General features: G+C 45.7%; 2 protein-coding genes and 2 long non-coding RNA genes across 7 annotated transcripts; 2 read left to right on the top strand and 2 right to left on the bottom strand.

Annotated features, from left to right (window-relative positions):
* The first annotated feature begins 9,643 nt into the window (after nt 1–9,643).
* Nucleotides 9,644–12,689, top strand: LOC134475639 (uncharacterized). The gene is made up of 3 exons (XR_010046814.1): nt 9,644–9,848; nt 11,418–11,661; nt 12,022–12,689. It is a non-coding gene; the product is annotated as an uncharacterized LOC134475639 (long non-coding RNA).
* Nucleotides 12,690–16,085: 3,396 nt separating this feature from the next.
* Sdr42e1 (short chain dehydrogenase/reductase family 42E, member 1) lies at nt 16,086–26,697 on the bottom strand. The gene is made up of 3 exons (XM_003461135.5): nt 26,585–26,697; nt 19,299–19,392; nt 16,086–18,789 (listed from the first exon to the last, which is right to left on the bottom strand). The coding sequence occupies exons 2-3, from the start codon at nt 19,364–19,366 to the stop codon at nt 17,676–17,678; spliced, it is 1,182 nt and encodes a 393-aa protein (XP_003461183.1). The 5' UTR covers nt 19,367–19,392; nt 26,585–26,697; the 3' UTR covers nt 16,086–17,675.
* A 32,744-nt stretch (nt 26,698–59,441) lies between these two features.
* Nucleotides 59,442–65,227, bottom strand: LOC134475816 (uncharacterized). Its single transcript, XR_010047083.1, has 2 exons — nt 65,082–65,227; nt 59,442–60,453 (listed from the first exon to the last, which is right to left on the bottom strand). It is a non-coding gene; the product is annotated as an uncharacterized LOC134475816 (long non-coding RNA).
* Nucleotides 64,707–130,319, top strand: Hsd17b2 (hydroxysteroid 17-beta dehydrogenase 2). 4 transcript variants are annotated; one of them, XM_063247744.1, is made up of 5 exons: nt 64,707–64,743; nt 104,517–104,729; nt 112,143–112,328; nt 123,173–123,310; nt 128,643–130,319. In XM_063247744.1, the coding sequence occupies exons 1-5, from the start codon at nt 64,722–64,724 to the stop codon at nt 128,984–128,986; spliced, it is 903 nt and encodes a 300-aa protein (XP_063103814.1). In that variant the 5' UTR covers nt 64,707–64,721; the 3' UTR covers nt 128,987–130,319. The 4 variants fall into 4 exon arrangements, with proteins under 4 accessions (XP_063103814.1, XP_013004179.2, XP_063103815.1 ...); XM_013148725.2 differs by lacking the exon at nt 64,707–64,743 and adding an exon at nt 64,761–65,202; XM_063247745.1 differs by lacking the exon at nt 64,707–64,743 and adding an exon at nt 66,233–66,266.
* Nucleotides 130,320–143,687: the final 13,368 nt, after the last annotated feature.

The following is a 143,687-nucleotide window of genomic DNA, read 5'->3' as shown; positions in this document are numbered from 1 at the left end:
AGGTCAGTTTGTGCTACAAAATGATTTCAAGGCCAACGTGAACTTCATAGTGAAATCCTGTCTCAAAAAGAAAAAAGATGAATCATCCTAGACAAATCGGGACAGATGGTTACCATGTTAATATCCTCGCAGTATTAATATCCTTTGTCAGTAAATAGGGGATATATTCTTGTATTAGCAGATCATCACCCTGTATAATTAAGAAACCCAAGTGGCGGGAGGAAACATGGAACCGTGGTTAGAACAGGACCGCGTGGACAAACACAAGGACCACAGCCCTACCCCCATACAATGACCACAGTCCTATCCTCCGTACAAAGATATCAGAATTTGGGGGATGCTGATACAGGGGTCTTTAGACTGATCCACAGCATTCTAAACAAGAAATACTGACACATACAGTGTTTAGTTACTTTTAGATTTGTGTTAAAAAATTACAAAGTTTTCTCCAGGTGCCTGTGGACGAATGAATGGGGAGTGTTGATGGCGATGTCTATGCAGGAAGAAACACTCACCCAGCATAAGAAGGTGAGATCCTGCCTTCTGCAGCGATGGGGCTGGCTGCATAGGCACTTATATTTCATGGAGTAAATTCAACACGAAAAGACAAACCCCGTGTGTTCTCACTCACCGATGGGAGCTGAGGCTGTTACCTCGGGGAAGGAGAGTGTGGACTGGTAGTTTCTCAGGGCTTGGAAGGCCCGGGGAGGAGACGGAGAGAGGACAGGGGTGCCACTGAGTAGGAGAAATGACTCTAATACTCTCAGGACAGCAGGGCATCTATGGTGGCAACATTTTAAGACTGTTCTTCAAAATGGCTTGTAGAGAAGAGAAAGTTCCCGACCCAAAGAAGTGGCTTGTGGTGACGGACACGGCGCTTACCCTGATCCAATCGCCACACAATACACACATGGACTGGAATATGTGTCCCATTCATGTGTGCAACAGCTTAGCCAGTGTGTCATTTCAGCTGGACTTTTCAGCCCTTCTCATCATGGGGGACAGACTGCTGTTTTACTCTAGCATGGCCTCTGTAACTGAAAAAAGCCTTATTTTCTGTTCGGAGCTCAAAAATATCATGGAGCCTGCCCGCCGCCTCTCCCGCCTGGGGACCACACTACCACTGCTGCCAGCTGGAAGGAGAGGGCCCAGCCCAGCGGAGGGGACTCAGGTCTGCCTGCTGCCTCATCTGGCCAAGGAGCACACCACAGCTGCTGGCCGGAAGGACAGAGCTGGGCCGAGCTGCTGAAACCTGCTCTGACCTCGCCTGCGACCTTCTTATGACCTGGAGAGCACCAGCACTACTGCCACTGCCTGGAGGAAGGAGCAGTCCTGCTGAGGAGGTTTGAGGCCTACTTAGGCCATAAGGGAACCTTCTATAAGCCTGGGGAGTTCTGCCATCCAGGGAGCTGGATTGTTACACAACATCCAATCCCTGGGAGAGTATGAGATCCTTGCTCTAGGGGTTGGGCACCCACTGGGCTTGCAGCCACACTATACTGGGCTTAACAGGATTTAGGATTGCCTGGACCACACCAGGTGGCCTTCTATCCCTCAGGGGAGCTTTGCTACCAGAAGGGGAAACTGTGCAAATTGAGGAGGCTTTAGGTCTACCTGAGAGGAGCCTGGCAAGCTCCTTTTAATCCAGGGGCTCCGCTGTCCAAGGAGGGAGCTACTACCAGAGGAGCCCCAAGAGCCCAGGACATAAGAATCAATTTACAACACGATCAGGGGAAACTCTGGAACAACACTTGAAACACAGTAATATAGGAAAATGACAAAACGAAAGACCAAAATGAAATCTCAAGCATCCAACCCATCCCAAGAAAGCCTAGGAGCCATGTACATAGAAGAAAACACATGCCATATACCTGAAATACCTGAAACAATAGTAACAGAAATAAAGAAGCAGCTCCGGGAAGCTTTGAAGGAATTCAAACTAGAAATAATATATCAGGTAAAAGAAGAAATAATAAAAGAAATGAAGGAGATGCTGAACATATCTAAAGAAGACACAGCTAAAAAATTGGAGGAACTAAACAAAAGGATAGAATCTCTGGATGAACAATATAAGAAACAAACAGAATACATAAAACAGATGCAAAGAGATATACAGGAAATCAAAAACTCCACTGAAAGTTGTAAAAACCGCCTGAATGAACGCGAAGATAGAATTTTGGACCTTGAAGACAAGATTGCAGCCAGTGAACAGGAAAGGAAAGATCTTTTAAAAATAACAAGAAATCAGGAAATAACAATTCAACACCTGCAAGATGACGCAAAGAAAAACAACATAAGGTTGATAGGGATAAATGAAAAAGAAGGGGACAACATAAAGGATGTCAAGAGGATATTTAGAGAAGTAATTGTTGAAAACTTCCCAAACTTGAAATTGGAAACTGATATCAGGATCAATGAGGCATATAGAACTCCAAATAGCCATAACCAAAATAAAACTACACCCAGACATGTAATAATCACCATTTCAGATATCAAAAAAAGAATAGAATAGTAAAAGCTGTCAGAGAGAAAAGACAGATCACCTATAAAGGAAAACCTATCAGAATCACAGCAGACTTCTCAACACAAAAAATAAAGGCAAGAAAAGCATGGAGTGAAGTATTTCAGACCTTAAAGGAAAATGATTTACAACCTAGACTGATGTACCCTGCAAAACTGTCCTTCAAAATCGATGGAGAAATAAGATACTTCCACGACAAAGAACAGCTGAAGAAATTCATGATCACCAAGCCAATCCTGCAAAGAATACTGAAAGACAGTCTAGATACACTTAAGAAAAAACCACTTAACAAAGCAGACAATTAAATAGAACAGAAAGATAAAGATGCAACAGCAGAAAGATAAAATGTCACCAATAAACCAATATATAACAGTTATAACCATTAACGTAAATGGTCTCAATGCACTAATTAAAAGAAATAGACTGGCAGAATGGAGCAAGAAACAAAATCCAACTATATGCTGTCTACAAGAAACCCATCTAACCCAAAAGGATACTCACAGACTGAAAGTCAAAGGGTGGAAAACAATACTTCATGCAACAGGACCCCCCCCCCCAAAAAAAAAGCAGGGGTAGCTATTCTGTTTGCAGACAATGTGAACTTCAAACCAATAAGGATCAGAAGAGATAAAGCAGGTCACTACATACTGGTTACGGGAAAACTTCAAGAGGAAGAGATAACTATCTTAAATATATATGCACCAAATTCCAAAACACCCAGTTACATAAAACAAGTAATATCAAAAATGAAAAACCAAATTAGCAGTAATACAATTATAACAGGAGATTTTAGCACACCATTGACACCAATGGACAGATCAACAAGACAGAAAATCAGCAAAGAGATAAAAGAACTGAATTACACCTGTGAACAAATGGACTTAATAGACATATACAGAGTATTCCACCCAACAACAACAGAATACACATTCTTCTCAGCAGTACATGGGTCATTTTCTAAAATAGACCATATACTAACTCACAGAACATATTTAAAGAAATGCAAAAGAGTTAAAATCATCCCCTGCATGTTATCAGATCATAACACTATGAAATTAGTAATTAATGATAAAAGACACTGCAAAAATCCCACAAACACATGGAAACTGAATAACACACTCTTGAGTAATCAGTGGATCACAGAGGAAATTAAAGAAGAAATTAAACAATATCTACAAACAAATGAAAACACAAATACAACTTACCGGAATCTGTGGGATGCAATGAAAGCTGTCCCCAGAGGGAAATTTATTGCAATAAGTTCACACATCAGGAAAACAGAACAAATAATAAATAACTTGATGCTACACCTCAAACATCTAGAAAAAGAAAAGTCAAGCCCAAAGCCAAAAGAAGAGAGGAAATAATAAAAATCAGAGCAGAAATCAATGCAATACAGACTAAGAAAACAATACAAAGAATCAATGAATCAAAGAGTTGGCTCTTTGAAAGAATAAATAAAATTGATAAGCCCCTAGCCAACCTTATTAAAAAAAGGGAAGAAAAAGCTCAAATTCATGCAATAAGGAATGAAAAAGGTGAAATCACTACAGGCCCAATAGAAATATAGAAGATCATCAACACCAATATCAAAAACCTCTACTCTGAAAGGTTTGATAACACAGAAGAAATAGATTTCTAGAAGCATATGAAGTACCAAAGCTAGATCATGAAGATGTAAAACTGCTGAATAACCCAGTTTCTATTAATGAAATCGAAAATATAATTAAATCTTTACCTACAAAGGAGAGCCCAGGCCCAGATGGATTCACTGCAGAATTCTACAAGAAATACAAAGAGGACCTAACGCCGACACTCCTCAAACTCTTCAATGAAACTGAAAGGGAAGCAATCCTTCCCAAGTCATTCCTGGAAGCAAATATTACTCTAGTATCAAAACCTGAGAAGGACCCAACTGAAAAAGAGAACTACAGACCAATCTCCCTAATGAACACAGATGCAAAGATCCTCAATAAAATATTGGCAAATAGGATGCAGCAAGTCATCAAGAAGATCATACACCATGACCAAGTGGGATTCATCCCAGGTATGCAGGGATGGTTCAACATACATAAATCAATAAATGTAATACACCATATCAATACAGCCAAAAGTGAGAATCACATGATCATTTCTATAGATGCAGAAAAAACTTTTGATAAGGTACAACATTCATTTATGATAAGAACCTTACAGAAAATTGGAATAGATGGTCTTTACCTCAACATAATAAAGGCCATCTATGACAAACCAACAGCCAGTATCATACTAAATGGCCAAAAATTGAAGGAGTTTACTTTAAAATCAGGCACAAGACAAGGATGTCCCCTGTCACCGCTCCTATTTAATACAGGACTGGAAATACTAGCCAGAGCAATTAGACATGAAAGAGAAATAAAAGGCATAAAGATAGGAAAGGAAAAGTTAAATTATCACTATTTGCAGATGACATGATACTCTACATAGAAGACCCCCAAAACTCCATTGAAAGACTCCTAGATATAATAAATAAATTCAGCAATGTGGCTGGATACAAAATCAATATTCAAAAATCAATAGCATTCTTATACACTAGCAACAAAATCACAGAGAGAGAAATAAGAGAAGCCACACCCTTCACACTAGCAACCAAGAAAATGAAATATTTAGGAATTACTCTCACAAAAGAAGTGAAAGACCTATACAGGGAAAATTATAATACATTGAAAAATGAAATTGAAGATGATCTGAGAAAATGGAAAGACATCCCTTGCTCATGGATAGGAAGAATAAACATTGTAAAAATGGCCATTCTCCCAAAACTTTTATACAGATTCAATGCAATCCCGATAAAAATACCATCAACATACCTCATAGATCTCGAGAAATCAATCCTAAAATTCATCTGGAGTGAGAAGAGACCTAGAATAGCAAGGACAGTTCTAAGCAGCAAAGGTAAGGCAGGAGGTATCACAATCCCAGACTTGAAGTTATACTACAAAGCAATTGTACTAAAATCAACATGGTACTGGAATCAAAACAGAGCCGAAGACTAATGGAATAGATCAGAAGATACAATCACAAGTACAAGCACACTCAACCACCTCATCTTTGATACAGGGGCCAAACACGTTCACTGGAAGAATGACAGTCTCTTTAATAAATGGTGTTGGAAAAACTGGCTCTCCATATGCTGAAAACTAAAACTAGACCCATGCCTGTCATCATATACTAAAATAAAATCTAAATGGATCAAAGATCTAAATATTAAAACAGAAACACTAAATCTATTGGAAGACAAATTGGGTAAAAACCTTGAAGACATAGGGGTAGGTAGAGAATTCATGAACAAGACTCAAACCGCACGGGAAATACTTCCCAGAGTCAATAACTGGGACCACCTCTTATTAAAAAGTTTCTGCACATTGAAAGAAATCTCTAACATAGTGAAAAGAAAACCCACGAACTGGGAAATAATCCTAGTGAACTGCCCCTCAGACAAAGGACTTCTGTCTAAAACATATAAAGAATTAAAAAAAACAGACCCCCAAAATTCAAAGACCCCATCCAAAAAATGGGCATCTGAGATGAATAAACAATTTTCAGATGAAGAAATACAAACGGAAAATAAATATATGAAAAAATGTTCATCATCATTAGTCATTAGAGAAATTCAAATTAAAACCACACTGAGATTTCATCTCACTCCTGAAAGAATGGCGAAAGTCAAGAAAACCACCAACAACAAATGCTGGAGAGGCTGTGGGGAAAAAGGAACTCTCCTGCACTGTTGGTGGGAGTGTAGACTGGTGCAACCATTGTGGAGGTCAGTCTGGAGATTTCTCAGAAAGCTGGGACTGGAAGCCCCATTTGATCCAGCTATTCCACTTCTAGGCATATTCCCAGAAGAACTGAAAGCATCATACCACAGTGATATATGTGCACCCATGTTTATAGCAGCACAATTTGTAATCACCAGATCTTGGAAACAACCTAAGTGTCCATCAACTGAGGAATGGATAAAAAAGATGTGGTATTTTTATACAATGGAGTACTACTCAGCTATAAAGAATCATCAGACTGAGACATTTATAAATAAATGGATGCAGCTTGAGACCATACTCATAAGTGAAATAAATCAAACTCACCTATATAAATACCGAATAGTTTCCCTAGTGTAAGACACGATAAGAATACATGAAAGTACGTGGTAATCATGATTCCCAGTCACACTGGTTTGAAGCCATATAATGTTTTCACTTATTAATTGCAATGGTTTCAATCTGGGTTGTTTTATTTTATTGTCTGTGATACTACAAATAACTATTTTGAAGAAAATAAGAGCGTAATAGCTAACACTGATTTAATATCATCCTGTTTTGAAGCCCCATCAAGTTGTTGTTCATTTGTTTCCATTGGTTCTAACATGCTGTATCTTATTATATCTTAATGTATGCAATAGTATAAGCAAATTTTTTATAGACAAAGAGATAATATAGAAATTGATGTTCGGTTTCTGCTAGCTGGTTCTAAATACCCTGCAATAATTTCATTCTCTTGAACGGTTTCACGCTGTCTTGATAAGTTTGATGCTATAGTATACGAAGTTAGACTAAATATTTCAAGGAAAGAATCACTATGGTAACTACTATTAATGTCAGGTTATGTGGGGGTGAAACACGATGCTTAAATTTTTCGGTTCTGAATGGTGTTGTTCTATTGATATGTTCTTTTTTATCTCAATCTCCCCCCTTTTCTTTCCTTTTTTTAAAAATTAATTTATTTCTTAGTATATTATTTATTCCCTTAGTATATTTTTAACTAAGGGAAAACTTAATTAAAAAGTGTGATAGATTATAATAACTTTTTTTGTTTCCCTATTAACTTGATTTCAACCCCTGTATTGTTTTCCACATCTTGTTCTGACTGATTTTATTATATTCTGTTTTGCTTAATAGTATCAAGTTTGAGGGTATAGGCAACCGTTTGGAAGGCAACCAGATATTCTATGATGCCCATTATTGTTTGACTATTATCTTCTTTGGAAGTCGTGTAAGGTTTCCAACGTGGGTTTTATTGGTCTTCTGTACAATTTTGTTCAACTCTTTTATACCAGCTGATATAGGCCACTCTTTTTAGCATAACAAGAGGCATAATGGTAACCATTGTTGATCACCTAGTAATCCTTTTTTTTTTTCCATTATATACTATGTCCATCCTCCTGATCTAACTGACTCTGTTTTGCTTTGTCACATTGGGTTTTTCTTTGGTCCGTCTTGTTTTGTTTTGTTGTTTTTTGGCTTTTTAAAAAATCTTTTTTCTTTTCCTCTTCAAAGGAAAAGTTATAAAAACTGTGAGAGTAATGGAAACCAAAATGTGTGATTGTTAGCGTAAAAAAGAGAGGAAGGAAAGTGATCTAAAGGATATAACTGCAAGTATATTTAAATGTTTAGGATAGAGAACCATATTGCTGAGTTTTTCTTGGATCATTGAACAGAACTGACTGCAATCTCACTGTATTAATGTCCACTTTGTATCCTTTAATTTTGTAATCTGGACAACTGTTTCTAAGATGACAATATGTGATCTATTAACTGGTGAATTCTTACTGTATATTTTTTCTCTTGAAATTCTGTATTACTTCTAGCCTTTTACTGTTTTGCTTCATTTAGTTTTGTTTTTCTCTTTAAATAAAAACAAACAAAAAACATCATTTTAAGACCACAATAAACAAAGCAGCACCTGTTGCCTAGCATCAAATCAGTAAGACACCAATGGTTACTATCTGTACACTAAGCTCTGTTCCAGTGCTGTGAGGCTGACACTTCTGACCCCTCCTCCTGGCTGTCTGAAGCTCAGCTAGCATCTCTTGCATTCCTCCCTACCCCACCAGCTGCCCCTGCAAACGGACTCTTCAGGTCTCCGGGAGCAGCCATTCTTAATGAAGGGTTCCTGTGAATAGTGCCTTGCTTGGTTACAAAAGGCCCCTGGTGCCATTTATGGATATCACCTCTCCCCCAATGACAATGGACTGTATCATCTCCTCTTTATGGATAAGGGGCATCATTATTTGCTAAAGTCACAGTGCCAATAAGAAATGGATCTTAGACCTCAGGACATTCAAGCAAGTGCATGATCACCCCTCCCAAAGAATTCTTTTCCACTCGGAACAAAAGCTTAAGGTACTCCAGTGCTTAGCAATAACTCACACTCACCAAGTATTCTGAAAAAGTTCACTTTTCTGTGGGAGATTTTAAACACCGAGGGGCAGTTCTACAAGCTGGACTTTGTATCTCCAGTACTGTATTTGAGCAGATTTTAATCAGGTCTGTGCGCCACACATCCAGAATGGTGTAAGACAAGGGGGAGGTAGTGTCAGTCAGCAGGGATCACTTCCTGCGCTCCCCTGGCAAGATACTGATTTAGAGAGGAGATTAGGATTCATGCAGTGTGATCCATGTTAATACAGGACAAGGTTGGCTGCAAAACCAAGTCATATATTTTTGGAGGACGCCCCCTGGGTGATTACCCAGGTGTCTAACACACCAGACTCCTGGCAGTATAAATGGGATTTAAGCAGATTAACGCCATCCCCTGCAGCAAGCAGTGCTTACTAGGGAAGCAGATTTAAAGCAAGATACACAAATATGTAAGAGCTTACAAGGCTGACTCACAATGGCCGCCTGCAGAGCCAGGCAGGGAGGAGAGTGGAGGGGCTGTCTGCACACTGGGGATGGGAGGGATCCAGTCAGAGGCCTGCAGCTCTGTGCAGCGTCCTGCATGCGTCTGCATCAGAGGTCTACAGCTGTACAGCCTGCAGTGCAGGGCTGAAGCCAAGAGACAACGTCCAGGGCGTCCGGGGCGAGGGCCAGGACTGAAGAAAGGGAAGCAGCCTTCCTTCTCCCCTCCCTCTGCGTCCATTCAGGCAGCAAGCCTATTGGTGGATGCCACTCATGCCCAGGTGGGTCTCTGCTTTCAGGCAATCCCTCCAGCCACACCCTGAATTACGCTAATTCAATTTAGCTGGGTATTTTTTATTCAAATCAACAGTTAACTATCACCCTCCCCCTCATCAGCCCTACCCCATACATCATCAAATAAGGCTTTGATTGTTGATGCAACTTACGAGTTTGTGTACCAAAGGTTACTGCTGAGGGACTCATTTTTTTTGCAAGAGATAGTTTAATTGCCAGTGTAGTCGGTGAGATGTTTGATGCTGAAAACTGCCATGTTAAAATGAGAAACCATCTTCACCGTGACGGCTAAATTTGGTTTCTGGATTCAAGTGGACCTGGCTCACATCTAAGCTTTGGCCCTTTCCTAGCTGGATGACTCTGGGCAGCGTTGGGTAAGATACTGCAGGCCCTTCTCCTCCCACTAAACTGTGGATAGTAACATGCCTACCGCTTAACATACGGAAAAAGTGAACTGAATCTAAGAAATACAGAAGATCACCCTGACTAAGCTCTCAACAGACAGCAATTAACAGTTAGGGATGCTCAGCAGAGCGGTTAGCTAACTGAGGATGGGTTAATGCACCCCATTGTCTTCCTGCTGAGTCTGCTGAGCAAAATCCTCAGGGCCTGTAACTCAGTGGGAGGAGTTGGGCTTCCTCTAGCAACATGACAAATAGTTCTTCTGGAAAGCAGGACAGTATCTCAAATAACCCATGTTAGCTGTTCAAGACACTAACCCGTAGTGGCCCTGAGGCGCACAAGAAAAGCCATTTCCACAACAATGTTAAAATGAATCCATTGGTAAGAAAGTACTTTACTTTTAGATCTAGGCTAAAATAGGCTCCACTGGAAAACTGGAGAAAAAGATGCCTAGCGTATTTGCTAGCGTTAAAGTCCTTACTAGTGATGAAGAATATTTAAATTTTTTGCATGCTTCAACCAGCTCCGTTAAAAATAAAAATAAACGTTGTCACTTACTGCAGATAAATCCTTTATTGGCTGAAAGACTTCCCCAGATCACTCCTGTAATTTCTTTGTGGTGAGCCAGCTCGGGGCTCCGTGGTAACTATTAAAATTACACGACAGATGCATTTTTCCAGGAGTATAGCGGTTCCGTAACAGGTACCTCGAGGCTGGGCCTGCAGATGCCCAATGGGTGACTTATCTGGTTAGATTTACCTTAGCAAATAAATGGCTGCAAATAAATGCGGGGGCAAAAAAAAAAAAAAAAAAAAAAGCCCTCTAGCTCAAAGACAGGGCCCCTCTGAGATCTGGAGAAATCAGGCTGGGCTTCAGAAAGGCAGTAATGGGAGGGCCTTGAGTTTGAGTCCTTTTGCAAATCTCTTCTCTCCCTTGGACACTCAGTAAAAGGGTTAGCACCTGCTGTAGCAACGCACACTTGGGGAGGAGCCATGCAGAATTCAGAGGTCACTTCCTGAGCAGCGCAGGAGGTGTGTGTTTGGTATCCACAGAATCAGCCACTCCTGGGGCCAACACAGACCTGTGAAGCAGATTGGCTGGCCGTGGGAAGCACGCATAGGTCCTCCATTCCTTTGTAGCAGTACGTGACAAACAATTCTGACATTGTGCGTTTTGATGACCCCTAGTCCCCCAGTTTTCTCACAGTGACAGCAAAAGGACCAATTCTAAAGATTCCTGCTTTTCCATCTGCAGGAGTCACTGCTTTGGCATCCCTATTTTTAACTTGAGCCTCTAATATTTTCTTGGGTAGAGCTGAGAGCCACAGGCTAAGAGGAAGGATAATTAAAAGTCAGCTGTCATCTCTGATAAGCATCTACCTGGTGAATAAATGTATCTAACCAGTCAATAAGCCGTTTACTGAGCGGCCAAGGACTTGTTCTGGGCTCTCTGGATAGAACATTAGACAACTCAAAGGTGCCTCCTGTCCTGCCGGGTTGTCTATTTCCTGGGGAATAAGTCACTTTTTAATTTTATTATAGAATGAGTGAATCTGAACGAGGCTGCTGTGGTGAACTGAAAACTGATGGTCAACTTAAAGTCCAGCTGAACTGAATCAGCCCGGTCCTGGGTGCGGAGGGCCCCCCCCCCAGGACACTTCATAGAAATGACACCTGGAGAGAAAGAGTTGTTGTTTGGTGCTGTTGGTTCTCTGCCATGGTTCTGGAGGAGCTCGCTGAGCTTCTTCCCTGATATGATCTTTGTGGTGGTCCCCCGCTTCCTAAGGTATGAAGGAGCCAGAGAAAATAATTTGGAAAGGAAAAAATTATTTATTAAAGTGCAGGCTTGACGATGCAAGCCTCCAATAGCCAATATGGAAGACTGCGCGCCTAACAGCTAAAGGGCAGGTTTTTATCCTGTAAAACCGCAAACAGCTGCTGGTCTCACCATGCAGCGGGGTGGAGTTTGCGGCACACTACAGAACAGGAACACTGCGGTTACATTTCTTGGGAAGAACAAGGTTCAGGTGGGCTAACAAGCAAGTTTAGATTAGGCAAAAAAATCCTGTTCTGCTCTTAGAGTTACCTTTGATCTTTCTCTTGTCTCTGGGGAGACTTATGAGGTTTTTTTTTTTTTTTAATATAGGTTACAACAATCTTGGCTGTTCTCATCGTCAGAGGAGCTCGGGACCTTGTTGGTGGAGAGTGGCTGCGGCTCACTTTGGGGCAGCTCTGGTCCTTACACTGAGCATCGCTTCCTGGCTCTGGAGGGGAAGATGTGTGCTGTTTAACATCCAGAGGAGGCTGTCATTCTGGCTTCCTGATGTGTACTCAGCTGTTCTCATGATCAGAGGAGCTCAGGGCTTCATTGTCGCTGAGGATGGCTGTGGTACTTTTTGGGGAAGCTTTGGTCCTTATTTTAAGCACCGTTTCTTGGCTCCAGTGTAGAACTTTCAGCCTAGTGGCACAGATCCTTCATCCACCTGGCACAGACTTTCTGGCTTTCACCATTGACCTTGGGGCTTTCCCAGTGCAGATCTGTGAAACAGACTTTTGTAAGTCCTTGTCATGGGCTCTAGACTCATTGGACTCACGGGAGGCATTGTCATGGGCTCTAGGTCTTCAGCTGGACCCATGCAGGATATTACCATGGGATTCAGCTGAACTCTTCGGGGGCCTTAGTGTGAATGGATTTCCTGTATTTGACTTCTGAGTATTATAAATACTACTGTAAATTATGTGTCCCGTGTTCTTGTTATCCTTGCAAACCCTGACTACAACTGCTTAAAGCACACAGATCCCAAATACACATGATTTGAATAAACACAATTTAAGTAAACATGATTTTAAGGCAATTCATTTGATTCAGGGAGAAAAATGCCAGCAAATGTCACCCAAAGGCCGACAGGGGCCCCTCTGTAAGAGGGCACAGATTTGAACAGGGGGTGACTCTTTGCAAAGCACAGGTGTGCTCACCTGCATACAGATGCTTATGGATGGTAGAGCCCGTGTTTCCAACTGCTGGAGAAAAACCCAACTCAAAGCACCTCAAGCAACAAGGAAAACATGCTGAGCCTCCCTGGGTCTGGTGATGGTGGACAGGGCAGCACAGGCAACTAGGTCACGGAGCCATGGTGGTACCAGCTAGGACCATCTCTGTTTCACTTTCTTGGCTATGATTTAACACAGAGATTCCAGGAACTCAAGAACCAACAGTCCCCACCTTCAGGACAGGAAGACCATGGCAATAGTATGTGTCTGTCCCCACATACACTTTTGTCCTGGAGAGCATCTTTAGAGGGCTCTGGGAGAAAGGTTTCAATAGAGGATGCTGAATGGTCCCTCAAGGCCCAAGGCATGCAGCCAGGATGGACTCCTACTGCTTGGCCAGGCCTGTGGGTAGGATTCCTTTCCTGGGAGGGCTGGGAACTACCAGAGCAGGATCATTTTTGAAGCAAGAGATGTCGGCTGATAGTGAGGGGTTTAATAAGACATAAACTGCTGGCCAGTCAGTGGGGACACTGTTACCCCTGGGGCCCAGAGATGTGCACTGGGGCTGTGGCTGGGGAACAATGTGCAGCCTTCTTCTCTAAGGCCAGGTGCCCTGGGGCTTGGAAAGGACAGTAAGGCAGGAGAGGCCCCAACAGGTGTCAGTGATCCAATTACATCTCTGACAAAGCAGTGCTGGCTGCCTGGTAACACCTTTAGATGACCTAGACAATAACACTGCTGATCACAGTCCCAGCCCAGGTTTGTGCAAGAGCATCAGTTGTGTAATTTGGTGCCAGAACCAGCCGTTTGGCTTCCCAGTGACAGGTACTGTTCGTAATGTGGTGCTGTGTGCCTCTGTGACCAGAAGCAGCACTGAGAATCCCACCAGGGTCTCCGTGTGCCGCGGGTCTCTTTCGTGCAGAGGGCAGCTAGGACACGGCCTTTGGCTTCCAGGAGAAGGCTCTTGTGCTCACGTGGCTCATGCTCCTTCCTTCTGGGTCCTGCTCCTCCAGTGGGCCTTGGCTCCCTCCCGGGTGCTGCTCCTTGGAGGCAGTCGAGCCGGCCAGGGTGGCTGGTGTCCAGGGTTCAGGGACTGCCTCCATGTGCGAAAGTGTGAGCGTTGCACGCTGTGTGCACCTGTGGGCGATTCAGACTGAGGCTGAGGAAGGCAAGGAGGGGCCGGCAGGAAACCCTGGAACTGATGGAATGCCTCAACTGCAGCAGCATCTGACCTCGCAAAGTGTGCCGGTTACTCGTGGTGTCAACTAGAACAAGGGACACCTAGTGGAAGAGCCCATCACTGCTTTGGGTGTGTCTGGGCGCTCAACTCACTGCAGAAGGAAGACTCACCTCGGATGTGCAGTGCTGGGTGAACAGTGGTGATCTCATACAAGAACACAGCCGCCTGGACTGGGGGGTTTCAGGAGGGACCTCCTGGAGTACCTCCCAGAGTCCAAGTCCCGTTTTGTGAGCTGGGTCTTTATGGATAGGGCAGGGGAGTTGCTGGGATGGGTTTAGGTGAGGTGGGATAAGGGGGTGTGAGAATGGCTGAGTGCATGGCTGTACCAACCGGCCCTGTGACCTGGCGGGTGTCATGTCCCAACAGAGGCTGGGACACCTTCTAGCTCGCCAGCACTGATGACCCTTTTGCTTTCTCCACCCTGACTCTGCGGGTGGCTGCTGTCACCCTACACTGTAGGTCCTTTATAACGTGCACTTTAGATTAAACCTGCCACTGCAGTGAGCCCCACTGACACAGCAGGGAGTTCCCCCTCAGGTGACGTCCTTTCAAGCCATCAGGGTCAGCAGAGGCACAGGGGGAACACAGATGACCTGGATCACCTGCTGGGGAAACCAGGGGTTCATGCTGTCCTGTAGAGAGCCCGGGTGGTAGGGACAGAGCACTCCCGGATGAACCATCCTGGAAGTGGATCCTGTACCTTCAGCAGAGACTCTAGCTGACTGCAGCAGCACTGATGGACCCCATGGGATGAGCACCACGGGCGACCAAGGAAAGCTGCACCCACATTCTGGTCCACAGAAACCCGGGATGCTGCTTGTTGCTTAGGGCATTGGTTTTGGGATGATTTGTTAGGTAACAACACTCAGCTGATGATAGAAAGATTAGAGGCGTGAATTCGTGGGAAGAGAAAAAACCGTGTTTCAAGGTTGGGGAGTGGGTGAGTGTGTCACACACAGGCTGATAATAAAGCTCGTACTATGATCACAAATTTCATTTAGATAATTACTGAGGCAAAAAAAAAAGTCCCAAAGCCAACAATGAACACCTTGCCACATGCAGTCCTTTTTGGTCTAAAAAAGTACAAAGTACCCGAGAGTCAGGATGCCACTGAAGACGTTTCCCAGTGGATCTCACTGACGCTCCCATCTGGATTGAGGACCTCACGGGGACATGCAGTTTCACTCGGAACCTGAAGCTGCAGGGGCAGCTCCGAGAGCGCTCCATGTGCTGAGATGTGCTGGGGCTGCTCACAGAAGTCACCCCAAACTACAGCAAAAGCTTCTCTTAAAAAATTAAATTAAATTTTAAAGAGGATAAAATCAAGGAAAATAAAACCAATAAAAAAAAAACCAGTATAAGTGATACAGGACTTCAAAACTTTACGAAACCAACAATAGTTACCATAATGCCTTTTATTGTCTTCAAAATAGCTGCAGATCGTTCAGCATAGTAAAAACTGAACAAAACAGGACAGAATAGAAACAATGAAGCCCAAACAGTGAATGCAATAAAAGACTTCAAAATAAGCCACTGGTAAGTCCAAAATGGCCACCATATGTCTTATCTTTCAAAGAGCTGCTCATACCATCAGATTTAACATAATCAAACAAAACCAAAGAGAATAAAACCCAGCTCAACAAAACAATAACGATTTGCTCTCCTGGCTGGGGTTGCTTCCTGGGGAAGCCTAGCTCTCTCCCCTATGCAGTCTGGGAATGGCGCTGACTCTCCCAGGGGGCTGGGTGTGGCCGTCCCCACTCCGGGAGCAGCTGGTGCACGGTGCTCCTCTCCAGATGGGACACCTCCTGGTGAGGTCCCAGGTCCTCTGCCCCCACAGCCCGTGACTGGCAAAGACTCAGCAAAAGCTTTTTTATGATCAAAAAGACTGCAAAACATTTTTCTTGAAAACAATGACCACTGTTGCCTTGTATTTATCAATGTTGCAGTTCACATATTAAGAGCACTTTCACCACACCTTGGGTTTTTAAAATTTATTTTAAAGAGAATAAAACAAAACAATAAAACGACACAGAACAAGACAATGAGAATGATCTTGGATTTCAAAAAAAGACAGTCGGAAATCAACAATAGCTGCTATATTGTACTTTGTTATCCCCTAAAGAGTTGCACAGACAACCAGGTACAGGTGTGCAAAGTAACGCAAGCCCTGAGTTGTTTCTGTAGCCAGCTGCTGTCACCTTAGTCACTGCATCTTGTTTTAAGCTCAGGAGAAACAGTTTGAGGCTGGTGAGTTCACGGGAAGGGGAAATCCAGCCAGCCCCATCTGCCAGAGGAGGAAAACAAACCTCAAAGAGCCCCCAGGTACTTGGTTAACGTCGCACAAAATCATCACAGTGCAGGTCTGCCTGGGAAAGCTGGGGCCTTCCCAGGACCTCTGGGCGGTGGTCAGCAGGGACTGCCCGCCTGTGTTTTCAGGGGCTCCCAGGTGACCTCTAGCAGTCGCCCACAGCAACCATCCCAGCGAGTTCCAATCCTGCCCTTCCTGGCCACTATGACTCCCGTTCACTATGACTGTCCTTCTTGTCCACTATGATTCCTGGGAAACCACATAACCTGAAAATCCCCCGTGTCAGTCCTCAGGGTGACTGGATGTGCTGCTCCTGGAGGCTGCCTTCTCTGCTATCAGAGTCAAATTCTCCCCTGTCAGAAAACCGCTGTATTAGTTACTGTGCCTTTTAACTAAAAGGCATCATTTGTTGGATCACCTTCGAGTTTTCAGATGTTTCTTAAAACTTCAGTCTATCTTCAGAGGCCGGAATGTGGATACGTCTTATGGCAGATCCTTGGGGCACAGCCAGACATTCCAGCAAGTCCAGAGGCAACAGCCCCTCTAAGGAGAATACTTGAGGTAGCAACCCTCGTACAGAATGTAAACAATATTCCTAACTATAATGACCTGTGTGCGCCTAGGAAGCAGGAGAGAGGTCCAGCTATTTAGATTTCAGTTTCCAATGTGGTCATGCAGGTTTCTTTATCACGACGAGCAAGTCCATCCTGGACACTGCACTGGGCACGACCCTGTTCCCCCGCAATGGCCACCGTCCTGGGGCTCGGCCTGTCAGGAGTCCGGCGGGCGTTAGTCTCTCACGGTTCCCATTATCAGTCTCAGTTTGTCTGTTTATGTTCATGGAGTGTGTACGAAACAGCAATAAGCCTGTTTTTGGATTCTGAGGTAGTCAAGCAGTTTCCTATTAAACTGAGCCTCTCTCTGGAGCCTCCAGATGGTTTCAGTGGCATTTACTTAAGACACGACATGAGAAGGCAACTTTCTAACGTATCTGTGTCTCTCCTTTTCCAGATCAGCTGGAAAAACAAGAGAAGAAAAATTTTGGCTGGCAAGCATGAGCTCGTGAGTTTGATCCCCAGCACCAAACAAACAACAAAAGAAAGAAAAAAAGAAAGAAGAATAAACTTCAATCAAACTTTAATCAAGTAGTCATTTGGAAAGCCAAAGTGTGGTACCAGATCACATGGTGTATATTTTGAAACCTGAGTTCTTGGAAATCATTCTAGCAAGTGTGATCAGAAACTTATTCCAGCTTTCTTCACACCGACAGAAGCGCGGTAGGTGGCAGCCAGGTGAAAATGGACAGAACCAAGAGTAGGACCAACAGCCAGGTCCAAAGAGGAAAGTCGGAGCCTCCGTTTCCCGGACTCCGGCCGTGACCGTGGGCTTTAAACCAGTCCACCACTTCCTGCAGGTCGAAGGGCTGAGCCTCATAGCCCAGCTCCTTCTTGGCTTTCTCCAGGCTGAAGTAATGTGTGACTCCCGTCTTGTAAACCTCGGTGCGGGTGAGGAAGGGCTGGAAGTTGTAGAGCCGGCCCAGGACGAAGTGGGACAGCTCGGTCAGGAAAGCGAAGCAGTAGACCAGGGTGAGGGGCAGGCGGGTGGACGGGAACGTGTAGCCCAGGCCCTCCACCAGGGGCCGGAAGAACTCGAAGTTGTTCACTGGCTTGCCGTCTGAGATGAAGTAGGGCTTTCCGGAGGCAATGTGGCCCTTGGCAGCCTTCAGGGCCTCGGAGGCCAGAATGTGTGCCTGCACCAAGTTATCCACGTGGACAAACTCGACCAGGCTGCTGGGGTCGCCGTACACAAACTTGAACAGGCCCCTCTCGATGTAGCTCACTATCCTGGGAAGGTGCCTTTGCTCTCCGGGGCCGTAGATGCCGGCTGGCCTCAGGGCGCAGGTTCTCAAGACGTCCCCTCCCGTCCCCAGGGGAGACCCGTTTGCCTCCAGCACCTTCTTCTCTGCAATAGACTTGGTCCGGGAGTAGTGATCAGGGTGCAGGTGGAGCGGCAGGTAAGGCAGGGACTCATCTCCATTTCTGATGACTTGGCCTCCGAAGATGACGTTGAAGGTGCTTGTGTACACCAGCCTGGGGACCCCCCACCTCCAGCAGGCCTGCAGGATGTTGTCGGTGCCTCCCACGTTGACTTCCTCAATCAGGTTCTGGTTCAGCTGCTCCCGCCCCGACATGCCGTAAGAGGCGATGTGGAACACGCAAGCAATGTCCCCGTCCTGGAAGGCCCTCTCCAGGTCAGAAAGGCGGCGGATGTCCCCGCGCACAAACCGGATTCCCTGGGGGATGTTCTGAGCGGGGCTGCTGATGTCAAACAGAATCACCCGGACTCCTTTCTGGCTCAGAGCACAGCCAAGGCTGAAATGAGACCACCAGAAGTTAGAGCAGGCAACCCTTACGGGGTGCCCAGGACAGGGAACAAAGAATTCACCAACGCGTGGCCGAGCCAAGCCTCTGCCTCCCGCTAAGTCTCTAACTCTATGAGTTCACAGACCTTATGAATTTGTAAAACTGAGAATCCTCTTGTCTCCTGAAATGACAGTGACTTTCACTGGGAAAGAAGAGTTCCTTTTTTTTTTTTTTTTTTGGTGGTACCAGGGATTGAACTCACGACCTCACACTTTGCTAGGAAGGCACTTGTGTCACTGAGCTAAACCCCTGGCCCCAGAGTTCCTATTTTAAATCCAGTGATGTGTCTGTCACTCCTTAATTGGTTGGATCTAAAGAATTTTTCTTGATATGGAAAATATTAATTTCAGCATTTGGTCAGTTGTTCATTTCTGCTTTAACACTACCAGAAAATGTTTTCCAACCACTACAGGCACCAGTAAGATAACTCTACGGGTGTAGCCTATGGACGCACTGACCGGAAGCCGAAGTAGCCACCTCCTCCTGTAATGAGGACCGTTTCCTTCGGAGACCTCTGCGCGTCCATAGGTGGTGATCACAAGGTAACCAAACCTGGGAGACAGAAGCACACGGCGTTACACGCTCCACCTGCGATGAGCTCATGGGGCCACAAAGGGGCTGGGGATGCAGCTCAGACACAGCGCTGGCCTGGCACAGCAAGGCCTTGGGCTTCATGCTAGGACAACGATGAAAACAAAAAGGGCACAAGGCCTCAGAGCTGGGCTCTGGTCACAGCTGTGTGACACCAGCCACTGCTCTTCGCATTTCTCCTTATGCAGGACGGGGAAGGGAGGATCTGTCCCATCTGACGAGGTTGATTCAAAGGTAAGATACGGTGATACACTCCAAACCACAGAGCACTTTTCAGATGTAAGGCAGTGCTGTCAATTCATGGAAGAGTGGACAGGTTTGCAAAGAATTCATTCAAATTTGGCAGAGAGAAGCCTTTCCCCCCATGCTCCAGAAAATCAAAGGAAGAACCTGAAAGAAAGCTCCCCACATCTTTTGTTTAAGGTGGCTCACTACCTTACGACTTGGTACGGCTTACTAACCCCATACTTATTTTAGAAAGAGAGGGGGAAACTCCTTCAGGTAGCAGCCCGCGGCCTTCATCCCTGAAGCCTTGCCAGTACTCAAGTGCCAGTGCTCGGTGGTTCTGGCACCCTCTGCTCTCCCCTTCTTCACTAACCCCGGACCTCTCAGGACTCCAGCATCTCTGAAAAGCAAAGCGAGCACCAGCCTGCTGCCCACCTCCTTCCAGGTAAGGGGAGAGCTGGACCTGGAGGCATGCAAGTCCTCAAAGTCACTGGGGATGCACACACACACACACACACACACACACACACACACACGCAGGGAGACTGCCCACAGCCCTGAAACAGTGTGGAGCCAGGTGCTTGGGGGAGCAGTGTGGGCTGGGGCTACGCAGGAGGACTTGAGCATTCACCAAGGGGGTGAATGTGAAGCCAGGTGCAGGACAGGAAAAAGCACAACAAACAGGCAGGAACTGTGCGATGTCTTGCTTTGCCCCAGAGGGTGATGCAAAACATTTAGCTCTTTTTTGGGTTTTTAAAAAATCCATTTTATTCAAACAGAAAGAAATAGACAGAAATAAAGAAAAAGAAAGAAAGAAGAAAACCTACAATAAAAGTTTAAAGTATGTCAATCAGGGGGTAACAATGGTACATACATTGCACACTGTAATCCCCAAATCATTCACCCAGAGCACAAGACATCTGCTCTGAATTTCCGAACAATACCAAGACTAACCTTTCTTTTCAGCGAATTCAGAGAAACCAGCAGTGTAACTATCTTAACCATTCACTTATGTACACATACATACACATATACATAGGATTTTTCTTTCATTTTTTCACATTAATAAAATAATACTGTTTACACATGCATGCATTTTACTAATGAGTATGTTCTCAAGGTACATCCATTTACCTATGAAAGTGTCCAGTTTATCATTCTTTACGGATGAGTAGTACTCTATTGTATAAAATACCACATCTTCTTTATCCATTCCTCAGTCGATGGGCATTTAGGTTGTTTCCAGGATCTGGTTATTACAAACTGTGCTGATATGAACAAGGGTGCACATATATCGCTGTGATATGATGTTTTTAATTCTTTTGGGAAGATACCCAGAAGGGGAATAGCTGGGTCAAATGGGACCTCCAATCCTAGTTTATGGAGGAATCTCGACACTGATTTTCATAGTAGTTGCATGAGTCTACATTCCCACCAACAGTGGAGGACCGTTTCTTTTTCCCCACAGCCCCTCCAGTATTTGTTACTGGTTGATTTCTTGATAGTAGCCATTCCTTCTGGAGTAAGGTGGAATCTCAGTGTTGTTTTAATTTGCATGTCTCAAATGACCAGTGATGTTGAACATTTTTTCACATACTTATTTGCTGTTTGTATTTCTTCATCTGAGTAGTGTGTGTTCATCTCAGATGCCCATTTTTGGATTGGGTCTTTAAACTGGGGAGGACTGATTTTTTTTTGAGTTCTTTACATGTTCTCGGTAGTAATCCTTTGTCTGCGGAACAGCTGGCCAACATTTTATCCCACCTCGTGGGTTGTCTCTTCACTCTTGGTGGTTTCTCTTGCTGTGCAAAAGCTTTTCAGTAGGCTGAGGTCCTACTGGGGATTCTTCGTGATAAATCCTGTTCAATCTGGGTTTTACTCATAAAGTCTTTGCCTACACCAATGTCTTCAAGAGTTTTACCTATTCTATCTTCCAGAAGATTTAGTGTTTCTGTTTTAATGTTAAGATCTTTGATCCATTCTGATTTTCGATTAGTACCTGGTGAAAGGGATGAGTCCAGTTTCAATCTTTGGCATGTGTACAGCCAGTTTTCCCAGAACTATTTATTAAAGAGGCTATCCTTCTTCCAGTGGATGTATCTGGCACTTTTGTCAAAGATAAGGTGACTTAGTGTGTCTGCAGTTGTTTCTGCATCTTCTAATCTGTTCCACTGATCTTCGGGTCTGTTTTTTTTTTTTTTTTTTTTTTTTTTTGCAGTACACTGTTTTTATCACAGTAGCTTGATAGTAACTTCAAGCCCCTACCAACCTAACACTCCCTCAGACCCTGTCTCCTGTAGGTTCCTCGACTTCCCAGCAGCACCATGGGCTGGCGGCCAAGCCTTTAGCTTAAGATCCTCTGGGGAGGGGGGAACATTTAAAACCCAAACCATTCACACAAGCCAGAAAGTAACAACCTGGTTACTGTTCCAAGCTGGTGCAAACGGGTGCTGTGCGAACACTGGGAATGAGGACAGGGACGCTGATTCTGACAGGCAGATGAAGAGACGGAAGAGTGAGCTCAGAGCTGAGCCTGAGTCACAGGAAGATTCAGGAAGGGTGAGAGGCAGTGGGAAGTTACTACCGGCTTGAAGGTACACCCCACTAAATGGAAGAACCCCAGGGAAGGCGTGTCGGGCAAGTGAAACGGGGCGTGCACTATGGCTGGGACTCACTGAAGCCACGGCGTCCAGCTGGGCTTTGGGACACAGGGAGGGACAGCCTGGGTCAGCTTGGAGGCAGCCTTGCCTGCACTGGAAGGGGGGTGAACTTCATTTAGTGGGCGATAGGAGGCTTTGGAGGTTTATGCCAGGGCACTGGCAAGAACCGTTGGTCCATGCTGAAGAAAAAGTTTCGCTGTGGGAGAGGAAGGCTGGAGGCAGGACAGAGTCTGGGTGAAGGGTGGTTAGGATCTGTGTCAGAAGGCCACTGGTGGGGACTGAACACCAGCATCCTCAGCTGGCACCAGGGTGAACGAGGCTGCAGGGGGCAGCGTCCAGGGGAAGCTCAAGGAAGTCAGAGGTGTCACTTGAAAAACAGGTTCTGGAGACGTTTCATCCAGTTAAGAGATTTGTAACTCACACAATGCTGAGTAACAGGGTCTAGGATATGAACGCACTACAAGAATTCCACCAGAGCGGAGCTAGGAAACGGATGAGTTCTCCCTGAACGCAGTTTTTAGAAATTCCAACAGAAATAATTATTCTTTTTTTTTAAACAAATCACACATTTCAGTGCAGTCACAGGACTGCAGCTCACTCCCACTCATGTGAGCATTGATCGTGTTAGGAATGTGCAAATGCAGATTACCAGCGCCCCAGAACACCTGCCAGGCTATGGATGTTACCCCTCATTAGCTGCCAACGAGTTCCTGGATAGTCCAACTGACCTGATCAAGAGGTCAGAATGAGAAAATGAAAATCCAGCAGATTCTAGCAGTGTCCTGGCTTAAATTTAAAATGTCTCCCCGAAACCTCACATGTTCGAGGTGGGGCTTCAGAAGGTGACCAAATGGTGAGGACTCCAACTTCATCAGTCGATCAGTCCATTGATGGCATTATTGGGAGGTGACGGGAAGAGGAGGGGGCCCGGCCAGAGGAAGGAGCTCAGCAGAAGCCTGGTTCTGAAGAGCACACCCTGCCCCACCCCCTTCTTCTGGCTTTTCCCCTCCAGTTCTGCGTCCTGGTGGCCGTGAGGTCACCCCCTTGATGTGTCTGCTTTGCCACGGTGCCAGCTGGCCACGGACAGAAACCTCTGACATGAGGACCCAAAGTGACTCCTTCCTCCTTCAAGTTATCTGGGTCAGTATTCTGTCTCCGTGACAGAGAGCGAGGAACACAGCGTAACAGCGTCCAGGTTAACGACGCTTCCTCAGGGCACAGCCATTCACAGCCCCACAGACGGCCATGGTTTCCTTCCGTGTCTCCTGTATCAACCTCAGCAAACCAGAAATGCCTCGATTTTCAGCAGCTGGGAAGCTGAAGCAGTAGGATCTTGAGTTTGAGTCCAGCCTGGGCCACACAGTTCAACCCAGGCCTGAACAACAGCCAATCAAACAAACAATGTTAGCAAACACCAGGCAAGTCTCACAATATGCAAGAAGAAAGAAAAACGGTATCATTTTTTTCAACCGGTTCCCCCATATCCATCCAGGTCATGGTTTCTATTTTACTAATTATTCCCTCTGGATTCCTTCCTTGGCCTTGCACTCAGACCCGCCTTTATAATGCAAAGTCTGAAGTCTCTTCTAACATGTGGCTTTGTTCAGTAACTGCTTTCCTGGCGGGGCAGTGAGGGTTGTGTTTGACCTGAGCGGTCACTTCAGCGAGAAGAGGTTAAAGTTAAGCACACCATCAAGAAAACGAATCTTAATTACAAACAGGGAAAAAATGAAATTTCAAATTCGCCTGACCTCTGGAGAATGCTCAGGTAAAGGGAGGATAATAGAACTGACATCCGGAGGGAAGTCAGGGGCAGAAATTAATAAAAGATGACTAGGCGTACTTTCAATTTACAAAGACTTAAATGCTAGGGATGAGGAATAAGAAGCTTGGATTATGCACACAGTTCCTCCATCGCTGGGAGGCAAAGCCTCGGTGCTACCAACCCTCTGGCATTATAGGAATGCAAAACAGAGGTGCCATGAGCATCTACCAACTTTTAACACGCTTTCAGGAAAACACAGCAAGGCTCTCTGCACTATGAGGAAGAGAAACGCACCTCGGGGTGGCAGGACCCTGTGACTGGGTGCTTTAGCTTTCTGCAGAAGTACTGGCCAGAGGTAAGAGGTGACTGCGTTCTTAGTGTGTGGAGCCCCAGAAAACATGTGGGAGCTCAGGACTTACATGAGCTGACGCTGACGGGATTACACTCATGGTGTGAGAAGTTACTCATTTGGGCACTCGGAGTATTAAAGATGCAGGAGACAGAGATGGCGAAATGGAGAGGAACCTCAAAGGCTGAACTCGGGAAGTTAGCTCCAAGCACAGTGCTGGGTGAAAGGTTGGGGTGCAAAGCAGAAGCTGGCATGTGTTCATGGTTTCCATAACTGTGGGTGGCGGTTTTTGTAACTGTGGGTGGTGGGGCAGCTGTGTAAATCAAGGCCACCACCAGGCTGCAGCACATCGTGTCCAGTTACCCACACATTTATTGCACAAAAGGTCCTTGCAACTCTTCACAATGACAATGACAAAAGGAGCTAAATAGTTTTACAACTGATACTTCGCACCTGTTTCCAGACTGCCATGTGAGCAGAGAGAGACTATTTCTCTAGGAATATCCGTCGGCACAAGGAACATCAGGCAGTAATCAAAACGGGATGGACCCCGAGCAAGCTTTTCAAGGGTCCCTTTCTACCACAGCTGCAAGGAGCCCAGCACTTGGGCTTCCTCCCTTCTGAAGGTCAGTGTGCCCGCCACTTCCACACATGTGAGTAGCATCAGCTGCCTTTTACTGAGCATATACTCTATGCCAGGCATTGTGCTTGGCTTTCTCCACAAATTATCCCCCAGCAGCCCTTGCGATGAACCTAAATTGCTGATTCTGTTTTACAGAGAACACTGAGGCTCAGAGATACAAACTGACTACCTCCAAGTCCCGTGCATAGTAAGTGGGAGAAGAGATCCACACACCCACTGGAGTTCAGGTGCCTGTGCCTCCACTGCTTGCGCTCCCCTAGGCCCTGTATGTGCTTTGGCTAACACTTACTGCGACCCCACAGAGGTCCTCCCCCTTCCCAGCGGGCGAGGAGCTGCTCATATCCTTCCAGGCGGCAGAGGGATGTGGAACGCCGCACTGACTGCTAAGATGGAAGTCAGAGAATCTGGGTCCTGAACTTGCCCCTTCCACCAGCTCCTTGTGTGACCCCGGCTACTCATTACAACCTCTCTGGTCCGCCTCTTCCTCCCTAAAATGCGGATAGCAGTAGCCCTGGACACCCTGGCTAAGGCATTTCAGAAACTCACCATTTATGCTTCAGGCAAATCTCAAGGTTGCTATTCTATCATTAGCATTCTGCAGATGAAGAAAACAGTGCAGACCCCAAAAGCCTTGTTCACAAATGTGTACCAGACAGATAACCACACTCGACAGTCTGTGCTGTCATTGTCTGGTCGTTTTTAATGCCCAGATCTTATAAACTGAACTACTCCTAAGATAACAGTATGCAATATATTAACTAGTGTTAATTTCCTTTTTTTTTTTTTTTTTGGAAATTCTGTAGCATTTTTATGTTTTTCTGTTTTGCCTTTAAAAAAAAAAAAAAAAAGTGGCTGAACTGGAATCCCGCCCTCCCTTTTAACCTGGCATTTTTAATTTATTTTATTTTTTTGTTTCCTAGTTCTTGGGATTGAACCCAAGGAGTCCGCACTGAGCTACAACCCAGGCTTTTATTTTTCGAGACATGATCACTCTAAGTTGTTAAACTGCCCAAGCTGGGCTCGAACAGGGGATCCTCCTATTGCAAAATACAAAGCCTCACAGCAGGGTTGTGACAAGACGGTCACCTCGCCGCTTCCTGGATCACTGTTAGGGCCGGCACCTCGGCACCATTAAGTCTTCTAAACTTCACTTGCACTGCAAGCTCCCCCCGCCCAAGAACCGATGCACTTTAAATGGAAATGTCACACTGCCTCGGCGAGGGGGGATCCTGATCACCCCTGGGGGGCAAGGTCGCCTCTTCCCCCGAAGTGCGATGCGAAGGCAAGTCGGGCATCAGGCCTGGCGACTCAGTGCGGAGAGCCGGACCACTGCTTTGGAGGGAAAAAATCGAACCGAACCGAACCGAACCGAACTAAAAGCCAAGGAAGCAACGAGCAGAGGGCCACGGTGAGCCCGCACCCCGGAATGAGAGAATGAGGCACCCGGGCGGCCCGGCTACCGTCCCACGCCCGCAGCCGCCACCTGTCACCCTCCAACCCGGCGCACTCACTGCGGCGGCCGGCGACGGCGAGGACCGGGGCTGCCCCAGGCGCGGCGGTCCAAACCTCCTGTGCCACCCAGCGCCCCCGCACGGACGCCAGCGGCGTGAGACCGGCCTCCTGGAGCCACTTCCGGGCCTCTCTAGGAAGTCCGGAGGGCTCGGCGTCTCTATGTCACCTGTGTTGGGGTGGCGGATTTTCTCTTTGGTTCTCAGGCCCTTGTATTCCAGCGTGGCTGCAACCCTTTGAGGGTCACCTCTACTGCTCCGCTCACCTCCAGTTTTTGCTTTTACACTTGCACCTCCGTCCTTGTGTACCCCCAATGTTGAGTGCAGCCCTGACCAGCACAGTCAGTACTGCTTTGGGTGAATGGATGGGTGGGCGGGTGATGGATGGGTGGATGGATGAGTGATGTCTCTATTGACCACTGAATATTTACTCCATAGCATCTATTTTTTTTTTTTTTTTTCATCTCCATAGTATCTTTTAAAGTCCGTTACCTCTGAGTGGCCATGTCTGTGTGGGACCTGTGCGCCCATAGGTTTTCCTGTGACCTTGACTGTCCTTGTTTGTCTGGCTCTACTGTCTGGTTGCTGGGCATGTAGTGACGCCAAGATCATTCTTTTGTTGCTGAAGGAACCATGGATTTAAAAGCCAAGTGGAGAGGAAGGTTGGCATTCTTCGAGGGCCTCTTTTTCAATCCTTATTGGTATCGTGGTTCTGTTGAAAGTTGCACACTTTGGGGGCTGAGGATTTAGCTCAGCGGCATAAGCGCCTGCCTTGCAGGCAGTCATGAGTTTGATCCCCGGTGCCGATAAAAACGAAAACGACCAAAAAAAAAAAAAAAAAAAAAAAGAAAGTTGCACACCTTTTGTGCACCCCACTCCCTTAACACGTGCTGTGGATTGGACCCCTGAACGGCAGGATTTTATTTTGGTGACTCAAAGAATGGAGGTTTTGACATCATGTCCTGCTGTTACCAATAAAACAGGTGCCACATTCATATGCAAAAAGGCTCACGGGAACTAAGTCTGTACCACTCTGTTGTCTCTGAGAACACAAAGCCATCAGGACAAATGGAAGGCGTCAGACACAAAAATGAAAGCCAGAGAAAGAAAGCCACGTCCTTGGCATTGGCCCCTTTAATAGGACCCTGGCTTTCATGCCTGTCTGGCACTCAGCTGTAATTTTTAGGAGAGGAGACAGGGTTGTGCCAGGTGGTCTTAAGGTATGGCTTTGTTGTGGCTGCCCAATGCCAAAGATTAGAAGAGAGGGGAGAAGGGACTCGGGGTGGGAGACCAGCAATATGCTCTTCAGAACAGCAGCCAAGGAAAAAGAGACCCCTCCGAGGATGCAGGACATAGGACAGATTGTCTGCAGACAATTCCAGGATCCTCACAGGGCACCCAGATTTCCCATGTGTTGATAAACATGGGAAGTGGTGAATTTAAATGTTAATATTTTTGCACCACCAAGGATTCTTTCAAAAGATGAACAGTATTTTAATGGAAAATCACAAACTTTGTAATATTCCACTAGAATTTGGTGAGTTGATTTTGTAAAAGTCTGAAGAAGAACTCTGATAGAAATAACCCAGGAAAGGCATTGGCCTGACCTGGGTGTGAGTTTACATGGCAATATTTATTTCATTTTCTTCTCCCCCACTAATAAAATCCAGACAGTGTGTGCATTTCTGAGAGATCCATTTGCCATCAGGCTTCCTTACAGGAATATAGTGCTTCATACATTAGCAATTACTTTCATACCCACTAGCTCACCAAATTCTCACAGATGCTGATATTAAAATTTTAGAATTTCAAGCAATAGACAGTAACTCCAGCTAATGTAAGTTTAAAAATCACAATTTTTAGAATCTCAGAAAGGGTTGAACAACTGTATAAATTAATAGTAGAAATTGCAGTCTCCCTTAATGAGCCCTGAATGTTCAATATCACTGGTCGTTTGAGAAATGCAAATAAAAGTGATTCTGAGATTCCATGTCACTCCAGAAAGAATGGCTGTCATCAAGAAATCAACCAATAACAATGCTGGAGGGGCGGTGGGGGTGCAGACTGGTGCAGCCACTGTGGAAATCAGTGTGGAGAGTCCTCAAAACACTAGGACTAGAGGTCCCATTTGACCCAGGTATTCCCCTTCTGGGTATCTTCCCAAAAGAATGAAAAACATCATATCACAGTGATATATGTGCACCTGTTTATAGCTGCACAATTTGTAATAGCTAGATCTTGGAAACAACCCAAATGCTCATCAGCCAATGAATGAATAAAAAAGGTGTGTTTTTAAAAAATATAATGGAGCTGGGCGTGGTGGCTCATGCCTGTAATCCCAGCACTCGGGAGGCTGAGGCAGGATGATTGTTGTGAGTTCGAGACCAGCCTGGGCTACAAATTGAGCTCAAGGCCAGCCTGAACTGCATAGCGAGACCCTGTCTCAAAAAGACAAAAAAAGAAAAAATTATATATATATATATATATAATGGAGTATTAGCCATAAAGGATGATAAAATTGAGACATTTATAGTTAATTGGGTGGACTTTGAGACTGTAATCATAAATGAATAAATCAGACACGTGTAAATATCGAATTATCTCTATGGTGTGCGAAACTGACAGTATAAATAAGAACATAAATGTATAATAAATATTGTGAAACGGGAAGAAACTGTTCAAAAGAAAAAGGGAAATGCAGGGGGAGGGGGACAGGAAGGACGGGAAAGAAGGATGAGAAGGATGAAGGGAAAACTGAGCTTTGTGAGCAGGCAGGGGAGGGGGGCTTGAAAAGACGGGGTCGGAATGGAAAAAAAGAGGAACAGGATATGTCTTGTTCAGATGCCGGTTCCCTGTGATGAATAAGGTCATTCTGCACACCCAAATCACACCTATAAATTTAAATTAAAAAATATAAAAAATACTAAGCCCTACAATGCCGATTCATTTATGCAACACGACTGTGTTCCTCACCCCAGCCGGCGTGCAGCTCAGCCTGCAGGAGGAGAGAAAGCTGTGCTCCTCGTGATCCCTCAAGGACCCCAGCTGTGCCGTCATCTTCCACTCCAGGTCACCGTCAGAGCGGAAGGATGGGTTTGGCGCCCCCAACCTCTCTTTGAAGCCTTGAAGTGCTTCACTCCCTGCACAGCACTTAGCCTGTCTGGGATGATCTCTTACCTTGCGTATTAGTGGAATAAATGCTCCATCAGTGTGGACGCCCATTTTATTGATAGGGCATCTCTTCTACCTAGTCTAGTTTCTGACACAGAGATTTTAAAAATTGCTGAGTGAATAAATGACTGTCCCTGTTCAAATTCCAGGTTGGCAGCTAAGGCTTTCTTTTGGCCTGGGTTGGGTCAGAAATAACCTCGACTTGTCACATCTATGGCAAGGGTTTCAGCGACCGTCGGTGGCCTGCTGCCCTCAAAGGAAGCTGTTTCACAAGAAATCACTGGGGTGGCAGGTGCCGAGAATCTGTGCTGTCTGACAGCACGGCCCAATAACTTTGCCATGCTTTGGGACATTATTAGAAATACTGAGTCTTTGCCTTTCTGACTGCAGACATAACACATAAAAGTATGTGTTGTACCAGGCAGCTACTGCCTTAGCAATCCTATGACCTAGTGACAGAACCACAGTGGCTCCCAGAGGTGAGTGCCAACCTACCCCTCAGCCCCGGAAACCAAAGGCGGGTATGTGACTTGGTCACGGTCACAGAGCTGAGGATGACAAGGCTGACTTCAGGCCAAGGCTTCTTGGTCCAAGTCCTTTCACCGTTCATGCCCTTGCTACTCTGACGCCGTATCTCGAGGAGAGACCTATTTTCTCCACTAATGAGAAAAAATTAGAAGGGAATAAATAGAAGGGAAGAAAGCCGCATTTAAATGGTGGTTAATGATTTCAAGAATTGATTTGCTTTAGAAAGGAAATAAGCATTTATTACTTACAGTGCGTTTGATAAAATGGTTTCCCCCATTACATATTAAAGAACTCTCAGAGTAACATAATGAATGTTTATATTTCATGTATTGAGCAATTAAGCATCTTAGAATTTTTTAATAAGCGTTTACAGCACTTATTCAGAATTCTCAAGCATCCTATTTGGGTCAACGATGTCTCTTCTTCCTTTTACAGACTTTAGAACTATCTCGTTTTTAGTGATCCTGCTTTTCCGGCATGATTGTTTGGAGAATGTGGAGTAAAACTCCCGCGACCCTGAGCATCCCGGCCACAGGCTGCCGGGCCTGGGTTCCAACCTCCGAGTCTCAAGGGCGCCCTGAGATGCTGCAGGTGCCACTTTGTTCTTTACTGTTTTCAGGAACTGAGTAACAAAAATATCAACTATAGTTAGGAATTTTTGAGTTGCAAGTCATAGAAATTCACCCGAATACAGGCAAAGCAAAAGTCAGAATGATTGGTCCTGCAACCCCGAGCTCAAAAAGATGCATCCGTTTTAGGGCCTTAAAGACCATCATCTGTTTCTTTAGCTCTCCTCTTACCCGCTGCTGTTGGGCTGACCGTCTCCGTGCAGAAACCAGGAGGAAAGCGTTGGCACTCAGAATTCACGGCCTCCTCGTCCTCTAGGTCTTTCAGACTCTTTTTCTTGTTCTAGTAAAAGTCGCCGAGTCTGGGAGCTACCACTCTGATTGACTGGGATGCTCTTATTACCCATCTCAGGGTGATGCATTAGTAATAAGTAATTACCACAAACCTCATGATGTAAACCCAAACACGTTTACAGCCGTACAGGCCAGAAGTGGGAAGCACCTTCACTGGGCCAGAGGCAAGCAAGACACTGGTCTGGTTCCCTGTGCAGGAACGGGGCCGTTGTTTCCTCGCATCCCTGGCTGTATAGAGAGCTGTATCCTTTGCATAGCTTGGTTCACGGCCCCTTCTTCCTCCTGTGGGTAGCACGATAGCTTGAGATCTGTCCTGGCTCCCACTGTTGGCACGTGGTCCTTTCTATCTTGAGTTTCATGTCCGTTTGCCTGTTTCTTGCAGAGATGCTTGTGAGTACATTTGGGGCTCACTGATAAACTGGGATAATCTCCGATCTCAAGATCCTTAATCACATCTTCAAAATCTCTTGTGCTGTGTAAGATAACATTACCAGGTTTCGGGAAGGAATGAAATCTTGAAATATGAATCCCTTTGTGGGTGTTATTCAGCCAAACACAGATGGGATTTCATCCCACTCAGCCACTGGACAGAGAAAGGTTGTTGTGGTTTCTTCAAAAGAAAATATCTGGGGTGTACACCGCCGGCCGTGCTCACTACATCCACCGATTTATCCGTCTGGGCTTTTGTGGAAGATTTCTGACTTTTACCTGAAGTGTGTCTTTCTTTTTTTTTTTTAATTTAAAGAGAAAAAAGAAAGGACATAAAAAAACAAAGTAGTAAAAGGGTACAAGTAATATAGAATTAATTTCAAGAAAGAAAATACAGTAAGAAATCACTAGTTAATAGGTTACATATTGTCTTCCTAGAAACAGTTGTCCAAATTATAAAATTAAAGCATATCAAGTGGACATTTATACAGTGATATGGGAGACAGTTCCGTTCAATGATCCAACAAAAGCTCAATAATATGGTTTTCCATCCTACACACTCAAACATACCTGCGGTTATATCCCTTAGTCCACCTTCCTTTCCTCTCTTTTTTACAATAACAATTACACTTTTTGGGTTTTATTACTCCCACGGTTCTTATTACATTTTTTAAAGAGAATAAAACCAAACCTGACTAAGCAAAACAGAGTCATTTAGAACAGAAGGGTGGGCATAGCACATGATGCAAAAATAGAATACCAGGTGATCAAAAGTGGTTACCATTGTGCCTCTTGCTATTTTTAAATTGAGTTGCCTATATCATCAGGTATAATAGAATTGATCAAAACAGAACAAGACCAATAAAAACTACACTGAGGACCTTATAGGACTTCAAAAAAAGGTAATAGTCAAACCATAATGGGCATCATAGAATATCTTATTGCCTTCAAAGTGGTTGCCTATAGCCTCAAATTTGATACTATCGAACAAAATAGAATATATAATAATCAGACAGAACAAGATGGGGAGAGCAATACTGGGGTTCAAATAAGGTTAATAGGAAAACAAAAAAGTTACTATAATATGTCCCACTATTTTTAAATTTAGTTTTCCCTTAATTAAAAAAATGAGAGAAGATAGATTAATTTAAAAAAAGGGGGGGGGATTGAGATAAAAGAGGACATTGTAACAGTATGCAGGTCAGAACCGAACAATTTAAGCATCATTGTGTTTCACCACCAGATAATCTAACAATAGTAGTTGCCATAGTGCCTCTTTCTTGAATTATTTGAGTGTAACTTTGTATGCTATAGCATCAAGCATATCAAGACAGTGTGAAGCCAATCAAGAGAATGAAAGAATTACAGGGTATTTAGAACCAGCTAATAGAAAACGAACAACAGTTTCTATATTATCTCTTTGCCTATAAAAATTTTGTTTATACTATTGTATATAGTGAAATATAGTAAGATACAACATGTTAAAACCAGTGGAAACAGATGTACAACAGCGTGATGAGACTTCAAAACAAGATGATATTAAATCAGCACTAGCTTTTATGTTGTGTTGTTTTTTTCAAAATAGCTATTCATACTATCACAGATACTAACATCGAACAACCCAGGTTAAAACCATTGCAATTAATGAGTGAAAACATTATATGGCTTCAAACCAATATGATCGGGAATCATGATTACCACATACTTTTATGTATTCTTATCATTTCTTACACTAGGGAAACTATTCGGTATTTATACATGTGAGTTTGATTTATTTCACTTATGAGTATGGTCTCGAGTTGCGTCCATTTATTTATAAATGTCTCAATGTGATCATTCTTTATAGCTGAGTAGTACTCTATTGTATAAAAATACCACAACTTTTATATCCATTCCTCAGTTGATGGACACTTAGGTTGATTCCAAGATCTGGCTATTACAAATTGTGCTGCTATAAACATGGGTGCACATATATCACTGTGGTATGATGCTTTCAGTTCTTCTGGGAATATGCCTAGAAGTGGAATAGCTGGGTCAAATGGGGCTTCCAGTCCCAGCTTTCTGAGAAATCTTCAGACTGACCTCCACAATGGTTGCACTAGTCTACACTCCCACCAATAGTGCAGGAGAGTTCCTTTTTCCCCACAGCCTCTCCAGCATTTGTTGTTGGTGGTTTTCTTGATCTTGGCCATTCTTTCAGGAGTGAGATGAAATCTCATTGTGGTTTTAATTTGCATTTCTCTAATGACTAATGATGATGAACATTTTTCATATATTTATTTGCCATTTGTATTTCTTCATCTGAAATTTGTTTATTCATCTCAGATGCCCATTTTTGGATGGGGTCTTTCAATTTTGGGGGTCTGTTTTTTTTAATTCTTTATATGTTTTAGACAGAAGTCCTTTGTCTGAGGGGCAGTTCACTAAGATTTTTTCCCAGTTTGTGGGTTTTCTTCTCACCACACTGGAGACTTCTTTTGATGTGCAGAAACTTTTTAATAAGAGGTGATCCCAGTTATTGACTCTGGGAAGTATTTCCCGTGAGGTTTGAGTACTGCTCATGAATTCCCTACCTACCCCTATGTCTTCAAGGTTTTTACCCAATTTGTCTTCCAATAGATTTAGTGTTTCTGTTTTAATATTTAGATCTTTGATCCATTTAGATTTTATTTTAGTACATGGTGATAGGCATGGGTCTAGTTTTATTTTTCAGTATATGGATAGCCAGTTTTTCCAACACCACTTATTAAAGAGACTGTCGTTCTTCCAGTGAACATGTTTGGCCCCTTTATCAAAGATAAGGTGGTTGAGTGTGCTTGTACTTGTGATTGTATCTTCTAATCTATTCCATTGGTCTTCGGCTCTGTTCTGATTCCATTTCCATGTTGATTTTACTACTGTTGCTTTGTAGTATAACTTCAAGTCAGGGATTGTGATACCTCCTGCCTTACCTTTGTTGCTTAGAACTGTCCTTGGTATTCTAGGTCTCTTCTTGCTCCAGATGAATTTTAGGATTGATTTCTCGAGATCTATGAGGTATGTTGATGGTATTTTTATCGGGATTGCATTGAATCTGTATAAAAGTTTGGGAGAATGGCCATTTTCACAGTATTTATTCTTCCTATCCATGAGCAAGGGATGTTTTTCCATTTTCTGAGATCATCTTCAATTTCATTTTTCAGTGCATTATAATTTTCCCTGTATAGGTCCTTCACTTCTTTCGTGACAGTAATTCCTAAATATTTCATTTTTTTGATTGCTAGTGTGAAGGGTGTGGCTTCTCTTATTTCTCTCTCTGTGACTGTTGTTAGTGTATAGGAATGCTATTGATTTTTGAGCATTGATTTTATATCCAGCTACATTGCTGAATTTATTTATTATATCTAGGAGTCTTTCAATGGAGTTTTGGGGATCTTCTATATAGAGTATCATGTCATCTGCAAATAATGATAGCTTGACTTCTTCTTTTCCTATCTTTACACCTTTATTTCTCTCTTTTGTCTAATTGCTCTGGCTAGTACTTCCAGTACTATATTAAATAGGAGCAGTGATAAGGGACATCGTTGTCTTGGGCCTGATTTTAAAGTAAACGCCTTTAATTTTTGGCCATTTAGTATAATATTGGCTGTTGGTTTGTCATAGATGGCCTTTATTATATTGAGATAAAGACCGTCTATTTCAATTTTTCTCAAGGTTCTTATCATAAATGAATGTTGGACCTTATCAAAAGCTTTTTCTGCATCTATAGAAATGATCATGTGATTCTTACTTTTGGCTGTATTGATATGGTGTATTACATTTATTGATTTACATATATTAAACCACCCCTGCATGCCTGGGATGAATCCCACTTGGTCATGGTGTATGATCTTCTTGATGATTTGCTGCATCCTATTTGCAAATATTTTATTGAGGATTTTTTGCATCTGTGTTCATTAGGGAGATTGGTCTGTAGTTCTCTTTTTCAATTGGGTCCTTCTCAGGTTTTGATACTAGAGTAATATTTGCTTCCAGGAATGACTTAGGAAGGATTGCTTCCCTTTCAATTTCATTGAAGTGTTTGAGGAGTGTCGGCATTAGGTCTTCTTTGTATTTCTTGTAGAATTCTTCAGTGAATCTGTCTGGGCCTGGGCTCTTCTTTGTAGGTAAAGATTTAATTATATTTTTGATTTAATTAATAGAAACTGGGTTATTCAGCAGTTTTACATCTTCATGATCTAGCTTTGGTACTTCGTATGCTTCTAGCAATCTGTCCAGTTCCTTTGTGTTATCAAACCTTTGAGAGTAGAGGTTTTTGAAATAGGTGTTGATGATTTTCTGTATTTCTATAGGGTCCGCAGTGATTTCTATTCTTTCATTCCTTATTGCATGCTTTTTCTCCCCTTTTTAAAATAAAGTTGGCTAGAAGATTGTCAATTTTATTTATTCTTTCAAAGAACCAACTCTTTGATTCATTGATTTTTTGGATTCTTTTTTTAGTCTCTATTGCATTGATTTCTGCTCTGATTTTTATAATTTTTTCTCTTCTTTTGGCTTTGGGCTTGACTTGCTCTTCTTTTTCTAGATGTTTGAGGTGTAACATCAGGTTATTTATTTGTATTCATTCTGTTTTCCTGATGTGTGAGCTCAGTGCAATAAATTTTCCTCTGAGTGGAGCTTTCATTGCATCCCACAGATTCCGGTAAGTTGTATTTGTGTTTTCATTTTCTTGTAGGTATTGTTTAATTTCTTCTTCAATTTCCTCTGTGACCCACTGATTATTCAAGAGTGTGTTATTCAGTTTCCATATGTTTGTGGGAATTTTGCAGTATCTTTTATCATTAATTTCTAATTTCACAGCGCTATGGTCCGATAGCATGCAACCCTTTTGCATTTATTTAAATATGTTTTGTGAATTAATATATGGTGTATTTTAGAGAATGACCCATGCACTGCTGAGAAGAATGTGTATTCTGTTGTTGTTGGGTGGAATACTCTGTATATGTCTATTAAGTCCATTTGTTCACAGGTGTGATTCAGTTCTTTTATTTCGTTGTTGATTTTCTGTCTGGTTGATCTGTCCATTGGTGTCAATGGTGTGTTAAGATCTCCTGTTAGAATTGTGTTACTGTTGGGCTGGGGATTTAGCTCAGTGGCATAAGCACCTGCCTTGCAAGCAGGTGGTCGTGAGTTCGATCCCTGGTACCAATTTAAAAAAAAAAAAAGAATTGTGTTACTGTTAATTTGGCTTTTCATTTCTGTTAGTACTTGTTTTATATGACTGGGTGCTCTGGTATTTGGTGTATGTATATTTAAGATAGTTATCTCTTCCTCTTGGAGTTTTCCCCAAACAGTATGTAGTGACCTTCTTTATCCCTTCTGATCATTATTGGCTTGAAGTTCACATTGTCTGCATACAGAATAGCCACCCCTGCTTTTTTTTGGTTCCTGTTGCATGGAGAATTGTTTTCCATCCTTTGACTTTCAGTCTGTGGGTATCCTTTTGGGTTAGATGGGTTTCTCGTAGACAGCATATAGTTGGATTTTGTTTCTTGATCCATTCTGCCAGTCTGTTTCTTTTAATTGGTGCATTGAGACCATTTACATTAATGATTATAACTGTTATATGTTGGTTTATTGTTGACATGTTATCTTTCTGCTGTTGCATCTTTATCTTTCTGTTCTGTTTAATTGTCTGCTTTGTTTTTGGTTTTTTTGTAAATGTATCTAGGCTGTCTTTAAGTATTCTTTGCAGGGTTGGCTTAGTTATTGTGTAGTTTTTCAGCTGTTCTTTGTCATGGAAGTATCTTATTTCTCCATCCATTTTGAAGGGCAGTTTTGCAGGGTAAATCAGTCTAGGTTGGAAATCATTTTCCTTTAGGATCTGAAATACTTCATGCTCTTCTTGACTTTATTGTTTGTGCTGAGAAGTCTGCTGTTATTCTGATAGGTTTTCCTTTATAGGTGATCTGTCTTTTCTCTCTGACAGCTTTTAATATTCTATTCTTTTGTTCGATTTCTGGGATGGCCATTACTATGTGTCTGGGTGTAGTTTTATTTTGTTATGGCTATTTGGAGTTCTATATGCTTCATTGATCTTGATATCAGTTTCCAATCTCATGTTTGGGAAATTTTCAGCTATTACTTCTCTAAATATCCTCTTGACATCCTTTATGTTGTCCCCTTCTTTTTCATTTATCTCTGTCAACTTTGTATTGTTCCTCTTTGCGTCATCTTGCAGGTGTCGAATTGTTATTTCTTGATTTCTTGTTATTTTTAAAAGATCTTTCCTTTCCTGTTCACTGGCTGCAATCTTGTCTTCGAGGTCTGAAATTTTATCTTCACATTCATTGAGGTGGTTTTTACAACTTCCAGTGGAGTTTTTGATTTACTGTATATCTCTTTGCATCTGCTTTACATATTCTGTTTGTTTCTTATATTGTTCATCCAGAGATTCTATCCTTTTGTTTAGTTCCTCCAATTTTTAAGCTGTGTCTTCTTTAGATATGTTCAGCATCTCCTTCACTTCTTTTATCATTTCTTCTTTTACCTGATAGATTATTTCTAGTTTGATTTCCTTTAAGGCTTCCCAGAGTTGCTTCTTTATTTCAGTTACTATTATTTCAGGTATTTCAGGCATACGGCATGTATTTTCTTCTATGCACATGGCTCTTGGCTTTCTTGGGATGGGCTGGATGTTTGAGATTGCAGTTTGGTCTTTCATTTTGTCATTTTCCTATATTTTTGAGCTTCAAGTATTGTTCCAAGTGAGGGAGAGAGTTCCGCTGGGCTGGGACGGGATTCCCTGCCCACTCCTGACTCACTGATCACGACAGGAAGCTGCAGCCTGGCCCCCAGGCAAGGGAGAGAGTTCGATGGGCTGGTGAAGTGTGTCTTTCTCTTCTTCCGTACCACAGGCATTTTATCAGCTCATGGCCATCTACAACAAGAAGGGCACTTACCAGTTCCCCTGCAACTAGATGCATCTGTGTGGCTCAGTTTTTGCCAGCACAGTGACCAGAAGGATTGCACACAATATCCGACCACAGGCTTAAAGGATCGACTGCCCCCTTTCCTTGCTAAATCTCACCTTGGTCAGTGATTTGGGTTCAACCCTGTGCATGAGGATGACATGCTAGGGGAGGCTTGGCAGTCAGTTAAAAGGAACTAGGAGCCCTGAATGACCTTGTAGAATATAGCTGTCACACTGGTCTCACCAACTTAGACTATTTATAGTGTCACTATTTATCTTTAATTGATATTTTTATTTTATTGAGATAACTGTAGATCCACACACCATGTTAAGATTGAATACTGAGATCTCCTGCATATATTTTGCTCAGTCTAACCCAATGATAACACTTTGTAAAACTATAGAACAATATCACAAGAAGATATTGACCTCGGGTGGTGGTAATACCAGTAATCCCAGATAGTTGGGAAGCTGAGGCAGAAGGCTTTCAAGACGAAGTCCAGCATGGGCAATTAAGACTCTGTCTCAAAACAGAAAAATAGAGTTTGTACCTCCTGTGAATTGACAGAAGTCATGCTGGGTCTGGGGAGGAGCACATCAAGAAGCCAGTTTGCTCTCCTGGTAAACCATGCAAATCACATGGGGCCCAGGAAGAGAGCAGCCAGGTGGCTCTCCCCAAGAGCTGACCAGCACATGGGCAGAGAATCAAGAACTTTCCCGCCCCCTCTCCCCCTGTAAGCCACCAGCTGGTTTGGAGGACAGGCTGAGTTGATGGCAACTGAGGTACCAAAGCAACTGAGTTCTTGTATTGTCTGATTGACCTTGCAGGACTAAGGCCGGTGGTCTGAGCATCTGTCAGGAGGAGGACAGTATGCAGTATCGCAAATATGGGGGGGGGGGAGTTCCTTCCATCTTGTTTTTGAAATCCAGTGTGATTCTTCCTGCCTTGTTTTGTTCTGATTTATTGTTTTGCTCTATTCAATGTTCTGTTTTGATGGGCTTTATTCTGTTTTGTTTTGTGAGTTTTATTCTCTTTAAAATTAAAAAAGAAAAAGCCCCCAGAAAAATAACAGAAGGTGGAGAATTAGATTTTCTGTTTTACTTGTGCTTGTGTCTGTCTCTCTGTGTGTGTGTACGTGTGTTTATTCTTCACAATTTTTCACATGTATGTTTGTGCATTAAGCCACCATAATTTGAGAGTTTGCTTTTCTTGCACAGCAGTTACACACTGTTGCACACTGTTACAGCAGAGTAAGGCGAGACGAGCCAAGGAAGAAGGTTGTGTCCAAAGGCAAAGAGATCCTGAATGTGTTGTGCTCACTGGTGCACTAATGATCACTTTAGTCAGGGATGGTCAGCACATCTTCAGGCCCTACTCAGTGCCAGGCACTGCGTTAAGTGCTGTGCCAGTGCAGTGAGGGGCTGGACAGTCCCAGGTGTCGCCACTGCAGTGGGCATGTTTCTCACTTAGCTTGGGTTCCACCGCCTCCTCCTGCTGCTCGGTGACAATCCAGATCCAAGCGACACTCGTCTGATAAGCAGTGCACCCTCTGAGATGTTTGCTTGTGACCCGCTTCTTTTCAGCTTTCTTCAGAAAACGCAACACCACCCCACCAGTGCCTCTTTCTTGCATGTGGGTGTCCCCGGAGGCCTGAGGAAATCCTCATGTCACTGGCCTGGGAGACATAACCGCTGTGTCTTAGTTTGAGGCCTTCTGGGATGAGAACTTGAGGCAAGAATTCAGGTACGAGGAGTTTATTTCGGAGGTGATCCCAGTAGACGCTAGTAGGAGAGGGGAAGTGAGACAGGGAAGGGAAGGAAATCGGTACCATGAAGCCGTCTGAGGACAGCACGCCTAGTCCTTGTGTTCTAGAAACTCCAGCTCCTTCCCGCAGTTACCTTAGGAGTGAGGCCCTTTACTCTTCACTCACCAGCTCCCGTTGGTCGTCGTTGCAGGTATATGTGCGGGCTTTCTATGCCCCTCTCTTCTGGTGATCCCACGATCGAGCTACACACAAGCATGCAGGTGCTGGCACCTGGGGGTTGGGCAGGCATGCAGGTGTGATACGTGTAGGGGAAGGGTGTGGGTACCCATGGCAGGTGCTCCACACCAGGGTCCTACCTGCTGTGCCCGTTGACAGTGCTCCTATCAAGTGGTTCCTCAGTCTCCCCACCTGTCCCAGTGGGGCTCCTGGCACAGCTCTGAATCACCTGGTGAAGAAGCAGCATGTCAAGAGGATCCTAAAGCATGAGTGGGAGTTTGTCCAAAGGGGAGAGAAGCAAAGGAAACTTTGATAGACGCATGGAGCAAGGAGGAGTGGGGACAGGGTTTAAGGAGCGGCTGGCTGTGTCTGTGATGAGAGAAGAATCAGCTGTGTCTGTGTAGCATGCGGTGTAATGAACTGGAAGGGAAACTTCCAGGCAGCCAGAAAAAGAAGGATAGAAGAGTCAAGAGGAGGAGGAGGAAGGGGAGGAGGAGGAGGAGAAGGAGGAGGAAGAGGAGAAGTAGGAGGGGGAGGAGGAGAAGGAGGAGGAAGAGGAGAAGTAGGAGAGGGAGGAGGAGAAGGAGGAGGAGGCGGAGGAGGAGGAAGAGGAGGAGGAGGAGGAGGAGGTGGAAGAGGAGGAGGAACAGCAGGAGGAGGAAGAGGAAGAGGAGGAGGAGGAGGAAGAGGAGAAGTAGGAGGGGGAGGAGGAGAAGGAGGAGGAGGAGGAAGAGGAGGAGGAGGTGGAAGAGGAGGAGGAGCAGCAGGAGGAGGAGCAGCAGGAGGAGGAGGAGGAAGAGGAAGAGGAGGAGGAGGTGGAAGAGGAGGAGGAGCAGCAGGAGGAGGAGCAGCAGGAGGAGGAGCAGCAGGAGGAGGAGGAGGATGAGGAGGAGGAGGAGGAGAAGGAGGTGGAAGAGGAGGAGGAGGAGGAGGAGGAGGAGGAGGAGGAGGAGGAGGAGGAGGAGGAGGAGGCATAATCCCGATTCCCAGACTTCGCCCTTTCCTGACATCCCCTGTCTTAGTCCTGGCTGTCCCTCACCGTGCCCATGGACTGGTGTAGTGGCTGATTGATTGCATCAACTTGAGACATTTAGAAGCTTAACTAAATGGGTTTAGCAACTCTACACCCAAGGTTGTAGAAGACCCACCCGGAGGTATAAGAGGGCAGGAGGAAGGAGGGACGCATTCCATTCTTGGAGAAGCTCCTGTCTTCGCCTTTGGTTTGGACCTTGTCTCCTGGCTGCCAGTGTAGACTCTGCAGCTTTCCGGCATAGACTCTGCAGCCTTTCATCACAGAACCTTCGGTCTTCTGTCACAGACCCATCAGCCTGCGGGTGTGGACTTCCACAAGACACTGGGGTGAACTCCAGACCTTGGATTGAATCCTTCAGCCTCCAGTGTGTAGACACCCTCTACTCGCTTCCTCATCCAACCCTGTGGCTGACCATCGTAAGTCAATCTTGTCATTTCTTACACATCTGTATATCTTGTGTTATATCTGTTTTCTCTAGTAAAACCCTGACTAATACAGAAATTGGTACCGAGAGTGGGGTCATTGCTGTGCTGTTGCTTGGTCATGTGATTTAAGAGCCTTGGCCATTAATTTGGAAAGTTTTTGAGAGACCGGGCAAAAGACAGCCCCTGTATGCTGTGCACTATTTTGGAGACTCTGGTCGGAATCTGAAAGACCAGAGTACTGATGGCAATGCTGCCAGTTAAGATGACGCCTGGGAGGCTTCTGTTGAGAAGGACGCCAATGTCTGCTGGAGTCCAGGGAGTATATTGTGCTTTGGGTGAAAGTTGGTCTTCATTTTGCTTGCATTTAGAGATATTACCTGGTGGCAGAAATATTTCAGTGCAGTCTACTGTTGAGACGGTAGCATGGTTACTTCTGAGAACTTTTGACCAGATCTTTGTTGAAAATTTAGAGCAAAGAGCCAGTAGAGTGATTTAAAACATTTGGTCAAGAAGAAAGCTCCAGTGGAACTGTGGGTTGTAAAGATGAAACAGAGAACATAGTTGTTTAGAAGAAGAGGACAATGGAAGAGTGCATTTGAATTGCAGGCCTGGTCTTGCCACGCCATGTTAAAGTTAATGGGAAGCAAACACTGTGACTGTCATTGTGCTTTTAGTGTGATTTTAATGTTGTTTTATATGTTTGTAACCAGGTTAATTAACCAAAGTACTGCGTTTTAAGGTTGAACCTTGGTCACCCTTTAGATGTTTTGCTTTTGGTGCAGGAATAAGGGTAAACAGAAGTGTATATATGTAATTGTTGTATCAATGCAAATCTAAATAGAACACATATGTTAACTTTTACAAATCTGCCACTAAAGACTAGTTTAAGGAAATATGTGTGGTTATTAAGTTGGCTGGGGGGGATTGTTATAGATTAAAAACTGATGGTCAACTTAATACCAGCTAGATTACATCACCAAGATGCTGAGCATAGATGTTTCACCTGAGGAAAGTTGCCAGCATAAATAGAATCGTGGAGAAGGAGAAGGGAGGCATTGAGGTGCTGAGGCATGGTGGGTTTTCCTACGTGTTGCTGTTTGAACTGTTGGTTCTCCTGGAGAAGCTCTGGTTCTTACATCGAGCATTGCTTCCTGGCTCCGGAGGGGAAGATGTGTGCCGCTTGGTCTCCAGGATGAACTCGTCATGCTGCTTCCTGGCATGTACTCAACTGTGCTTATCATTGGAGGAACTCAGGGCCTCTGTGTTGCTGAGGATGGCTGTGGTGCTTTTCAGGATAGCCCTGGTCTTTGTTTTGAGCGTGACTTCTCGGCTCCAGCGTAGAACCCTCACCTACCAGCACAGCTCCTTCACCCCGCTGGCATGGACTTTCTGACCACTGACCTTTGGGCCTTCTCAGCATGGATCCATAAAAGAGACTGGCGTGAGTCCTTCCCGTGGGCTCTAGACCTCCAGTTGGACTCATGGGAGGCATTGTCATGAGCTCTGGGTTTTCATCTGGACTCATGCAGGACATTGCTGTGGGATTCAGGCCCTTGGCTAAATATTCTATGTCTTTAGTGTTGTGGATAGATTTCCTGCATTTTCTTGTGTTAACTCTGGGTGACCATCATAAAAATAATACTATAAACTCCATGTCCTGATTCTAATTGTTCTGTGTACAACCCCTGACTACAATAATTGGTAAAGACAAATATAAATAAAAGACATTTACTGCTCACAGGTTTGGAAGCTGCAAGTCTAAGACTCAGGAGCCAGCACGGAGCCTGAATCCTGCTGAGGGCTTTCCTCCTGCTTTATGGAGCAGACTTATTTCTGGGTCTCTCACAGTGGAGGGTACTAGCTAGCCCTCTGGCCTTTTCTTATAAGGACACCAATGCACCCATAAAGGCTCCACCCTCAGGATCTAATCTACCCTGCAGGCCTCATTTCCTAATATCTTATCCTGAGGATTTCAACATATGAACAGGGGCAAAGGTTAGCAGCCATTCAGATCGCAGTACCCTCTGTCTCAGAGGAAATCTAGTTGTGTTGAGAGCTTCTTTAGAGAGCAAGCTCTTTTCCTGCTCTGATGTTTGAACTCAAGGTGTTAACACTGCGCTGTATTCACAGTCACTTTTAATTTTTACTTTTTAAATTTTAAAATGGAGTAAATCAGTCTCTGAATTATTCAAGCCACTGAATTGTCCAAGCTGGATTTGAACTTGTAATCTTCCTGCCTCAGATCCCGGAACGCTGGGATTAAAGGTGTGCACTACCATGCCCAGCTAGAACTAGCTCTTAACAATACTGTCCTGATAAGCTTTGAGGGACCCCTTTCACCCCTAACATGTTTTCTCCAGGGAGCCATATGTTAAGGCGTACTGTATTTTTAAAAGGGTGGTCAGGACCAGCTAGGAGGTGTCTAGGGAAGTGTCTTATGCAGTACTGGTCCACTTGAAATCATGGTCAGTCATGACTTTCTTCCTTTGATCTCTAAATTAGGGAATGTAAATATTAGAAGCATGGATTTTGGGGTCAGAGCAGGGGAGACTTAAATCCTGGCTTTACACTTTGGAGCTCTGAGCTGATAAAATATCCTAGCTAGATGTTTCCTGGCAGCAGGAGGTGCAGGTGGAGGTTAGGTTTAAGATTCCACGTGTAAAACCTGCACAGGAGTGTCCACGGCAGCATTATCCACAGTTGCTCCAAATGGTGGCAACGCAAATGTCTACTGCCTGGTGCGTGAGAACAGTAAATGTATTATGGCTACGAAACTCAGCAGAGTGCCGCTGTGTGCTGCAGCACGCATACAGCCTGAAAACGTGCCTGTGTTTCATTAGCCAGTTTTCACGGCCAGCGCACAAAGGGCCTTATGTTTGCATGATTTCTTTCTGAGAAAATGTCCGGAGCAGGCGAGTCCAGAGAGACAGAAATTAGATCAGTGGCTACTGGCAGCTGGGGGTGGGGTGGGGACGGAGGCCAAACGGGGAGTAGATGCCCTGCACACAGGGTTTCTTTTCAGGGTGATAAAGTGTAGCGATGATCGCACAGCTCTGGGAATACTAAACGCCATTGATTTGAACGTTATAAAAGGGCGGATTGTAAGTGAACTCTAGGTCTATAAGGCTGCCATGAAGGAAGGCCACACCTCCTGTGGTGTTAATTTCATGCTCATTTTCCTGTGGACTGAGTGGGAGAAGCCAGGATGAACCTTCACCCGGGCCACCTCCACAGACAGTGTGTCCGGTGGGAAATCAATGTGGACACACGGTGAGGGGTCATTTCCTTAGAAAAATGCACAGTTCACTGCCTGCACTATCTCAGAATGACAGCCTTGCCCGTGGGGCCTTCTCCTCACCGTCCGGCCTCTTTCTCAGGGCAAGGAGAAAAGGCATGAAGCAGGAGGCAAAGCGGGGTTTGCATAATAAGTGGTTTCCAATTAGCTGCACTGAAAATTGGGAGCCGGCTTGTATTAGATTTCATGATCAAATTACCTCATTTTGGCTCTCCGCTGCTGTGAGGGTAATTTTATGCTAGGATTATTTTAGCCATTCCAATTATGCATGCATCAATATTTGGTGGGTGTCCCGAATGCTTTTCTCCCTCAGAGAGCACGGTGGTACAATAGAACACCAACGGGGTGCACAGGTGGAGCTGCCGGGCCTGTTATTTCTGCCCCCTCCTTTGTGAGGAGCGTTAGGTGGTTCCTCGGAAGGCAGCATGGGTGCGATCCGGGTGCACCACAGAACTACAGGAGGCGCCGAGGGCGCGGTGGGCTCATTGTACCTTACTAGGTGCAATCCTAGTGCAGGTGTTTCATTAGGGATTCAGTTACCCAGGACAAATTACACTCACTGTTTATTTCCACTTTGCTGTTTGCTGAGTACCTTTCCTGTGTGTCACGCACTTGAATCGCTCTGGCGTGGACGGTGTGTTTATTCCCTTTTTCTGCAGAGTCCTTTCTCTTTTCATAAGTGTCTCCACCTCCTTTTCTCCTCCTCCTCTTCATCCTCCTCCTCCTCCTTCTCCTTCTTCTCCTTCTCCTTCTCCTCCTCCTCCTCCTCCTCCTCCTTCTCTACCTCTTCCTCCTCCTCCTGTCTCGCTCTCTGGTGTGTCTCTCAATTTCTGTTTCTTTGACTTTTAAAGCCTCAGTCATCTGCCTTTTTCATTTTTATTGACATCCTTTACCCTTCAGCTCTTTTGGTTCTTCCCCCTGAACCTAGGTTGGAGGCTTCCAAATGTTTGTGAACTTGTCACTGCTAAGTGCGCCTAGGAATGGTCCAGTTTAGCTTAATCTGATGCCCAGGACATTGTGTGGGCTTTGGATTGAGCTAATGTGGATTCATTACCTTGGCAGCATCTGGCATTGGCTGTGACATTTTGACTCCCCCTTTTTCCTTTATTTTCAGAATAGTTTGGTCTTAATTTGCAGTCTCTTGGCTTTCTTTTCTCCTTCCATCACCTCTGCTACAGTCCTGATTCCTTGTGACCTCCTAACCGAATGATGCCCGAGTCTCAGCAAGCCAATCCTGACTGCCCGCAGGGCTTAGGAATCTTTTAGACAATCTGTTCTCAACCAGCCCACGGCGTATCTTCTCTCTCCCTGTCTTCTCCCGGAGTCTGGAGACATCTTGCCCCTGCGCTGCTCCTCCCAGTGCTGTGAAGTCAGAGACAGCCTTGGACAAGACACCAAGTCCAGAGATGGGTCCATAAAGAGAAAGGTGTGGGGACCACCTGATGATGTGGACCAGCCTGCCGTCCATCGGTGACATCTGGCAGCAGCATTCACTCTATTTTTTTATTTTACCAATAAATCAATTTATTTAAAACAATATATTACAATTATTTACACTAAGTGGTGTCACCAACAGCCTTAGAGTGCTCAGCTCTACAGCAGGGGATGTGAGAAACACTGCCAGCCATTATTTGTCTGTTTTCTCATCACATTTCTTAAATCACAAATAAAAAAATCCAAGACGCTGCAGTGCAAATACAATTAGAGTTTCTCTCTGATAGTTAAATTATGCACGACCTGGGAAAAACTGAAGCCCAGTGCTCGCTATGTTTGATCACATTTTGAGAGAAATTTCAGAACTTCAGAAAGGAGTAAGTATGTTTGGAGAGAGAGGGAGTATTTCCTGGGGGATCAGAAGCAATGTGTCTTTCACTGTAATAATTTTAAATTAAATTTACACATTCATCCTATGTTTTGATTAGAGCTCACATCAGTCATGGCATATAAATGCAATCTGTAGGCAGTGACTATTTGTTTGGGACAGAATTCTCACCGCTTTGTTGTATTGTTGCAACTGCAGATTCTGACAGTTTTGTGTCAGCTAAAAAAAAGTCATTGATACAATTGGGAGGCTTTATTTACTTTTATTTTAAAAAGAAAAACAGAGGAAAGGATACCATGACACAGAATTTCAAAAAATAATAGTAAGGAATTAACACTATTTGACGTACTGCTTATTGCTATTAAGAAGTAGTTGTTCAGGTTACAAGATTTAGGCATGAAAAAAATGATCAAACAGTCAAACAATGAAAGCACAAACTGTTCTCAGTAGAGCAACAGAGATTAGTAGTATAGTTATGTGTCTTGCGTATATAAAGATGTGGTGTTTTTATAAAGTGGCTTATTTGTTTATCAATCAGAGAAGCGTGTAACTTGTGATTTGTGTAAGTAAACCTAACTAAACTCCTTGCGTGGGTATAGGAGGACTCTAAAGGGCACGGTGGGCGGGTTCCTATTGTCTAATTCATTCATTGGCTTCAAGGCAGTGCTCTTGAGGCTTTAGAAAGACATGATGATTAGTAAGATATTCTCTGTCTTCAGAGACCGAGGCTAACAGGGACTCAGTCAAGTTAAGTGAACAATTGCATAACATTGAAATTTCCCAAGATGCAGTCCTGGTACACCTGAGGCAGATCACCTGGGTGTGTCTGAAGCATGAGTGTCCTGGCCCCACCTTCGAGTCCACGCCCACAGACGCCCCAGGCGACTTGCTGCCCATTACATTTTTGGGGGTTCAGTGCTCTAAGTGCGAGGTGGTAGGGAGAGAATCCTGGGTGGGTTTTTTTTCTTTCAGAACTGAAGAGGGACTTCTACCGAACCAGGGGGCTGCACAAGGATACCAAAAGGCTTAGTCTGGAGAGGGTACCTAAGCTGAATCCTGGAGGACAAAGGAGGTAACGGAAAAAGGGAGAGGTGGAGGGAGCCGACAAGGCACAGAGCAGGACAGCGGTGGTACCTCAGGGAGCCCCAAACGTTTCTACGAGGTTGGAACACAGTCGGGGTGAGGCAGCAGACGGGCCAGGTGAACAGGAACTGCTCGGGGTCCTCACCCGCATACACTGAGGGATTCGGGGAGCCTCTGGTTGACCTGGCCCTTCATCCCTCACAGGACAGGGACCTGGGGTAGGTTTGATGATTGCTTCCTTAGTATCTCTTTGGGAGAGAACTTGAATGACAAACCATGACACAGTTGGCTAGGATGACTCTATCAGTCTTCTTGGAAGTATCACCTTGGGCCTCGGTAATAAATGGGTGCTATAGTTTGTGTGCGGGCAGTGCCCAGTGGTCCTGTATGATGGGCTTGATTCCTAAGGTGGCAATATGCAGGGGTGGTTGGACTTTGGGGAAGTCTTTGGGTCACTGGGGGACGTGTCCTCGGAAGGACCCCTCAGTCCTTATTTCCCTGGCTCGTGCTGTGTCCCTGGCTCCAGGTGAGCACTGTGCTCTGCTGTGTGCTTCTGCTTTGGTCCTGGTTGCACCGGCCTTGCCAGAGGTGGGAAGCCCTGGGGCCGTCTGAGCTGTGACGGAAAGCTCCAGCACCCGGAGCCCAGTTGACCCCTTTGTAAGTTCACGGCTTCCGCTGCCCCGCTTGACAGAAAGCAGACTAACTAAGGGGGTGTCTTGCCTTCAGATATTTTAAATCAAGGATCGGCAAATACTTTTGCGCATTACCCTTAAAGGGAATTCTAAAAATATACTTCCTTCCACATTTTAAAGCCGATTTCTATTTTTTGCTGTTTAATATCTAACTAGTTGTAAAGAATGGGATAACTAGCATACTACACTTGTTGGAATTTGAAGAGACATGATCATACCGCTGTTAAATATATCCAGCAGAATTGAAATACTTCTGATATTTTAGAATATTTTAAAGACACCGTCTTTTTAGCAGTTGTTGATTTTACATCTCTTCTTTTTGTGCTCACATTTCTACTCTACTTTCATAGAAATTTTCCCAATGTATTTCATGCTTAACAGTTTATTAATGCCTCTTCCTATTTCTCTGTAATACACAAATATGTATACATTTAGCTTTTCAGTACTGGGGATTGAACCCAGGACCGCTTGTACACTAGGCAAGTGCTCCACCATTGAGCTACATTTCCAGCCCCTATCCATTTGATTTTTACTGTCCTGTGACCATAGGTGTTTGGTATTGATTTTTTCCTACATGGGTCTTAACTCATACAGAAAAAATGAAAATGCTATTATAAATTTTAACTATTGAAGATAATAAATAGAATGGCATTAGTTACGTTCTATGTTTTTTTTCTCCAATTTTTTCATCGATGAATGTTACTAATAAAATAAGACAGGGTTCAGCGTGAATTCTGTTGCTATCTTTTTATTTTTATAAGTGTGTCACTGAGTATTTTAATTTACAGAAGTTAGCAGATGGAAACGGAATCAGATTTGAATGGCAAAGTTACCTAATATTTCTAGAGATCATCAATAGTCCATCAATATTCACACTGCTAATGGGCTAAAGAGAAGAAATTGTATGGTTATATTCATAGAGGAAGAATAACATCAGCCAAAATTCAACGTCCTTTCATGCTAAAGACATTTAGAAAATAGATGGGTTTCTCAGTTTGGAAATTTCTTTTATTTGTCAAGAGTAATTGTAATGTTCAATCGACAACTAGGTTAGATCTTTCTTCAATTTTGCTGAAAAGTGTGAATTGGAGACAATATTACAAAAAGACTTTATTATCTATATTTATTATATCTTTCTGAAATTTTGGAAAGTAAAAAAAAATGAGTTTAAACCCATATCAGATTATGGTTAGTAATATTGTTATTCTTTTACTCGGCAGGATCTTTTTAACTAGGTTTACTCAGAGTGGAAAAATCAAAGTACTACAGTGTTAATGAATATTAATTTCAATGCAAATATAGTATTGTGAAAGCAATACTTGTGATAAAGTGTTTTCATTTTATGTGGCTCAAATATATTTTAAAGTAATTTTGCAATTGAAGATTTAACTCATTCAATTTATGGAAACCACTCACCACAAAACTGACAAAGCCATTCTACATTACCAATCAACCAAGTGAAAATATTTGAATGTGTTTTTAGTTCTGTGCTCCAAATCATACTTAATGATCAGCTGTTAGGATGAAACATGACATGACCTTCTGTTTCAGCTCACATAAGCATGTTAGCAGCACCCTCGTGAAAACCATTTATCTTTGATAGGTGTGGTCGTGGTCATTGGGTTTCTGTAAAAAAGAAATTTAGAACCGGTGGAGTATGAGCATTGGGATTCTTCTCACCCTGCTGCAGGCTGGATGAATGGCACCAGGGGGCCAGCGTGGTTGATTTCCGGAGAGGGCCCCCTTGGACATCACATGCTACCAGCTGTTGGCGGGAAGAGGCCCAAAGAGCTCCCTGGGGTCCCTTTCATGAGAGCTCGAGTTCCAATCATGATGCCTCCACTCTCAAGACCCTGTTACTTCTCAGAGTTGACCTCCGATTTTGCCAACAGAGAGGGGGGTGAGTTGCATGTTGCAGTCAGAATGGTAGAGGAGGTCGTGGCTGAGAAGAGGTATAAGGGGCTCTGGGATGGTAAAGACCCAGGACTGCATCCTGAAGGAGGCCCTGGGGCTGGACAGTGAAGCCAGCCTCATCTGGATTTCACAGTTTAGGCGGGTCCAGCTGACATCTGGGTTAGAACGAGGCATGCGTGATAAGGTCACACCTTCTGTTTGTAACCTCCTTGTCTTGCTCAAAAATATTGCAAACATTCTCTCAAGTCATGGAATCCTCTTCAACAATACGATTTTAATGGCCATACAGCAGTCCAGCAAATGAAAATACCCTAATTTATATAGTACGCCTTTTATGGTAAGCCATTTGTAAAACACGTTTCTGTGTTTTACACTTGATAAATAACACTGAAACGAACAACTCTTTATAAATCATTGCGTGCGTCTTTGATTATTTTCAAATGGGCTCATTTTAAATAACCATGAACTATGAATTGCTATTTTGCAATAGCAATTTCTGTTCATTGTTTTCTTTATGAACTAAAACTTTTCCTTCAGGAGAAGAAAAATGAAAAAGAATTTCTTGGAACATCTGGTTTATGGTGTAATTTACTTTTGGTATTCAGCTGTGCTCCCAAATTTTAAAATATCTCTTTGCTAATGGACTCGTCTCAGGTTTAATCTTCCTTCTGGAGATTCAGCCGTAAGTGTGTTTCCTTCTGAGAACCCTGGCCCGGAGCCATGACTACAGGAGGGAAAGAATGCTAGAGCTGCATGTTAGTTGCCACAGAATTATTTCTTAATTTGTAAGGCCCGAGAAGGAGGAACACAGAGAACTAACCTGCAGAAGTTTTTGTTCAAACCCAAAACAAAACAAAACAAAATGAAACCAAACCAAACCAAACCAAACCCAACTCTTGTGATTACGACTGCATTGAAAATTGTGATAGTCCAGGTTATTTACCTAGGTCAACCTGATAGCCAGTATTGTATTATTTTCTCTTTATTAGTCAACAGGCTGAGGCTCATAGCAGAAAACACAGGTCACATTTTCAAGGAAGTAGCCGACTTGGAATTGTAACCCAGCCTGGTCCAGCCCTTACCCACCATGTTGTATGTTACTGGTTTTCTGTATCTTGGCATTTTTGAACACAGCAATTCTTTAGACCAAAGCTCTGAGGAGTCACATAGACATGCCAGTTTTAAAAATAATAGCCGCACTGTTACTTGGAACCGAGCTCAGGACCTTCATGCTGAGCTCCGTCCCAGCCCTTTTTAATTTTATGTTTTAAAATTCTGAGACAAGATCTCACTAAGCCACTCAATTACCCCGGTTGGGTTTGAACTGTCAGTCTTCCTGCGTCATCCTCGTACAGAGAGTGCTGGAATCCCAGGCTCGCACCACCCCGCCTGGCTATGTCGACCTTTACGTTTGCCGAATGAGGGCATCGAAACAGCAGTAGGCACTGAGCTGTGATCCTCTAGCACGGCAATTTCAATAGATGTTTTCATGCCAAAGCAAAGAGGGGAACTGTGCGGTTTAAAGCCAATCCTTTGAGTAAGTGGAATTCAGCCTTATGGAAACCAGTTCATTGTCCCTATTGCTGACCATCATCTCTCCATGGGCCAGTGAGAAGTGGGCACTCTTCCCAGAACTGTTTCTAGAGACTGCATTGTCATCACCACCTGGACAACTGAGCGTCTGGCTCGGCTGTCCGAGGCAGCAGGAGCGGGCAGGAGGCCTCCCATCCCCTCCCAGCCCCTCTGCTCTGCCGCTGGAAAAGCCTGCGGCACATTCAGCGTGGTCATGGCCGGGCGCCTGCCCCCTCACCTCTCTGCTCAGGATGGAATTCTCCCACTCCGCACCTTCTCTAGGGTGAGGGGGGGAAGAGGAGACTGGATGTGAAATCCAAGAAATTTAAGAGAGAGAAATATTTGCTCACAAGGGCGGGAAGATGCTATGCACGCCCCGCTCAGTGTACTCCCGAGAAGAGCCGTGTAACTAAGGATGTGTGTTGTCTGCAAGTGGATACATCAGGGAGCACATGGGCATCTGTCAGGCTGGCCTTTGACAGCCACCACTGATCTGATCCGCAGTGTGTGAGGTAAGGACAAAGCACGTAAGTGGATCTTTACCCCAGGGCAGTCCCGAGCGAGGAGGTGCCACTGAGGAGGAAGTTCGGGAGCTAGAAGATTAAAAAGGGGTGCGCCAGGAAGTGAGTTTGAAGCCAATGAGCGGCTGTTACTGTTCAGTTCCAGTGCATTGTCCCATCCCACCCCAGTGCTTTACTTATGGATTAGTGGACAGAGTGGCATTGAAATGCAAAGCTGGCTTGGGTCCAGTCTCCCCAGGTAGGCAAAATAGAGGAAACGCAAGTCAGTATAGCCTTGCCCTTGGACCCTGATTTATCAATGAGCAACTTCGTGAAGTTAAACATTGAATGTAAACCTTGAACCTGACACTGCACTAAATACTTGACCAGAATTCTCCACGTGTGAAAGGGAAGGAAAAGTGGGTAGTACCATCTCCTGTTGGCAGATGCAGTTCCCGGACTGCTCAGCAGCTGTGCTGGGGGCTGTCTCAGGCCACAGGTGGACCCCCCCATCTCTACAGCCGTCCTCTGGTGGGAAGTGCTAAGGGCATCTCCGTGCTGAAGGTGGACGGATGGGCTGACTCACGGGCAGTGCACGTGTGTGCACAAACACACACACATATGTCCTTGCACACAGATACGGAGATGTACACATACACACATCCCTGCCTGTATACACACACGCATGCATACATTTACCATATACACTCATATGTCTGTGCACACAGCTACCCATACATGTACACACATGCATGCACTCACACCTACAGACACGTTCACACTCCACACCACCTCACTCTGCACACGCCCGTGGGCACAGACACACACCTGTACACATGTGTGCATGTGTTACATGCTTGCACAGTGTGTATAAATGTATACATACACTCATGCACATGCACACAGTGATACAATCTCATCGCCCCAGATCCCCTCTCCTACTGTTCACATTCATATGCACACGCCTGCAGACACACACACAGCAAAGCCGGGCTCTGTAGCAAGTTCTGTGGTACTGTCCCTCTAGGTGGGGTCAATCCTGGTCTGCTCTCTGTTTGGGGTGGGGTGCCTCCCTGCAAACTACAAGTTTAGCTTAAATCAGTGGCCCTCTGCTTTTGTGTCCTGGAGCCTTTGGACCTACAGTGGAGCCTTGGAGCTACGCTGGATGAGGGAGGATGGAGCTACTCTGGATGGCCCCGTGCAGGGCATCCACATCTTTCTCTGGCTGCAGCAGAAATCTGGGCTTCACTCCTTTCCCCAGCTGCCGTCCTCTCCTTCTGTCATATGCATGAAAGTGTCCGTGACTGTAAAAGTTTGGAAATGAGCTGAGCGTGGAGCGTCAGGAGAGAACGTTGGCTAGAGGAGGACCCTTGGTGTGGGGGGGGGGGTCCATGAGCCACGGTGGTGCGTGTAGTCCTGTGCCTGCCCATCCCATGGCTCCCGGTCCCCATCTCCTGCTGTCCCCACTCTGCAGTAGCTCTTGCTGGTGCCCAGGTAACTGCTGAGCTGGACAATTCTACTATGTGTTTGGGTGCAGTCCACTTATTTAGTTAAAGTCCCAGAAAGCTTGGAGAATCACAAGAAAGCTTTGCAAGAATACACGGGAAGCATTTTGCAAACTAAATTTAAAGACGAGATATCTTGCTCTTTAATATCAAAGTCCAGATTTCAGTTTCATCCACAAACATCCTTGGCGTCGTGGCCACGACTGAGAAATGCTTCTGAGACTTGAAAGCTCCACTTTGTCAACTTTTGCCTTTTCCAGAAGAGTGCGACACCCTGGACTGGACGTGAATCTGAATCCCAGTGTGGGCCTTAAAGAAATGAGGGTGGAGATTCTTAGAAAAGGGAATAATCTCAGTCAGGAACTGGGAATTAACATGCCAACCAATAAAGAGAAAGGGCAGGTCAGGGCTGAAGAGCATTTTAGAGCGTGGTATAAAAGGAAACGGCTGATTTCAATGGTGACATTTTAACCAGACTTTGACCAGGTTACATGGATGCCGTTACTGGTGGACAAATCAATGTCTGATAAGTAATATTTACTTTTTTTTTAGTACTGGGTATTGAACCTGTGGCTTTCTCACTGAGCCACATCCTTAGTCTATTTTCTCATTTTTATTTTATTTTATTTTTTTTGGTACCAGGAATCAAACTGAGGGCCTCATGCTTGCTGGACGCAGGTGCCATTTTAAAATCTGGAGTTAAAGAATCACAAGTCTGGGCTCCCACACACACTTCTCCTGCCTCAGTGTCCTAGGTGTGGGGTTACAGTTGGAAATGGGGTTTCCAGTGGTCTGTCCACCAGTTACACTGTTATTACGGGTTTATTGGTCTGTCTCCCTAACTAGCACTTAAGTTCTGTAATAGCAGGATCCAGGTCTATTTTGCTTATCCTTGTGTTCTTATTGTCATGGACGGTGGGACCCAGGACAGGGTCTTAGGCTCTTGTGCATGACACAGAAAGATCTAGACATGGCACTTGACTGCAAGGGCGTAGTAGCAAAGTTTATTACAGTCATGAAACGCTCAGATTGGGTGGGCCCCACAGGAAAGGAAACTGGCACGGAGTTTAGGGGTTAAGGGGCTCAGTGGGTTTGGAGGCGCCTTCCAGAGCCTTGCTGACAGGATGTAAGTCACCACCTGTGGTGACTCAGTTGTAATTACACGCATGAGGTTCAGTCTGTACACATGAAACATGAGTGAATTCCAAGGGAAGGGAGGTTACCATGGTTCATGCAGGTCAGTCTGGAATGTGGAATTTTCCAGAACATGCTCCATGGTCTTTGTTTTTTTTTTTTTTTTTTTTTAATCTCTGCGTCCAGGAAAGAAACTTTAGGACAAAGGCTAGGTGTTGCCCAACTGAAAGTGAGTGGAGGGAAGACGAATGGGCCCTTGACCTCCAACTGCACTGCCCCTGTTATCTCTGTACTAGAACAGTCTCTGGCATGGGGGCAGCAGTTCTACAGCTATCCAGAGAATGAGTGTGCCGTGAAAGTTTTGAGCCATGGGACATATGACATAGTGTGGGAAGGCTAGAACAGTGTCTTATTTTATTTCTTTTTTTAAATTTTATTTTGAAAGTGGTAAAATACCACAGAACAAGACAGAATAAAGCCAACTAAGATTGTACAGTGAAATTGGTACAGAACTTCACAGCAGGTTACCGGGATAATAGTAATAGCTATCACTGTATATTTCGTTATCTTTACAATAGTTGTTCTTTCACTCACGTATATCAAAATGAGATGAAATACAGAACATTATAGAACTTATCAAAACAGAATATTGAATAGAGCAGTACCAATAATCAGAATAGAGCAAAACAGTAATAAAAATATTTGCCTTCAAAGAGATGGTAGAAGGAAATCCCCCTTATTTGCTATGGTCAGCCTCCCAGGAGACGCTCAGATTTCTGGTTCCCGTTTGCTAATGGGGGGACAGGAGAAGAAGGGTAGGGGAAGTGGGATGTTTGACTCCAGGCCGCGCACCAGTAGGTTTACTATTGCTTAGCAGGGAGGGGAGGTGCTTGCTTGGCTTCCCAGCGTCCTAAGTTCCAACATGGCGTGGATCTCAGGAGACACTGCTGGTTCTCCCCCTGGAAGGGCCGCAGTCTGCCACACCGCCACCGCTTCCCAGGGAGGCGAGGTGCTTGCTTGACTTCCCAGCGTCCTAAGTTCCAACATGGCGTGGATCTCAGGAGACACTGCTGGTTCTCCCCCTGGAAGGGCCGCAGTCTGCCACACTGCCACCGCTTACCAGAGAGGGGAGGTGCTTGCTTGGCTTCCCAGTTCAGTGTCTTATTTTAATCACATGACATTTCAAAGCGTTCTTCTTTGTTATAAATAAAATGCCTTCCAAGACAGGGAGCTGACACTGAGCAGAACATGTGAAGAGTTTTGCTTTGGTTCAGGCAGATGGGATGATCAGGATCCACTCTGTTGCTGAGAGTTTATCAGACAGACTAAATATAAAAACCCACTCAAAGTTATGACAATTCTGAAAGAAACCAGCTGCTAATTTGGATTTCTATACCCAGTGAAAATATCATTTGAAAATAAAGATGAATTGAAGATTTCTTCAGAAAAACAAAACTGGAGAGAGTTCATCATCACACCCTGAAGGAGCTGCGAGCGAAAAGACCTTGTTGAGTGAACCGTGACCTTGTCGTGAGCTCCGGAATAAAGGTGGGGTGAGCTGTGACAGGAGGGTGATAACTTGGCAGGGAAATTGAAAAGGTTGGTTGACTGTCTAAAACAAATACAGTAATAGTGCCCTGTGGGGTTTGACAGAGCCAGATTATTAAAATTTATGAAAGTGGCGTTTGAAGGAGGAAGGAAGGCAAAGATTTTAAAGTGTTGGACTGTCCTGGCATGATTTGAGAATGGAGCAAAAACAGGAAGTCATGGTGGACTTTGATAAGCACCTAAATTAATCATTAAAAATTATAAGTAATAAGAAGCATCAAGGTAGAGGGGAAGCAAGTGGAATATAGAATTTAAAAAATTAATTTAAAGAAGGTGAGGAGGTAGAAGAAATCTGTGAGACGAATAGTAAAAGGATGATTTAAGCTAAAACTATCAACATTTACGTTAAATGTAAACAAGTCAATCTGGTTGAGACAAAGATTGTCATATTGAATTTTAGGAAAGTTCGCTGTCTCCTAAAATTCACTTGGAAATAGAAGAGACCCAGGTTGCAGTCCTAGGCAACAAAGGCAAGGCATGAGGCATCACAATCTTTGCTTGAAATTATGCTACAAATTGACTGTGTTAAATTCAGCATGGTATTGGCAAAAACAAAACCCCAGACCTAGGGATCGGTGGAACAGATTGGAAGATGCAGACACAACTACAATGACACTCAGCCACCTCATCTTTGACAATGAGGCTAAACATGTTCACTGAAAGAAAGACAGCCTCCTTAATAAACGGTGCTGGAAAAACTGGCTTGCTATATGCCAAAGACTGAAACTAGACCCATGTCTATCACCATGTACTAAACTAAAGTCATAAATGAATCAAAGATCTAAATATTGAAACAGAAACACTAAATATACTTTAAGACGAAGTAGATAGAAATCTGGAAAACATAGGGGTAGGCAGAGTGTTTGTGAACAAAATGCAAACACATGGGAAGTACTTCAAAGAATCAATAACTGGGATCTCATTTTAGTAAAAAGTTTTTGGATATGAAAAGGAATCACCAACAGAATGAAAACTGACAGAGTGGGAAAAAGTTTTAGTCAGCTGTCTCTGAGACAAAGGACTTATGTCTAGAACATGCAAAGACTTGAAAAACATCAGGCCCCCAGAATTCAAAGACCCAATCCAAAAATGGGCATCTGAGATGAATACACACTTCTCAGATGAAGAAATACAAATGGCACGTGAATACATGAAGAAATGGTCAACATCATTGGTCATTCGAGAAATAAAGATTAAAATAACACTGAGCATTCATCTCACTCCCAAAAGAATAGCTGTCATCAAGAAATCAACCAATAACAAATGCTGGCAGGGTTGTAGGGGAAAAAGGAGCACTGCTCCACTGTTGGTGGGAGTGTAGACTGGTGTAACCGCTGTGGAAATCAGTGTGGAAATTCCTCAAAAAAGTAGGAATGGAGGTCCCCTTCAAGGCAGTGATTCCCTTTCTGGATATTTTCCCAAAAGAATTAAAAACACCATACCACAGTGACACATGTGCACCTATGTTTATAGCAGCACAATTTGTAATAGCTAAATCTTGGAAACAACCCAAACACATAAAACAGATGGCGTAAAAAAGATGTGGTATTTTTTTTACAACAGACAGTTACACGGCTATAAAGCTGTTACTCAGCTTACTCAGGCTTTTGTAGGTAAATGGATGCAATTTGAGACCATATTCATAAGTGAAATGAATTTAACTCACATGTGTAAATATTGTATTGTCTCCCTAGTGTAAAAAAATCCAAACTGAAAGGATAGCAAGCTACCAAGCATGCGATACATATTGGGAAAATGAGAGGGAAAGAAAGTGCCCAAAAGAAAAAACAACTGGGAGAGGAAAGGAGAAAAAAAAAGAAAGGAAAATATTGTATGTATATTGATATACATAGGTATGTGTATATATATGATAGATAACTATGCTGCTAATCTCTGTAAGGTCATCAAAAAGAACAGTTTGTGTTTTCATTGTTTGATTGATCACGTTTTAATGCCTAAATCTTGTAACCTAACCAACTACTCTTAAGATAACAATATGCAGTATATTGACTAGCATTAACGTCCTACTTTTTAAAAAGTTCTGTATTGTTTTTATCCTTTTCTGTGTATAAAATAAAAAAATAAAATAGGAACGTTCTCTCTCTTCTTCATCATTTATGTCAGTGTGGACTCATGTACACTTACACTTGTATTTTGGATACTTTTTCCACATGTATCATAGCTTACAACAAAAGTTAAAAATGACACAAAATCTACAAAATCTGGAATTTTATTTAATAAAAAACACCATGGAGTCAATAATAAGGCATTGTTGTCAAAAGAACAAATGAGTAATTGTTTTTTTTAAATTTTATTTTAGATAGAATACAACAAAGTAAAATAAAACAGAATAAAGCCAATCCAAACAAGGCAATGCAAGTGACACAGGATTTCCAAACAAGGTAATAGGAAATCAACAATGGCTACCATAATGCCTCCCGTTCTCTTCAAAATAGCTGCCTGTACCTTCAGACACAGTAAAATCAAACAAAATAGAACAGAATAGAACCAATAAAAACAAAACAATGAATGCAATACAGGACTTCCAAACAAGACAGTAGTAAGTAGAAGATGGCTACCATGATCTATCTTGTTATCTTTGAAATAGCTGCCCATGCCATCAGATACGGAAAAAGCACGCAAGATAAAGCAGAATAAAACTCAACCAAACAAAACAATGAGAACGATACAGGATTTTGAAGCAAGGTAATAGGGAATTAACAATGGACACCATCTTCAGAAGGAGAGCCCGTATATGCTACACTGAGTATTGTTATCAATACTGAATAGATGATCAGACTACTGGCTTTAGACCTGCAGAGTCAGAGAAACACAAACACTACAAGCATTCAGTTGTATTTTACATTATTAGCTATCATCATGGCCTGTGTTTCTCCAGATCAGCCGATCACTTATGGGAAGGTGGGACGTGTGGGCTCTTCTAGTCTCTCTGCCCTCATGCCCGAAGGGGCTGGCATCTGGCTCTCCCCCAGTCAGCCCGTGCATGTTGTTGACCCACAGAGGTCTTAGCTTCTTGTTGACGTCTTGTTCTCCTCCCCCACAGTCTGCAAATAGTGTCGACTGGCAGGAGAGGGCTGGTGTCGGCTCTCCCCTAGTCAGGCTGTGCATGGCACCCAAAAATGCGTTTTTGGAAAGATGAAGAAAATACGGCTTCAGGGATGGAGAGGGGACACTCTTATTCTAATCTGTGCTGATTGTACTGTGCTAAAAATATTTTGTTCTCTCTGGGCCCAAATTTTCTGGGAGATGAGAGGAACTGGATGCCATTCCCAGAAGGTCCGTAGTCCTATGGAATTGAATAGCACAGTAAGTGAGGGCCAGTCTACTTGGAGTTTTGACACCTTTTACATTACAATATTTCAGTGATTGAAAAGAAGACTTCATCCAGCTCTAACTTCTGGTTGTCTTCTCCTGTTCTTTCTTTCCCCTCACTATGTGAAGCGGAAATCAGTAATATAATATTTATATTTTGCAATTAAACACTTTAAAATTTGCAGTTATTGCTTAAGTGCTTAAAAAGCATAGCAGAACATGTGTTAGCAGCAGGATTACCCCTTAGTCCTTGGGATTATCTGCTATGACCTTTCCAACCTGTCTATGTCTTCAATTTTGAGTTCTCTTCTTGGTGAAACATACCACCCTCTTGCTTTGCTTAACTACAATACAGTGTTCTTCAGCGACTGTAACAGCACTTTGAAAAATAAGCTCCTAACGTGATTGCTTTCAGAACTTGGCAACAGATAAAATATATTCTACTCTGCCTAAGGGACATTTGCAGCATGAAGAGCCATCAGCCCTGAGAAGCTAAGACATAATAGCAACCCGCAAATATTTGAAAGCAACAGGACACACCCTCTGTGTGACTCTGCATGGGAAGCATCTGTCCTGATGGAGAAAGTCAGTCTGATCTCGAGGTGTTGTGGCAGTAGTCAAGATGACCACTTGATGGGGATGTTACAGAGAGAATTCCCTTCTAAGCAGAAAATTACGTCTTCAACTTCTCATTGAAACTCAAGAGCCACTTATTCAGAGAAAGTATACATCTGAGCATTCTCAGCTAGGAAATCCTGTCCTTTGGTCAGACAGCCCTGGGGAGTCTTTGAAGAGAGCCCGCCCTGGCACGAGGACATAGCACAGTGACTGACGGGCATCAAAAGCAAGAGTGAGTTGATCCTTTTATCCCTTCCCTTTGGAAAATTTAGCGCAAGCTTCTGGATTAGGACATTAACTAGGCAAAGATGTCCTTGAGAAGAGGTCTGAAGTAAAACAATGCAACAGAAACAAAGGCACGATTGCACAGTGTTGGGAAAGTCTCCTCAAGCTGCAGTAGCTCTCAGGTAGATCAGGACCCTGCAGCCCCCAGCCGAAGAAATTCACGGCTTCAAAGGGGTAGCTGTAATTTTAACCCAGAAACTCTGTAATGCCATTTGCTCCTCAGCTGGTGAAAAGCCTCCCTTTCTACCTCCAATCCTTGCTTCCACGGTGGCCGCCAGAGAGACGAGGTTATCAGCTCTGCTGGTCAGATCCTGGGGCCACATTATTCCCTGCTGAATCCTGACATGGCTGGTCAGAACCGGACCCCTGGACACACTCAGTGTGGATTTTCTCCTTTCCAAATCCACTCACTCAACAAACCTTAATTAAGTATATGAATGCGCCAGGTACTAGGTTTATTCATGATACCAAACAGGTCACATTCTTGTCCTGATGAAGGTTTGCTTTCTCATCACTGAGGCACAATGCCCAGCACCTACAAATTAAAAGAGGAAAGGCATGTCTTGCCTCCGTTTGCAGTTTTCAGTCCATGGTCAGTTGGTTCCGAGGCAGGACGGTGCGGCAGTGGGCTGTGGTAGAACACAGTTTGTGGGTGGTGCTGGGAAACAGACGGGTGAAGGGAGGAGTGACCCCTCTCCCCCCACTATCACATTTAGCTGTAAACCCGTCAGCTGACTAATCCCCTGAGGAGCGTGAGCCCCTGCCATACACTCACTGCCCTGAAGCCCCACCATGACACATGAGGCTTTGGGGAGACTCTAGACACAGACCAAAACAGCAGCCTCGTCGAAGAGACAGACATTTTCCTTAAAATGAACAAATGAATTCCATATTTGTGAGGTGAGCCAAATGCAGTGAAAGCACTGGGGAGGGCATGGTGACCTGCCACAGTATGGAGGAGGAGGAAGTGACTTTTTATCTGAAGGACGACAAGCGGATGTACTGCATGGAGGGAGAGGATGGGGAGGAGCTTTCCTGCCCGGGGTAAGAGGGCGGAGGCAGTGCGCTCCCAGCAGTGAGAGAAGCATGATGGAAAATTTACAGCATTCACTTTTCAAAACAACCCGAGGGAGGACTTGTTCCTCTCCTGGTTCTCCAGGGGGGAAACTGAGGCTCGGGTAGGCAGGTAAACTTGCCAAGTGTCTCTCAGGTACTAAGTGGTGGAGCTTGCAGGACTTTAGAGCCTGGGTTATTTGTATTTTGTAAGGTACATGAAATGCTGTCATCTAGACTCGTGAACGGTACAAGGGAAGTTTCTGTCGATGGCTGGAGCCGCAGGTCTGAGCCCCAAGGGACGGGCTTCCTGCTGCGAAGCCATGCGGGCACCTCCAGGAGATGAGTCACTTAGTCTTAAGTGGTCATGCTTCTGTTGGGAGCATGCACATGAGTGTTCCGTCCAGCCTAGAGGTGGGAGCACTGCCCAAGTGCCAGCGCCCCCAGTGAAGAGGCCTAGCTAGTCCTGCACCCCATGGGCGAGCCATTTATCCACCAGAGCCAAGGACAGAATCTCCCTGGCTGATGAAGCCCAAGGTCTGCGATGGATGCCCCAACCTCACATGGCCTCAGGCAGGCCAGAAAGGAACGGAGCTTGCAGGGGAAGACAGAGTTCAAGGCTGGCCAGGGAGAGTTCCAGGTCCTCAGGCCCAAGATTCCTTGTGTGGCGCTGGCAGCATTTATCTGCCTCAGACATCCATGAGGTTCGGACAGGCACCTCATAAATGCTCTGTTGCTCCGCCTCAGCCCCACAATACAGCACGGCTCACAAGTCCTTGCTGCCACCCTGTCTCCCCTGGGTGCTGAGGTCACCTTAAGGGAGCCCTGTCTTGCTTTCCTTTGCAGCTGAGCTGGCTGAAGGCAGGGACTCTCCCAAGGCACACACACAGGATCCCTGAAGCCGGGTTCCTCCAGGATCCCCAGATCCAAGGTTCTGCCTGTCTTGTTACCCCATGTGCTCACTGGCCCTGCAACCTCCGCGCCAGTCTCTCCCTGCCGCTCCTCCTCGGCACCTCCCAATCCCAGGGCATGTTTTGTGACAATGGACAATTTGTTCTACACTACCTCCTCTTGATTTCTGTTTTTGTCCTATTGAGAAACTGCCAGGCATTAATACTGGTGAGGCTTTTCCTAGTGTTCCAGCCAGGGTGCATTGCGGCTTGGTAGCCAAAGGGACAATGGTCAAGGGAAGTGAAATTACATACCGAGACTGCTTGATTAGTAAGTGGTGCATTTAAATTCAGACCATCTGAACTCAGAGTGAATTTCTCTTGTCTCTCTGCCTGCACCACAGACCCTCTGAGCCCAGGGCCCGCTCCTTTAGGCAGTGGGCATTGTTGCTGGGGATGGCCCCTGAGCTGGGAAATCAGTGTTAGTCCGTATTTAACGCTCTAGGATGAGAATAACTTAGCCTTTTCTAGTCTGAACTTTCTTCTCTGTCAACCTAATAAGTAAAGTCTAATAACATCTGCCTCAAAGGATTTTAGAAGGTGTGAGTGAGGCAAAGGTGGGGAAGGGCTAGGCAACAAGGCACTGATTTTGATTTTGCTATCGAGAGCAGGCAGTTGAGCGGTCAAGACGGCAAAGCTCTGGGATGGTCTGTCGTGTGATCTTGGGCAAATTTAGTAATGTCTCTGTGCTTCAGGCTCCCGTCCTATACAGTTGCCCCAACAACAGAGTCCCCTTTGTAAGGATATTGTACTCAATGAGATGGAGCAGGTTGGCAGCTGAGCCCCAGCACCCAGCACGGAGCTCGGCACCAAAGTCTCTCACTAGAGAGAATGAATGAACACAACCATTAAAGCAAGTGCTGATGATGTTGGTTGGCTGATCTCAGTTCTGCTGCCACTGCTGTCATCCTGCTCTGGCTCCCAGGGTGCTTTTCATCTGCCAAGGAGTCTCTTCTAGGTGAATGTCCCCCTCCCCATGCTCAGTTGGGGAAGCGGGAGTCCTATAAACAGGCACCAGATCGGGGATGCCTTCCTCTTCTAGAAACTACCTTCCACACCATTGATTGCTTGGATTGCACACACACATACACGCACTCACACAGGCACACACACTCAAGCACACTCTCTACATAAAAAGAACTGAACAGATACACACGCTGCAGGCTCCGCAAGCTGGAAGGTTGTCAGTCTCTGCCCAGTTCCAAGTCGGTCAATTATTATCCAATTAGTCATCTCTCCAGAGGTGGAATAGTCATTAAAATAATCAAACATGCATGCTTATTTGTGGGCTGTGTGTGCAAGCGTGAGGGCGGAGGGGGGAGCAATCAAAAAGGAAATGCCCTGGTATTTATATTACAGTGCGTATGGGTTTAAATTACCCCTGGGAATATGTGCTGTATGATTATAGCTAATCCATGCTTATTCAAATGGTGCGGGGGTTGATTTCTCCTCCTCCTTGCTTGTCTCCCCATTCATATAACCCAGGCTGTCTCCAGCTATCCCATTGGACTTGCTGGCCCTGAGCACGTGAAGGTGCAGCGAGTCGTGGAGAATGAGCATGTTCTTCTCCGAGGCAGCGTGGCTCTGCCTGGCTGTCACTGCAGCCCTGGGGAGCATAGCTCTCTGCAAACACAAGAGCCCTGGGCAGCTGGGGAGCCCAGTGCTCTGGCTTGCTGGCCTCTGGGGAGGGGCTTACCTGCTCATCCTGCCCTTGTTCTGGAGCTTGGTTCTCTTCTCCCTGTCGTGTTGCTTCATGTGTATGCACTCAGCTGGTGAGGAGTTGTTACCTGTGGATCAAAAGGCAGTCCTGGTGACAGGTACGTGACGGCTCTTCTGTGTCCACAGAGGGTAGAATCTGAAATTTTCCCTGCCTGAGTGGGATGTGCTCACATTTGGCTTAAATGCAGAAACTGCTTGGCTTGGAGTAAATGAGAGCACGTATCCAAGTATTTTTCTCTGGAGTGTTTTGGTGCAGTGTCCTCAGGGGTTGCTCGGAAGGAGCTGGAGCTGAAAAAGGCAGGTGAAGGTTTGGCGTACCTAAGCAATGATTTTGGTAGTTTTCCAGGAACCAATATTAGGTAAAGCTGTGTTATTTCACGGTTTTTTTTGCACCTGGGAGTGTCCGTGGATTTCTTTAGGCATAAAAGCAATTCTGTTCTCAGGTGAATGTTTGGCGAGGTTCTAGAGCTGGTTGTCCTCCCTGGCTGTGCAAGAAAGCCTGTGCTCCAGGTCCCGTGCACCGTGCCTTGTCTCTGGGGACTCACCTGTACTGGGGGTGCTATAGTTTGCCTGGCTGCCGTTAAGAATCTTGTGCCCTGTCTGAACTTTTCCTCTTCAAGTATATCATTTGACCGCTAATTCTTCTTAATTAGACGAGGTTGGCACTGTGTCCAGAAATATAGCTGCTCATTAGCAGAGCTGCCAGCTTTCCCCTTTTGTTTGGTGTTTTATTCCCCTGCAAGTGTGAGATCAAATTAAATTCCTGTGAGTTGTAAAACTGGTTCGTTTGGTCATGAAATTTGAACTCAGATAGGGCTTTAATTAGGATTATTGGGAATTCTCCTAACCCAGAAAACTCTGGAAGATAAGGGAGAGCATCAGTTGTCGATGATCCCTTGCTGGGAGGTTGTCACTCAGACTCTGACCCGCTGGGTGTATTGGAGGAAGGCCAGCGGTTTTGACAACTCACTGGGAGACAGGTTCTCAGGACTTTTCCTATTTCCCCTTTTCCTTTAACCTAATAACAAAATGATTTCTTAAAATGAAATGCAAGCTGGTGCTTGTTGAGCTTTAAAGTGCTGTGGAAGTTGAACTTCTTTAAATTAAAAAGAAATCAACGGAGACAATCAGTCAATCAACATAATGCGCATGGGAATGTCAGGTGAGACTGAGTCCAGCATCTAGGAGACCGCTGGGTCTTCCCCTTGTCAGTGGGATTCAGAGAGGGCCAGCGGGCTGGGCTGAGCCGAAACAATGGCTCTGTGTACACAAAGTAGGGAGCAGCCAAGGACCTGGTGATTTTTTTCAAGTTAGACCTCCTTTTTGTAATTTTCCAGCTGCCTCAAAGAAGGCAGAACAATTAAGCACAGTAAACAAACAAAGGGAAAAAAGTGATACCATTTTTGACACTTATGGGATCCCCTGGAGGGCTGAATATTCCTGGGGAGTTAGAATCTGGGTACACTACGGCAATTAGGGAGAATACACAGTCTCAGGGCCAAGGTCAACCTCAGGGTAACCGAGAAAAGAGGAATCCTCTTAACCGTGTTTATCTGTCAACTTTTGTTATCCGTTGCATTTACAGATGAGGGCGCATATTAATGCTGACAACCTACACAGGCATCTTAACAAGCCCGTGACAGCCTTTGAAATTTTTGGCTGTGTTTAATGTCCGGTAAGATAACTAAATCCATCAGACAACCCAAGCCCCATGACTAATCCCTCGATGGAATGCTGAGCGATTAGGAAATTTAGAATTGAGAAGAGAGCATACATTTGAGATGACTGAAATGTCATGTTCCAGTTCTTTGCCGTTTCGATGTAGGCTTTGTGTCATTCTACAGAAGGTTGGAGACCTTTGTGCTGAATGAAGAAATTAAAAATGAATTCCATTATGTAGACCAAGACTGGTTTTACAAAGTAAGAAGCCACCGAGTTAGGAATAGCCTTCATTTCAAGTCGGCTCAGTTGTGAACTGGGATGCATTTTGGTGGGTATTAGGTATGAACAGAGTGTAACAGCACATACCTAAGGTAGTGATGTTATGTCTTTATCAGACAACTCACTGCTTGAGAATTCCCTTAAAGGTAAAATACGGGTCCTGGGGATGAGGCTCAGTGTTTAGAGCACTTGCTTAGCATGCATGAGGCCCTAGCGCCCAACCAGCACTGCAAACAAAACACCCTGAAATATATACAACTAATACATGCAACATAAACTAGCACCAGAAGGAGCCTTTCGACTCGGAGGTTATAGAAATGAGGATTGGGTCTTTGGCTAAAGGGAGTCGGCATTGATTGAGAGAGTGGCCGAACTGTTGGCACAGCAAAGACACCAGCAAGTTTCTGTTGATTTCCCGGGGTGGGCTAAGGTTAGGTAATTTTCCACGGGTCACAAAGGTAGCTAACCTTGTGTCAGGTTGTTTTGAGTTACCCTTATATCTGTCACCATCATCTTGGGCAAACATTCTGGCCTGGAGGTGCTGTCCAGGCCCTAGGATGGGGCTGAAGGACTTTAGGTACTTGGACATTACAGCTACTAAAGAGGCACAAGGGTGGGAGCAGGAAAGAAGGAGAGATCAGCTCCGACAGGCGAGAGGACACGTTCAGATTATGTATTACAATCTTTGATGAAACATTTTTAAAGCTATCAGTACATCTGTGTATAGAGCTGTGTGTATATTCTGACCCAAAGGTTAAAACAGCAAAGGGTACGGCAGAAATAAACACAAAGTCAGGCAGGTTTGGGCCCGAATCCTGCATCTATGTTACCTTAACTGGGGTGCCCAGAAGCAGGATGTGGAAGTGATCTTTCCAAGGGAGATGGACGGACAAGCGGAGGAGGCCAAGCAGGGGCCTCCGCGGGAGTCTTCTGAGGTCACTTCGGTGTAATCACCTTGGGCACATGCGACGGCCACATCTGGGTCACGTGCCAGGGCTGCCCCTTGGGAGACGGGAGAGCTGCAGACTGGCGCCATCCAGTTGATCAAAGGCACCCATCCCTTGCCCTTTCCCCCTGGAGGCTTAGGCTCAGGCATTGCTGGCTCTAGGGGGTCACATGCAGTGGCCTAGCATCTTGGGGCAGCCCTGGGGGCAGAAAGGGATAGGTGCTGCCTCCCGGAGCAAAAGCATACCATGGGTTAATCCACGTACAACAAATAAATGGCCAAGGGATCCCAGGAGCCTGCTGCCAAGTATCTGTTACTAGCTGGGTGGTCTCTGGTCAAACAGATGGAGAGAAGGAACATGCACTTATTCATTCAATATTTACCGAGAGCACAGTATGTGCCATTTTTTTTTCCAGAAGCCATGGTGGAAGGAAATTTAAAATGCCATGCAATTATTGTCAGATGACAGGATGCAAATTCCTATTTTTCTTTGACCTTGAACCCGCATTTCACTCGGCTTCTCCCCTGCTCATCTGAGGCTGTGCGCTGTTTGTCTTGGCTCCTCTCTGAGCTGCTAGGAGATGCAGAGGCAATTTTACTCGTGGCCTCTCCTCCTGGCTGGTCCTGTCTTTTCCAGTCACTTCCAGTGTTTTAGCGACGGATTCATCACCCTGTGAAGCTGCGGGTTGCATAGCCCACTGGGCCAGGCATTGGCCACCTAACTGGCTGTGGAACGGCGCACAACAGGCGCCTCCAGGATTCCCAAAGTGCTGTGAAGCCTGGGGCGGGGACCTCTTGTGTGAGGGGCTGGGGAAGTTTGGCAAAGGAAGGGCCTCCTTAAGGATCAAGGTAGTTTTCTAGAAGGAAAACGGGAAAGTATTCCAGGCTGATTGGTAACGAGGATGCATAGAGCTAGCGCTCAAAAAAGAATGTGCTTTACATAATTTTCTAACTTAAGACAGGATACACGAGCTCAGGAGGGGAAGTGTTTTAAGCGAAGGTCTTTAATTTATGCTCTAAATACAGAGTCAGGGTGGTAGTGGTGACTCCTTTTGGGAGGTATTAAATAGTCTAAGAGTCTAACATTGGACACCACTGGTGTCCTCTTGGAGTTGGGCTTCTTTAGATCGAATATGGCATCACTAAAGGGAGGCACATTGACGAAGACTGAGAAGCTCTCTGTGCTCAGCACGTCTCACGTATTTTACATCAGATTCCCCCACTACTAATGGCTTTCATTTCGTGAACAAGGAAACCATGTCCACAGTCTCTGACTTGCTTGGCAGATGCGGGGTTAAACTCAAATCAGATCTGCCTGCCTCTGAAAGCCACCGTGTCGGCCACCAGCATTAGCAGCATTGCAGCCATAGTTAGTTTTAGACCACAATGATTACCAGGGCAGAGAACACCTCCAGTCAATCAGCGAGTGGACAGCGAACATCCCGGACGTGTGCGCCAGGCCTGATATGGACCTGGAGGAGCCATGCACAGCGGGAGCAGGCAACGCAGCTCCTGTGGACAAGGGTAGCAGTGCAGGAGGGCTGAGGGTTTGCCAGGCATCCGATGGAAAGTTTAACTTCAGAGCTTCAGAACTCCACGTTTGGGTGCAGTGAAGCCTGGTTCACATGGAAAGCATTGGAGAGGGAGCCACAGAAGTAGTTGGTTGAGCTTGGAGATAGAAACTGGAAGAGCAAGCTACAGCTTGGGATGGAGGAGGGGAATGCCTAGCTAAAAAGAATTTGGATGTGCTATGTGTGAGTGCCAGCTGCTCACGATAAATGTAATCGTTAACTGCCACAAACATATATTAATAAAAGAGAACTAATGGAGCCCATATTTGGGAGTCTTCAGGGACTCTATTGTCCAGTCTATATTACTATTATTGTTATAATTATTATTATTATGATTATTGCTTTGGTTGTTTTGGGGACTTGAGTCCAGGATTGTGTATATTCTAGACACGTGCTGTACCATTAAATAATATTCTCAGCCCTGTCCTACTATGGATCGCCTGTCTCTGTCTCTCCGTCTCTCTCTCTCTCTGTCTCTGGATTACACACTTCTGGTGGTCAATCCAAGGGTCTCATGCATGCTAGGCAAGAGCTGTACCACTGAGCTACACCCCCCTGCCCTTCTTTATCATGTGGCTTATGTTTTGCATTAACTCTTCGTGGGCAAATAACTTCATCGAAGTCTGAATGGTGTTTTATTTGGCACAGCGGAGGAAGGTGGTGACAAGGGGATATTCTCATAGAAAGAGAATCTGCTCCTGTACTGGAAGCTTCTTGAAGACAAGGACCAAATGCCTCCTACGCCCGTGTCCCCTTTTCAGTCCTGGAGCACGTTAGAGCAAAAAGCAGTGAGTGAGTCACACTGGTGAAATGTCCTCCCCTCTTTGTGGTCACTGCTTGGACACAATAGGCTTGTCCCAATGTGTCCCCTTGCTGAGGAATTCTCTCTGTGACTCTTTTGCTGGGCTCACCTGTATGGAGAGGGCAGAGTGACATGCTGAGCCCCGGGAGGCCCATTGTTGTGCAGTGATTTCATTGTTGGCTTGCTCCAGAAAGGGCTCTGCGTTGACTGGGTTCTAAGCATGCTCCTGCTTTCCTTGCAGGTGGGTGTCCTCACCAGGATGCCCAAAGCTGCCCTCCAAGGTCCCTCGTGCCTGCCTGCTTATCTGAGCTTGACTTCTCCGGTGCTGCTCACCATGTTTTGCTTCTTGGAAAGGCCCCTTTTGCCTTCCAGAGCACAGCACGGCCCTGCTGCTCTCCACTTATCTCTCCCTTGCTGCTTCTAGATTCTTCTAGAACTTTCTCTAGATTCTTCTAGAACTTTCTTCTAGACAGAGTCTCCATGGTTCTGTCCCTTGCTTTCTTCTACCATTAGCCAGGTCTCCCCTGGCGGTCTCCTCAGTGTGAGGACCGGCAAACCTGGGCTTCAGTGCCCTTGATGTGCTCAGCATCTGCTTCCATATTTCCAGCACGTGAGTTGTTTACCTTTTCTTAGCTTCTCTGGTTTCCGGCTTTCCTCCAATTCTGTCCATCATATCGCGCCAGCCTCTCTTTCTTTATGTTGGCTATTTGCTGCATGTCTTCCTGCATTTCTCTCTGTCTCTGTGTCTGTGCCTGTCTCTCTCTCTGTGTGTGGTGCTGGGGAATTGAGCCCCAGGGCTGTGTACGTGGCCAATCCACGCTCTGCCACTCAGCTGCGTCCCAGCCCTGACTTCACTTCTTGGTGATCCCCCCCACCGTCTGCATCGTCTTCCCTCCCCACTCTTAAGCACCAGCATCCCCCTTGCGCACTCCTCACACCCTGCACTCGCCCATTGGCTCCCTTTGCGCTTTCTGAGCTCTCCTGTTAAGAGTGTCATTTGCACGCGTGACTTCCGCTGCCGTCTGTGTTCTGGTAGTGCTCAAACTCTGTCTTGCCCGGATTGTACTCTGGACACAGCTTCCTGAAAACCAATACCTGAAGATCCAAGGGTTACAAACCCTGAGCCACTCTCAAACACTCCCGAATGTCACCGTGGTCAGCAGTCTCTGCACACTGGACGGTCCACCCCCACTCCCATCTGCCCAAGTCGAAGGTTCATGGCTGCCTTTGAATCCCCACCTGTTTGCCCATATTGGACCTTGAGTGTCGTACTTGGCTCTTCCTTCTGATCACCTCATCAACCAGCTGTTTAGCCATAACTAAGTGGCCTGCCCACCTCTCCAGGGTTCATCGTTTCCCATTTGACCTGTGGTCACTGTTTGTTCATCCTTTCTCCATCTTCTCCTGTAGCCAGAGTTATTTTCCTAAAATATAAAGCTGAACACTCCATACTCCCCTGTTTAAAAATTCTTCTGTGGTCCCCCAGCCTCTGCACACTCTGAATTTCTTGTGTGCGGAGGTGCTTACAGTGCAGTTCTGGGCATATATATTTCTTCTATGCACCCAGACTCCCAGGGAACTTCAGGCTGCCCATTAGCTAGTCACAAGTCTGAACACTGTGCTGAGAAGCCAGCGACTCTTACTCTGTCCAAGGCAGACCAAGAGTTACCACAGAGGTCACCTGAGTCTGAGAATGGTTTCTTTTGCAAACAAGTCCTTATCTTAAAAAAAAAAAAAAAGATAAAAAGTGTCCTTGTTTGCTTGTTATCCCACAGATTTCAGAATCCCTTTTTTATGATCCTAGACATGAACCTTGCCCAGGTGCTACTGCTCTCAATTTTGGTGTTCAACTGGGCCCTTGGGGTTGGAAATCAGCGTAGACTGTGGGTGGATGATATATTTGTGCTAGGACATGGTGTTACTGGAGATTTCCAAACAAGATCATTAAGATTGGCTTCCAGGGTGGTGGTTCAGACGGTTCCATTGTGCTAAACCAGCACACACAGTGTGCAATGCAGGTGTAGAGCACTCGCTAGCCCTGGGCTCTTGAGTAAGCTGCTTCACCTCTCTGAAGTTCGTTTTCTCATGCTCCTATCTTCTCAGGTTTAAGCAACACTGTGAATACAGCTTCCTGCATGATGCACAGTAGATGACTCACGGAGTAGCAATGACTTTTCCCTTCCCCTGGTCTTCTCCGGTGCAGTCATCTCCCTGACAAACAGCAAGAAGAGCGAAAGAACAAGAAATGCTTGTCGTGCTGCCTCTGGTGCAATTCTGCCATCTCCTCGACCTCTTGCTGTGCTGCCCTGCTCCTCTGTCCCCTGGCGTTCCGCCCACTCCCGGAGAGGCAATCCCTCTCTTTGAAGTTAACTGGTTTCTCCAGGTCTCAGTGGAATCTGGGCTTTTCTTTGCACTTGGTTTTCATGATTGTGAATGGGGCTTTGCCAGGTCTACGCTCTTAGCTCTGTGCTGTGTCTCCCTTCGGTTGGTCCTGGCCCTCTGGCCCCTGAGGCTCAGCGGAGAGCATCCTGTGAGACCACTGCGGCCTCCTGAGTTTTCTCCCCTGATTCTTTTCAGTCCTGATTCTTTACTCTGAGTTGTTCTTTCCATTCTGCTCCCACAGGGGAGATGCTTTGCAGGGCACAGACTGTGGAAAGCTTCGCTGTAGGCTGTGTTGTTTCCTTTCCTCTTGGATCCTCACACCTCTATAGGAGTGGATGTCCCCTCATAGGTGGGGCAAGGGGCGCTGACCGCCAGGTGATCTGAGCTGAGCTGTGGTTGTGGCTCACAGTTCATGCTGTCAATGACCTTTTCTGATTGCCTTACCATGTGCTCCTGACATACGGTAAGGAGCAAAGACAGATAAGGTCCCTGCCCTTCCTCCTAGCAGTGGAGCACAGTACAGACCAAGGAACGGGTGAGGTGATCTTAGTACCACAAGACTTCATAGTGAGGACAATGGTGTCACCCAGGGCTTCCTGCGTCTCAAACACGGGGCCAGTATCTTCCTGCTTTCATGTGGTTCTCACAAAGGTTCTCACAAAGGTTCTCTCAAACGTAAGATCGTTTAAAAAGTACTGTGAAACTTTTGTATGTACATAAAGAAGAGCAAATGGACAAAATGTACCCAATACCCTATTCTAAGACGATGAGGGTCCAGAGCAATGATGTCTGTTGTTAGCTCCACTCAAAGATGGAGAAATTCAACTTTTCCGCAGTTTACGTAGCTAACGTCATGCAGCGGATGAGGGATGGGGCAGAGTTAGCATTGAAACGCATCCATTCCGGCTCTCCTTTAGCGTTTGGAGACAGAACCAGCAGCGCAGCCAGGCGGGCAGCAAGCGTTTCCCACTGACGGAGAGGGGAAAGGGCTACCTGGCATCTTTGGCCTCCGTTTAGGAGCCGGATGGCCAGGTTGGATTTCAGCAAGGGAGGGAGCATTGCGTTCCAAATCGACTCTCCTTGGAGCACCGAGGACCGCACAGCCCCCTGCTCCTCTGAGCTTCCCAGCACCCCGAAGTAAGAAGCCAGAGTGTCCTGTGCGAGGGGCCTTCTCCTGACTCTGAGCCAGTCTTTGTTTCTCAGTATTCCCAGCTCTGCCCTGGGGTTCATACTGGCCACCTCCAGACTGTTACCTCAGAAACTGCCTGGTGTGCTGTTGTGACAAAGTTTTGAAAAGATCTGGAAAAGGTGACCCTTGCATAGGAGGGTTTGAAAGTAATTGTGGCTAGCAGTGTGGAAAGGGATGGATAGTTTCACCCACGTTTGTTGGGCATGTGCACCAGGTTGTGGGTTTACAGCAGCAAATAGCACACATCCATTGTATCTAATGACTTTAAAATGTGGTGGGAGAGACAGACAGGAAAGCAGAGCATTACAAAGCAGTATAACAGGCGAGAATTCTGAGCAAGTGGCCAAAGTAAGAGGAGGGAAGACCACTGGGAAGCTGGGCAGAGGCCTTGCACCTGGAGAGCAAGCAGTCAACTGGTCGACCTTGTGGTGGACGCGTCAGAGGAACTGGCAGCTCATTAGTGCTAGGCAGAGAAGAGGAGCGACCCGCTGCGGGTTGCAGTTTCGTTTCATAGCCCTCATCAGGGTCCCTTTTGGAGTCAGTATTTTTCTTTCAACTGTCTGGCCCGCTAGGTGAACTGTAGCTTCCTAAGGAGAGGCCATGTGTCCCCACTGTAAAGCCGCGTCTACACGTGCTTGAGAAATGAACGCTTCAAGGAAAGAACACAGATGCTCTGCGGGGTTTAGGTCAGTGGTAGAGGGCTTGAATAGCCTGCGCAAGACCCGGGTTCAATCCCAGCACACACAAAAAAGATGTAGAGAATGATTCTTCTTCTTTTTACACTAAGAGAAAGAGTAGATCGTAAGAACCTGGGAGACGGGAACTGCCCGAGCAGAAGACAATGCCTTGAGCTCAGGATGTGAATCTGACAGTTCTGAGTTGTCTTCCGATGGAGACGTCTGCATGAAATGGAGGAGCAAGGCCAAGGTTTGAGAATAAGCCCGGGACTGAAGACAAAGGGAGGCCGGCCTTCCACATACGTAGGACAAATGAACTTCTGGAAGCTAAAACGACACCTGGGCAGACTGCCGACAGAGCCTGGGACCAGGCATTTGGAGTGGGGTCACCCACGCCTACGGGACAGGAGGCAGAAGGCGATGCAGCATTACAAGGAAAAGCTCCAAGGAAAGAGTGTCGGTGATGCCCATCAACAGGATGAGAAGATGCCTCGGGATCTCGCCCGTGGGGCAGTGACTGCGGAGGACTGTTTAAGCAGGGGAACCTCAATGAGAGGCCAGTGAGTAGGTGATGTTCATGATCAGTCCTGAAATTCTGAGAACTCTGGTGGTAAAGGGAAGGAGCAAAAGGAGAAGTTAGCTGTGGGACATGATAAGATCAAAAGAACTTCGGGAGAGGGGAGCAACTGGGGGAATAATTTGGAAGCCCCCGAAGAAGGACTCAGCTGAAGACCTGACGGTGCAGTGACATTCATTGTGATACCTGGTGAGGTGCAAAGTGCAGAACACGTGTTAGCTGGCTGTGACCTGGCCTTCAGCCCACTTGCTTTACAGTGAAACAGGTAATTTACCTCCATAAAGCACCTTCTCTGATTGGTAGTGCCGGGTGTGGCTACAGGGTAGGAGGAGGGTAAATGAATACTGTATCTGGCTACATTTTATACGCTAGTGACTGCTGCTTGTGTAGAGATCACATGACACAACAGATAAAGTAACTGGACAGGGCTCATTATGGAAATAATACCAGCTGTTTTCTGGGCTGGAACACATAGGTACAGTTCTTGTTTCTCTGTAACCTGCCACATTCAGTTAGATCGCCTTGTTCGGACCCCATCCCTCCTGTTGTTCTGCTCTATCAACATTGTTGACTTTATCAACAACAATAAAGTATTGTTTGTCTTCTCCCTGGAGTACTGGTTCTGGCCTGAGGGCAGTTGGTTCCCCAGGGGACCAGGTGGCAATGCCTGGAGATAATACTTGTTGTCAGACTGGGAGGCATGGACACTGAGTGGTATCTACCATGGAGGCCAAGATGCTGCTTCAGTTCTAAGTCAGCTCCACCCAAGAACTGGCTGACTTCGGTAGTCAAGAGCTCTGAATTTGGGACCCTTTAGCCTACAGTACGGGTTCCCTCGGCCAGGGACCATGACACGAGGTAGATCCTGGTATTCAACAGAACAAAGCAAATGACATGATGTGTGCCCAGTAGTCACAAAAGGAAATGGAGATTGGACTGGACTTTTATAAACAGACCACACTCAAAGTATCCTCTTTTGTCTCAAGTCCCTAGGAGCAGAGATGGCTGGGAGTTGTTTGGAAAGAAAATTCACAGAGGAGAATGAATATTCTGTCCCTCAAAAGGCAGGAGACAGGAAGCAGCCCCAGGCCTTCACCAGGAGCCTGGCTGCTGCTATACACTAGAGTCTTAGGACAAAGGTCTAGAACTGCAGGTAACACAAACTCCTGAGACCTGAGCAATTCATTGACAGAGGTCAGTCCACCGCTGAAGTAGCAGAGTTTTGAATAGGCCTGAATAGATACAGAGAAAGTCTCTCTGGAGATGCTCAAAGGTGAGGCCCGTAGCCAGCAGTGGGCTGCTGTGAGTACAGAGAAGTTCTGGGGTGTGCTGCTTGAGCACCCAACTCCCAGGGCCCAGGCTTACCTGATTTCTTTGGAAAGCCCCATGCCAATGTAGCCCACACTGAGAATAAACTACATTTCAGAACCTTACGGTATGCACAATCCTGTCCAATATCAGAGGAAGCCGGTTCCTCTGGAGATCTCCGACTCAGCAGGTCCAAGGTTCAGCTCTTGATCTGAGCCCCAGTCTTAGCTGGCTCTTGCTCAGGGTTCCTGTCTTGTGGGCTATACTACCCACCCACCGCTGTATGATGATCAAAACTCCAGGAGTTGCCGCTTCAACCTCAGTTTCCAATTGACCTCCCGTGCTGTGACTTATCTCTAGGGGGCACCTGGATCTATCTAGCTTTCCTTCTTCACCACTTAGGCTCTAGTCAAGTCTGTCCTTATGGGCAGCGGGTCCTGTTGTGTCTTATGACCTTCAATGGCTTTCCACAGGCTGTACAGGATAAAAGCCCAGTGACTGCCCCTGACCAGAAGGCTGTGTAAACACCAGACCTCCTCTCCTTGTCCTTAGCTGGAAGCCCCGGCTTTCAAATGTTCCTTTCACCTGGAATGCTCCCTCCACTCCTTGTAGAGCTGGCGGCCTCTTTGCTCTTATATCTCCGTCTAAATCAAGGTTTCTCAATCTTGGCACTAGTGACAGTTTGGGCTTGAAAATCCTTCTCTGTGGGGCTGCTCTGTGCACTGAAGGACATTTTGCAGCCCCCTCAGCCTCTGCTCACTGGATGCCCCAGAGCTCCCCAGCTGTGATGATCCAGATAATACCCAGTGTCCCACAACCCTGTTCCTGGGTAAGTCCTGGCTTACTTAATATGACCTCCTTGATCGATAGGCTTTAAACCTCCAGATGATTATCTTTTCTCCATAATCTCTTTGTTGCTGTACTTTCATACAAATTTTCTTTTGTTTTAATTTAAAGAGAATAAAGTAAAGCAAAACAATAAAACAAAACAATACAATGACGATGACCTTGGATTGCAAAAATAGGACAGTAGGAAATCAGCCATAGTTACTATACTACACATTGCCATCCTCCAAATAGTTCTCAGACTACTAGATACAGGCATGCGACGTTAATCAAACGCTGTAAGAACTTAGTTGTTTCTCTACTTCAGTTGCTATCATTTCAGAAATTCCAAGTGTGCGCCTTCCAACATTTTTGCGTCTACTTCTCCTGACTTGCTCTTGGTGGGGCTTACCAGGGGCATAGCTTCTCCTCCTCTGGGCCCGAAGCTGCTGGCTCATCAGGGGTACGTGACTTCTCCTCCAGGCCCGAGGCTGCTTGCTCACCAGAGGTTGTGACTTCTTCTTTTCGGGGCCTGCTGCTGGCTCACCAGGGGGCACAGCTTCTCTGGGCCTGAGGCTCCTGGCTCACCAGATGGCATCACAGAATCTTTCTAACTTTGAACTTATACACCATTATCTATTGAGAGTGTGGGCCCCAGCTCCGCTAGACAGCTTGACTGTTGCACTCTGCTCTGCTATCCCAGCACGAGACGTGGCTGGGCACACAGTCGATACTCAGAGGCACGGTGGACAATGCACACATGTGCAAATGAGTGCTGGTGGCATGCGAGCGCCTTTTCCAGGGAGACAGTGGTGATCTGGTACAGCACATAAACCATGAGCTTTGGAGTCACTGAGTTCCAGCCTCATGGCTCTGTTGTCTACCAGGGGCACGACCAGGGACAGCTTCATTAACATCTCAGGCCCTAGTTACTCATCAGCACTATGGAGATGTGACCTTTGAGAGCATGACCATCTGTGTCATCTTCGCACTTGCACCCAGTCTCCAAATGGTTTGGGTTCTCTTCCACACGTCCTGGGCACCTGGCACAGGATCCATCAGGGTGCACCACCGCCAAGAACAGGCTCTTCTGTTTCCTCAGTGCCTCAGGAAATGGCCTTGGTATATTCAGTGACACAACCGTGGGCAGTGTGCTGAGACAGTTCTCTTGGGGATTGGACCCTGGAAAAACAACCAATCCCGGTCCTTCCTTAGTGGGCCGTGGGGCTGGGAAGGCCACACTCTCCTCTGTTGTTTGCATGGGCGTGCTGGCTTCTTGGATCTCCTTACTTCCCTTTCTGTTTCCTTTTTCTGCCCCACCCTTTGTAAATAAAGAATATAATAAGATATAGTCTGACTGCCTCTAGACCCAGGGAATTCAGGGTAAACGGTAACACTCAGCCTTTCCTCCTTGACCAGAAGAAAGGTACTTTCATTCACCCAGGCTGGTGCTTGTGAGGGGTTCTCAGGAGCACAGTCCTCAATGAGATACAGTTTGTAGGACTTTGCAGTCTTCTGCCTGTCCTGGAGGCAGTTCCTGGGGCACGTTTCCCCGGCTGGCCCATCCCAGTCTCCCTGGCAAAATCGGGATCTGAATGGAAGTGTTGCCCGTCTCTATTTGTATGCTTAAAACTGACAATCAAGGGGAAGTCCTCATCTTTCCATTAGCTTGGGCAGAGTTGGCACCTCTACCCAAGATGACATGGAGTAGGGAAGGGTAACTTTTGCCTGCATCTCCTGGGAATAGTGACACAAAGCACAGGTTGAACATCCTTTATCCAAAATACTTGGGACTACAGGTGTTTAATATTTTTGAATATTTTTGTTGCATAATGAGGTGTCTTGGGGGTGGGAACCAAGTCTAACTATGAAACTATTTAACTTTCTCATATAGCAAATACACATAACCTGTAGGTAATTTTATAAAACTGTGGGCTGCATGCCAGCATTGACTGCCAGCTGTCCCATGAAGTCGAGTGTGGGATTTCCCACTTGAAGCATTCTGTCAGCGCTTGAAAATTTTCAGAGTTTGGATTTCAGATTTTCAGACTAGGGATGTTCAACCTGTACCGGAAACTGGGTGCCCTGAAACAGCACCCATCATGCTGTCACAGCTCTGGAGGCTGAAAGTCTGAGATCCAACTGTTGGCAGGGCTGCGCGCCTTCCCAAGGCTCTAGGCGAGGAGGCTGCTCTGCTCTTGCAGTTTCTGGTGGCCCAGGTGATGTGATCCTAGGCTGTGCCTGCGTTTCTCCGGTGTCAGCCTTTGTGTTTACACGACTGTCTTCTCTTGGTGTCTGTGTTATTATTCCCTTATTATAAGGACATGCATCAAACCAGATCAAGAACCCACTCTTCTCCAAGACTGTTTGAACTAATTGGAACTGCAGCAATCTTATTGCCAAGTAAGGACACGTTCCAGGATATTGAGGCAAGGATTTCAAGGTATCTTTTTGGAAGATATTGTTCAACTCATAACATACCCCTAAACCAGAGCAGGGGCCTCTTATGAGAACCAAAGAGTGTGGGTGGGCTATGACTATGGGGAGACCCACAGTGCACCCACTATCCTTTGCTATTTTTACCACCCCGTGCTCTGTCCTTGAGGCTGACCTTGGCCAGAGGGGCATAGGCTGGAGGCTAGAGGAGGGGAGGAGAAAGAAGTCAAGATATTTATTCCTCCTGGTGTCCTCCTGCAAGGTCACTGTGTTCTGTGTTCCTCATCTGAAGGTCATCTAAAGTATTTCTGGACTCTAGGAACTAATTTCATTTCTTGTCCCTTTAGACACAGGGAAGTAGATCCTAACTTGTATTCTCCAGGAGGAAGGTATCCACGGTCCTTTGTCCCCTCCTGTCCTGGTCATTGGACTTCCCTTGTATTACTCAATTTGTCTTTACTACTGAGATGCTCAGAGGTGCAGCAGCAGAATCAACAGATGTTCTCACCACTTCCAGGGAATGTAACTCCTAGGCTATTTCCTGGTTCCAGAAATGTCTTGCTAGTGCTGGGTCAGTGGGCCACGGTCATGACTTCGGGATCTCCGTGTTCCTTTGGTTCTGCAGCTATTCACAGCCCATTCACTAAAGATGCTTTCAAAGCAATTCTTTGAAAAATTCTATATTAAAAAAATTTTGCTAATATGCGTTTGTAGTGCATGCATTTTATAAACCTCTTGGGAAGTTGGTCCTCGTGCACAGTACAGCTTGTTTCTCTTTTTAATCCCTCTCCTTTCCCCTCTCCCCTCCTCCTCTTCTGCTTTTCCTTCCCCCTTTTTCATTCTTGTTGAATGAGGCAAAACACGAATTAAGATAAAAATAAATGGAATATAGAATGAGACAAGGGGATGACTCTCTCGCAGACGGGAAGGGCCCAGGAGACCAGGTCAAGGGGATCACAGTGAGGAAATGGGGACATAGGTACAGTGAAGATGTGACAAGTATAAGACCCTAACAACCTCAGCAGAGGTGGACACTGTGTACAATAGACATAAACTAAGATTAGTGATAACAAATGCAGACTTTGGCTGTGTTTTGGATGCAGAAGTCAACAGACAGGGCCTGGAAAGTCTGTGCACACTGGAAAGGGTGGATGAGTGACCCGAGCTGAACTTCAGGGAAAAGAAGTGAAAGCGAAATGTATTCAAGGCAGGGAGGATTAGGAGGCTTTGCACTGTCCAGTCAGGCGGAGATGGACACACCTGGTCCAGAGTCCACAGGAAAGGTAAGGAATAATCAAGGAATCACCGTTTTCACTCTCCTAAATAAAAACAAATAGCAGATATTGAAAAATAAGGCCAAAATACTTGCACAGTTAAAGATAAATTTGACAGCATCGGGAAAGGTTCATATTGTTAGCCATGGACTCTGAGTTTTCCACTAGACGTGAAGCTCCTTGAGGCCAGGTCCTGGGTCCACCTCTGTCAGTCTTCCACCATCATTCCAATATGCAAGTGATGTGAAATTATCAATAAGACATTTTTTCTTCTCTTTATTGTACTAAGTATCTGGTGTTGTTATATTCCTGCCTTAGAGAAGCCTCCTCCAATTAGCCTGTTCAAGGTGAAGCTCCATTTCTCCTTGATTGTTCATTATACACTCATTTCAGTCCCCTATGCTGCTTAGCACAAAGCAAAATTTTCTTATTCCTGTCGTGCATGAAGTGTCCACAGCTAACACTGGATGGCACACTCTGTGAGAACAGTGTTGTGTGCTGAAATATGTTTCTTCAAAGTTCACACACCTAGCCCAAGCCCCCCAGTGTGGTGGCTCTTCATGATAGGATTAGTGCTGTTATAGGAGGAGAGATTCCTGTAGCCCTCTCTTTTTCCCTTCTTTCTCCTTCCCCATCATAGCACTTTTCTCTTGCTTTCCACCAGCCACCTGTGGACGCAGTGGGAAGGGGGCCACCTGAAGGCCAAGAGGAAAGCCCTTCCTAGAGCATGACCCTGATGTCAGGCTTCTGACCTCTAGAACTTTGGGAGAATGCATTTTTGTTATTTAAGCCACCAAATCTGTGTTTTTTTTTTTTTTTTTTTACTGTATGCTAAGCAGATGGATATAAATGGAGATCATGTCTTCTTCCTCACTAATAATCCCTAACACCTTGCATGGTATCTGACATATTAGAAGGAATTTAATGAATATTTGGTAAATGAATAAATGCATGTAAATGAATGAATCAAAGACTAGCAAGGGGTAAGGTTATGATTTAGATCTAAAAGGTGCCCTAGAAGTGTCATGTTCAGAGGTGGAACCTGGTTGGTGGGGAGAAGGTCATTGGGGTCTGACTTGGCAGGGTGTGTTGCTGTACCTGCTCACTGTCTGCTTCCTGGCTGCCATGGGGTGAGCAGATATTCTTTACCATGCCTTTTCTGCCTGAAGCCAGCTGAAGATGGACTGTAACTATGAGCTAAAATAAAATTTCCCTCTTTAAGTTAGGTATTGTGATCTGGCAAAGGGCAGGTGACTATTGCAGAAAATTGGTACCAGAAGTGGGGTCATTCTGACTGTACCTGACCACGTGGTTTAGAAACCTTTGAAACTTGGTTGTGGTAGGGGTTGGGAAGGTTAGGACATGTGGGCTAGAGAAGTCCTAGACTGCTGTAGGCAGAGCTTGACAAGACATTCTGGTAGAGGCTAAGAAGACCAGGATAGCAACAGGTATCAAACGGAAAGGCCAGGCTCAAGAGGTTTCAGTTGGGAACAAGGACTCCATTGGCAGTTGTGCTAGAGGCAGAGTGTGTTAGACTCTGACAGAGGATGTGTCTTCATTTTACCTATGTCCTGAGATTTGGAGAGATTGAGATTGAGTGATGGATCAGTTGATGTGATGGAGCCAATTTCAATGCAGCTTAACCTTTGGGATATGGCACAGGGACTTGTTGTTGTTGGACCCAAATCTACACTGAGAAACAGGAGCAAAAGGCAGACCCAAAGGACATACAAAGTTTTCAGTTTTGTCAGAAAGGAAGAGCCTGCAAAGCTGGGGCAAGGGACAGCATATTTACTGAAAAGGTTCGTGTTAAAAGGCCAAGTTTGTTGCAATAGGGAAGATGCTTGAAGACATGTCAGGAGTCGGTAAGACCTCACTCACCACAGGTTCCAAGATATAAAAGTATAAACCTCTCATCTGTGAAGAAAGCTTCCCTTCTCAAGAAGGTTGCTCAGGGAATTGGTTCCCCAGGATTCATTTCACTGTGCTCAGCTACCCAGGCACTCAGAGACCACTACAGCCATGATCCAAGGGGGCCTGGCTACAGCTGCAGTTGGTGGCAGACCTTGGTATCACTGACATTGTCCTGATTTTCCAGGTATGTAGAATGCAAGAGTTACAAGGTCATGAAAGTTTCTACCTAGATTTCAAAAGATGGCCTGGAGAGCCAGGCAGTCTACCTCCGAGAGGGCAGTGTGTGAAGCTGTGAGGATGAAGCTGAAGGAGCAGTGGAGACTCCAAGAAGCTGGAAATACCTGGAATGTAAACTGTCTGCTAAGGAAAACTGGAAAGCAGTTTCCAGCCCAAGAGAGAGGCCACGTCAGCTGTAATCACCGAGTGGAGGCAGGCTTCCCAGCTCTTTAGAGCCCATGTCTTACCATGACATACCGCAATTCTGGACAAAGAACCACAGGATTAATGTTTTCCTATTTTATTTTGTCCTGCTTGGGTTCAATTTCTTTCTATCTCCCTATTCCTTCATTTTGGAATGGGAATGTTTACCCTGTGCTGTTGTATCTGGAAGTACTTAACTTTTTGAATTTTATAGGGGACCATAGGGAGGAGTTTGAGTCTCAGAGAAGACTTTAAACTTAGGGTTTCTAGCAGTGTTGAAACTATTAATACTGGCAGTGCTTAGAGATGGGATAAATTCATTTTGAATGCCAAGATGGGCATGAGCCTTTTGGGGCTAGGGCCAAGATGGTATCATTTAGATCTAAAACATCCCATGTGAGTCTTACATTTGGAGATGGGCCCTGGTTAGAGGAGAGGTCACTGGAGATGTAACCGAGAAGGGTGTGTCTTTTCCCCAGGTCCTCCCTTCTCCCTCTGCTTCTTGGCTGCCATTGGGTGAGCCTGAGTCAAAAGAAACCCTTCTTTCTTTAAGTTGAAGGTATTGGGTGTTTTGTTCCAGTGACAGGAAAGTAATGTAGGTAACTCACCTAGGCTGTAATCTACTGGGAAGTTTCCTTTATGAGGATCATTACTATTGTAGTTAGGGGTTGTGCAGAGAACAATTAGAATCGGGACATGGAGTTTATAATAGTATTTTTATAATAGTCACTGGGACATTTTCTTAACAAAAGAAAATGCAGGAAATCTATCCACAACACCAAAAACATAGAATATTTAGTCAAGGGCCTAAATCCCACAGCAGTGTCCCACATGAGCCCAGAACTCATGGCAGTGCCTCCTATGAGTCCAACTGGAGGTCCAGAGCCCACAAGAAGGACTCACGCCAGTCTCTTTTATGGATCTGTGTCAGGAAGGCCCAAAGGTCAGTGGTGGAAGCTAGAAAGTCCATGCCAAGGGGGTGAAGGAGCTGTGCTGGTAGGTTGAGGGTTCTATGCTGGAGCCAAGAAGTCACACTTACAACAAAGCCAGGGCTGTACTGAAAGGCACCACAGCCATCCTCAGACATGGAGGCCCCGAGCTCCTCCGATGACAAGCACAGTCAGGTACATGCCAGGAAGCCAGCGTGACAAGTTCATCCTGGAGACCAAGTGGTCTTCCCCTCTGGAGCCAGGAAGCAATGCTCAATGTGAGAACCAGAGCTTCTCCAGGCGAACCAACGGCTCAAAGAGCAACTCGTAGGAGAACCCACAATGCCTCACTGCAGCAATGCATTAATGCATTAACACCCCCCTTCTCCTTCTTCACCTCTCTATGCTGGCAACTTTCCTCAGGTGGAACATCTACGCTCAGTGCCATGATGATGTAATCCAGCTGGCATTAAGTTGACCACCAGTTCTTAATCCCTAACAATCACCAAACTTGGAGATTGTTTTTGTGGGAACGGGTCATGGTACACAGATCTGTTCCTAGCTCTGGTTAGGCATCAGACAGCTTGGAACTAGTTTATTTTGTTTGAAGTGGAGATAAATAGATCAACATTCAGGGCAGTTCATTCATTTGTCTCAGTTACTTTCTCTCATTGCTGGGACAAAATTCCCAGCATCCCAAATGAAGGAAGGGAATGTTTATTTGCTTGCTGTCCATAATCAGCTGGCTCCAAGGCAGGGTGGCGCGGCAGAGGGGCAACACTTCAAGGCAGTAGCCAGCAAAGTCAGCCAGAGCAAAAGGGCGTGGGGAAAGAACAAGCCTCTCCTCCTCCCTTGTACTGAACACAGGCCATCCCACCCTCCTCCCAGGGCAGGTGAAGCATTCACAAAACCTTACTTTCCTCTTGCACAGCAGGAGGATGTTTACAAAGTAAGAACCCAGGCTCCCTGCTTAGTCTCTTAGTTAAATTTTTAAACTGCTCAAGTTGACGCACTGTATCAACCATCACGTCATTCAGCAAACACAGGGTGCTCAGCTTATACTATGCACTGTCCTGTATGCTGGTCACTGAACCAGGAAAGCAAAGTTCTTTGTGGACGCTGTACGGGGTTAAGAAGCACCCTTTGCTTCTGCTCCCTCCAGACCAGGGGAACTCCCTGAGGCACGACAAAATGTCCCCAGACACTGTCACATTGTCTCCTGCGCCAAGGGGAAAAACTATCCTAGTAGAGAACTGTGGATTTACATACGGACATGAGCTAGGCTGAACCGCTGTTCTGCATTATCTGATTTTATTTTCTTCCCTATTTATTCTTCTTGGGCTAAAAGGGGTTCTTTGTGTTCCTCAGATAATTATGCTCCTGTCTGAGGGCCCTGGCACCTGCTCCCCGCTGTGCCTGATACAGTGTTCCCTGGGGTAGCTGCTCAACTGTGACCCCTCAGTGCTGCCTTCCCTGACATCTGTACAGGACAAGACACCCCAGGACGTGACATCTCTCAGTCACTACCCAGCTTTATGGCATCCTTTATCCTAAGATGCCATAAGTGCTGGTTTGTTTCCTGCCTCCTTCTACAACGGGGTGGGAACTCGCACGGTTTACATATTTCTGTAGCCGTGACTTAGAAGAGCACATGGTACATGGCAGGTACTTCCTAAAGGGCTTTGGGAAGAATGACCTGAATGAATGAATGTTATTAGAGGGATAGGCAAGAACCCACGGACCAAATAAGCAGGGAGATGTAATCAAGAAAGCAGACGTTGGAAAGGAAGGTGGGTTCTGAGATGGGGAATACAGAAAGATGGATCGAACACGGGCGAGGCAGAGAGGTAACTGAGATCCTAGTGGCACACCTCATCCACTAGGAAGGTGCACGTGTGAAGGAGAGAAAAGGGGGTGCTGAACACAGTGGCAAGCTTGGCCCCAAGCAGAAATCAGCACAACGAAAGCCTGGGTTTAGATGGCCGGATCCCGTGTTAAAGCACCAGGAGTTCAGGTGTGAGAGAAAACGTCTTGCACCATCTCTCGTGGGTTGGCATTTTGCGGTTGGAGTGTCTCAACTGTTTCCATGGGAGCATAGCAAAGGTTTGGGGCAAGGATGCCCAGGGCTTGCCATCTCTGTTGTAAGAAACTAGATCAATGGTGGTTCTTGTTAATGAAACAAAAAAAAGACACTTCTGTAAATCACAGCGACTTTGGATTTATGCATAGTGTGTTAGGCTTGTACCATTGCGTGTTATCTTGTAACATTGTGTATTGGAAGGCGCTGAGAGAGTTTCTGGCCGTGCGTTGGTGAGACTGACATCTTGTCAGTCAGGACTTGTTTGCTGTGGGGAGGACCCACAGGGGCAGTGACAAGGCTTTCCTTTCTAGACAGAATTACAAACAGCCTGGGCAGAGGAACTAAGTCACCTTACAGCGCAGGGGTTCGGCCTTACCTTAGCTCGGTATTCCTTCTCAGTCTTATTAAATCTATTTAATTTACTTAACCTTAAGTAAATTTACTTTTTATAGAGGACTGTGCTATTTTTTATGTAATTACTTAGCACGTTTTTATAAATATTCTTTTGCTTTTACCTTTCTTGTGAAATACATAGTTGGAAACTAGTTTTAAAAATTCCACTAACCAAAGCACAAGAAAAAATAGAGATGGGCAAAAAGAATCTAGTCACAAAGAAGACCAAAGCATAATTCTATTGGTATAATTCCATTTCCTTGAAGCAAAAATCAGGCAAAATTGATCTACGCTTTTTGGAGTTAAGAGAGTGCGTCTGGGGATCAGGATGGTAGAAAGAGGCCAGGACATTTCTTCTATCAGCTTGCACTTCTGGCCCTGGGGACTGCTTTCTGGTTTCACTCTGAAAATTCACGTACTGTACACTTAAATGTTGGATACTTCTGCGAGTATATTTATTTTGATGAAAAGTTTAAAAAATAACTGCGGATGTTTGTCAATAATGTACACAGTAGGCTGGTGGACCACATTACTGCCTCACATAACGCCATCCATGAAATATATGCTTATTATTGATTTATAGATTGACTATATTCAGAGAGAATGTGGTGGGAGGGGAGAAAAGACAACTGGCTGCTTTAAAATCTTATGGATGTGGTAGGTTCAAAGAGTACCTCTGCCCTTACCATTTGGGTGATGCTGGAAACACTTTCTGAAGCTTGCTTTCCTTATCTGTAAAATGGGGAGAAAGCATTTTCATAGGAGCTCTAAATGGCTCTAAATGGCTAAAGCTGGAAACTTGAGCACTAAATTTAAGTAGTTTGAATTAGAATCCAAAATGTGAACTAAATATCCATGAGTCCATACTGGTATGAATAAGTGACGGAGTCGGTCAGTGAGGCGACAAATCTCCCACACAGAATTCCAAATCGTTTATGTAGATTCTCTCCCCTAGGGAGAGTGGCAAGGTAAGGGTGCCAAGGTGCCAGGGAGATGCCTCTGCAGCCCGTAAGTGTGGGCTGCACTTTTTACCGCCCACATAGGTAGGACGGGAGGTAGGGGGGAAGCACGGCAAACACGTAAAAATCAGGAAGTCTGAGTGAAGTTCAGAACTTGGTGAATGACAGTGTGTCCGTGTTAGCTCTGGGAAACGCCACGTGCTAGTGGAGGGGTTGGGAGAGGGGAGGAGGTCACCAGGTCTAGGAGAACTTTCTGCACTGACATCCCAGGTTTTCCGTAAACCTCACATTGCTCTAAGAAACAAAATCAAGTTTTTCAGAAGACCTGCTTGACCGCGACGGCTCTGACATGAAGGAACGCATATAAACGCGAGGATGTCGAACTTCTTGGCCCTCAGCTCCCCGCTGGGCCCACGTCTGCGGTGCTCACCTCCTCTGCATGCCCATGTGGACTCGTGTTGCTTCACATGTTCGCCCCAGGGCAATGCAAAGCCTCATGGCAACAGGTCCCAGCAGAGTCCCGGGTGAGAGCCGTCTCTGTATAGTTGGCCGTCTGTATCTGTAGATTTGCATCTGAGGACAAAAACAACTGCAGATCCAAAATATTTGAAAAAGCAGTTTTGAAAAGGATTGTGTAATGAGCACGGAGAGACTTCTTCCCTGAACTGCGGGTAGTGTGTCGACTGCTCCCATAACCCTCCCATCGTATTACGGACTCAAGTAATCTGGGGATGATTTAATAGCCCGTGTACATCCTCTTATGTACCATGAGCCACAGTGGCCATGGAGCAAGGGAAAGGTAGGATTGGAGGCACCGTGATGAGCCCACGTGGGGTCCTGCGGGCCACAGCGGCAGGACGGGAGCGGCTGTGGCGGGAGGAAGCCAGCCACGGAAGCCAGCTCAGTGAAGACGCGTGGACAGTGAGAATTCATTTAATCAGTGTTGTAATTTGTATCCCAGTGCCCTCGAAAGCCTCTTGTGCTCATAGGTGAGGCTTTGGGGAGGGGATTGGACCATGGGGGCTGATACTGGCCGGCAGATTAGTGCACGGGTGAATTTTCAGGTAAATGTGATGTTTGGGTGGGAGCTGGTCAGGAGGTGGGTCCTGGGGAAGAGACCTGGAGGGATATGTCCCTCCCTTCCTCCCTTTGTCTCTCTCCATTTCCCAGTTCCCTCTGGGGGAACTGCCTCCCCTCTACCTCACCCTCAGCTGTGCAACCCTACCTTGGAGCCAGTAGACTATGGATTTAAACCTCTCACTGACTGTGAGCCCGAACCAACCTGTCCTCCTTTAAGCACTTGTGTCCCAGGGATTTTGTGACTTGGCAAATACATATTGGGCAACTACAGTGTGCTGAGCACTGTAATAGGCTGGGGACAGAGCAGAACACCAGGTAGGTAGCCTGGCAGAGTTCATGTCATGCGAGAGGTGAACAGTTTCTGTCCCCTGTCCATGACCTTTGCAGTGATCGATCACTTAGGAGGGACCTTGAGTAGTTTGCGAACAGTCTATGGCCCATCGTTCCTAGACCTTTGCCACTTGTAACCCGTACTGACGTTGAAATGGTGATGTAATGTTTGTCTTCCGAGATTCTCAACCCCAGCTCTGTTGACACTGGTTGATCATTTTGGGAGGGCTGCCCCCTGCCCTGGCCTCAACCATCCCGTGTCAGTATCACTCACAGTGTTGTGAAATCCAAAAGTGTTCCCAGACTCTGGTGAGTGACCCTTGGAAGATTAAGTCATGCTGATGGAGCATGGCTGCCCTGCATCAATATCTTTGAACCATGGCTGAACTTTGGAACCAGCAGAGATTTAGAAATTGTTACCTGTGAGAGTACTGGCCCCTTGATGTGCTAGAAGTGGGGCCTGAGCTTTGACGTTTTTTTGGATTCTTGTGGTTGAGAAGCTCAGTCTCAGGCCACAGACTCCATGAAGCCGAGCAGTCTGCACCTTCGGGCGGTGCTACTCTGCGGGGATTTAATGTAGCGACCTCTGAATGAAGGAACAAAACAATGAATGAGGGTGAAGAGCGGCAAGCAAAGGTGCCAGAGGTTACAATGGCCTTTTGGGCCAGCCAGGGCACCCCTTTGTCTGTCGTTATGGATATTCTCTGGATGCTTCCTGCTTCTTTCTTTTTGAGGAAGGCAGCTAACACATTTTTTTATTAGTACATGTTTACAGTATAGAATGATCACTTTTTAAGATTACAAGTATAATTGCTCAGATAAAATGGACTAAATCTGGATCAAATGGGAAACAAATCGCACAGCATGCAGATGAATACAAAGGGGCTTAAGGTTAGTGGCTCTTCGTGGTTCCTCAAGGTGATTGATGCCTACTTAGGATATCAATATCAATCCCTGATGTTTACACTTACACCTTTTTTTTTTGAGACAGTCTCACTGTGCAGTTCATGCTGGCCTAGAGCTCACTTGGTAGCCCAGGCTGGTCTTGAACTCACAACAATCCTCCCACCTCAGCCTCTTGCACATGTCTATCAATCCCTGATGCTTATCCTCAGGCAGCATGTGGGTGCATTTGTATTATTTTTTACCTTACGATTTGGTCTATAGCAGAGGTAACGGTCTCCCCTACAGTTGCAAGGTATCTCATCTTCCGCACCGGCTCCTTTGAGGAACTGGCCCTGTATGACTGCCTATAATATTTCTACTTGACTTGGCTGCTGTAGCATTTCCCCCAGCTGAAGAAGTACCCCAGGCTGTCATGAGGGAGTACTGGGCGGTGACTGATCTGATTTCTTCAGGCTGAAGGGCATCATAGTTGTTGCTCAGCAGTCCGTCTAAAGGCCCAGGAGACACCAGACATTTTCATCTTAGGTAACCATATAACCTTTAGTCTAGAGGAGACAAAACCAAAGAAACAATTAAGTATGCAGGGGCCAAATAATAGGGTCCATAGAATGATTATGAATACAGTTAACAAAGAGGAGGTGTAAATGCTCCCCATAAAGAGGATAAGATCCAGGGTATTTCAGTCTGACATACCACTTTGTATGTGTGTGTGTGTGTGTGTGTGTGTGTGTGTGTGTGTGTGTGTGTGTGTTTGAGACAGGGTCTTGCTATGCAGTTCAGGCTGGCCCTGAGCTTGCTTTGTAGCCCAGGCTGTACTTAAACTCACAACCATCCTCCTGCCTCAGCCTCCCAAGTGCTGACATCACAGGCATGTGCCACCATGCCTGGCTTCTGACATAACATTGATTTGTCATCTAATAACTTGGGCAGCTGTTGAGGTATTAGCAGGAGGATCAGGAATGTACACATAACATCCAATTGTTATAACTGCACAAGTACCCCCCCTGTTCCCCTGTTAGAATGTCTAGTGTCATTTGATTTTGAGGACTGCTTGTCTCATTAATTTTATTTCTTCACTTAGGAGAGAGAGACCAGCTGCAGTGTCCTTTAAAGCCCACTGAGTATAGTTAGTTAAAACCCTGAAATGTTGCATGACGTGATCTAACCCCAGGGAAGGGATAAAGACAGAGGCCCAGTGATCAGACGAGTGAAACACACATGTGGACCATCAATGTTACAGATGGGCTAAATTTGTATGTTTGTTGATACTTTTGACACAGTTGATACTTATATGTGCTTATAAGTATCCTAGGAAAATCCTAATGCGTATTTTTCTGTCCAACCAGGGGATAGCCAGAGTCATAAATTTGCTCCACAAGACCAGTGAGTGCCATTGGGGCCTCCCTACCTAATTCCAGGGCAACTAACCCGGTGCATTGTGAACTGGTCTTTAGCCTCTAAAGTCGTGTGTGTACTCTCTTTAGGGGGGTGTCTAATAAGACTCCTCTGGCTGTGTACATATGGAGAATTACCTGTTCACAGTCATGTCTGTCAGCCTCATTTTCTCCTTTTATGGTGAAACGGTGGCAGGTTTGAGGAGGAGCATGTCTGTATCTGAATGGCTGGTCCTTCTAGAAGTAGAGCCCGGAATTGAAGAAGCCAGTTATCTGATAACCGTAGGCTGCTGTTGGAAGAAGGTAGTCTTTCCACATTGTGAGGTGCGTATCCAATGAGCTCTTTGCCTAAAGTCTGCTTGGATGCCTGTGGCACTAGGAGAGCTACAGCTGTCATAGTCCTAAGGCCAGCAGGCCATCCCTGTGCTGCGATGTCTAATCCATGACTCAGATGACCCATAGGCTGGCCAGGGGGTCCCCGGTCCTGTGTAAGCACTTCCACACTCTGCCTTTCCTCTCATCGACAGATACAGTGATACGGGGTCCTGTGAGTAGACCCAAGTCTTGGGTATTTAGAAGCACTTGTTTCAGAAACGTAATTTGGGAACCAAGTTTGGAGGTTAAAATATGCGTAGCTGTCTTTTGGGGCTCTTGTATAAGCTGATAGGAGGGTTGTGTCATCTCCCCATATGCTGGTATACAAAGATGATAACAGCCTGTAATTCCTAGGCATTCTCGTAGCTGTTTTAGAGTGTTGGGCTGTGAAAACCAAAGAATTGGTTTAGTTCTTCATTCTCCTAGCCTTTGGGTTTCCTTGGATGGGAAGAGGTCTAAATATTTTGTCTCAAGTGTGCAATGTTGTGCTTTAGATTTAGAAACCTTATGACCTCTGTTTGCTAGAAAATTTAGCAGAGCACAGATGCGTTGGCTACAGAGTTCTTCCGAGGGGACACATAACAGCATGTCATCTATGCACTGTGAGCCTGTGACCTGGGAGACTCAACACATGCCCAGTCATGGGAAAGCACTTGTCCTAAACGATGTGGACTATCCCTGAACCCTTGGGGCAGCACTGTCCATGTCAATTGGGATGCTTGGTCCTGAGGATTTTCAAAAGCAAAAAGAAATTGGGAATCTGTATGTAAAGGAATACGGAAGAAGGCATCTTCTAAATCTAACACTGAAAACCGACTGGCATCTTCTTGGATCTGAGGAAGGAGAGTGTGTGGATTGAGTACCACTGGGTGAATGGGCACTGCTGCCTCATTTATCAGTCTAAGGTCCTGCACCAACCTCCATTCCCCTTTTGGGTTTTGGAATTCCCAAGATCCGAGTATTGCATGGGCTGTTACAGGGCTCAAGGAAACCCCGTGTCCTTAGGTTTTCAATTATAGGTACTAATCCTCTCTTAACTTCAGGCCTTGAAGGATATTGTCTCTGATGAGGAGAGAGACTGGAATCTCTGAGGTGCATCCACAGTGGAGCAACCCTCAGTGCTCTACTATTTTACTTATAGCTGCTCACGTCAGGATTTATTTTGGTCTCCCCGAGGGCAGCACAGTGTACGTCAGGGTGCATGTGTATTACAGTATTTAAACAAAATAAAATATCTCTCCCAAGAGGGAAACTGGACTTTGAAGCATAATCCAAAGTGAATGTGTAACAGGAAAGCCTTCCCCCTGGCACCCGAAGGGTTGGTAGAAACAGTGATCACCTCCTCTCCCGGGACTCCTTTCCCTGCAGTATGGTGGCCGAAGGAGGGCCAGGATTGCAAAGAAGGACGGAGAGCCTTGCACCAGTGCCCAGCACTAGGCTTCTTTCCCTTGTATAGTCGTGATTACCGGGCCTCATCAGTGGAGACGACAGTCCGGCCAGAGGGGGAGGGCAGCGAGTGCCCCGGGCCCCTCAGCCTTGCGGGGCCGATTGGTAGGATGGATCTGAACTCTGGGGCTTTTGCCTTAGAGGGCAGCCTGCCCTCCAGTAGTCAGGGTTGCCACTAGGGTGTGGCCCAGGGCTTCCCAGGGCAGCCCCTCCCCAGAAGCCTGGCTGTGGTAGTGGGAGCAGGTGAGCATAGTCCTGGAGCTCTGCCTGGAGCCCTGAGAAGCGGACTTAGGGTTTGTTTCTGTTAATGCTGGGACAAAGGCCGCTGCTTTCTCCTGGCCTCTGTTTCCTCCCCCTGGCCTCCTCCTCCTCCTCCTCTGCACAGTCATAAAATACTGAGGAGATAACCGTAACTAAGGTATCAGGTGAGCTATCTGGAGCGGAAAACCCTGACATTTTTGTAGTGTTTTTCTACTATCTGAGGATGACTGGGTAGTGAACTTATCTTTACGAATAATCTGTCCGTTATTGAATCGGGATCTAGGGAAGTACATTTTATCAGTGCTTCTTGTAAATGACCTAAGACGGCAGAGGGATGTTCCTTCTTTGCTTGCTGAGCAGCTGATAATTTAACATAATTGAGGGTCCTACTTCTAGCCTTCTTAGACCTTCAAGATTGCATGTCTGGGGATGTCTCCTATTCCAGTCTCCCGCTGGTTACTAGGTCAGTGGTGGTCTCGGATAGGGACTACTTGGACTCCAGTGAGAATTGGTAGTCTCCCCTGGCTGTCTGTCTTCTGGCCTTCAAAAATTCAAGCATGATATTCATCTCCCAATGAAATAGCAGCTTGTAATGCTGCCTCTCACCAGAAGTCAACGTTAAAGAACAGCATTAACCCTTTGCAGCCTAGCTCCCAGGTCGGTAAATCAGGCCTGTAAGACCTCTCAGTGCACTCATCTGGGTCATCTGAAAATGTTCCGAGAGCTAATTTTATCTATTTTAGGTTACTGAGAGAAAAAGGCACGTGAATTCTGAAGTCCCAGCTTGTCTGTTTGCTTCCCGTGCAGGATATTGTCCTTGAGGAGGGGGCACAAACTCAGCCTAGGATGGGCAGCACCGGGCAGAGACCTGGATTACAGTGATCTGGAAGCCCCATCCCCAAGGCTGGAAGGGGACGGAGGGGAAACCCTAGATTCCTGATGGTGGCTAAGGCATGGATTGAGGCTTCTCGTCCTCAGGTTTGAAAGGTCAGGGAGGAGCAGTCTCAGCTCTGGGGCAGTGAATGCCTTAAGGGCCTGAAGTGCCTGGTCTGCCTGTGGCTCACATTTACATTTTGAACATAAATAAGAACTATTTCTTAATGCAAAGAAAGTTTGAACAGAAGACAATCCTGATCATTTTTCCTCTTTTATTATTTTTTTGTGCAGTGTTTCTGTTTGTAAAATAGCATCCTAATCGATACTTTCTTCTGTATTCCATTGTTGCTCTAGGGAGTAGTTAGGCCATGTACATGCGCAGGAAAATCTCAAACAACCCTTTCCAACAGGTAAGGGCAGAACGTCTTCCAGTGCTTCCGAATGCTTTGCAGAGAAGTAAGAGACGTCAGAGCTACCCATCCCTTCAATGCAAGAAGAAAAAGCTGAGCATCCCCTCTCTATTTCTATTTGATTTGTGTACCCTCAAGGCATCCTCAAATAGAGTCTGCTCCAGGGCAAGCAGATGCCATCTGGAGAAAGCAGATGAAAAATCCGACCAGCCTACCCACCCTGAACTGGTGCACAATTTTGTGCTCCAGGGAGCTTGTGAAGTTATTCCTGTGGGATATATATAAGCGCCAGTTGCAGTGGGTCTTAATTGTGAAAGGGACGTTTAATGAAGGAAGAGAGCTTGCAATAAACTATCGCTTTTTCCCTTTGGAAGAGGGCAGGTGTGAAAAGGTGAGTGGGAAGTGGTTAGAGCACTTCTCACATTACAAAGACGGTCAGTTCTAGAGATACATGGGACCAACATTTACTGGAGGAATTTTGCCCCGTGCACTAGAGCAAAGAAGTCTCCAGACACTTGTGTTACCCCTGTAGTCACCGAGGCAGTTCTCCCCAGCAGGACAAGACCATACTTTACTTAAATTTTCGAAGCTCACAGTTCATCTTGCAATCATGTTAGTAAAGGTACATTAAATAGTCTTCTATTAATGTATGAAAGAAAAGGCTAAAATCTGTGTCCTCTTAGTTAGCATACACAAGGCACAAATCACTCTCCTGCAAAGTGCTGTGAAATGTAAATGGTTGTTGCAAGCGACCTCAGCCTAATTTTGAAGGAAAAGGCAGTCCAAGTGATTTTAAAGTCTACTGATAAGCTCAGGAAGAATTTTTAGTTTGCTAGCAGAGACAGATAAATACAACAGATAGTGGCGGTTTTCCTGCGGCTGGGAGCTACTTTCCCCGGGGACTTTGGTGTATTCACCAGAGAGCAGCCTGGCCGGGATGCCTCAGCCTTCCTCAGTTCCTGTTGGCTCCCACAATCTGAGGTCGGTCTCCTAAAAGGAATCCAGTTGTTGGTCTGGTCCACGTTCCGCGGGCCATTGGCTTCAATAGGGGCTCACCAAAGAGAAGCTTGGGAAACCTGTCCTCTGCTTTAAGGCTGGAAGCTGCTCCAGGAGAGTTTAAGTAGCTGGCAGAGTAACCACTGTGTGTCAGATTTCTATAATTGATAGGTAAAAGCCTGAGCAAGGTTATTACTTAGAGCTTTGTAAGTTTACGGTAAAGGTCTCCAAGTGCACAACTTATTATCAATTTATGCACAAAAGTGAGAATTAGACCTAGGAGGGGAGGAGGAAAGGTTAGAGATCCTTGCTTGGGCCAAATGAGGTTTGGTCCCGTGAGTGTGGTGTTTTGGGGAATGGCTCCTTCGGGTGTCACCCAGGAATCAGTTCCTTCCACTGTGTCTCAGGTTCAGCCTCCTGGGGAAGACTGTTGCCAGAACACTAAGCTGGTACATGGCTTTTATGTGAGTTCTGGCAAAATTCTGATGTCTCATCTGACCCAGAGATGGAGTATGTGTCCCTCTTCCAAGATGACTTCCCCGTCTTTGGTGTTAGCAAACACTGATTTTCTGTGGGCTTAACTTAGATGTTAGATAGAAGTAAGAGGTTGGAACAGTCCAGAGTTCTTTTTCTCTTTCTTTCTAATTTTACAGGCCTTTAAAAAGCAAAGTACAAAGTGGCAGGAAAGATTAGGAGTGAGGCCAGAGAACGGAAACTGAAGCAAACCTAACCTGACATTTCCTCTAGCGTGCAGAGTAGGGGCAGAGCCAGTCTGTCCCAGTGAAATCTGTCCTCCACGTCTCCAGAGCAGCCACTGACCTAGTGTCTTTTAGCCGGCAGGAGGAACCCCATGTTTTATTATATAGGCATGTGTGTATTCTAAGTCTGAGCTAGAAAGACCTACTTTACAGAAGTTTACATTAAAGTCCACCAAGGAGGTATTTTGTTATTACTCTCTCTAGTGCTATGGTCTTAAAAAAGTCAAACAAGGAATACCAGTGAATTTAGTAACTCGTTTAAATGTAACATATACAAGTACAAAGCAGGAATAAAAAAGTGTTTCATTAAAGCATCACAACCTTATAGCTTTCTCATACTTTAACTTAGATTTATTATCATTTTAACAAAACCATATAAAAGACAAAGCATGAGCAATTACAAGCAACAGGCAAAGACATGACAAAATTTGCAGCATGAAAATTTGTAACCTAAACAAGTCCCAATCCAGAGTCTACGAAGCAAAAGCAAACTCTTACCTCTGTCCCCTGATGTCTGTGGAATACCTCCAAATGACAGAGGGGAAAGAAGCCCCAACTTGCTAGATGCCTGGTACACGTTCATGCTCTCTAAAACTGGAGAATGGATTGTAGGAACACTGGAGAACGTATAGTAGAATGTGTTTATTGGGGGGAAAGAAAGCTTCAGTCTGAGGGAGACATGGAAGGGGGCTTGAGTGGGTTGCCTTGATCACATTTACCATGAGAAATAAATATATGTTTTAATAAGAGATTCATGACATCAGAGACACCTTGGCTGGCCTGGACTTACTTCCAGCAGGGAGCTGCTCTATCTTGTCTAGATATCGGTCTCTTTCTATCCTCTTCTTTTGCCTGGGGATGCCTGGAATCCTCCTTTCTCACCACATCATCCCCACTGGATTCCATTTCAGGGGTGTCTGTATGATGAACCATAGGCCCCATTCCTTATGTGGCTATAACATGGCCTGTGTATGTTGGGTACACCCGTGACAGAAGTAACACGGAAACGTGACTACTTTGATGTCACTTTCTGCTACAGCTGAGATTGTGTATCCCTGGTGTGGTGGCAACATGGTGGCAGGCGGAGTTGACTCAGCTGGCTGTTTAGCCATGAGGTGCAGAAGAGGAAACAGAGACATAATAAAATCTTAGGGGTGGAGGGTGTGGGTAGTGCAGTGGGTGCGGGAGTTTTCTCTCCCCAGTGGGAGAGAAAACTTTGGTTCTGGGTGATTGGAAAGAGGGTGATGGTGTCAGGAGAATGAAGAGGTCCAGAGCTGAAATAATTTGGGGTAATTGGTGATAAATTCATTGAATGTGGGGGCAACAAGTGGATTTCAAGAACGGTGTCAGGGCTGGTCCTAGGCATCCATTTGTGGTATTCAGCTTTCAGGAACTGCTACAAAATATGTGAGATAATCAACTTACAAAGAGCCTCACAGTTTTGGGCTTTCAGTCCATGCTGATTGGCCCCACGGTTTGGGGCCTGTAGCAGCACAGGGTGGGGTGCATGGCAGAGCAAACGGCTCTGCTCATGGCCAGGAATGAGAGGGACGGAGGACAGGCTACGGCCCCACCAGCCCCTTTATGGTCTCGACCGAGTGACTAGGAGGCCTCTCTCTAAGCCTCACCTCTTAAATCTCAACGCTCCTGGTAGCAGCAGGGTCTGAGGGCCAAATCTTTGGCACATGGGCTTTGGGGAGCACTGTAGTTTCCAACTCGCTTGCTCAAATCCAGCTGGGTCACTTTGGCCAGGCTCAGTGTTGTTTCCTCACACATCCTCGAGCACAGATCTATTGTTTCTTCTCTTCTGGAAGAGCAGGTGTAGGGAGACCGTTTCGTTACTCAGGCCATGTGAGTCCAGCCTCCCGTCCTCTGCTGCAGGGAGCTAGCATCCCCTGGTACTCAAGGAGACAGTGAATCAGAGGAGTAAAGGAAAGGGCCTCAGAAGAGCCGACCTGGATCCAGGGGCTGACCCTGGCACATTCCCACCATGTGGCCTTGAACTATTGTTTGATTCCCAGGAATCCCATTGCTTATCTTAACCCAGAAGTAACAAGATTATGGGGGATCATTCATAAATGTTATAGTGCAGGAAAACATGCATTGATGTCCACCAAAAGGTGGGTGTGAATGACCCAGCTGTTTCGCAGGACCCCTCCCCTCAGCGTACCTCTCACAGTGTCCCATAGAAGCCTGCTGAGGGGCCCCTGCATCAGGAGCTGAGCCCCGCGGAATCGCAGGGAAGTCTTGAGTGCACTGTTTATGTGTGCCATCATCACCTTGTTACACCTTGGATCATTCTATGGGGACTGATGTGAGTACAGGGTCATGTGAGTGTGCCTGTTGGGCAGGTTCCCCACATCTTAAACCAAAGGGAGGGGAAAGGCCTTTACCTGTAGTTTCCTGCAGGCTCTAAACAGCTCTGATGATCTTCATGAATAGGACAGTGTGCCTGGTGTCGCAACCCCAGAGCAGGTAGTATCCGGCAGGTCTCCTTAGTGAGGGGTGCTGGAGAATAAGCACACGAGCACACTGTGGGGCAGTGAATCTGGTTTCCCCGCTGGGGCCGCCGCTGGGTTCTCAACCTGCTAAAACCCTCCAGGAGCGGACACCTGCAGCTGACCCATCTCTTTGTTCGTCCAGAGAAGCTGTTGCTCCCGCGCCTACCAAAATCTCACAACATTGGTTTGGATTGTTACTAAATGTGAGGTGATCTAAGTACATGATGGTTTAAATTCTAAAAATTACAGAAGAGATACATTGCCGTGAAGCCCCCCTAACCGCTCTCTCTTGCTTGGAACATACCCACCGCCCTCGCCACTTTCTGAAACAGTTCTCTTTTGTAAGTATCTTCACAAAGCATCGTAAAGACTATGCAGACGCTGCCACTGAGCGCCAGCCAACAGGAAGGTAGCTGGTGAAACTATTCCAGCTGTCCCCATCCACTGTAATCACCAGGTCTGGCGCCTGATTTCTGGCTCTTCCCCAAAGTCTAAATGATGCTGCAAGGTAAGCGTCTTTGGTCGGTTCAGGATGGTGAAGTGGCCACAGCAGCTCAATCAAAGGCACTCACAAAAGATTTTTGGAATTGCTTTAGAAAGCGGCAAAGACAATGGGTTAGCCAGTTGGAACCAAGTTGGGCAGTGCTGGGGGATTAACTGCCATGTGACCTTCACCGTAATAATCTCCCTGGAATGCAAATATTCACCATACGTTTCAGTCACATGCTGTACCTTACTGGGGCCAAAGGAAGCCGTATCCAGGTCACATATCTAGGTGACATCCTCTACCTGAAGCAGAGTAGGTTTCTGTTTCTGTCCACCTGTTCTGCAGTAGACACAGATTCACTGTGAGGAAGAGCCCCAGTCTCCAGGGCTGCTGTCCCCTGACTGCCTGCACTTTATTCTTCTGGTGACTGAAGATACACCCAGCCAGGAGGACTCTGAGGGGCCTCAGGGACAGGGGAGCCATGGGGTTTGGCTGAAAGCAATCTTGCTAATTCATCAATGATGCTACGAAGGTCAAGAGGGGGGCTGAACTGAAAATCTTTTTTGATCCAGAAACTAGAAGTAGCCAATGACAGCAAAACATGTTTGTTTTTAAACTACCACTGTATTTAGTTAATAAACATAATAAGATAAATAATTGCTATGTGCTGGGTCCTGTCTTAATTACTTTAAATTAAGAGCTAAATTGCTAGCACTCAGCTTTATAGACGAGGAGATTAAGACACAGAGAAGTGAAGTGACCGGCCAAGGCCACTCGGCTGCTAAGTGGTAGAGCTGGGATTTGAACCCCGGGACCTCAGCTCCAGAGAGTGGACTCTCACCACTCCTCCCAGGCCACATTTTAGTAGGGAGAATTTTATCTAGTAATGAAAACTATGGTCCTGAAAGTAAGGTAGGAATATATATAACTGGCTTATATAATACTAATGGGATAATTAGTTGCTAAAACAGCTTGAAGAACATATAGAAAAAAAAGAACTAGAAGAAAAATACCATGTAAACCGTGAAGTTAGTTAGATTGGGAGGTCACACGCGATGGCTTCTCCCACCGTTCCCCCCGCTGCCTCCCTGTCCCTTACTCCCACTCTGGGCCCTTTTATTAAATATTAACACACGCTTTTATTAAATGCCTCCTGTGTGCCGACCTCTGTGCGCTGAAGTATCTTATACTCTAGATGTTCATATCCCAACCTTGCCTGTTTCCAGGTAGGATTTCTTAGGCCTGGGGTGGCTTGGAAGGTTCCAGCGTGAGTCTGTGTGAGGCAAGCTGCTAAGCGAGCCGTCTGATCTAGGAGGGCCTGTTTTGTGTAATTGCTGTTGAGTAAGTCTTATGAAAGACTGCTGCCCTCTCCGTCCCCAGCACACGGAGGTTACCTTATCTCAACCAGAAGTGGCTCCCACCCGCAAGCTTTCCCAAGGTCCCCCTGACCCTTACAAGGCTCGTGGCCTTCCCCGACACCATGGTCAGTACTGCCTGGTCTCCAGCATCATAGGTAGGAAGCAACGTCGGAGTGGAGCCAGAGCGAGATCACAGGCTCTGCACAATTGTTTGTGCTTCCTGAAGAGGTCCTAAGAGACAGCCAGGCAGTCCGAGTCCTTGCCAAGATGTCAGTGAACTGTCACAAGAGGCAAATTTTAAATAGCAATATTGTGCATGAAGAGGCCTTAAAATCCGAAAGAATAGTACAGTTTTATTTTTACTAAAAGAGCTATTAAAATAATCACTCAGAATAGGCACTGTTCGGCACTTACAATTATTACCCGCCTATGTTCCGCTGATAAAAAGCCGCTTTGCACAGAGGCCGGGGTGGGACGGATAGGAAGGGATCGCAGGGTCAAGCTCACCCCTGTCCTCTGTGCTGCGCTGCATCTCAGCCGAGGATAAGCAGATGGCCTCTTGCATGCTTTGGCTTTTCTAACTCACTGCCAAGTCTAAACAAATTCTTTTGGCTAGGACAGACTTTATTCCAAAGGATTACTGCAGGGGCATAGGGACTGCAGGAGGAATGCTTTGACCACGTGACCTGTAAGTATCTCGAGGATTAGGCAAAAGGGTTTTGCTCTTTTGGGAAAGAGTAAACAAAGTTAGGAAGGACTGGATGTTGGGATGTGGATGGTCAGGCATCGCAGGATCAGATGTGTGGACCTGAGGCCCACAGAACCTCAGGAGGGGCTACAAGGGAGGGTTGGGCTGGCTCAGGCTTAGGGTGGGCCTGAACCCAGGAAAGGAGAGAAATCTTACCAAGGCTGGGTTTGTAGAGGCTGGGATGCATTTGACCAGTGGGAACAAGCCTCTCAGTGAATCATCTGTGGAGCAGAAGAGGAACTGGAGGTCGGGGTCTGGCCTTGTCACAGGCGAACGAGACACGAGTTCCATCTAAAGCCTGTGGGAAAGGGGATTCTTTGCAGAAAATCACTTCCCAGAACACCAACGGTGGGGGGTTTTTGACCATTACTATTTTCCAGGATCACAGGGCTTGACCAGAGCCTGCTCAGTTTGTATGTAAAGCCTAGCCACGTACCAGGCTCTTCCTGGGAACTTTGCTAAGACAGCAGGATCCTAGATCCATCGAAGACCTTCAACAATGTCTAAAAGGTCATTCTCGGAGAAAATGAGGCCCAGATCAGAATGTCCCCTCCCTCCTCTTACTGCTTTGCCTGTCACCTGCCTTCTTCCATTCTCACCACGTTTTCAAGGTTCAATCCTGCTGTAACATGTGCCATGACGTCATTCCTGTCGAATTCATCAATGGCATCGATTGTGCAGATAACGCGCATTCTGCTTATCTATCCTTCAGTTGATGGAAATCTGGGTAATGTTCTTTGTTTTGCTTGTGAGTAATGCGGCTGGGGCTCGTACTTCCTCATACTTTGGTGCAAAATCACTAGGTCATTTGGTGACAAGCATGTACTCTGAGGGGCTGCCAGACTGCCTTCCAACACAGCAGTAGCTAATTCGGTCTCTGGGTTAGGGGAAAGGCGAGGTTTAGGCAAGCCGCAGGCCAGCTGGAGAAGAAGGGAAGTTATAACGCGGATGTGGGGTGGCTCAAAGCCGCATATGAAGATGTTGCTTGAGGTTTTCGGAAACTGTGCCCTCACGAGCTGGAAAGCTACCCTCTCGCCTCTGTAGACACCACTAGACTTGAGACTCTGCTCTTTTTGGTGGGTTTTCTCCTCTTCATTTTCAGAAAGACGCAGCCTATGCCTTCATGTATGATAGGAGGCCGCCTTCCTCCACCCCTTGCTGGCTCGCTCAGGAGTTTTCTGTCCTCCTGAGCTGTCTCGGTCCACTTGGGCTGCTGTAATAGAGTAGCACAGACTGGGAAGCTAATGAAGAAGAGAGACTCGCTTCTCCCAGCTCTGGAGGCTGGGAAGCCCAAGATCAAGGCCTCGTGTCTGCAGTGCAGTGAGACTATCTCGCCCTGTGATGAGAGCACCTAACCCATTCACGACAGGGGGCCTTCACATCCTCCTGTCACTTTAAAGCCCTGTCTCTTCACACCATCAAAAGTACTGACACCTCTGCATCTTAGGAGGGCTGTGTTCAAACGGCAGTGTGGGCTCAACAGCAGTGAAAATCTCCTGGAATCCTGCAGCCACAGCTGCACCTTTCTGGGAGGGTAACGCTGGTTGATTTTGGTTCAATTGGGGCCACAGTCAAAGGGTGGAGTCACACAGGAAAGTTGTAATCCTGAGGCTTCTGTGGCATAGGGGCAGCTTGAGTGGGGGCACATGTGCCAAAGCACTGCACACACCATGTGTTAGGCCCCAAGGCCGGATGGTAGGCTGGAGAGTGCAGAGTGCACGGTCCTCCCCTGGATGTGGGGGCATCAGTGGATCCCAGGTTTGGGTGCAGGTGACATTTGCATACCTTGGCAGGCAGCAGGTCCATGGGGTAGAGGCTTTCCCCCACACTGCAGCCCTACAGAGCAGCTGAGGTTTCTGTGCTGCATTTCTGTGCTGAGTCAGGTTTTCTCCATGCAGAGGGAACATGCTAGTAGCCTACAGTTGTAGGAGGCTTTGGCACAATCAGACTCAGTCGTGCCCATTTTACTGCAGAAGCACAAAGTGTGCTGCATCACGGAACAGGAGAGACGCCTGTGAAACCCCGCTTCACCCACAGGCTGTGTGGATCCTGGCTGCAGTGTTGGCTTTCCCAACAAGTGGGTTCTAAACTAGCTATTTTCAGGCAAATTTGTGTATTTCCTTGTGAGCCACAGGTATGGGGAGTCAGTGTTGGGAGGATCCCTGACTATAACCCCTACTTCTGACACAAGACATCACTCAAGGCTTTAGGAAAAGTCCCATGACACGGCCAGGTGGAGCGATTGCTCTCTGGTGTGATTTTAAGGACATACTACCCGTTACATTATTATATTGTGGCTCAGAGGATGACTGTCTATCCATATTGTTTATCAATTTCAGAAAGCCATGCCTTGCAGTTTGTGGCTGCAAAGTCCTTTTTCCAGGGTCCATAACATCCTTCAAAGTAGGGTAAACTCTCATCCCAAATTCTAAGAGTCCTGACTCATGTTTTATAAGAAGATTCCTCCCTCTGGCCTCATGCACGTTGGCCCCTCTCTCTTTCTCTCCCTTTCCTACACTTGCAGGCCCAGCCAGTCACCATGGCCATTAACAAAAGAAATTGCATGAGAAAAATAAGCACTTTCTTGTAGACAAAATGGACAATGTTATAATGTGTTTTCTGTCCACATTTACCTTCTACCTATGAGTGCTTATTGCCCACCCAATTCTACTCAGCCTTCCTTTGTTAAACAGACAAACTTATCCTGCCCATTTTCTTATTTAGTAATCAAAGAAAGTTCCCAGGAGCCCCTCTCTTCAGAGAGAATGGACAGTCAGAAACAGCAGCCAATGAATACCTGATTCAGAAATTCCTCTTGTCACTGTGGTTCCCACTCACGCTCTCTTGCCTTGCCTCCTTGCAGGTTGTGACTCTGGATTTGGCCATGCATTGGTTCAGAAGCTGGACAAGCTGGGCTTCACAGTATTCGCTGGAGTTTTAAATGAAAAGGGCTCAGGGGCTGAAGAATTGCGAAGAAACTGCTCCAAGCGTGTCACTGTGCTCCAGATGGACATCACTGACCCAGAGCAGATAAAAGATGCTCACAGCAAAGTTGTAGAGAAGGTGCAGGACAAAGGTACTTACTTAGCTTCTGTGTTAGCTACTTTTCTCTCTTTGCTGAGACAAAATACCCGAAACTCACAGTCAAGGAAGGAAAGTTTTACTTAGCTCACAGTTCGTAGAAGTTTCAGTCTACAGTCAGCAGGCTCCAAGGCAGGATGGCACGACACAGGGGCAACTGTTCACGGTGGTGGAAGACAGCAAAAGTAGCAAGAGCCAAGAAGGAGGAGAGCAAGCCTGTTTTCCTCCATTATATTGTAAGTAGGCTACCACTCCCTAAGGCAGGTGTAGCCCTCTCACCATCTCCCTGCCCTCCTCTTGCAGGGGATGAGGATATTTACAAAGAGAGGATACTGGGCCCCTGCTGAGTCACTAAGTGAAGTTTCTAAACTTCTCAAGTTGGCACAATGCATTAACCTTAAAATTCACCCCTTGTCACCCACACACATTTCTTTAAACCGGTTTCCAGATATAAAGACATGCTTATTCTTATCATTTCACAACTTGAACATTATGACACAGGTTAAACAAGTCTTAAGAGCCAGTGTTAAGTCTATTAACATTATATTACATTAGAACCATAACATTCTGTTCCTAGCTCTCCAAAGACTCAAGCACATGTCTTTAAAAGGATTTAATCCATCTTTAAGAGTTGCCGAAGTCCTAATAGTTTCAGCATTGCTGAAAAGTCCAAGTCCCAATTCTCCTCTGAGATGTAAAGCACTCTTAACTCTAAGCCCCTGCACAAATGAAAAGTTAAACACTTCCAACATTTGATGGCATAAGGTAGACATTTTCATTCCAAAAGTTACAAACAGGAGAATACAAAGGAATGGGACCAAAGGAAGTTCAAAATCCAGCAGGGCAAACCTTGAGTCCTGTATTTCCTCAAGCAGCATCTGAGGCAATCTGTGGCAAGTTATGCACTCTAAAGGGCTTGGATGGCTCTACCCTTATGGCACTTCTGATGGTTGTAGCCTCCCTGGCTTCTCTCTTGGGTCCACTCTGCTCCCTCCTTGCAGCTTTCATTAGACAAGCCACATTCCTGGCTTTTCCAGACTTCTGAGGTCTCTACTGCATATGAACCTCTCAGCTTCGTATACTGCCCTCTCAGTGGCACACTACCTTACCTTCCCGATCTTCTGAACTTGAAGTGGAAACTTTCTTGACCCCACAACTGCTGCATTCTGCATATACCTCAAGCCAGAGCCATGTGGATGATGCTGAGGTCTACTGCCAGCTGGAGCAGTAGTCAAGCTTCCCTCTCTTTTGGCTTAGAGGTTGAGAGTCTGGATCACTGGGTACTCTGAATCCAATTCTGAGGAACAAATTGTCTGTGATACCACCATTTTGGAAGATGGTGCAGCAATCTCCATTCTGGAACATGGTGCTCTGCCACTATCTTCTCAAGGCAACATCATTCACCTTTGCAGTTTTGAGGTGCAAATGGTGATTATTTGCTGCTTATTGTGGTGCCCTCAGGCCATCTTTTATATTCTCCTGTTCCTTCTCAACAATTGAGATCACCTCAACTCCATCTTTGTAGTTCACAACTTTACTGGAGCTTCCTTTCTGGCTAAATTTACAATATTTTAAATCATCCTGCTGGACTCTTTGCTCTTGAGTCTCAACATAGATATGGCTAAAAGCTCCCAACAGTAGCCATGCTACTGCCTCAACATTACAGTGACTTGAAACTTTCTAGGCCAAATTAAATTAATTAGTCCACTGCCCTTAATTTGAGTCTCAGGCAAAGTCTTTGGACACAAGCAAAATGCAGACAAACTTCCTGCCAAGCTATAACACACATCTGGACTCCAACAGTCAATACAGTCCTTTTTCCCAATAGAAACCTCATGAGCCTGGTCTTTCCAATAGAAATCAGCAGGATTTCTGTCAGCCTTTTAGTCTCTTGAGCTCTGACCAGAATGTCCCATACAGAACAGCCTAAGGCATTCCAGCACTACTGTTTCAGGTGATATCTCCAAACCTTTCCAAATCCTACCCACAAGCCCTTTTCAAAGGCTGTTGAGTCGCATGGTCAGCTATAGTCACAGCAATTACCCCACTCCTGGTACCAAATTCTGTCTTACTTCTCTCTCATTGCTGAGATAAAATACCTGGCACTCACAATCAAGGAAGGAAAGGTTTATTTAGCTCACAGTTTGTAGAGGTTTCAGTCCATAGTCAATTGGTCCCAAGGCAAGGTGGCATGGCACAGGGGGGCAGAAGACATAAAAAACAGCAAGAGACAAAAAGAGGGGAGAGCAAACCTCTTTTCCTCCCTTACTTTGTAAGCAGGCTGCCCTCCCCAGAGGACAGGTGTAGCACGCACACTGTCTCTGTGCCCTCCTCCTGTACAGGATGAGGATGTTTATAAACAGAGGAACCTGGCACCCTGTTGAGTCACTTTGTTAAACTTCTAAACTTCTCAAATTGACATGATGTGTTAGCCATTACAGCTTATCCCCCGCTCCACACTCTTGATTGCTCACTGTTGTCCTTACTAGTGCTCAGCTCTTGTTTCAGCCTCTGATGACCAAGCCCTCTGTTTATTCTGGCTACTGGGTATGCCTGGGGACATCTGTACTGAGCCCCTTCCACATGCAGGAGATTTTGTAGGCACAAAGGTATTAGAGATGACTCGGACATGGGTTCTGTCCTCAGAGAACTTGTAGAGCCTCCATTCTGTTTCCTCTAGCACCTCCTGGGTCACTCTTCCATCCCCCCCATTGCTTTCCTCCTTAGATTTGCCCAACTTGGAAACAAGCAGCTTCTTTGTCCTCTATCTCTCCCACCCATTGCCCTGTCTCTCCTGTTTTCAAGGCTGTGGTCTCTGGAGCTCTTTTGCTCTGTTTTACTTTTTTTTTTCTGTACAAAGGACAGTAGCTAACAGCATGCCTCTCTTACTGGTCTGGCAAAAGGAGTTATCATCCTAAGAGCCAAGATCTTTTCTCTGTAGTATGTAAACATATTGATTATGCTCTCCACTTTGGCTTTAGGGTTCTCAGCCATGCTCCTATCCCCAGTCTCTCATCATTCTTTTTGCTTTTTATGGATAAGCCCTTTCTTCTCTATCCCCCCAAAATGTGCAGGCTTCTGAGGCTCTGTCTCCAATTTCCCTGTCCTCATTCCCTGGGCCAGACTGTGCTCTTGCGATACCAGGATTCTCCATCCAGCTGGGTGTTAGAATCATCCAGAAAGGCTTTGTAAACATTGTTGCATGGACCCAGAATAGGATGCCCAACTTGTGGAACCCAGTACAAAATGAAAATGTGGAGCCCTTCCTCAAGAAACAAGAATTGAAAATAGTGACAACAGAGTTAATCAACTGTGGGCTTCTCAAATCCAGGCCTTGTATGACTGTCTGGATCCTACACTCTAAAAGTCTACCCTGCCCAGATACCCCACCCCAAATACCAGTTAAAGCAGCATCCTTAGGAGAGAGTCTCTGGCATCACTAGGAAGGCTAATGTTTCATCAGTGTTGAAAAACACTAATTTACACCAAGAACCTTCAAGGTTTTATTGCCAACTCAGCCTTTCTTCTTAATATCCAGATCTATCCAACACCTTTGTTACAGCCTAGATCAATTTTATAATTATATTAAATCATTAATGCTCATCAAATAAAATAGCCTGCCAGACATTTCCACTTATGTCCCAGAGGTTCAGAATCAATGTGTTAAAAACTGACCTCCTTATCTTTTTCCCCGTCATGCCAGACTGCAAAGCAGGTTGCTCTCGTATGCCCCACAGATCAGATGCTGGAGCTGCCACTTAGCCAGTCATTCCAGCCAACAACCAGGGGGTCACTGACATCCCCAGCCTGCCCTTGAACCCTGTATCCTTTTGGCTCTGAGCTCTGTCCAGTGCATCTCTTGATCCTGAGAATCCAGCCCCTTCCTGCTATGTGCTAGAGGCTGTGGCTTGTTCTAGGTCTTCATCATCTCATGTGTGGATGCTTCAAAAGCCTCTATGAAACCTATCTTTTCTCCCCAATACTTCCCAGCTGGACAGTAACTTCCCCAGTGTAGACATCTTACAATGACACCCACCTCCTAAATATCCCTGGGCATACAGTGCCTCCATGTGCTGAGGTCCTCCTCCACACCAGACCTATGCACGGTGACTCATTCTGGCTCTGCGGCTCCCTATCTGCCACAGATATCATCCAAACACCTTTACAAGAACTGTAGGATGTGCCAAGCCCTTAATCTGCAGTACCTGCTGGCCCAGTTGGGAAATTCTGGCAAGGCTGCAGAACACAAGTGGTATGTTCACCTCTGTACATCCAGTTTCCTTTTCCTTAAATTTCCATCTGGCATTCAGTGCCTTTTCCTCCAATTACTGCTTTGGTCCAACTGAGTCTCTGTGGCAGACCTCCTGTCACTTGAATGGCCCTCTAATAATCCTCTTCACTCACAGATCTGTTGTACTTGTTTTGCAGCCTTGTTGTAAACATCTGCCTCTCTCCCTACTCCCTACCACTAGGCTCCTTGATGCTGAGAGCTATGCATGTGTCAGCATTCTTTCAGATGCGAATGACACGGCCTAATTCAAAATCACTAAAGCAAAGAGGAATGACGTGTTTGAAGAGACTTGTTGGCTTCAAGTATGGCTGGATCAGCAAGATCATTAGGATCAGCCTCTGTGTTTTCATTCTACGTTCTCCTGTGTTGGCTTCATTTGGGGACTTTCCATGGAGTCCCCAGGCACTGCCAGATTCCATCCTCTCTGTACAAAGGATATTCCCAGGGAAAGCGGATAAGAGTGCCTGCTTTGCTGTGTTTTATAAAGACCTGTGACAGGAGCTCCAAACATAAAGAAATGACTGAGAAGGGAACGTTGCTGACCTGATTCGATCAGCACATGCTGTGTCGAAATGTTACACTGCAAACCTCTAGAATTTGATGGCAAAAGTTGGCAAGCTGTGGTCCTTCCTGGACTTGAATGTTTTTATTTTGAAACATTTGTAGAGTCGCAGGCAGTTGCAAAGAAACACAGAGGGCCGTCCCGTGCACCCTTCACCCAGCCTTCCTCCTTGAACACACTTTGTATCACTGTGTACATCAAAACTAGGAAGCGGACACTGGTCCTCTTCATGGAGATGACTTAGGTTTCACGCCTGCTAATCCATGTGCTCACGAGTTTGTGTGCAGAGCTTTACAGTTCTCTAGCGTGCCCAGCTCTGTGGAATTATCTCCACAATCGCACACTGCGCCATTCCCTCACAGCCAGGCTCTCTGTAGTGTGCATTCCACAGCCACATTCTCACCCTTCACTACGGGCGACTGCTAATCTATTTGCCATCTGTTTAGTTTGCTTAGAGCATGTTGTCTGGGCCTGTCACCTGGCTTTGTATTGTGCGCGAACTAAGAAAGGTTTTAAAATTTTTATGGTCAAAAGAGAACAGGGGGGCATTTCTGACACAATGATATGGCAGTTAAATATCAGCGATCCTAAGTAAAATTTCGCAGAAGCGCAGCCCCTTCCACTCATTTGCACAGGGTCCGCGGCTGTGCCGGCTCATCCTGGGACGGCAGAGCTGAGGCAGCGGGCTGAAACATTGATTACCCGGCTTTTCACAGAGCAAGTCTGCCGCTTTCTGTGCTAGGAGACTCTCCAGCTGCACGCGGAAGGGTTAAAGTGGGCATGGGCTGAGCAAACTGAAGCCATCACTTGCTGGGGGCGGGGAGGCACACAGACAGACAGACAGAGACAGAGAGAGACAGAGAGAGAGAGAGAGAGAGACAGAGAGAGAGAGAGAGACAGAGACAGAGAGAGACAGAGAGACAGAGAGAGAGAGAGAGAGAGAGAGAGAGACAGAGACAGAGAGCTCTTCACACCCCCAGAGCTGTTGTGCTCTTGCTGTAGCTCAGACATCAGGCCACTTAATGTTCCCAATCTCTAGTGTGTGCAAGCATCAGGTGCCACCCAGGCATTTTCCTGTTCTTTTGTTCAGAGCCGTCTTTCTGCCAAATGGCAAAAACAATTCCAGGCATTTGGAAACTTACCTCACCTTTTTGGGGTAGCACTTACATTTGTGGGCATGGGATATTTGGTCACTGAAGGTCAGCACTTCCTGCCGATCCCTGAAGAGATGTCCAGGGCTGTGTGCAGACATCACAGGAGTTGGTTGCCACCGCCACTTCACTGCCATCTGACAGGCACGCTGGGCCCAGCCTTTCTGGCTGCTGTACCACAGGCTCTCACCCTTGGCCCAGTCTCAGCATCATAGAGGCGTGCGCTATGGCAGGCACCAAGCTCACCTGCTCCTGACTGCAGTTTCTGATCCAGCAGGTCTAGCAAAGGTTCACAAGTTTGTATTTCTAGTCCGTTCTCAGTTGCTGCTGCTGCTGCTGCTTGGACAGCACCTGGGGGAGCACTGTCCCACAACACGTTGGGGCTCCAGGAACTCAGAGTCAGCTTAGGTCTGTCTGGCTACACACAGCTACGTACACACTTCTGGTTCGATCCCTCTGCTTCTCCACGGTCACTTCTGCACCCCTCCCCACTGCCTTCCCTGCAAAAACCTCACCTGAAGCTATTGTAATTCCGTTTGTCTACCACTTAGGGAGTGGTTCCCAGGCTTGATTTTGCCTTGGAACCACCTAGGTTTAAGTTCTCATCCCTGCATCCCCGCTCTTTCCCTCCTCAGCGATCCTGACATAATATGGCCAGGGTCCTGGGGCCTTCAAAGCTCCTAATGTGCTGGGTGTGAGGGGTGATTATCACTGCTTGTGGACAGCAGTGTTCTAAGGGGATGGGTGTGACCAGACCTGCATCGTCAGGGCCACTTGGGGACCTGTTAGAAATGCAGATTCTTAGACCCCCACGTGACACCTCAGCTCAGGAACTCTGGAGATGAGTCTGAACAAGCCTTCCTGGTGATTCTCCCAAGGAGCTTGGCAGGTTCAAACTGGCTGGGCAGAGAGGAGAGTTCAAACACTGTTAGGGTTTCCACGACTGTCCCAGGCCTTGGTACTTCCCTCTACTCTTCCTGTTTCCCTAGCCTAGGAAATCTTCTTAGTTCAGGGGATAAAAGAGATTTTATATCATCCCGAATTGTTATAAAGGTGTTATCTTTATATACTTCTTGGAGAAGGAAACAGAAACACGGCATTTGCAACTTCAAAGTGAAGCAGATATCTAGAGTCCTTCGTGTAGGAAAGAGCTTTGAGGGAAAGAACAAAAACAAAAACCCAAACCAAATCCAACCAAAAAACATTCATCACAATGTATTCTCTGCACAATACCACATGGCAGGCACTTCTAGGTATTTGTAGAGCCTGAGGTCCAAGAGTTTGTAATCAGCCTGGATTCTAAATCTCAAAGGTATATGTGTGAGCTTGCAGAGAATGAAGTGTCAAAAATCCCCATGCTTTTCAGTGTTGCTCATCTTCAAAATTGTTCCTTTCTGTCCCCAGGACTGTGGGCTCTGGTCAACAATGCCGGCATCCTCGGGTTCCCGATAGATGCGGAACTCATTCCCATGATGAATTACAAAAGATGCATGGAGGTGAACTTCTTCGGACCCGTAGGAGTCACGAAGGCATTTTTACCTCTCCTTAGGAAAGCCAAGGGGAGGCTGGTGAATATCAGCAGCATGGGAGGTGAGTCGGCCTTGTGCTGTGGTCACAGTGTGCCCACAGCAAGACATGTCGCACCGCATTCTTTGTGGGCTGGAAAAAGAAAGGAAGGCACGCAGAGGCAGGGCTGGGTGCGGGTTCGTCAGCTTGTGTGTCTGTTGCTGATCTTACGTCAATGCAACTTTCAAATCCTTTCATGCCTCAACTTTTATCTAACACATCTGTTAATTACTGAGGATTATAGAATTCTTAAGTATCTTCATCCTACAGCTGCTGAAAAACAGGTTTCTAGATTCGGACATGAAATCTCCCATGACAGGAAACCTGGCTTCAGCCGTCTCCTACTCCCTATGTTGGAGTGGGCAGAGACCCTCCCTCCATGCACACTGTGGGAGTCCCACGTCTGCCCACTGGCACTGACCCTGAGATTGGCCTCAGTGTTGCACAGCCTGTTCTGCACAGTTCTGAACAGGATGTGACACTTGATGAACTGCTTTCTCCATTGCATAGAACAGTCAGCAACTTGAACCCAGGTCTTAGAGAATATCCCTTCCATAAACAATGGCCAGGTGAGAGATATGGCTCTGCCATCTGTCTGTGGAACAGACGGAGGCTCCCTGGGGCCTTCCTCAGCTCTGGGGAACATCCATGGGGTTGTGTTTGGGGTCTCTGCATCAGTGAAAGGGAAATCAAAGGAGTGGGCTCTGGTCGCCAGGATCCTGACTGCAAGGAGACAAATTTGTGGGGTGAGTTGGCTACACGTGATAGTTTTTAAAAATAAGGGTCCAACTAATTGTTCTGCTTTGCTTGTTTTATGGGTGGTGTGTGTGTGTGTACACGTTATAATGCGAACAACACTTCTAGAAGAATTTGTAATTGGCAGGTTCTTTGTCTTTCCCAGACAATAATCCATGGCTGTGTGTTTAGGGTTGGAGCCAGTGGCTGGCTTGAGGCACAACCAAGCGAGAGGGGGAGGATAGGAGAAGGAGGAGGGAGAGAGAGATTTATGTGGGACGATCAGGAGCATCCAGGATCCTATTTTAACTTGTATGAGAACTCCAGACTATCTCCAGGTCCTTGGAAATGAAGCACACAGATCCCAGGAAGCCCCCAGTTGCAGCTCTAACGATTGTTTTTGTTCAGCAATTACCCTTTACTGTCCTGACCTTGGTGGAAGTCTCACCTCTCTCCAATGCCTGGCACTGTCTGCTTCTTCTGGCAAAGTCTCACACATTACTCGCTTCATTTGTTCAACAAATATTCATTGAAATGGCTAATCGCTACCTTCTCCTTGATATGTTGACAAGAGTGCTTTTCTCTTTTCTTTCTTTGTTCTCTCTTTGACCTTGAGCAGTTCATTTGTTCGTAAGATTTTGTGTTAGTTGTCTCCAACTGGCAAAGCATATTCTGTGACAGTCCTAGAGCCTGGCTTGTAGGGGCAACTCAGTTAATAAGTGAAGACATGCAAACATATGACTGAGTCACAAATGAAAAATAGATGAGTGAGGGATGAATGAGGAACCTACAATACAAAGAATGCCCTTTTGTGTGTCTCCAGCTTGGTCTCCGTGCTTTATCCAAGCCACAAATTCTTACCCTGTTCTCATACACCTCCACTGAATGAAAACTCTGAGTGTTAGTTTCTTTCTGTACCATGCCCTGCTGTTCCATTTTCTTGGATTAGCTTCAAGTCAACATTGCTATGAGCTCCAACGCTTGCTTTCCTGATTTCTTTCTGGTCTTTCACGTTTTAGAACTTTAGACCTTTTTGATTTTGTTATTCTCCATGTCTTCCTGCGCAAAGCCAAAAAAATGTTATTATTATAAATTGTGTTTGCTGGTCGGAGGGTTTGCTGGCTTATTGTGCTAACGTGTCTGGACTTTCTTTTTATTTTATTTTATTTTATTTTATTTTATTTTTTGTCTTTTTCCTTTTTTATCGGTACCGGGGATCGAACTCACGACTGCCTGCTTGCAAGGCAGGTGCTTATGCCGCTGAGCTAAATCCCCAGCCCAACGTGTCTGGACTTTCATGAGCAAACTGAAGCCACCCCATCTCTCCCCTTGCTTCCCTCCTCTCCATCCTTTCCTTCTCCTCCCACCAGCCCACTCCTTCCCCCTCTCTGAGTTTCTTCTACTCCAGAGCCCTGGACCATGGATGAGTTCTTGTCAAACCCTAGATCCCCTCCGCTCTGATAGTGCCTGAGAGCCAGGAGGACCGGGCTTCCCGCTCCACTTTCCAGCTGAGAGAAACTCTTGGAACTCAAAGTCAAGTGTCCTCTCTAAGCTCGAACTATCTCCCCATTCGATGGAGGAAATAAAGACACTGGCCACTCCGAAGTGTTCTTAGGCCTAAATGAAGTAATCTCCGTAAAGATCCAAGCATGAGTCTTCATGAGTAGGGAGAGGTAACCCCACAGGTCTCCCCTTCCAGATTTGACCACATCCACCCTGGAAGATTTTGTCTTTGTACTAACATGTGGTAGAGCGCTTTAACCTCAGTATCACCTAGGCAATTAGATAAATATTTAACAAATAATTAAAAAACCCTTGAGATTCTTCAATTCTTTGATTGCATAGTTGGAAAATGTAACCATTTTTTTCTCATAGGAAATCGCAGAGTAAACATTTGTGTACAGCTGTAAGCTCTTCTGAAATGACCGAGGCCGTGGGAATTTTGAGTCAGCAGAGATTCAAGTGTTGCTCTTATATTCTTAGCAGGTGACCTGGAGAAGGTCACCTCAAATATCTGTCCCTCCATTTCATCTTTTGCCAAACAGGGCCTGATGCTGCACCTGGGAAGCACGTGTTTAAGGACACTAAATCTGTAAGGTAGCATCTCTCAACCTCTGTTCTCTTGATGTTTTGGGGAGATAGATAATTCTGTCTTGTGCATTGTGGGGTATTTGGCAGCATTCGTGCCTTTGGCTCACAGATTCTCCCCATTTGGACAAGTTTCAGGCATTAACATTAATTATTCTCAGATTATTCTTAGCTGTTGATTGAAATGCATAGCAGACTACGAGTACTGAGCAGTTGTGGGTACACAGAAAGTACCTGCCTCAGTCTGTGCTATGTAGCTATAGCACAAAGCCTAAGGCTAGGTGCATTACAAAGAAAAGTTGGTTTAGCCGTCAGGTCCAACAATATGGCACCAATGTTTAGTGAGGGTCCCCAAGGGCAATTACAGTGTGCATCGTGGGCATGCATGCAAAAAAGTGACAGTATTGATCTAGCCATGAGGGCAGAGACGCCAGGGCATTATTTCCTTCCTGTAGGCCCCAGCTCCTAAACGGATCTCAATTCTAAAACTAAGGACTAAATTTCTAGCATGTGAATTTTTGGGGTGACAAACCATATCCAAATCATAGAATACCCTCATAAATGGGACCTAACGAGGGACACTAATAATAGTTCCCACCACCCTGAGCAGTTTAAAATACTTTAACATTACTTTAACTCAAAGTAAGAGAGTATTGCAAGTCTGCAAATTGAAAGGATCCAGCAGAATCTAGGTCCAGCCCGAGGCTTCCAGTAGAGTTCAAGGTTTAATTTGTTGCAGCCTAGAACTGACTAAGAGGTTATTTCCAACTTCTTGCAAGTCGGACGCCTTAAGGGAATCATTTTGGCAAATAATTCTGCTCCCTCAGCTGCTCATTGGCATGAGAACAAACCCAAGGCTGCAATTTCCTTCCCGACACTCTGCAGAGCTGTTGTGGGCCGCAGGAAGGGGAGAGAGTAACACCAATTAATTTCTCCTTGCCGCGTTGTGATTGGTCGTTTAATCCTAACATCTGCAGGAAGCAGCCATTAAGTCACTTTTTGGATCAGATTCTCTACCCTGGGTTCGTGCAGCTAATCAGTAATGGAGCTAGGGTTTGGCACTGAACCCATTCATTTTTCCTTAAGTGCTATGTTCTTCCCACCTTTCCAGGCCACTGAACAGGAACATATCAGATAAGCAGGGGCCATAAAATATAAACCCGAATTCTGCCGTTTAAAGGATGACTGGACGGGTTAGCAATTTAGAGATGTTTCCTACACCAGTGCTTCTCCGGCTCACCAATGTGTGTGGGGTCCGATGAATACGTAGAATCTGAACTCATTGATCCAAGTTGAACCTAAGCTCCATCTCTAGCTTCTAAGTGAGGCCAGGGCTACTTGGCCCTGACCTATACTTCTGAGCGCTAGTTGCATTCAAATCATGAGGAGGGGGTGTCTGCAAACATACTTGCTGTAAATCAAAACCACAGTAAGACAGCACATCCCCAACATGGCTACTCAAAACAAAGCCAAACAGAAAACAATACAAGTTGGGGCGGCTGTGGCGACTCCAAACCCTCCTGCAGTGCTGGGGGGAACATGAACGTGCAGCTGCTGTGGAGCACATGTGACACTTTCCTCGCTAAGCCAAGCAGAGAATTACCCTACGGTTTAGCAGTTCTGCTTCTGGGTATTTACCCACGAGTGTAGAAAACAGGTGTTCAAACTAGAACTTGTGTGTGGATGTGCACAGCAACAGTATTCGCAGTAGCCAAAGGCAGAAAGCACCTGGGTACCATCAGTGCATCCTTGGTTAATAAAATGCGGCACAGCCACACAACACCATTTCTAGGCTCAAAAAGGAAGGAGATACGGATTCACCCAACAGTGTGGATGGATCTGAAAATCATTTTGCTCAGCGGAAGAAGACAGGCGCAAGAGGTTGTGTGTTGTATGATTCTATTTATAGGAAATGTACAGGATAAGCAAATGCACTGGGTCAGAAAGCAGGACTGGTGGACACTAGTGCACCAGTGGTTTAATGGTTTGGAACTAGAGAGAGGTGATGGTTGCACAGCGCTGAATATGCTCAACACCCCTGAATTGTACCCTTTCAAATGGCTAAGGTGGTGAATTCTTTCTATATTTTACCAAGTTAAAACATTTTCTGGGCTCCTACCTCCAGAATTTCTGACTCGGGGGAGTATACAACGGGACACGAAAATTTGCATTTCTAATGGATCCCCAGGTGCTGCCGCTGGTTCTCCCTCATACTTTAAGTAATGAGGTCCTAGACTTTGACTTTGATACCAAGCAGCTTGCTGCAGTCTCAGAGATTATCAGGTCCCCAGCAAGCCATCTGACACTGATTTGAATTTCTGCTAAACCTGCCTCTCCTGTGTCACCAGAGTGGTTTGTATTTTTCAGGTTGGGAAAGTACAGTAGAGAAATGAACTTTGTTACCCTAGTTGACTTTGTGTCCCTGGAGGAGGCAGGTGTCGGTTTAGAGCCCCCTTCTATTCTCCTGAGATGAGCTCCTGCTCATCCTGACTTTGAAATGCACCATCGAATGAGTAAGCCACGGTGAGTACAGACAGGACTTGGTATCTTTCTCCATAGCCTCAGGCCGAAAGGCCACGATGCTTCTGCCCCTCCCTCATGTTAGTAGAGTTCTTGCTCACTAAACCCTTTCTCTCTCATAATTCATGTGTAGCAACATGTTAGATTCAGGCTATAAAAGAGGAATCTTCATGTAGGGATTTAGCATTGCTACTGTGAAGAGTTTCTGAGGTCCCGTGTTACCTCCAAACACTTCAGGAGACTTTAATCTCTTTGTCAAGAAAAGACAAGAATATGACCACTGGTGTGATCAATGGTGAATGCTGGATTCATTCGCTTGCCGGGCAGCAGACACAGGCAGGGAATAAAGGCACTGAGCAGCCGACTCACTGGGCAGAAGAGGCAGGGTTGGGTGGCGGTGTTCACAGAGCACCCATGAAGCAGGGGTAGGGAACTTGCTGGGCTGCGCGTGGTTTGTTAAATCCAGGGCCAGTTGTTGACTGGGGGTTTTAATCTGCACAAGTTGCCATAGGAAAATGGTGTAGACGGAACAACTTAAACAACAGAAAGCTATTTTCTCACGGTTCTGGAGACCGAAAGTCCCAGATCAAGGTGTCAGCGCAGTTTGTTTCTGGTGAAGGTTCTCTTCCCAGTTTGTAGATGGCCACTTTCTATGATCTCACATGATCTTTTCTTGGGCATGGTGAAAGAATGGGAGGAAGGGAGGAAAGAGAGAGAGAGGAGAGAAAAAGAGAGAGAGAGAGAGACAGAAAGAGAGAGAGAGACAGAGAGAGAGAGAACAAAAGGAGGCTGAACAACTCTTTAAGAACCCAATCCCAAGATAAAAGCATTAACCCATTTTCTTTCCTCCAGGTCACCTCTCATGAGGCCCCACCTCCCAACACTGTAAAGTTAGAAAATAAACTTCCAACACAGGCTTTTGTGCAGACAGATTCAAGGCAAAAGCTTCTATTATCTGTAAGACAGGGCATCAACATGAAAACACCTGTTCAGAAATATGGGTAACCCCTACAAAGTCATACTTCAGTATTTAATATTTGTTTGCATTAGTCTCAATGGTTTGAAATGCAGATTCTGGTCAGTAGGTCCAGGGTGGATCTGAATACCCCACATAGCAGACACGAGCTGCCGGAGATTGTAACACAATTCTAGGAAATGCTGAGCGTGTGGAGCCCTGTGGGCTGTTATGACGGCATTGTGAATCCCTCGAGTGGCCCCCATAACAGGAAGCCTTGCACAGAGCTCACTTCAGGCCATATTAAAACATGTTAATATATTCATTCATTTAAATTCCGCAGCACCCCAAAGTTGCATGTGCTATCATTATTCTTAATTTACATTTTAAAAGGCAGTGCCCATCAACACGAGGTGACTTTCCTGAGAACAGGTGGCTGAGCAGAGGCAGAGCCGGGACTCGCACACATGGCCTTGGCTCCTGAATCCAGGTCTCATGGCTGCTGTCTGCCACCCTGCCTTTTGCCCAGTGACCTCTGTCTATAAAAATCATGCTGAAGTGGAAACTCAGTTTAATCCCATAAGCCGTGGTTGCCACACAACCAACTGTTTGACTTTCAACAAATGGGTTTAACTTCTTTGGCCTTTCTCACCGTACAAGGAAGCAGTTAGATTTCACAGGCGAAGATTTTGTGAAACTTAAGAACCACTTAAAGGAAAACCAGCTGGTCATCTCTGGCAAGAAGGGAACCAGTTTCACGGCAGCCTCATGTGGTGTTGAAACTGCCTCAGTTGAGCCTCTGGGCTCTTCGTTTCAAAGTGACTAGGTCAAATCCCAAACTAAATTGAAACAAACTGATAAAATTTTTGGCTAAAAAGATAAGAAGTATGAAATAAAGCAGCCTTTATTTTAAGAATGTGGAAAGAGACTCCATGACCCTCCGGGGTCTGGCATTCTCTCTGGTGTGGGGGCACACATGTAGTTTAGGTTTGGGGTGGTGCCTAAGGGACATTAGTGATGCACAGGTAGTCCATTGGTGTTCATTTTGCGCCACAGGTAAATTGCCTAGGAGTGGGAAATGTGACCTCAAGATAGAGCCCCCAGCTTCCCACCAGCTATAGTGTCCTGTCTGGGGCAAAATCCTTTCACAAACACTAGGGCTGGGGATTTAGCTCATCGGCATAAGTGCCTGCCTTGCGAGTGTGCAGTCATGAGTTAGATTCCTGGTACCAAACAAAACAAAACAAAACAAAACAAAAAAGAAACCTTTAAAATAGAAGAGCTTACTAGTTTGCACTGGGGTGAGACCAGGCTTGATAGTAAGTCTTAATTCTCCCCGTACTCCTGACACCCTTGGGACTTTCTCTGCTCCATATTTGTGCTACAGCAAAAGTGACCCCCTAGGAGCTCTAGTCCTCCCCCAATCACGGTGTGACAATACACTTAAGTACCCAGAAATAAATAATAAAGCCATCTCTTCTCCACCATTTGTATCATTTCCCAACAAAGACAGTGGCTCAGGTTGGGTCGCATGCCCTCTCCACCCTGCCTTGACGTGCAGCTGAGATGTTACGGCTGGCCGGTGGCCTCATTAGCAAGAAGGTTGGGACTGGTGATAGACAGTACTCGCTGTAACACACAGGGATTCAGATGGGTGTGTTTTAAGACCTTTAACAGTTCTACAAGAACAGTGATTGCAGTTGATGTGAACTATTCTAGGTGTATGCACTTCAATGGCCACCTTTGTATTTCATTTGAATATATTATTGAGCTAATTGTGGATTTATCTAAAGTTGTAAGGAATAGAGAGATCTTGTGTATCTTTTACCCAGTGTATCTCAATAGTTCAGATTGTACAAAACTGTAGTACACAGCACACTGACAATGATAGCTTACTGATCTTACCATATTTCCCAATTTTTTACTTGTTTGTGCATATATGTCTGTGTGCAAGTGTGTTTGTGTACACTCATAATTTTATCATCTTATATTATTTTAAATGATATTGTGTGGCCTTCAAATAATTATTAAGTTGTGCCAAATTCAAGGCACAGATGCATTAAGTGCCCCTCAAATGGCTAATGTTTCCTTGAGCACTGCCTTTTAGAAAACCACACGTAGCCAGTACACTATGTTCTGTGAAATCTATATTTTCTCTGTTTGCAGAAATGCACTCAATTTTACAGGGGGTCCAGGAAGAGGCAGCTGAAAGACTCTGTAGAAACGAGGGTTTATCCTACCCAGGACAGACTGCGAGGTCATGATTTAATCTTTAAAAGACTGAGTCTTAACGTTAGACGTGGATGTGAGCCATAGTTTGTGGTCTCAGATACCCAAGCTGAGTGTTTTGAATGGAGTGGAGGTCTGTCAAGGGAGCTCAGGGCTAAGAAGCTGGGTGGACGTAGCATGCTTGACTCAGAGGATAAAAAAGACTTGGAAAAAAATGAGAAAAGGGAAAAAATAGAGAGTTTTTGTAAATAAGGAGGGGAAGACATGTTGAAGGAAGGGGAGGAAAATGGAGAAAAAAGAATCAAGAAATATCAAGTATAGGTACACATTCCCTATGACGAGTGTGGTCATACGTGTACCTAAAATGTACCAATAAACTTAATAAAAAAGAGAGATGTAGGCAGGGAAAAAGAATCAGCTACAGAATGCTACAGTAGGAGACTAAGGGCTCACATGTGCATCAAGTCCAGAAGGCAGGTAGCACCAGGATACATGGAAAGATAAGACCAGGAAAGCTTGGGGGCTCTTTGACGCCTGAACAGTTACCTGAATGTCTGGAGGGTTTTGGAAGAATACATTCCCATGAAGTCCTCCCTCTATGTGGAGATGTCTGTGGTTTCTTGAGGGTCAGTGCTGCTTCCTTTTAGTTTTAAAAAACATGGCGATCCGGTGAACACACATGAATGTACCCCTAAAGTGTGAAGCTCGGTAAGTTTAGACAGAAGTTCATACTCAACACCATCACCACAGCCAAAGCAGAAATTTATGTCTCAGAGTTTTGGAAGTTGGAAGCCTGAGCTCAGAATGCCAGCATGTCAGGTTGTTGTGAGGGTCCTAGTCGTTGCTTGAGGGTGACTGTCTTCTTACCTTGTCACACAGTGCAGACAGACAGTGAGAAATCTCTCCTGGCACTAAGGCTCCACACTCACGGTTTAACCTCCTCCCAAAGGCATCACTTGCAAGTGTCATCCACCAGGAGTTATGTCTTCAACGTGTAAATTTGGGAGACACAGTTCAATGCATACCTCTCCAACTTGGCAGGTCATCATCGATCTGCCTTTCTCATTGAACACTGATTGCATTTTCTAGAAGCCTTCACAAATAATCATAACAAAGAGTGTGCATTCATTTTTATTTAGCTCTTTCATTCACCAATGCAATCTTGAGGCCTCCACCTTGTTAGGCACATCACGTCTGTTCCTTTTCATGACTGAGAGGTGGTACCATCCACAGTTGTCCCACAGCTCCTCATCCACTCATCCAGGGGATCCTTCTTTGACCAGGGAAACCTTTGGCGAGACAGGGATCCCTGAGATCCAGGCCCAGGTCCTGGCTGCCTACGAGGTCTTCAGCGCTCTTTGCCTTTCTCCCTGGAATGCACACGGATTCATTTTCTGGTGCTGCTGTCATAAACTGAACAGTTTAGAACACTAGAAAGTCATTCTTTCATAGTTCCGGGGTCTGGAGATCTAAGTCAAGACGCTAACAGGACTGTGCCCTTTCGAAGTCTCTGGGAGAAGATCTGTCCTTGCTTGGATGTTTCTTCAGTTGTGACACCAAAGCTCCAATTTCTGCTCTTGTGCACATAGCTGCTTCCCCGTATCTCTGTGCATCTTCTCTTTTGACGTACTTATAAGGACAGTTATCATTAGGGTTAGGGCACATCCTAACCCAGTATAGGCTTACCCAGCACTCATTCCATGCCAATTGTGTGTTCCTGGATTTTATTACAAACAGACCAGTCCTGTTTTCTGAGTTCCTTTGATTCCAACTTGCGTGGCTCTTTCCTTCTAGCTGGTCCACTGACAAACCCAGGTTGGGTCTCAATATCGGTAGCTCCTAAACCAAATGTGACTTAGGAGGTTAAAGAATATCTGTCCCAGCCCAGGCCAAGTCCCTTTCCATACAAATGTCCCCTGATTTTCCATGGTATTCCTCAGTGCAACAGGTACTAAGGTCTGTTTTCAAATACCTGCCACAGGGGACTCAGTAGTGAATCCTGCCAAAAATATGTCACCTGGAACTTTGGAAAGAAGCACGGCTGAGGGGTGGTGAACAGGGGTTGTTTATTGCACAACGATGATCTTTTGCTTAAAAGTTGGGCGAGGGTGAGCCTTCAGCTTGGTCAGTCATTGTAACAACTGAGATGGAGGAGCTGAGTGCAAATGGAGCCACCAGATGGGAGTGGCGACGGGTACACGGGGACCATGGTGTGTCTGTCTGCTTTGGTCACCACTTATATCACTTACTGGGATGAGTTTGGTGGAGGGTAAACATTTATTGGGTGAGTAAATGAAAACACTGGACTTGATTCCCCCCCACCCATTTTTTCCCCCTGCAGGAGGGATCCCAATGCCAAAGATGGCAGCTTACAGCTCTGCGAAGGCAGCCCTGACTATGTTTTCATCAATTGTAAGACAAGAGCTTTCCAAATGGGGAGTAAAAGTCTCTGTGATCCAACCTGGAGGCTTCAGAACTGGTAGGTTGAACCTGATATCCATTGTACCATTCCAGAAAAATCTCGGAGGTCTCCTTGGTCTGAGAGAGCACAGAACTCTACGGACAGCCAGTGATCCGTTAAAGCAGTGAAAGCAGATTTGACTCTGTGTAGTGAGAGCCGCGCTCCAGTCCAATGCGTGCAGACGTTAGGCTTTTTAAGGGAAGAGGGCTGGGCGGGAGGCGCAGGGCTCAACAGAGCCAGCCGATGAGAAATGAGGGCTCCATCCCAGTCCAGCAGCTGGGAACGGAGGCCTTATCCTTCTGGGTGATCCCATCCCACAGGAGTGGCACTCAGTGCTTGGGGCAGATGCTTCTGAGCTGTAAGATGTATATGATCACAACTGAAAGAACTTTTGAGTAGATGCTCCCAGAAAGGGAGGTCAGGCGTCTGTCACCAGGGTGCATGGGGGCAGAACAGAGAGCAGGTTCTCATGCTCCAGTGAGCCTTCTCAACAGGCATTTAATGAGGTGCTGTGTCTCCTAGGGACCAGCTTGATGCTGCCAGAAGCTATCCTGGAAATACGATCAGGCCTTAGTGCAGGGGTAGGCTGGGGTCGTCACATCCCCTTATGATCTGTAGTCCTTGGTGTCTATCAAAGAGAGGTTGGGATGGGTGGGCATCATAGAAGAATTGAGGGGCAAGAGCGGTTGCTCCTCTGCTCCTTCCATGGAGGGGTTGAGTTGGCTCAAAACTTATAGCGAGCAGAGGCCATGATGGGTCTGAACCCAGGGCTCCTGACGGTGACTCAGCCTTTAGTGTTCAGGACTCACACTCTCTTCCTTGGTGACTGAGTTTTGTTTGACCTATAGACAAGAGAAGGAAATTTGGGGAAGACAACACAGGCAGGTCACACACAGCTCAGAAATGGTCCCAATTCTCACCACTGGAAAGAAAAGACTTTGGGGAAGTGTCTACCCCAAGAGCACTCTACCACTGGACTATGTCCTCTGCCCTTCTCGCTTTATTTTGAGGCAGGGTCTCCCTAAGTTGACCAGGCTGTTCTTGAGCTGTGGTTTTCCTTGGCTCAACTGGGATGACAGATGTGTGCCATCACACCCAGCTTTCCAGGATTCTGATCACTTCTGCTGCGTCCTCCAAACCTTTCTCCCAATGTATAATCTACAAGCCCCGTGTCATTGTGCTGATTTAGAGCTAGAGTTTATGTTCATGTGAAAGCCTAGGCTGAAAATGCTAGGTCACATTTACTAGCCTCTTGCTCCCTTTGACCAAGGATTTTGTTCTCTAAGGCTGTTTGTATTTTGAAGACTGTTTTTCTCTTTTCTTCTGAAGAACAACAGCTCACATCCTCTCATCCTGGGAGATAGCCACTCTTGGGTCTCTCCTGAAATCTTGGGGCAGAGCACCCCAAGGCTAAGTTCTCCTGGGACATTGCACATTTCATTGGCAATTTCAGTGACAAAGCATGTCTAATGAAAGGCCACAAACTGGGAAGTATTGCACACACACTAAAGAATAAGGGTTTGTATGCGCAAGATAAAATCTAAAGGAATTACTGAGCTTTTGGCTGGAAGCGCTTGGCAGCTGGGAACCTCACAGGGTAGTGGAGGAGGCTAAAGGTGCCGTGAGATTACCATGAGAGGGAGATTAAAGAAAGAGGCATTGATCACTCAGAGTGTGGGCCAGGACCAGCAGTAGAAGTGGACATAAGATGCAGGTGTTTCCTACCTGGTTGCTCTCATGGATGGAGAAGAATTGAGGGGACTTCATGGACCAGAGGAGTGGGTCAGAGGAAGTCAAGAGTGGCTTTAAAGGGAGGAAAAATAGCTAAGACCCGGTGGAGGAGGAAAATCACAAACTGGATTTCAGAAGCTGGCCGGAAGACCGAGAGTTTGGTGCACAGCCCAAAGACAAATTTCAGGGCACAACCACAAGACTCCATTTAACAAGACCACAGTCCGGCTGTCAAGGTCTGCTTCCTGGACTCAATGTGGTCACGACAGGTAACCTTTCTCTGGAGCTGCTCTTATAGGCGCTGGGCTACTCCCTTGTCACACGGCGCTGGTGTAGTTGACTTACTTAGATGGTATATATAATGTTGACACACAAACATAGGTTAACTGCTTATTATAAACATTCATGTACTTCATACCCAGATCAAAAATAAAACAAGACTAGCACCCAGATGCCGTTCTTTGAACCTGCTTTCTCAGGGCCCATGGAAATACTGCTATGCCCACTTTATGGGCGAGGATTCAGATTAAAGCACATAAAGTGTGTAACGTGCTAAGCATAGAAAGTGTGTTAGCTATTTTTATTGCGGAGCACTAATAACATCTCATCTGCCTCCTTGAACGTCTTCAGAAGCTCCCCACGTGACGTTCCCCATCACAACCCTCTCCCGCTCCCCCACAGTAGCTGCTCCCACCATCTTGCACGACAGGGCTTGGCTTCACTGGTTTTCTAACTTTAAATGGCATCAGTGTATGTGTATCCTCTAGTGTCTCGTTTGTTTGTTACACGCTGTGATGGTGTGATTCATCTATGTCGTGTGTAGCTGTGGTGTATTCGTGTTCACTGTTGTACGCTTCTCTGTGAATACGATGTCATTTCCCTACCATTGATGAGATAGTTGGGTCACTTCTCACTTGGGACAATTACGGACAGTACAGTTATGGACATCCTAGTACACACACTGTGGGTTTTGTGCCTAGGAATTCTCCTACGAGAGCGTCCCGAAAGTGACTGAGTGACACATTTTACCTGTCTTCATTTCATCTTGGCAATACCAAAATATTGTTGCAATTTGCACTTCTACCTTGTCTACATTTAAAATCTTCCTAGGCACATAACGATTCTGTATACTTGCGGAGTTCAGCGCAACAATGCAGCAGGTGTACACGGTAGGAAAGGACACAGCAGGATAATGAGCATTTCCACTTCTTACATATTGATGATTTTCCTCTTTTATTGAGACCATGTCTCACTGCATCGCCCAGTGTTGCCTCAGATTCATGAATTTTGGTGCCTCAGCTTCTGAGGAGCTAGGAACACAGAGGCATGACCCCATGCCTGGCTTTATCATTTCTTTCTGCTTAGAACATTTGAGCTCTTCTCCTCTTGCTCTTTATAAAATGAGTAAGGAGAAGGTTCGAGTGACATTAGTCTCAAGTGAGGGCACATAAATGAGATGGGTAATACACCCCAGGGTGGGCGTCCCACGCCTACCTCACATGTGTGTGCCTCATGTGTATATTTAAAGAGAGGTGGAAGCAGGGAGAATAATCCACCAGGAGGCAGCTGAGGAGCTTCTGAAGACGTTCAGGGAGGCAGATGAGATTTTATTAGTGCTCCGCAATAAAAATAGCTAACACACTTTCCATGCTTAGCACGTTACACACTTTATGTGCTTTAATCTGTGTCCTCGCCCATAAAGTGGGCATAGCAGTATTTCCATGGGCCCTGAGAAGACAGGTTCAAAGAAGTGAAGCCTCTTCTCAAACTAAAGAACTGATGAGAGGCAAAGATGTGATTGGATCCAGGTCACGTTAGCAACTTCATGATGTGTTTCCCCAAAGTGACAGATGGTAGCTTTGGCACTCGTGAAAGGTTTGGGGGACTCTAGACAGGGTATTCACAAGAATGATCAGAAAACCCACGAACTGGAGAGATAAAGGACTCCCTTAGCCCGTGAAGGCAGAGACTGGGGGAGACACAGGAAGGACAGTAATTCACACAAGCAAGCTTGGGAAGACTCAGAACTCCAGAGAAACCGCCGTGGTAATTGTTTCTTCAGGTACAGTGCTGTGCTTTTATGAAAAGAAGCCACTGAAGCCGCATTTCCATTCCCTGAGTGAAACTGGATTTCAGTGGCTCACATCTCCGAAGCAGGCTCCCCTACAGTCCCAAAATCCCAGAGTCACCTGGGCTGGCAAACAGAGGTCATCCCACAGCACCCCCACCCCAATCATGCTCTGCAGGAGGGAGGTGGTGGCTGGGACCTTTTTAGTGAGCACTGCGCTTGGAGTTATGAAAATTCAAAATGTACGTGTCTTGAACCGTGGGGACTCTGGTCCCCAGAAATAAAGCCAGAGTAGAAACAGACAGATTGTGCAAGTCTGCCTAATGCAATGTCAGAGAAACCTAGACACGGCTGGAAATGCCTTTGGGACCTGACTTCCCACCAGCTTCCCCTGCTCTGTTTAAATCTATAATCCTTTCTTGCTGGAAGTCTACAAGCTCCTGACCGGGGTGCGGCATCTGCGTTATTACGAAGGGGGAAAAAATAAATTCCTGGACAGTACATACAGTCTGATGCTTTTTGTTTTCATTCTTTTCTGGTGAAATACAGTGAAACCAAAGCCTACTGTATTTATACATTATGAACAAGGAGAGAGTCGGAGGACCTTAATACAAGGGCTGTACACATGTTGTTACTCGCTTCATAATGAAGTTTATGTAGTGAAGGGGTACTGCTGCTGTTTTAAAGTAAATATATTGTATTTAACTTCAGATAACGAAGCATTGCTACCACATTAAAATATATTCATATTTAATCATCTTATTTATGTATAAAAATTTAACTCTGTTTAAATCATATTAAAATTACATCTAATATATATTTTAAAAATTAAAATGACATTATTCTACACATCTTTTAAGTTAATATATTCAATTTCAAATATAAATACTTCTCTATAAGCAACACTTCTGTACTTGATGAATTATGTATGTTATATAGATATATGAATAGAATGTATGTAATAAGTGTTATATTATAGGCTGTATTCTATGCTATGTATATTCAATAATCACCAAAACTCATGTGCTGCATTAGAATGCCAGTGGCAGCTGTGTTTGTAAGAGCCTCAAGCTGAAGACAATACAAATGTCCATCACAGCGTATTGGATAAAAATCATGGCATATTTGTGCAGGAGAAACCTATGCGGCAAAGAAAATAAGCATGCTGTACGCAGATGGCTTTTGTCCTGAGCAAAGACGCACACACTTGTGTTTCCACAGCGTTTAGCAGCAGACAAGACGTGTGTGCCCTGTTCACGAGGGTGGTGGCTCTCGGGAAAGGGGTAGGGGTGACTCCAAGGCTCGCTCGGTTCTGCTCTTGACCTGGCTGCTGGTTACATGGGCTGACTCTGTATTCAAAGCCAAGCGAAGTGTGTGTGCTCTTTTCTGTCTGTAGGTTTAAAAACAGAACTAAATGGCCTTATGAAGCACATCTTTTAAAAGGTGTTTACAAGCACTCGTCCTTCAAAGCAGAGGCCAGTTCTGCTTTCTGTCCTGACACACTCAGGCCTTCCCAGAACCTGACCTTTTCTTATTTTTTTAATGTCCCAGGTATTGCAGGCACGAGTGACATATGGGACAGGGAAGAGAAGAATATCCTGGACCACCTGCTCCAAGAGCAGCTGAGGGACTACGGCCAGGACTACATTCTCCATCAGACAAAGTTTAACAAATCCATAGGTGGTGTTTGCAACCCGGACCTCAGCCCGGTGCTCCAGGACATCCAGCACGCCATCTCTGCGCAGAACCCCGCTCCCTTCTACTCGCCAGGGAAAATGGTTTCTCTGTGGCTCCACTTCGCCACCATTTGCCCTACCTCTTTACTTGATTATCTTGTTAAAAAAGTATTAGTCTTGGATGTGTTTAAGCCCAGAGCTCTACACGTGCCTAACTAGAAGCCCACAGTGTCACAGTCTTTCCAGAAGGACTGTGCCTGGTGGTGGCTGCTGCTGGCTCCCCAGGGAAGTGGCTGCTGAAGTTTGACTGTGGCAATCTCTCTTTGTCTCTGTCTCTCTCTGTCTCTCTGTCTCTGTCTCTGTCTCTGTCTCTGTCTCTGTCTTTTTCTCTCTGAGACAGGTCTTACTATATAATTCAAGCTGGCCTTGAACTCACTGCGTAGCTCAGGCTGGCCTCAAACTCGGGGTCATCTTTCTGGCTCAGCCTCTGGTGTGCTGGGACGACGGGCCCGCGCCATCATGCCCACTATGCAATTTCCTAAAATAAGACAGCAATGAAGTTTGCTCTATCGATTAATTCCTCATTTTATGAAAGGTTTTTCTGCAGCATACAATGCTGAATGGAACCATTTTACCTACAATAGATCTTCTTTCCACATTGGGGTATCCTGGCAAGCCTCACCCCTGCGATCAGCCACTAAATGGACTTCATAGCCTAAATCCTTTCTGGTCATCTCAACAGAACGTGCAGCACCTTCACCAGGAACAGAGTCCATCACAAGAAAGCATTTTCTTTCCTCATTGGAGAGAAGCAGCGCATCGCCATTCAAGTTTGGTTGGGAGGGTGCAGTGACTCTTGGGGTGAGGTGGGGAGGACTGGGGAGCGGAGCGTCACGGGGATGGGCAGTTGACAGTGAGTGGGTGCCCCAGAATGACTGGCCCAGATCACTGATCACCAGAACAGATGTAATAATGAAAAGAGTTGAAAATAATCTCAGATATTACCAAAATGTGACAGAAATGCACAGCGCACACGCGCTCACAGACTTGACCAGTGCCTGGCTGTCTCAAAACCTCAGTCTGTAAAAAGGTCGATGTCATGTAAAGCAAACCACGATGAAGAGAGGTATCCCTGCCTCTTCTCGTTCTTCTTTTTTCTTTTTTTGTCTTTTTCCTTTTTTATCGGTACTGGGGATCGAACTCACGACTGCCTGTTTGCAAGGCAGGCGCTTATGCCGCTGAGCTAAATCCCCAGCCCCTCTCATTCTTGTTTTATAAACGAGGCAGGGCATCTTTAGCAAAAACAACAGCTTTGCTGGGATTCTTCACATACCACAAAACCCACCTTCTACAGTCTGTAATTCTGTGGGTGTTTGAAGATTCAGTTTGCAATCCAGTGCTACTAACTTGAGAACGTCTTATGTTTTAAAGAAACCCTGCACCTGTTAGCACCTCTACTCCCACGTCCAGTCCCTGGCACTTCCTCCTCTACTTTCTGTCTACGAATTTGCTCATCCTACAGATTTCATATTAATAAAACGATATGTCACGAGGCCTTTTGTGAGTGACTTCTTTCACGTAGCGTCGGGTGTTCAGCGTTCACACACAGGACACCGCGTGCTAGCACTCTAGTCCTCTGTGGTACAGAATTACCACTCATGCTGTGGATGCACCCTGTGTCCTGTATCCAGCATCATCCAGTGGGCAGGTGGTTGTTTCCACCTGTTGGCTCTTGCGAGCAGTGATGCCGTGAGCAACTTACATGGCAGTTGCTGTGTGGACACATTGTCAGCTCTCTGGCCCACACCCAGAGGAGTGTACCTCCTGGGAGCTGCTAAACCTTTCGCCAAAACAGCTTTACCCGGGGTCGCAATTCCTCCACATCCTCACCAGCGCTTTCTATTGTCTTTTTTTTTTTTTATTTTTTGATTTTTGGCACCCTCGTAGGTGTGAAAGAATGTCTCACTGTGATTCCGAGCAGGATTTTCCTAATGAATGCTGAAATTGCTTGTTTTTTGCATATATTCGCTGGCCATTTTGATATCATGCAGATTGCATATTTAAGTTTTTTCTTTTATTTTTTCACTTTTAAAAATTAGTTACACAAATCAATAGGTTTCACTTGGCAGAGCTGCACACGTACATAATACACCTCACCCATTGTTATGTCCCCCCGTTACCCGCTTTGCCCAGGCTCCCCGCCGGGTCTCCTGGGTGGGGAGAAGTGTCGGTCTGTGTAACGTGTTTGGTTTCCACTGTCTGCCTCACACCTCCCTCCCTCTCGCCCATTTTCTCCTCTTGTCTGGTAGAAGTCTCCTGTGCACTTCCTTGTCACATCTTTTAGGTATCGTATGTTAGAATAAATATGGGCTATTTGTATTTCTGGCTTATTTTGCGCAGGATGATGGCTTTTAATCCATTCTTTGTCCTAAAAATAACAGCATTTTGTTCTTCCTTGTGGCTGAATTATTGCTCAGGGCAAATAAACACCACATAGTATTTGTTCATCCCCTTGTTGGTGGACACCTGCGTTACTTCCATATCTTGGCTATTACGAATTACGCTGTACTCAACCTGGGTACACAAATATCCTTACAGTACGCTGACTTAAAGTGTTTGTGTATGTACTAAGGAGTGGTTTATGAGGATCAAGTGGCAGCTTGAGTTTTAGCTTTTTGAGAAACTTCCGTATTGAGTTCCACGGTGGCTGTGTAATTTAATTCCCTAAGGAAAGGCAGCCCCTGCCCCTGACCTTGCCAGCTTTTCTTGGCTTTGTATCCTTGATGAACGCTGTGCTGACTGTGGTGACATCAGTGTGGTTTTGATTTGCAGTTCCCTACTGGTTAACCGGGTTAATGCTTCCATATATTCACTGGTCATTTGTACTTCTCTTGAGAAGTGTCTGTTCCGTTCTTCTACCCATTTATCGATTGGGCTATTTGATTTTTTTGTTGCTCATTTTTTTGTTGTTGTTGGTAACAGGGATTGAACTCACAACCTTGCACTCGCCAGGCAGGCACTTATGCTGCTGAGCTACATCTCCAGGCTTGTTTAATTTTTGTATTTTTTTATATACTGTGATATTACTCCTCGGTTGGAAGAGTAGCTGACAGAACTTTCTCATAGTCTACAGGCCGTCTCTCCACTCTGTTACTCACTTCCCTTGCTGCATAGAAACCTTAATTTGACATAGTCCTATATGCTGATCCCTGCTGTTCTTTCTGTACTGTTGGACTCCTAATCGGAGAGTCTTGGCCTGTGCATAGGGCTTCAAGTATTTTCCCCATGCTTACTTTTAGAAGTTTCACAGTCCGGACCTCGTACCTAGGTCTTGATCCATCCTGAACTGATTTTGGTGCGGAGTGAAAGACTGGGATCCAGTTTCAATCCTCACACGTGGAAACGCAGGTCTCCTGCCACCATTTGTTGAAGAAGCTGTGTTTTCTCTAACCTGTGTTTTTGGTTCCTTTCCCAGAATCAGATAACTCTGCTTGCTTGGGTTTGTTTCTGTGCCCTCTATTCTGATCTACCTGTCGATTCTTGTGCTAGAACCATGCTGTTCTTGTCCCCATTTTGTGGTATAATTGGGCACTATGAGGCCCCCAGCCTTGCTCTTTTTGCTTAGTATTTCTTTGGCTATCCTGGGTCTTTTTATTTCCATACACATTTTGAGTGATTATTTTCTCCTAGTCCTGTAAGTAATGGCATTGCTATTTAATGGGGATTGAATGAAACAGTAGGTCACTTTTGGTGTGGACAATATGGCCATTTGGACAAAATTAATCCTGCCAATCCATGAACATAGGAGATCTTTCCATCTTCTGATGTCTTCTGCAATTTTTTTCTTTAGTGTTCTGAAATTGTAAAAGTCCTTCACCTCCTTGGTTAGACTGATCCCTGAGTGTTGTGTTTTATTTAAACTGCAGTGAGTACACTTATTTTCCTGATTTCTTTCTTGGCTGGTCCATTATTGGTGTATAATAAAACTATTGATTTTTAAATGTTAATTTTATATGCTACAACTTTGTTGATTCATTTATCAATTCTAAAAGTCTTTTGGTGGACTCCAGAGGTTTTTCTAAGTATAAGCTCCCTTCGTCTGCCCAGAAAGATCATCTGATTTCTTCTTTTCCTATTTGATTTCTTTCCATTTTTCTCTTGTCTCATTAATCTCACTAAAACGACAGGAACTGTCGAGCGAGAGTGGAGTACGGATGTTCCTGATGAGGTGGCTCTCAACCCTGTGCAGTAGGTAAGGGAATTAATTAAAGGTCAGGGAGTCCATAGCCACACAGATAGCAAAAATCAGAGCTGGAATTAGTATCGAGGTAGAACTCTATTGCCTGGCCAGAGAAGAGAGAGAGGGGGTGGGGGGGGGAGGATGACTTGGGGGCGGAGAGAATCCTCAAGGCCTTCTCACAGTGCACCGATGTCCCTAACTACTCTGTCCAAGGTATTAACAGTATTGCAAGGAATCAGGCTTTGTGAGTCTTCTCTCCCTTCTGCTAGATGTCCTGGAGTCTCCAGTCCAGTCAGGGCCCCAGAGACCTCTTTACAGGCCCCAGGTGTGAGGGTGGCTGGTGTGGTGCCGTGGTGACTATCTGAGGATCTGAGAGCCAGCGTGGTGACCCCAGGAGCCCGCTTGATCCTTAGGGCAGTAGCAAGTGTAACAGAGGCGTGACCACATTCAGCTAGGTGGGGGCAGATCTGGGGTGCCTGCGAGCAGAGGATGCATAGAGAGAAACAGGACTCCTCACTGTGAACTTTCTGCCACTTCCTTCCTAGAATACGGAGGAGCTTTTTCAATTTGCCAAAGAGATTTTGTAAGAGTAGGTAACGTGGCATGGATCTGCAATTTTGTCCCAAAGAAAATGACAAACAGCGAGGTGAATATTTATGTAATATTAATGTGGTTTCTATTTCATGGCTGTTCATGTTCTTCACCACTGACTCAGTGCAAAATAGGGGAAAAACTCCAAGGTTTAAATGGGCATTTTCTGGAAGGTAAAAGCTTCCAGTGTGCAGGATTCAGACATGGTAGAAAAGCCACCAATTCATGCAACTTTGCAGCTGGAAGTTTGGGAGAGCACTGGGGACTGCGGAGTCACTCAGAGTGTGGGTGACTCTGATCAGCTGAGCTTTGATCAGACGTACACGTTCTGAGGAGTCTCCCCGATCCCTTGTTCGATTCCTGCAACGCCTTACCGCACCCCTAGCAGCTTAAAGCAGTACAACCATCATCATCTTGCCAGTTCAGAGGTCAGAGTGCTGAACTGGGTCACACCGGCTAAACTCAAGGTGTCAGAGCACCCGTGCCTTCCTGGAGGATCAAGGCAAGAACCTGTGTCTTTCCTTTTCCAGCTTGCCAAGGGCCACATTCTTTTGGGGTGGCATCACTCTGAGCTGTTTCCATTGTCACGGCTCCTCTGCTGAACTTGCCTTCTCCTGCCTGCCTTTTATGAGGACCCTAGATCGCCCTCATCTAGGAAAAATGTCTCTCCATCACAAGATCCTTAATTTAACCATGACTGCAAAGTCCCTATGTGCAAGGTGACGTATTCACCGGTTTCCAGGATCGGTGTATCATTACAGGTGCTAAAGACAATTATTTTACTAACCACACCCAGTGAATCAGAAGCTGAGGGGTAGATGCAGCAGCCCGTGCTGGAATGAGCACCCCGGGTGGTGAACACCCACAATTTAGAACCATTGCTCAAAGCCACGGAGTAAATAGGCCGCTGGACAGGTGACTGGGCTAGCAGAGGAGTCGGAGATATCCAGGGAGCTGAGCATGCGTGGACATTTTGCAGCTTCCCAGAGAAAGAAAACTCTGTGAAGCGCAAGGAGAAGGTGCTGGACAGAGACCTAGAAGGTCTGAGAGTGCTGCGTCAGAGAAGCTCGTAGCTGGTCCTCATCATGGCATTTTGTGGTTTTGTCTCAGGAAGACAAACCACAGCAAAACCTATTTTGCCAGAGAAAGACTGACACACTCTCACTTCCATCCCTCATGTCTTAGTCCGTTCTGGCTGCTGTGACAGAGTACTACAGACTGGGTGACTTCTAAGCCACTGAAACGTTTTTCATGGTTCTGGCCCTTGTCCAAAACCGAGGGATTGGCACATTTGGTGTTTGACAAGGCTCTCCTCCTGGTAGATGGCATTTCCTGTATCTTGCCAGGTGGCAGTAAGCACCTTCAAACCTTCCTATAAGGGCACTGATTCCATTCAGGAGGACTCCTTCTTCCTCATGCCCTGATCACCACCCAAAAGTCACATCTCTGAGTATTACTGCATCAGGGATTTCAATGTATGAATTGGGAGGAAGCAAACACTGGACTGTAATACCCAGCATGACTCCCTCGGCTTTGGGTGGGGGTCGGTACGTCTGGATGGTCACTGATGTCCCTCGAGAGAGTAGAGGACAGCTTGAAACTAAACCATGAAGGCGCCAGTGGGTAGGCGGGGGATGCTGCTTCAGAGGTCACCGCATGGGCAGCTTCCGGATGGAGCTGAAGGGAGGGTAAGAACCTCAGCTGGAGGGTGAGAAATAATCCCAGTTCCAGGCAAGTATGGCAGTCCCTAAGAACCTAGAATCCGAGGAAAGGTGTAAGGGACGAGAGACGGGGAAGGAGGGAGAATCTGCATTCATTAACACATATCACCGGAGGGACCTGGTGTTCAACCAAAAGGGACTAAGTTCCCTGAAAGTGTTAATAAAAGCTCAATTACATGTCACTTTTAGAAAAATATATAGAACATTTAGAATCTGTGTGTCTGTGTGCAAAATATATATTTAGAACATATATTTAGAACCCTCTTGGGTTCATATATTAGAATATATATTTAGAACATGTACTTAGAGTGTGTACTCTAGAGAAATATTTTCTAGAGAAAATGTATGTCTACATATCTCTATATATCTCTCTATCTCAGAGGAGGTAAGTATTACATACAAAAAACCCTGCATGCCTTGACCATGGGTTTTATTAGGAGAAACCAGTAATAGCTAAAAGCAGATGGAACCCTCCAGCACAGCTGTAACTTTTATATCCTTGAAGGAGGCAGGATGAAATGGTGGCCCAGCAAGACTTCTGACAAAGTCTCTCCCTTTGCCCAGCTCTGTGGTCCTGTTCAAGGCTGTAGCCCAGGTACATTTAATACTTGGCTACCTGGGACCCATGCAAACCCTACCCATCCCCTTTTTGTCTCTTCTTCTGTACTTTACCAAAGGGGTCAGCAGGAAGCGGGCCATCCTGACGGCGGACTCAGGATGGAGTGAGGAACCAAGAAAAGCACTCGGTGAAAATGATTTGTTTTAACGTAAGAAGCTTATGAAAGACCTACCAATAAACTTAGTTATATAATTGCAATAGACCCTTGACTTCTATTAGCGCATGAGGAAGCCATGTTCTGGAATGACATTCTGCATATTTAATTCTGAGAATGAGAAATGACATGCCAAGACCTCAGACAGGGAGGTGGCAACGTCGCTCGGTAAGCTTGTCAGCTTTCCGTTACTGGAATACATACCTGAGACGATCAGCCTATGCAGAGAGAAAGGTTATTTCGGCTCACAGTTTCCGAGGTTCCAATCCATGACCAGGTGGACCTACTTCATCACCACGGGCTGCTGGATCTACCCCTAAGCTTCTGATTCACTGGGTGTGGTTAGTAGTAGTACAATGTGACCAAACCCACTCACCTCATGGAAGAGAGGGAAAGAGAGAGGAGAAAGAGACCGTGGCCTTACAATGTCCTTTGAGCACATCCTTCCGGTGACCTGAAGACCTCCTGCTAGGTCGCACCTTTCAAAGGTTCTGTCAGCTTTCAGCCTCACCAGGCTGGGGCTCAAGCCTCATGAGTCTTTGGGGAGCATTTCAGATTCAAGCCAGAGCACTCAGGAAGAGGTCCTAGTCTGGCTCTCATGTGAAGCTCCACTCAGAGGTTTAGAACTTCTGGACACTTGCTCTGGTGTGGCTTAAAATTTAGTGCTTCCCCACTATTTGTTATATAGGTCATTACTGCCCTCCAGGAGTCCTCAGGTCTCGAGCAACCGCGGCAGAATTAGCCGAGTATTTCTGATCTAGCACAACATCCAACCCAGAATCCCCTGTGAAGACACAGGAAAAGAAAGGAAGGAAGAGATACTGGATACTTGGAAGGCTGAATGTGGAGGACTTTTTCTCTTTTGCTTGCCTTATATTGCTTCTTTTTGGAATTTTGATGAGAGTGTCATTCAAGAGACTGCCCCACCACAGGGAAGGCGTTTGACCCACAGCGACCTAAGCCTATATCCTAGAGCCCAGTGATTAGTGTAGGTGTGGACCCAAGACCCAAGAAGGTCTGGTCTAAGATTTTTGGTGAGAGATTGTTAATGGACACCGGAGAAAAAGAATATCCTGTTCGGCTGCCTATTAATTCTATTCGTTTTAAACTAAAGCTTGTAGAACTCACGGAGAGAGAGGGTCTGAGAGAATAAAGACAGGACAGAGGACAAGATGGAATGCTGAAGAAGAGCAGTGTCTTACGACAGTTTTTATCTGACCATACCTGCAGATTTACCCTATAGATCAACTCCCAAGTGACTGTGTGCCAATAAATTTCATTTAGGCTATTTCAAACTGAGTTTCTATCTTTTGCAAAAAGTGTTAATCCCTGGAAAACACACAATCAAGGCACAGGTCAGGATGAAGGATGAAGAAAAAAATAATGCTTGACAGAGAAAATGGGCAATGCCTCAACGTCCTAAGAGAGAAAAGAGATTAAAGATAAAAAGAAAGAAGGATTTAGATTAGGTGCTATTACTGCCCATCAGTTCTTTGCAATAGAACTGAAATATGTGGTTAGGATTTATTTTGGGATCTCGGCCCCAAAGCCTGGGAGCACAGTCCCTCTGAAACAAGGTGCAACAAAACCCTGGTGGAGCCCACATGGTGAGAACCAAACCTTTCAGGTGATCACTGGCAATTCTAGGTTACTGGAGTCACACAGTACCTGCCTAAGGTAAGAATGAGAGGTGACTGTATCTAGTGTGAAAAGGTTGGCTACTTGGATCTCATAAAACTTATCTTCTGTGCTGCAAAATATAGCAGTGACTGAGGAGAGGGCCCAAGCCTACTGTAAGATGCAGGGAATCCATGGCAGGCTCAAGGCTTTTGGCTTAGATTATTTCCATCTCCACTTGTTCCGTCTGTGCAGGGTTGTTGTGGCCACAGGTGATTCTCCCAGAAATTACCACAGAGAGTCTTTTGTTTAATTCCACTTTTCATTCTTCCTCCTTTGGGATCATGGGTGACGATTTGCTGCTGGGTATTACAAGACCTCTCTCTCTGGCATGACCCTGTTCTGTTCCTTTCTCTCTGAGATGAATTAGTTATAGAGAAGGTCCTAGGTTGAAATATCCTGTGCTTTGGTCTTGGTATAGTTTTTTAGGAAAGATTCAAATGTTAAGACAAAAAAGTTTCACTGATGAGCACAAAATGCACACTTCAGTCTTCATTACTCCCCTGAAGCAGTGAAATGGGTCTAAACTGGTCACAGGTCAGGTCCACACAAGTCATTGCCATTGTAATACTGGAGTTTTTGGAAGGGAATTACAGCTTACAGCATCCACCTAACTTCATATTCGGGGGTGCTCCTTTGGAGTGAGATCTGGGTGTAAAGCAGTGGGCTTCCCCCGACTATCAAAGCCCCATGATCTTACTCCTGTCTCCCCATGCTTTTAACCCTTTAAAACAGGGCATATGAACACATCCTAGACATGCAGTGATCACTGAATTGCCAGTGATCACCTAAAAGGTTTGGCTCTCACCATGTGGGCTCCACCAGGATTTTGTTGCATCTTGTTTCAGAGGGACTGTGCTCCCAGGCTTTGGGGTTGAATCAGTGATTTGAAGAATAGTGGTGATTTCCTCCCATGAATGGCTTTGTTTCCTGTTTCTTGGCCCTTTGGAGACACTTGTTCCTGTCTGTCTAACTTTTCAAGCGTGTCTGTCTAGGCTTTCTTTGATTACAGAGCCTCATGTAGACACGTTTCATTTTGATGAAGGACATTCAGAATTCATTTCTGTTACTTGCAAGCACATCATCATTATTCACAGGATTGTGTTCACCATCATCACGATCATGTTTTCAAAGGACCTTTTAACTTCACGTCTTCGAGGGTCCTTCAGATGAATGGCTTCCAACAAACACAGCCCCTTAAAAATCCCCTGAGTGTGAAAGCTAAGGCAGGTGCCCTTCCCATGGCATATCCCGGTAGCTCCACCCTACTCTCAGATAAACCCCTGTACCACCTGGCAGCACTCAGAGGAATGGTCCCAGGCAGGTCCTGGATTCTCATCTCTCCCTGTAGGAAAAATCCTCCTAACCCCAAGTCCTCAAGGAGCTTCCCTCAGAGACAGAAGCCTAAGAGTGAGCTTAGGGTTTGACCTGAGCAGGCTGGAGAGATGGAAGGGAACGGAAGTGTTGAAAGATGTCTTTTTTAGGGGGCTTATGAAGGGGAGCACTGGAGAGAGAACTGGAAGAGAACTGGAGAAGAATCCACAGGCTCTCCCTACTCTAAGCTCTCTACCCAGTGCCCAGAATTTTGCTTGGTTGAGCGTTTGAAACCTGGTGGACATTGCTCCTGTCATGTCTTGTTGGTGACAGATCCGCAAAGCAGCTTAGAATGGCTGTTTCTGAGTTAAGCGTCATGGACTGGATGTCTGTGTCCTCCCAAAATTCTTACGTTGAAATTCAAACTCTCAATGTGATACATCCTTCTTCCTTCAACAGTTTCAAGAAATAATTTTCAGAAAACCTTAAAGTCTTGTATAGATACATGTTGAACACACATCAAAATTTTATTTGTCTTGGTAAGAGAACCAGTGGATGGCAAAGTGGACTCAGAGACAAGACTCTCTTGTTGGTATAGAAATTCGAATCTTTTATAAAGGGGATGTGAGAAACAGATCGCTAACTTACATGTAAACTGACAAACTACAAAGTCAGTGAAACTGTATGAAGCCATACACTCACAATCACTGAGGCTGTATTTTGCACTGATCAAGAGTCATCTGCATCCCTATTGACAAAAGTAATTTGCCTCCTCTCAGTTTTCTCCAAACTATTAACTTTTACAGAGTTGGGTCCATGGATAAGCTGTAAGGCAAGCAAAGCCACGCGTCCTCAGTCAGATGGTTTTAGAGAGTTTCTAGACAATGCCAGAGCTTACTAACAATACCACAGATATTTTTGGCTTAGTTGCAAAGTCTGGATGAAAGTGATAATCAAGGTAGGGATGGCTAAGCATCCAGAAGCCCTTTGCTAGCATAGATGTAGCCTCAGAGTCTTTCTCAGCACTGTGGTGCGCGTAATGACCACACGTGGATGATAACTTGTGTCAGAGAGACAACTAATTTGCCCTCCCGCTGGTGATGACAGTAGTGCATGGGTTTAGAAGTCCCAGATAGCTTGTCCCAGAACTGACTGACCCAGTCACAGCTCCAGCTCAGCCATGAGGAAAGACCTAGGGAAACATCATCCTTCACTGAAAAAAGGATCAGGGATCAAAGGAGCCTGTCTCTTTCCCACCGTTAATGGTTGTTTACTGGCTCTTCCTAGATTAGGCTTTCGTAGATGTTGTGGCTTATATCTATATGTCCTATAGGTGGTGCTCTTCAGAGCTGGCTGGATTTGGGGTGTATAAATACGTATTAAGGGTGTGCGATAACTAAATTAGTTTACTAGTTTAGCATAGCCCTTGGTGTGAATAATGGGAAGCCCCACCTTTTGCACGGGCTGGCATCAACCAGTAGGCTTGTAGCCTGATGGCACATAAAGGGAAAAACGGAAGGCAGACTTGCTACTTTCTTGCCTGCCCTGCCATGGACTGCTTCTCCTCTGCTGTACTATCCTGCATTACAGCTGGCTGACTATGGATTGAAACATCCACAAACCATAAGCTAAAATAAACCTCTCCTCCTTTAACTTCAAGTGTTGGGTATTTTGTCTCAGCAATGAGAAAGTAACCAAGACAGTAGATGAGCCCATCTTCAAAGCCCATCATCTCATGCTTATGGGTTGGTTTACTGATAGTGAACTTAGAGAGTTCTGCGTTAAGTGGACAAAGAACTTGAATGACAGCAAAAGATTTGCTCTTGGTTACACTGGGTATTGTTAGCTATCTTACAGAGCGTATGGTCTATTACTCAGCAAATGGATCTGTTACATTAAGAAGAAGAAAAATGAGGATTCCGGAGAAGAAATGATTTTTCATTAATCCTAAGGCATCCATCTAACACCTACTATGTGTCAAGCATGATTGAATTTCATTGGCAGGTCTTGGGAAGTCTCTTTTCCAAAAAGTACCTAGAGACTGCCTGATACGGAATGTAGCCAAAGTTTCTAAATGAAGGATTTCTGAGTTGGGGAAATTCCCTAAATTCTCAAGGCCTATAAGCCCCTTCCTGTAGAGACATCATCGGGAAGGGAGGAAACGTACACAACATATACATTTCTTGTGGGTGCATGGTGTATAAATTGTCAAAATTTCCTGTTTGAAAATTGTACTCAGCATTTATATTTCTTTGAAAAATCAGGGTAAAAATGATTCATCAGTGTTTCAAGTAGGGAAAAAGAACAGTAATTCAGTGTCTCCAAGGAGCTTTAATTTCTGTCTTCAGTGAAATAGTGCACGGGGATAGAACACGCTCCTTCTAAGGCATCCGTGAACAGAGTGAAGGAAAGCACGAGGGACAGAAGCTGAGGGCTGAGCAGGTGGCACGTGGCATCGCTGGAGTGTGCTGGACAGACAGGGAACTGGGGCTTCTTGATCCATCACGACCTCTTGATGGCCTGTGATTTCTGCTTCGTTTTAGCTGGCACTAAAGAGATGAGAGACAGTCCCACTTAGATAGACCACAATGCAGTGGCCCCGGGTGAGAAGACACGGGAAGGGGCAGTGAGTCCAAAGCCTGACGAATCCAGCTCAAATCCCAGGAGTCCCTGGGTGGGAGACAGAAATGTGCTTCGGTCTTATTTATGTGCAGTTTACACATCCGGGAATTCAACCAAATGCAGATTGAAAATATAAAACATCATTTCTGTACTGAACACGTACTGGCTTTTTTTTCTTACCGTCATTCCCTAAACAATATAATGTCACAACTATCTATGTAGTATTTACTGTAATGTCTCCGTTTATAAATAGTTTAGTGCTCAAACAAACATACTCAACAGAATTCTGCTTCCATGTACAGACTCTACATCAGGTGACAAACATGACTGAGGCCATCATAAAACAAATTAAGCTCATGAACTGAGGTATACTATGCCCTTTTATGTATAAGGCATTTGGGGTACCACCCGGGGTCCTTGGTTAATATTCACAGAGACAGGGAAAACAGGAGGACAGCAACAGAGAATCAATCCAAGATGGAAGGTTAAAATGATAAAAAAGAAAAGATACCCCAGGAGAACACTAATTTAATAACAAGCACAGTGCTATTTGGAGGAGCTAGAAACTTTAGGGCTGTGGTCTAGTGGGAAGGCTTCAGGTCACCGGTGCTGTCTCCAGTAAATGGATTGCGGGGCCTGGCATTCTTGCAGCTCGAGGAGAAGCTATAGAGGTGAGTGGTATCGTTCTGCCACGTCTCCGCCATAATTTGCTACTCCAACACAGCCCCAAAGCAACGGGTCAATCAGCTACGGACAGAAACCTCCACACGTGTGAGCCCACACAAACCTTATCTCTGCAGAAACTGAAGGTTTCAGACATTGATTATGGTGATGGAGAGGTGACCACCACAGTTGGTGTAACTGTCCTGATACTAGGCAAAGTGAACTCTCAGGCAAGAAATATTTTGTAATTTTATTATGTAGTGCATCTTATTGATCCCACGCATCCCAGCACAGGTCAAATGTTTCTGTGTTGTTACTTCCTTTGCTCTGCCTTCCACGATCCGATCTGGGACATGAATTCCAGATCTTTTGGTCAGTTCAGTCTACATGGCCCTGAAGCAGGAAAGAATCTTGTTTTAACTTCCAAATTATTATTATTATTTTTCTTTAATCTTCACTCACTGCATTACCAGCTTGTCACACAACAACGGTTAACTGAGGTTTGACCTGTGTGGGGCATGGTGCCAGGCCCTGGGAACACAAAAGGTGCGTTTCTGCTTCCTCTCGAGTTGACAGTATAATCTGGGAAAGAAACTAGAAGCAACTAAATAAACTAATAGTTACTAATATGAATATTTGATCAGAGCCATTCAGCTAGGCACGCGAGGAGCACTTTGCACCTAAGCACTCGGGATTCCTGATTTTAGTTATTTCCCCCCAGAGTGAGGATGGGGAAGGTGAGCAGTTTGATATACACTCTACTCATCAGTGTAGCCGCCATCATGCTTCTGAAAAGAAGCCACTAGAGAGGAAACCTTTAGCAACTGGTCTAGGAGGTGTAAGAGGGACAAATGGTCTTCATGAACACCCGTGGGATATTTCAGGATGCCCAAGGGTCTCTCAGAGGCCTGCCTTTCCTAGTCACTGAAACCCAAACCTGAGGGTTCACAGTTTGCCCAGCTCCATTCCTTCCCTGATCATGAAGTCAGACCCAGGTTAGAGTTTCAGCACCAGGTCCACAGCCTCCATGCTACAAGCAGAAGCTTGTGTTTTGGTCTGAGGTGTATCCAGTTTCCTACGGTAACAGCCCAGGTGCAGGGATCCAACAAGACGTGAGGGCGACCCAGAGCAAAGCTGAGTGGGCCAGTGGAACTTGCTGGGCGGGGCTGTGGCCGATTTCCCAGTGCTTAGCTCCTGACCATCAGATGACAGGCCTCCCTGGAAACCGGCTCATTCCTGCAGGATGGCTTCTTTTATTCGTATTCAGAGAAACCTGCAAGGCAAGGCTTCCGCCTTCTAGGGCCTCCCCATTCTGAATG

Source organism: Cavia porcellus, unplaced genomic scaffold (assembly GCF_034190915.1).
Source record: "Cavia porcellus strain 051 isolate PalLab524CR breed Dunkin Hartley unplaced genomic scaffold, mCavPor4.1 scaffold_4, whole genome shotgun sequence".
NCBI classification, from domain to species: Eukaryota; Metazoa; Chordata; class Mammalia; order Rodentia; family Caviidae; genus Cavia; species Cavia porcellus.
Note: the sequence above shows the minus strand (reverse complement) of the source record. Positions and strands in the feature narration are given on the sequence as shown.

Excerpts from the sequence above, each read along its gene's own strand:
- Sdr42e1 (XM_003461135.5), bottom strand. The coding sequence starts at position 19,366 with ATGGACGCGCAGAGGTCTCCGAAGGAAACGGTCCTCATTACAGGAGGA. Across the intron at positions 18,790-19,298 it reads GGTGGCTACTTCGGCTTCCG|CCTTGGCTGTGCTCTGAGCC; the intron begins GTCAGTGCGTCC and ends GTCTCATTTCAG.
- Hsd17b2 (XM_013148725.2), top strand. The coding sequence starts at position 64,938 with ATGAGCATGTTCTTCTCCGAGGCAGCGTGGCTCTGCCTGGCTGTCACT. Across the intron at positions 65,203-104,516 it reads AAAGGCAGTCCTGGTGACAG|GTTGTGACTCTGGATTTGGC; the intron begins GTACGTGACGGC and ends GCCTCCTTGCAG. Across the intron at positions 104,730-112,142 it reads AGAGAAGGTGCAGGACAAAG|GACTGTGGGCTCTGGTCAAC; the intron begins GTACTTACTTAG and ends TTCTGTCCCCAG.